The sequence below is a fragment of the Myotis nattereri genome (assembly GCF_964212035.1).
Source record: "Myotis nattereri genome assembly, chromosome: 7".
NCBI classification, from domain to species: domain Eukaryota; kingdom Metazoa; phylum Chordata; class Mammalia; order Chiroptera; family Vespertilionidae; genus Myotis; species Myotis nattereri.
Window position 1 is genome coordinate 2,562,236 of NC_138082.1, and position 105,496 is coordinate 2,667,731.

The window sequence follows — 105,496 nt, forward strand, 5'->3', positions numbered from 1 at the left end:
GGTCGGGCTCGGACCCTGGCTGCGAGGGCGGTGGGGAGAGGGGCGCATGAGTGGGGAGAAGGGCGCACGGGTGGGGAGAGGGGCGCACGGGCAGGGAGAGGGGTGCACGGGCAGGGAGAGGGGTGCACGGGCAGGGAGAGGGGCGCACGGGCGGCGAGATGGGCGCACGGCCCCGGGGGCAAGGAGGGCAGCGCTGCCGAGCTGCAGCCTGGGCGTGCGGAAGCCTTTTTTCTTTTTTTAAACGAAAACCTTCACGTAGAGGTGTGTCCCCGGCCGCACTCAGGCTTCCCGTCCGGCCACCGGTCTGCCCGGACGGACGCACAGCGGGTCCCTCCGAGCCCAGCATCAAAGGGCAGGAAGGGCGCAGAGACCCGAGCCGCCTTGGGAGAAACGCGGCGGGAAGGTCGAGTCCAGCCCAGAACTCGGGTCTCCGAGGCGCCCCGGCTGCAGCGGGGAAAGCAACCAGGCTTCTCCCTTCCCCATCCTGCTCCCCATCCTGGCCCGCCCCCCCCCCCTGCCCTCCCTCTGCCCCCGCCGGAGAGGGACTGAGGGACCGGGAATACCGGCTATCCCGGTCATGCCTGGCCCGGCCCGGCCCGGCCCAGACAGAGCCCTTCCGCGCTCCCGAGGGGCAGGTGAAGGATTCTGGAGCGACCAGACTCACCCTCCTCCCCGCCCCTCATCCCGCCTGCCCAGCCCCTCTGCCTCCCAGGCGTGACCTTACCCTTTGCCAACTCGCCAAATCCCGGGAGGGGGTCCTACAGGTGCCACAGCGGCCGGATCCACCCGCGGGCCCAGGCCCGACTGCTCCCGGTGTGCGGGGAGACGCGTGCACACCGCCCTGTATCAGAGCGGCCATCAGGAGCCGCGGGTGGCGGCGGGCGGGGCGCAGGGGGTTCGGTTGGCGCGCGGTCTGGAGGGCAGAGATAGGGGTGCAGTTTAGCTACTGCTGTCAACCGCCTTCTCCCTTCCAGCACCGCTCTCCCCTCTTCCCACGGCCTTCATGTCCTTCCTCTTCACTCCCAGGGGGGTGAGGGGCTGTCTTCTGAGGTTGGGAGGAGAGGGCCGGGTATCCACACGCCCTGGAGGTAAACCGAGGCAGCTCCTGGGGGGAGACAGGAGTGAGCCCTCCAGGCCGGCACCTCTCTCCCTGGAGGTGATCTTGTGACGGGTGGGTCCACAGCAAAGCACAGGGATAATGGTGTTTGCACAGGCCTCTCGCCAACGGGCCTCCCAGCGCTTTCCTGAGCTTCCTGGGCCACAGAGGAGCCCTGTGCTGCCAACTCCCAGGTGCCTTAAAGGAGGTTCCGTTGATTTTTTAAAAGTTTATGTCTGGACCAGCTGGTGCGGCTCAGTGGTTGAGCGTTGACCTATGAACCAGGAGGTCATGGTTCAATTCCCAGTCAGGGCACATGCCCGGGGTTGTGGGCTTGATCCCCAGTGGGGGACGTGCAGGAGGCAGCCGATGGACGATGTTTCTCTCTCTCTATCCCTCTCCCTCTCTCTAAAAATCAGTAAAGGGGAAAAAATATTTTTATTTTATTTATTTCTGGCCAGGCCGGTGTGGCTCAATGGTTGGGCATCAACCTATGAACCAGGTCATGGTTGGATTCCATCTCAGGGGGTTTCAGGCTCAACCCCGAGTAGGGGGCCTGCAGGAGGCCGCAGATCAATGATTCTTTCTCATCGCGGATGTTTCTCTCTCTCTCTCCCTCTCCCTCCCTCTCAGAAATCAATACAAATAAATGTATTTTTTAATGTACCTCTGGTCAGCACTGCTTGAGAAGTGTCTGTGGGAGTAGCAGCCTAGTCAGTGTATGCCTCACAACATGATACAGAGATTGTTCTCCGCTGTCGGGGGGAGACCCCAGAAGGGAGAATCAGACAGGGACCACGGTGACGCCGGTAGGAGACACAGGGACTTTGGGAAGAAAACGAGCAAGACCCACAGCACCCAAACCAGCGAGGTGTGTGAGCCTTGGCAGGGGAGCCCTGAGTATTCCTGGGAACAATCCAGATAGAGTAGCTGGGGCGCATGAAATATAAAGGAATGAAAAGGGAAATGTAATAAAAACCCTCAAAATATGTGCAAATGCAAAGTGAGGGTCATCTCCTGGCCTTGACATTCGCGATCACAAAGCACCTCCTGGCTACTCCTGTTAGGAGTCATTTGACAGGTTCGAAATCCAGATTTCTTTCTTTAAGTATTTTCCCAGGAGTCAGAAAACACACCTTCCCTGTCGTGTAATCATGACCAAGAAGGCCATACAATTTTTAAACCATTTTACAAAGAATAGGCACCCTAAACACCATTTCCCAGTTCGTTTCCTAGGTTTTTAAGCTTGTGACGAGGTTAGCTAACTCTGTAAGAAGTCCAACCAGAATAAACTGTATGTTCTAATTTGAAATTGGTAAGTATTTACGCTTGGCCAATAAAGGGGTTGTATTATTTTATTTCAAGTTGCTTTTTCACTTTCCGGCCAGGGCATCCTGAGCTTCCCCCGCGTTAGCGGACGTGCTCACTGGGACAAAGGCAGACAGGCACGGCCACCAGGACGCCGCTCCAAGTAAAAGCAACGGGGCTGGCACCACCGATTCCAGGAAGAGCTGGTCCCGGCCGGGGCTGCTCTCGGATGTGAAAATGTGAAACTTTAGGGCGTGATTTGGGATCTATAAAGCCATGTTGCCATTCACAAGCCTTTCTCAGTGTTACAGGCATATTTCAAGAATGGTCTGACATTTCTATAACCTGTGACCGACTGGGTCCTTGAGAAATTTAAGTTGACACCTAGTTCAAATTGCAGGCCTCTACTTGAAAAATAAGCATTTTCCCCCGTTTCCACTTTGGATATTTCAAATAGATTTCTCATGAATGCTGACTCTGACTTCTTACTCTGACTTCTTTCTTGCCCTCTCTCCTTCTCTCTCTTTCTCAAACACACACACACACACACACACACACACACACACACACACACAGATGTATCAGTAGTCTAATTGGGGAATTAAGTGCATAATGTAAAAGATTCCTAAAGAAATACATTCCCTTGGCAAATCCATGGAGACAGAAAGCATATGACTAGTAGGTGTCGGGGCGGGAGGTGAAAATGGGTGGTGCCCACCTCAGGGTGCAGGTTCCCTTCTGGGTGATGAGTATGTTCCGGAGCTAGACGGTGCCGGTAGCTGCAGCACACTGTAAATGTGCTGAAAGCCCCGGAAACGTGCGTTTTCAAATCGTTAAAATGGTGAATTTTATGTTATGGGAGGTTTACCTCCATTTCAAAATATATTCCTCTGTGGGAAGGTGGCCACTGAGGGGAGAGTGGCCCCTGGGATAAATGTAGGCCAAATGAGGTCCTAGGAGAGTCTCCTCAAAAAGCAAGAATTTGCAAAGAGGTATCTTGCCCATCAGACTCTATGGAAACTTAAGAAGCTTGAAACTGAATTAACTGGTTCAATTTCTCCATGTTTGGCCAGAAAATACATCCAAATTCCACTTAATCCATGTTTCGGTATCCTCCCTGTGACCACAGGCAGCCCTTCCGCTGTCTACCCTCAGTCCCTCGGGCTGCAGCATGACGTCCGCGCTCCTGCCCTCTCAGCGGCCAGCAGGCAGTGCCCAGCATCGCATCGTCCTCCCCGTCTCCGGCCCTCTCAGCGGCCAGCAGGCAGTGCCCAGCATCGCATCGCCCTCCCCGTCTCCGGCCCTCTCAGCGGCCAGCAGGCAGTGCCCAGCATCGCATCGCCCTCCCCATCTCCGGCCCTTGCTGGCCTGAGCCAGGCTCTGCCAACAGGGACAGACGCCCCGGGCCTTCGGTCACCTGGATGGCCTTCTTGGCGCCCTCTCCATCGCACCATCTGCTTGCAAGCCCTCCTGGGAGGCAGCACGAGGGCCGCACCGCCTGAGCCGAGGGCTCCTGAGCGACAGGACCCCCACCCTCCGTCGTCTGTCCGGGCCCCTGTGCGCTGCACCTGCTCCTAAGCCCAGCTGAGGGCGGACTCCCACTCAGCCCGCCGCGTGCTTACACACGAAATCTACATGCCGGGCTCTCAGCCACGGCCTCGGGCTCCTTCGTGTTCTCTGTGGGACGTGGCCCACGTGGCCCGAGCGAGAGGCCCTGCTTTCCAGCCCCCTCCCACCCTGGCCTCTCAGTGGTGCGACCCTTTGCCTGCTCGCCCCCCTTGCTGGTCTATGTGAGTAAAGACTCCTTCCACGCGGCTGGCTTGCTCCTTTCAAGTCTCGTAAATGCCTGATTGTCACAGCGTGGCAGCTACGAGTGCCGCCCCAGAGAAGACAATGGTGACTTACAGGCCCCCAGGCCTGGTGAGACGCGATGCCTTACCTTCGGTTCTTGAATTTTGGCCCCACGGCCCAGCATGTAACAGGAAGGCTCTAAAACAACCAAGACCCTCCCCACTCCTGGCACAGCCCGCCTCGCCAGGCGATTAGAACATGCTGACGAGAGCGATGGCCTTGGCATCTAGGAACAGTTCAATCACAACAGCAAGGCCCTCCGAGGAGTCTGTCAGACCGGCCGCTGCCCTGCTGCCTGCACGGAGCCACGCGCATGACAGAGGCCATCAACTTGGAGTTCAGACAAGTGGCAGACACTCCGCAAGGTGTGTATCAGGCATTGTGTCATCTAACCCTGTGACACCCTGTGAAGTGCTGCGGCTTCTATCCCCACTGTGCACACACGGGAGCTGGGCTTCTATCCCCACTGTGCACACACAGGAGCTGCGGCTTCTATCCCCACTGTGCACACACGGGAGCTGCGGCTTCTATCCCCACTGTACACACACGGGAGCTGGGCTTCTATCCCCACTGTGCACACACGGGAGCTGAGTTTCTATCCCCACTGTGCACACACGGGAGCTGGGCTTGGGGGTGAAGTACTCACTGGGGCACTGGGCTGCAGAGGGCAGAGCCGGGACGCACGCCTAGATCTGTCCCACGGCACAGCCCTGGCTGGTTCAATCCCTGGTCCCTATTGGGGTGTGTGCGGGAGGCAACCAGTCCATGTTCCATGTGTCTCTCTCACATTGATGTTTCCCTCTCTCTCTCTCTCTCACACACACACACACACACACACACAGTCCCTCTGGAAGTAGGGGAGGTCTTGAGTGATGGGAGTTGGTGATGAAGGATACTATGGGATTGGAAAGAGGACTGGATTAAGGGGGACGGAAGGGGCTGAAGATAAAAGTGAACGAAAGAGCAGGGAGGGATGGTGGCCAGCAAGGTTCATGACAGCGAGCTTTGGGCTAGAAATCGGGGACAGAGTGCCCTCTTTGCCATCAGCCGCTGGGTGTCCTCAGGTAACTTGCTTTCCTCTAACAAGTCTGCTCCCTCGTTGGTAAATGAAAGGCTTTGTGGATCTCTGAGATCAAATTCATCCAAACTGTCTGCTGTTCGTAACAGTAGTTGCTTCCAGATTTTTACATTCTCTTCTCAGTAGTTTTCTATGGATGAACATGTATTATATATCCAGAAACAAAACAAAAAATTTAAACTTCCTGTAGTTTCAATTCCTTCGACCACAAGAAGGCTTTCTGTATCAGTTCATGCCCTTCAACCTTTGAACGGGGCTGATGGCGATCCCTCCAAGGACACTTCTCCCTAAAATACCAATGACACTTCTAACCATCGGGGCTGCAATCATAGTTCAAAAAATCTCAGTAAATCTTCCTACCATAGATGTGGGTATTATTTTATTTGAGAGGAAAGTGGTAATGGTTTCCTATCTTTGATTTTGCACTTGAATCGACTCCATTGCTATACCTCTGAGGAAATGTGAAGTGTTCATTAAGGCGACATGGGGTCCGTATTGCTGTTTCGACTCCTTTATCTCCTGGATCCAAATATTTGTCATCTGGAAAACGGCATCACCGCGTAGGGCCCTTGGTCTGGTAACGATGTTGGCGCTTCTGCACTTGATCGCCTTTGGATCACGTAGTCCCTGTGGTCAGAGTGACAGCGGACACCTGAAGTTCTGCTTCCTGAGGAGCATCTCGTTTACGTGTGAAGACTGCCCTCCAGCGCATGCCCACAGAGATGCCAACAATGTAGAAAAGATGCACCAGACTGACTGGCAAAAGCAGTCACAGCGTGAATCCCAAAGACTGTGTCCTTGCACTTTTAGGTTTCATGCGATTTGGGGAGCCCAGCGTGGGCTGCCTTTAGCTTCTTCAGGGGTTGCTTTCTTAGGGTCCCCTGACCCCCATCCACACTGACCGAGTCTCCCTCTCCCGTGCGCCCCTTCCCTCTGACAGCCACGGCCAATCCCTGCACCAGGGGCAGCTCGGCCTCCGTCCCTGTGGTCACGAGGCCTGCGCTTCTTGAACAGCCCACTGTGTGTTCTCCTCAGCAGTGGGTGACCCGCCCTTTGAGAAAAATCACGCTGCACCCCAAGAAGGCACACTGGAAAACACGAATGTCGTGACTAATTTAAAGCTGCAAGTGAAAAACACCTAGGCTGCCATTACCGGCTTGTGAGGGGAAAGGGTATCCCCACATGAGGTTGGTTGTGTCTTCTCAGCACCAATTACCTCACACAGGCCTCATTTGTTTTCCTCTGCGTGCACACTGCTGCCCTCCGAGGTGAACGCAGACGGATGCAGCATGATGAGCTGTGCGCCAGGCCTGCGCGGGCGGACCATCTGAGCTCGAGTTGAACCTAAGGATCAAGTGGCTCAGGGAAGGTCCACATGTGTCAGGCGTCGCATTTGTCTCCTAAAAACAAGAATCTCATTTTCCCAGCAGGTGACGAGCTCAAACAGACGGTCAGCACAACAAATTACTGTATTCATCTGCCGACTGTGAGCTTAAGCTGAGCTGGTGATTCAATATTTAGGAAATAATTCTGACCAAAACCTCAGGAATTACATTAAATTGATATTTATCTTTGTTTCCTTGTGCTATCTGGCCCCAGGGAAAATCTGGCACATTTTCTCTTCCAAACTGTTGACATTTTTTAGAATAAAAGTGCATGGCAACTCTTCGGATTTCTCCTGCTCACACAGTTCAGGGACTGGTTGGCTCACCAATACCGCGTGTTCCAAACGGCTTTGCAAACCATAACAGTATAGAGGCCCCATGGTACAGTATATAAATGCCTCAGAAGTGCCCTGACCATGCCTTTTGGTCAATAACTAGCTTTTGTCTTCATTCAGAAAAAGCTCAGACTAACTCCCAGCTGTTTTGATAGTTCCAGTTCAAAACACTTCCTGCTCTCTGCCAAACATGTCCTGAAGAAAGACAATTCGGTTACGCAACCGCCCCTAAAAGTCCCGCCATATATGTCCAACTCCGGCTCAACCAACAACATGGGAATCAAACCCACAGCCCTTCTGTCCATGGGCTGACACTCTAACCGAGCCAAACAGCCCAGGGCTGTTGCCAGTAATTATTAAATGAGTATTAACAATTACATTAAGATAAAAGGAGAAAAGTCATAATTTGTCCATTTCCCATGATAACTAAGCCTCCAAATAGATCTGCATTTACATTTTATTAAAAACAGACATAGATAAGAGTAAACCTGGCTATCAAACCAAAACACTCACCTCATCTGTACCTTTAAGAATAATAGACAATACATTACAATGGAAGGGCATTTGCTTTGCAATGTTATCTGCTATAAAAGGCAACCACAACAAATGTCTTCATTTAGTCCTGGGCAGGCTTTCCATACTTTTTAGAGCACATGCTAGGCAAACAGGAGGCGGTAATGGAATGAGTCGTAAGCAACCAACAGCTTGACTCGCACTCCAGAAAGTGTTAAGCGTGGATTCAGATATGAAAGTAAGGGTTACAGGATGTGAGCCTTTCCTGGTGGGACTGGGACAATCCCGCAGCATGCAGGATGGGTGGCACACTTACCATTTCCTAGCGAGTAGATTATATAAAGTCTGAAGATTTTCAAATTTGATTTTTTTCCTCTTGTATCTGTTTACTCTTTCTTTTTTTAGGACTTATTTACTGAGTGCTGGATGCTTGTAAAGATGTAAGAGAAGATCATCCCAGAATCTGTGCTTCTGAAATGAAGACTACCTTGGTCAGCTTGTCAACTGAGCATGAAAATCCCTCGATGGAGGGGAGGGGAGGGGAGGGGAGGGGAGGGGAGGGAAGGAGGGAGGGAGGTAGGAGGGAAGAGATGAAAGGAGACAGAAAGGTTGTCAGTACCATTCAAGGAAAAGAGAACTCCCTAACTGTAGTCCTAGAAAGATCAGAATAGATAGAAGGGTTACGTGGCTTTGCCACACGTACTTGGAACATCCTTTCACTCCATCCAATTCACGTGCTTCTCACTTAATTCAGGAGCCTGGTGTGTCCTGATCTGGTGTCACGGAGCACACGGTGCTGACAGAGGGAATGTTACAGAGAGTTCTTTTCCCTGTAAAGGAGTGTGCCTCTCTGCAAATTAAAAGCGTGGTATAAACAGTATCCCTTGAGTTTAGCAAGTATATTGGAGTTATAACCACGTTTTAAAATAAGAGCCAACACTTCCAGAGCATTTACTATGTGCCTGATGCACCTCTAAGTCCTCGACATACACAAATCCCTTTACTCCTCACAGTAAACCCCGAGAAGTAAGCATGATTCTTGTGCCCATTTTACAGACAAGGAAACTGAGGCTGAGATCTCTGGGGGAGCATTTCACCGATTTTCTACACCTGAGAGCTAAGACACTAAACGCTTAAGCAGCAATAACCCCACATGTACCCTCTCATATCTGTCTGGAAACAGCCCCAGCAATCATATTACCGTTCAAGGCGGTACCTGCCCTGCTTCGGCAACTCTGTTCTCTCTTGAGAATGAGGACAGCAGCAGAGAATTGCAAACAAAACCTATGCTCTCTTCCCAGACCAACTGTGGGCGAGTGAGTCTCCAAGTAGTCATCCAACCAGTGCACACAGTGCATATGCAGCGCACACACAGTGCATATGCAGCACACACAGAGCATATGCAGCGCACACACAGAGCATATGCAGCACACACAGAGCATATGCAGCGCACACACAGAGCATATGCAGCGCACACACAGAGCATATGCAGCACACACAGAGCATATGCAGCGCACACACAGAGCATATGCAGCGCGCACAGAGCAGACGCAGCGTGCGCACAGAGCAGACGCAGCGCGCACAGAGCAGACGCAGCGTGCGAACAGAGCAGACGCAGCGCGCACAGAGCATACGCAGCGCGCACACAGAGCATACGCAGCGCACATAGAGCAGATGCAGCGCACATAGAGCAGATGCAGCGCACACAGAGCAGATGCAGTGCACATAGAGCAGATGCAGCGCACATAGAGCATATGCAGCGCACATAGAGCATATGCAGCGCACACACAGAGCAGACGCAGCGCGCACAGAGCAGACGCAGCGCGCACAGAGCAGACGCAGCGCACATAGAGCAGATGCAGTGCACATAGAGCAGATGCAGCGCACACAGAGCAGATGCAGTGCACATAGAGCAGATGCAGCGCACACACAGAGCAGATGCAGCGCACACACAGAGCAGATGCAGTGCACACAGAGCATATGCAGTGCACAGATGTGGACAACTTTGTGCTCACAATCCACTCTCCTGGCTCTGAAGTACAGCTGACCCGGAAACAATGCAGGTGTGAACTGCTCAGGTCCACTGATGTCCCAATTTTTTTTTCAGTAAATACTGTAAATGTATTTTCTCTTCCTTATGATTGTCTTAATAATATTTTCTTTTCTCTAGCATACTTTATTGTTAGAATAGAGTATATAATACATATAGCATACAAAACGTGTTAAACGTATTTCTTATAGCAAGGCTTCGGATCAATGTTAGGCTATTAGTAGCTAAGTTTTTGTGAAGTCAAAAGTTATACATGGCCCAGCCTTGGTGGCTCAGTGGTTGAACATCATCCTATGAACCAGGAGGTCACGGTTCAATTCCTAATCAGGGCATATGCCAGGATTGTGGGTTCGATCCCTAGTCAAGGGCGTGCAGCAGGCAACCTCATCATTGATGTTTCTATCTCTCTCTCCTTCTCACTTCCTCTCTGAAATCAATTTTATATACGTGGATTTTCAACTGTGCCAGGAGCCCGCAGCTCTGACCCTGGGCTGTTCCGGGTCACCTGCAGTGCTGTGTGCCCGAGAGGCTGGTTCTGGAGGGTGAACTGCCCTGTAGGTAGGACCTCATCTTCAGGTTGCAAGTGACTAAACCTCACCCCACAGCCCAGCAAGAGACTCCATGCATCCTGGGAACCACTGCAGTTTCTCAAAGCATCTTTTATGGATGACTGAAAGTTCAATATGAGGTGCCTACTTTCTTTTGTGATTCTCCAGATCTTTAGTAGTTAAACTGGACATAAACAGCAACGAAGTATAAGCATCGAACAATCAACTTTTATTTTTAACCAACAAGACATATTAACTTGTGTTACTCTGGTCAGAATAAGATTTTTTAGGAGTTAATATTATGCAATTGGGTCTCAAGTATTGTTATATTATCAATGTTAAAAAAAAAAGAAGCATAAATTAATCGACATAACAATGAAACAAGAGGTACAGACTGAGGAAAAACGCAAAGCATGGCTTACCGATTTGTGTATGAGGAGTGGTTCTTACCCCATGAACTTTGACACAACCGAAGAGGTTGGGAAGAGAGGAGAGGACTGGTGCTTGCACTGTGGTGGGGACGGGGGAGAGGGCTGCCTTCCAGGGGTTCTAGCAGAGCTGGGAGAGGCACGTCTTTGCTGCCAGTCAACACTCATTCCTGCAGCCCTACTAGGTGCAGGCACTATCCAAGGTCCTGAAATACAGAAGTAAATAGAACCCCCATGAGGCTTACACCTGCTATGGCAAACTCGGGGTTCAGGTATTAGTCCCTGACAAGGAAAGTGGTGAGGGGGCGGACTTTTTCCCGGACCCTCTTGAACCCAACTGACTTGTGGATCTCACAGCCAAGGAAGACACTGAGGGCTACTGAGAAATCCTAGTCCCCTCCCACTTTGGATCCTCAATAAATATGACTCCAATTTGGACTGTAGTCAGTAGTCTCTAAGAATAACAATTATAGAAATACAGTCTTCACATCGGGACAATCTGGGCACATGGAAGACATGCAATAGCTATTTTGATTGAAAGCATAATTAACGAAAATGTTAAAACCACCAAAAGTCAGCTTCATCATTTCCTATTTACTGTATGACAGACATTAAGCTATCTGACATCGTATGAAGTTTTTGTCTTTCCTTCTTAAAAGAAATAGTAGTTGGACATTGCCTAAATAAAGATGCTTAGAGAATTGAAAGCAGGGCGAAGGGCTCTTTCAGGCAAGCATCCAGTTTCTTTAATCCATGAGCATTCTTTATAAACAAACACAGACCATGCGGCCGTGCCAGGCCCTTCACCTGAGCAGCACCCGTCATCACTCATGGATCCCAGGGTGCCCAGCTGACCCTTATCTTCAACTAAAAGGATGTTGGGAACACAAGAAACACACAGTGGGGATTGCTGTCCTTCCTGAGCTCAAAGGACACACACGGAGGAGCGAAGGTCAAGGGGAGGAGTTCAGTTTGCTTAGTGAACACAAAAGACATTGTCCGCGGGATTGGCCTTCTCACTGGAATGAGTAAGCCATGTCTAGACAGGCACCGTACAGAGAAAAGTCTGTTAATTGACTGGATAACTTCATTGGAAGAAATCCAATCGTGAGCAAAAGAAATGCAGTTGCACAATTTTCTGTCCAACGTGAAGAATATTCAAACAGAGTAAATTTTTGGTTACAGAATATGACAATGGTAATTATTGGTAGCAGTACACAATCTCTTTCCACATCCTCATTATCTTCCTGCTTAACTGTTTCCTCAAGTCTATTCACGGTCTAACACACCCGAGGGGAAAGACTTTAATTACCGCCGCAGAGAGTGAACATTTTAGTTACCTGCCTGGCGAACATGGGAGGGAAAACCAAGAGCAAATGGGAATGGGGGAAGTCACCTCTGCTTTGGCTGGTTGTTGTTTTTTAAAATATATATATTTTTACTGATTTCCAAGAGGAAGGGAGAGGGACAGACGGACAGGAACATCAGTGAGCAGAGAGAATGGGATTTCTTTAGCCGAGTGGAGATGCCGGCCATCCCCAATACGAGGGAGAGCCCGGAGGAGATGAGAAAAAGCCCCGGAGATTACAAAGAAAAGGGCACTTCCACACTTTATGAGCTTCCTGGTAAATTCATTATTGTATTTGAATTATTATACATTTTCAGCATGACACACTCGCACTAAAATACAAGTCCAGAACACATTCCAGAGACATGTGTTATGATACAATCTTCCCTTCATTATCTCTGCTAATAGGGAATGGTGGCAACGTAACCCAAATACCTTCATATCTTTTTTTTTTTTTGAAGCGGGGGGGCGGGGGGGACACACTACTTTGCTCTGAATTTAATGTATTTTTATTGAGATATAATTGGCACAGCATTATATTAGTTTCACATGTACAACATAATGATTTGATATTTGTATAGATTGTGAAATGATTACCACAATAAGTCCAGTTAACATCTATCACCACATATAGTTACAGAATGTTTTGCTCTTGTGATGAAAACTCTTAAGATATAGTCTCTTAGCAACTGTCAAATACACAATGCAGTATTAACTCTAGTCACCATACTGTACGTACATCCCAGGACTGATTTATTCTCTAATGGGAATTTTGAACCTTTTGACTCCTTTCTCCCATTTCACTCCCCCTGGGCCTCCCCGCCCCCTTCCCTCCCATGCCTCTGGCAGCCACCAATCTGTTCCAAATATCTTTCTAAAAATCATTTTTATTGGGCTATGGCTATAGCATAGTATCAACATATGACAGGAACAGTTGATGAGCAATAAGCATTGCTACGTTGGGAATGTGGTTGGCAGCTGCTTCTCTCATTCTATCCAGAAATTTATGGAGGGAAACTAAAGAGGCTTCATTCATCCCTCGGAATCAACTGGGTCTGAGGGGACGTGGAGATGGAGCAGCACCCGTTTCTAAGGTCTCCTCACATTTAGAAATCTGTCTGGAAGACAAGGAAGTGACCCACTGCACAGAAAAGGGGGAAAGGAGTTTCTAAGAATCTTTGATCTTCAAAGTCAGAAATCAACACAAAACGAGTTTACAAAAGGAAGCCAACCTGGGGCGCATACCAGGCGGCAGGAATCAATGGCTTAGAACCAACTGGCCTAGAGCGGAAGAAGCATCTGTTATTTCAATGAAAAGAAGAGAAGAGTGAAAAGAGAGATGATGGCATAGTTCATTTGTTAATAATTTAACATTTGAAAACGTCCAAAAGGGCATTTGTACACATTCACATCACAAAAGCCATGGTCCCACCCAAAGGTCCATGCCCTCTTGTATTTTCAGTGTATGATGAGCACACAGCCTAAGTGAGTCCAGCTCTAAAACATTTCTCAGGTAGATTTCACACGCAGCCCCAGGCTGGAGCCAGAGGAAAGCCCAAGAGGCTCCTGAGCCTTCCAGGATCACCACGTGGCCGCCACAGGATGCCCGAGTGGCCGTGACATGGCCACGAGCTTCTGTAGACAGAACGCGGTAGTATTCATCGGAGACCCGCACCTATTGCAGTGCATAGTACATAGTCACCACTCAAAAAAAGGATGGCTAATTAATAAATGAGCACCGTACAGGTGTATAACCATAGGTAGCTACCCGGATTGAGACTAAGTCACAGATTGAAATTCAAATTATGCTGGTGAACTGCTCCGTGAACCTTTATACGTCAGCTCCTGTCCATGTGATTAATGTATCTCATGTGCATTGAAGTCCTTATATTAAAGTGCCAAATTACTATTATTACAATTAAATGACTTATTCTTTTTATTTACCCAAGCACCTTTTATCCAAATACTTAAAAGCATTTCCAATCATGGCAAACTCCTCAGACTTTCCCACACCTTAACATATTTTAAGGACTAAAAACATATCCATAGCACTCATTTGCAATTCTTATTTTTACCCAGTTCCAGAGGGCGTCACTATGATAGAAAAATTTTAAAGCCTTTCTCTGGCCTTTTGCTGTTTTCAGAGTTCATGAACTATTTGCACTGGAAGGGCTACGGGGTGCCCTGGGGGCGTGTGGGCCCTTGGACTCACTACTCCGCTCCAGGGAAACAGCCTTGACTCAGTTCCTTGGAGCCAGCGTCCGTCCGAGCACGCTGAGGAAGCCTGCTGCCACTGCCCAGAGACGCCCAATCGCCGGGCCGCCTCCAGGCCCAGGGACAAGCTAACCCTGGCATTCAGGTGGCTCGGATCCACCCGGAGACACCACACCTGAGGGAGCACCCTGAGAATCAGAGTCGCTGCAATTCTTCAGCTCTAGCCCCTGAGAAGCCGGGCGCCCTTGGAGGGCACCCTCCAGGACCCGGCACCCCTGCTACAGGCCCTCCAGCCGCTTCCAGGCCTCCCTCTGAGGACACTGCCACCACAGCACCAAGGACCAGGCTCACCGCCCTGCAAACCTGTCTCCAGGGCGGACAGGAGGGGCCGGGATGAGCTAAGAGGGAACCTAAGCCGGCAGGAGCTGACAGGAGACTCAGAGGTTCTGCCTACCCGTGGTCGGCAAACTGCGGCTCGCGAGCCACATGCGGCTCTTGGGCCCCTTGAGTGTGGCTCTTCCACAAAATACCACGTGTGGGCACACACGTACAGTGCGATGGAAACTTCGTGGCCCATGCGCAGAAGTCGGTATTTTGTGGAAGAGCCACACTCAAAGGGCCCAAGAGCCGCATGTGGCTCGCGAGCCGCAGTTTGCCGACCACTGGTAACCAGACCCTTTACGGAGAAGCGTGTGATACTGTTACCCAGGTCTGTGCTTAACAGGAAACTGGGAAGTTGGAAGGGACTTTCACTGGACACTGAAAAAGAACTAAAGGGCGATCTTTATTTCACAACAATTGTGAAAAGACTAGAAAACTGTGTGGTGGACAAAACGTGAAGTCAACCTCTTTTTTCTTTCTCATCTTCTATCTCAGAATTACCAAATTCCCCCAAAGTACAAATTCTTCCAAAATACAGACTATCTGTATATCTAATTTACATACAAATTACATCTTTTGGTAGGTTGCTCGTTACTCATTGATTAAAATGCATTTTGCTGAACGGAAATATTTTTATTTTGTTTTAATTTCAGGGGGGAAAGATGAATGCTTCATTCTCCAATGATTGCTCCTTTCCCCCTGTCTTTCTAATGGAGCAGAACATAAAGGATGAAACTTACCAAGATTAAATGCAAAAATATCTGTACCTTACCGCAAGCCCCTATGGATGCCACAATTTGCTTACAGTTTTATTTAAGGCTAAGATTGTATTTATATATGTAATGCCACCAAATATTAACACTTCTCTATAATACCAACAATATCAAAAATGACGGATTTATTTTGTTATGGGGGGGGGCAAAAGTATTAATGGTGAAGCATTTTGCCATTTTTAACTCCATACAAAATTATATTTTAAATGTTGTCTGAGTAACATATTTATTCATGTTTATTTTCTTTTTCTTTCTTTACTGTGTGTTTTTAACTATAGAAACAAAAACACCCTAACCCCATTTAATCATGATAAATTATTATTTATTAAAAATGACACTATCAGTAACCAATGATTCATCGCACCCTTCCCAAGCCTGGTTATTACATATCCAGCCTAAAATGAATCCGACAATGAACTCCCGGCTCCCGCACAGGGAGGGGCAGTAATTACAAGGTTATACAGCCTTCAGGTCAAAGCAGTGGGCCAGCGCTCTGATCCTAACCTGACCAGCATGAAGCTGCTGATTAAAAGCTAAGTAACAATAACAAAAGCCCTCTCCAGGCAGGAGAGCGCATTTAACCCAAATGTTTATCACATTCCAATACCTTTGCTCAGCTGGGCGAGTTCAGTAAAACTGAGAGGTCTCAACATTTTCTCAAGGGTGAGAACGATGAATTTAATTACTTATCCAGAGTGTGAGAACACTGGACAATCGGTGTTAGAGGAAAAGGCTGATTTGTATTCTTTGGGACAATCTCTAATGGATTTCCCCAATTCGTACATGAGCAGGTTTCTGAAAGTATGCTTATCTATGCAATAATGATGAGGACGGACATTCTGTGCCAAGGAATCAAGACCAAGAAATGTGTCCTGTGTCTGTTTTCCCCAGCAAATGAAATAGTCTTAGACTATTTCTGTATGGGCGACATACTACTAGTAAGATAAATTACAAAGAAAAATAAGCGATGCTTAATGGCCTCTCGCATAGCTATATAGTTTTAATATTTTAAGTAGTTCAAAACAGAGATAACAGATTAAACATGTTACCATAATTCCCTGAGCAGAGTAGAGTTACAAAATGATCTGCGAAATTATTTTTAATAAATAAAGTTAGGCATCTTTCCAGGAGGAACCCTTTTAGAAACATAGTTTTATTTAGTACTAAGCTGGAGATATCACATTCCAGATATCAAACTGTCCTACAAGGCCACAGTCATCAAAACAGCATGATTCTGGCATAAAAACAGGCATATAAATCACTGAACAGAATAAAGAGCCCAGAAATAAACCCATGCCTTTATGGCCAATTAGTATTTGACAAAGGAGGCAAGAACAAGGAATGGGGTAAAGATAGACTATTCAATACATGGTCCTGGAAAAACTGGACAGATGGGTGCACAAAATGAAACTAGACCACCTTCTTACACCATATACGAGAACAAACTCCAAATGGATTACAGACTTAAATGGAAGACTTGATACCATAAACCTCCTAGAAGAAAACACCAGCAAAATTTCAGACATTGCTCTTAGCAGTATTTTTTTCTGATATAGCTCCTGGGCAAGGGAAACAAAACAAAAAGTAAACAAATGGGACTACACCAAACTAAAAAGTTTCTTCACAGCAAAGGAAACCATCACCAAAATGAGAAGACAGTCCACTGAATGGGAGAACATAGTCGCCAATGATACATATGATAAGGAGATAATTTCCAAAATTTATAAAGAATTTATACAACTCCACACCAAGAAAATAAGCAATACAATTAAAAAATTGGCAAAGGACCTGAATAGACAATTCTCCAAAGATGGCCAATAGACATATGAAAAGATGCTCAGTAATCATCAGAGAAATGCAAATTAAAATCACAATGAGATATCACCTCACACCTGTCAAGATGGCTGTCATCAATAAATCAACAAATGACAAGTGTTGGTGAGACTGTGGAGAAAAGGGAATCCTCATGTACTGTTGGTGGGATTACTGATTGGTGCAGCCACTGGGAAAACAGTATGGAGTTTCCTCAAAAAATTAAAATGGGCGTAGCCGGCATGGCTTTGCGGTTGAGTCAACCTGTGAACTAGGAGGTTGGGGTTTGATTCCCGATCAGGGCGCATGTCTGGGTTGCAAGCTTGGTCCCCAGTGTGGGGTGTGCCGGAGGCAGATAATCAATGATGATTATCTCTCATCATTGATGTTTCTGTCTCTCCCTTCCTTTCTGAAATCAATAAAAATATTTTTTTTAATTAAAAATGGAACTGCCATTTGACCCAGTGATTCCACTTCTGGGAATATAACTGAAGAAATCCAAAACTGTAATTCAAAAGAATATATAGGGCGTCCCAAAAAATGTATACATACTTTGAATAATTAATTCCAATGGGTTAAATCTGGAAAGAAAGAAACATCAATTGAGTTACCAGCAGTTAAGTGTGAATACGTTTTTGGGAGAAATACCCCATATGCACCCCTATGTTCATTGCAGTGTTATTTACAATAGCCAAGATGTGGAAGCAGCCCAAGCGCCCGCCGGTAGATGAGTGGACAAAAAAGCTGTGGAACATTTACACAGAGGAGGAAACCTGACCTTTTGCACAGCATGGATGGATGCGGACAGTATTATGCTAAGCAAAATAAGCCAGAGAAAGACAAATACCGTGGATTTAATGAACAAAACAAACTAACAAATAAAATAGAAACAGATTCATAGATACAGAGAGCAGACTGACATCTGTCAGAGAGGAAAGGGGTTAAAGGGTTGGGTGAAAAAGGTGAAGGGATTAAGAAAGAAAAAAAAAGCCCAGTCAGCGTGGCTCAGCGGTTGAGTGTGACCTATGAACCAGGAGATCAAGGTTCAATTCCCAGTCAGGGCACAGGCCCGGATTGCAGACTCGATCCCCAGTGGGGTGCATGCGGGAGGCAGCCGATCATTGATTCTCCCTCATCATTGATGTTTCTATCTCTCCATCTCCCTTCTTCTCTGAAATCAATAACAATATTTTTTTTAAAAAAAGAAGAAGAAACAGACACAACAATATGGTGATTACCAGAGAGAAAGGGGGTGGGAGGAGGTGGAAGACGGCAAAGGGGGGATCCATGGTGGCAGAAGGAGACTTGACTCTGGGTGGTGAGTGTATGATGCAGTGTGCAGAGGGTGTTGTAGAACTGTATGTACACTTGAAACCTGTATGTTTTATTAACCAATATCACCCCCATAAGTTCAATAAATTAAAATAAACAGCTCATATTCTGGAGTGAAGCTGGCAACCCTCTTGACAAGACAGTCAGTGGCAAGGAGAGGAGAGTCTTCTGTGTCCGAGATAGAAGCAGTGGCTCTTTTGCCTTCTCTCCACCCCTCCCTCCCAGCTAACAGGTATGGGGAACAGTCAAAAGCTGGAGCTAAAATGTGTGTATGTGCCTATCTATGCATTCGCATGTGCACCTCTCTCCCTCTCTCTCTGCCGGGGCTGACCAGCAGAACCTGAGCGACAGATGAATGATGACTCTGACACACGTTTCTGTGAAAGAGAGGGCTAAGGGACTACCTGGCTAGAGAAACCAAACAGCCTTGTTCGCCTGCCTCTTCAGGCTTTTATTGTAACAGCAGTTTGGGATAAAGTTTATCTTTTAGATACAATCAGCAGGGGAAGTAATCTTGGGGGGGGGGGGGGACACACACACATGTGTCTGCAGTGTCCTTTAAGCAAGGACACCCAAAGATTAAGCATAAGGATAAGGATTCTGGTAAACACCCGAGGGTCCGCAGGTCCACAGACTTGTTTGGAAAGGTCAAGGAACAATTAGGGGTGGTCGCCTTCAACCAACTCCTCTTTTCAGAATTTCTTCCTTACAAACTTTTCAACGAAGTCTCTCATGCTTCCCTATCTCTCTCTCTCTCTCTCCCTCTTTCTCACCTGGCTTTAGTGATTTGGCCTGTAAAGTACAATTGATTTCAATACAAATGCCAGAGAGCCTACTAAATTAATAAATTCAACTTTGATCCTACAGAGTTTAACCAAATCTATCTACGTTTTTCTTAGTCAATTGCAATCATATATTTTTTCTTTTATTTCAACTTAATCAGATGTTAATCTTTCATACACTATCACTTGTGAAAGGTCACATTTTTAAATCCAGGCTTCTTTTTTTTTAAATAGACTTTATTTTTTAGCACAGTTGATGGTTCACAGCAAAACTGAGCCAAACGTGCAGAGGTTTCCCACACACTCTTTGTTTCCATAGATGCGCAGTCTCCCTCATTACAAGTAGTCATTCCCACTCGGACATTTGTCATTCTATGGGTTTGGACAAATGTATGACATTTTAGCTCTTATAACTGTACAAGTAAAATTTCATTGGGGTAAAACTTTAAAAAATAGGTATTTTAGAACTAATTCTTAAAGTCAAGCCAATCATAATCAAGTCCCTTCAACCCTTGTGAGATTCACAAAAACTCACGCTGGTGTTGCCCATCAACGGCTTTCTAATACCTCCGCATTTTGGACAGAGTTAACTGGTAGACTTAGTATTTGGGGGTTTGTTTTGCTTTTGGTTAATTTTGTTTATATTTGTTTTTAAGAAATAAAACAAATTGAAATAATATTTTACTAAATTGATCATTTGATTAAACTAATTGCCCATTTCAATCATGTGTTATCAAACACAGTATAATGTGCCCAAACAGAACATTAAATTTGCTCAGAAATATAGAAATTCAGAAAACATAACCACATTCAGACATTGCCTATACACAGCAAAATATGCGCATCAGCAGTAATACATCCTCATCGGATAAGAAGATGGTACCATGGGACATGCTTAAGTGACCTGAAAATACAGGTGCCTTTGAAAGCTATGAATACATGGAACTGTGCAGAGCAATATCATGTTATTAAACAATGTGTAACAGGCGTGGCTCTTGAGTGCTACATCGTAATTGTTGGTTAGCGTTTGAGCGTGTTCAGACACCTACCTGCTCTTTCAAGGACTAGGAACAAAGCCAGCTGAGGCCATGGTGAGCCGCTGCCCAGCCAGGCAGGTGTGGAGAGGACTGAACTGGTCCCAGAGGCTCCCTCCTTGTGCCTGGCTTTCCCTAGGTGTACCCCTCCCTGTGCCTGGCTTTCCCTAGGTGTACCCCTCCCTGTGCCTGGCCTTTCCTAGGTGTACCCCTCCCTGTGCCTGGCCTTCCCTAGGTGTACCCCTCCCTGTGCCTGGCCTGACCTAGGTGTACCCCCTCCCTGTGCCTGGCCTGACCTAGGTGTATCTCCCTCACCACACGTGCCCCCAGGTACTTCCATCCACCTTCCTCCTACCAAGCCAGCCTCCCACCCCCAGCATAGCCTGCTTGGGGGAATAGGGGACAGACTCACCTTCATGTGTCAATAGCTGACATAGCTTCCCTTGTTAAGATTCCTGTATTATTTAAATTTTAGTTAAAACTACGGTATCTACTATTTTAATTTCAGGACCCTGGCAAGTGAAGGAAGCATTCTGCAGGACTGTGGGAAAGGGAGGGTCTCCCGGCCCCAGGAACAGGGGGAGCCTGGGCGCCTCGCAGGATTCTCACAGCTGCTGTCAATACTCCTCCACTCGGGGCGGGGGAAACACTCCCACACAACACTGACCACTAGTCTTCACTTCGACCCAGTCGCTGAACAGGAGTCCCCCCTACAGCTTTATAACTGAAGCCACAGGCACTAGTACTTACCGGCCTCGCTTCTCCCATAGTCACTCCCGAGTGACTGTGGTCTGGGGCAGGGTCTGGTTGTCAGGGCACGGGGCTGCCTATTTCACTCAGGCAGCCCTGATGAGGCTGTGCCCTCACTCGCGTACAGAAGAGAATTCTGTTTTCTCGTCCTCGTCCTTAGAGAAGGAAATGTAGTTGTGGGCTGCACGATCACAGTGAGGGCAACAACGGGCCGCATGTACAGCCGTGGGCCCGTAAGGTTATTACAGTGGAACCATACCCACCGCCTAGTGGCGTCAAAGCTGTTGGGAAATCCTAGCACAATGTGTTACTCAGGTGTTCTTGTGATGCTGGTGGAATTACACCTACTGTGCTGCTGGTCTTAGAGAAGTATAGCATGTTCACTAACATAATACTTAATAATGATAATAAATGAATATGTCACTGGTTTATGTATTTAATATACCAACCTTTCCTCCTTATTTTAGGGCATCCTCTTTCTATTTATTAAAAAAGTTTTCTGCCTGGCCAGTGTGACTCAGTTGAACATCAACCTATGAACCAGAAGGTTAAGATTCAATTCCCAGGCAGGGGTTGCAGGCTCCATCCCCAGTGGGGGTGCGTGCAGGAGGCAGCCAATCCATGATTCTCTCTCATCATTGATGCTTCTGTCTCTCTCCCCCTCTCCCTTCTTCTCTAAAATCAATAAAAATATATTTTTTAAAAGGAGTTTGCGCCCTAGCTGGTTTGGCACAGTGGATAGAGTGTCGACCTGCAGACAGAAGGGTCCTGGGTTCGATCAGGGCACATGCCCAGGTTGTGGACTCAATCCCCAGTAGGGAGCATGCAGGAGGCAGCCGATCCATGATTCTCTCCCATCGTTGAAGTCTCTATCCTTCCCTCTCCCTTCCTCTCTCTGAAATCAATAAAAAAAAAAAAAATACATTTAAATAAGTAAATAAATAAATAAATGCAAGGAGTTTGCTGAGAGACGGTGTTGTATGCTGGCAGCAGCCTCCTGCGGCCCGTGCTTGCCGCGTCTCTTGGTTGCATCATCTCGCTCGTGCTTGATTTAATCTCATGTTGTTTTGGACAGTAACACGCTGCACAGGCTTGCAGCCTGGGAGCCACAGGCTAGCCCCTATGATGTTTGCGTAAGTCCGAGCTCGCTGAACAACACGCTCCTCAGCATGCACCCCCCTTGTTCGGCAGCACGTGACTGCGGTAGCTTTGGACAAGGCTATGCAAGGAGCACCCCATGGGACGCAGGGCGGGAAAATGTGTGTGGACTCGGAGGACGATGGCCAAGAAAGTAGGTGTGAGTGTTTCCCGATGTGACGGGGCTGTCGGCTCACTCCTTTCAGGACCTCATGAGCCGCACGAGGAGAAGAATGAGCAGGCTCCAGAACAGCAGTCGCCCAGCGCCAGCTCTTCCCTGGTTGCTGGCAGCAGAGGGAGGCGCGGGAGGAAGGAAGCCCAGCGGCTGATGGAAAGCACCTGAGCCCAGGCTGCTCCGCTCCCTCCTGGCCGTAATCCGGAGCGCATTCTGGAAACGCCTTCGATAGGCAGCTACCGGGCGTGGGAGCGTGGGATCCGGGCAGCACAGAGGAAACCTCTCTTGATCTAATAGGACAGAAGACAAATATACCAATTTGGGCATCAAGGAACTTCCTGGATAATGTGGGCCTGGCTTTCCAGAAGGCGTCAGTGTGCTCATAGTAGATGTCGCCCGTCCGCACAGCACTGATGAGGGGTTCCATGTGCCATGCTGTTTCGTCTTTCCTTCCATAAATTTGTACTATTTAAGTTTATTTGTGGTCTAATTAAAACTACATATTGCCCTAGGCAGTGTGGCTCAGTGGATAGAGCACTGGCCTGCGGACTGAAGGGTCCCGGGTTCCATTCCAGTCAAGGGCATGTACCTTGCTTGCAGGCTTGACCCAGGAGGTAACCAATCGATGTCTCTCTCTCTGTGTCTCTCCCACTCTCTCTAAAAATCAATGGATAAATATCCTCGGGTGAGGATTAGCCAAAAAACAAACAAACAAATAAAAACATTGTACTTTCTGATTAAAGTGACAGAAAGTTAATTAAAATGACAATTAAAAAGTCGTCATTTCTGATTTTTAATGGGTTGCCCAGGATCCATGTGAATTAAAGAAATTAACCGTCAATTTGCTTATGCTGAATTCACTCGAGACTAGAACAGTTATAAAAACAACCCCGGCTAGGTTCCGCAAAGATAAAGCTATGAAATGTGGCCTTCTGCTTGAAGATAGCACTGTGGTTGGAAATAAATAATAGACACTAAAAACACAGGAGAAACTGACAGAAAGTCTGGCGAAATCTGGTCGGGCATGCGAAAACAATGCTTATGGGAAAACACAGCACACTTGCCTTTAAAAACCCTGGGAAACAAGTCTACACGGATGAAAAGACAGGCAGCAATTCTATTTCGCAATCTCCGAACACTGCCCGCTGCGCCCCTGGGATGTCGGCCTCACTCCCTGCCCGCCCCGCCTTCGCCCTCATTCTGTAAGGCTGGAACTCGTGTCCACCCGGCCCAGTGGACACGTGGGAAGTGGGCAGGACCACATTCCCCCGCAGGCCAGCAAAGAGAACAAAGGATAAACGTCAGAGGTCTGGAAGCAAAAAGGAGAAGGATTACCAAGCCATGTCTCCAGGGAATTCACACACCGACGGAAGAGACGGAAGAGACGGGCCGGAGGCGGGGCTGGGAGGAGACCTGAACTGCTCGGGTTGGAGCAGGAGCAGGCGTGTGTGAATCAGTATCAGGTGCGTAGACAACAGTCCCCATCTTCCTGCCCACTCGCCTGTGTGTGCACATGCTGAGGCCTGAATGCATGAGACGCAGGTTCCCTCCCAGGCATCACTTACCGTCGCGGTCCATCCGTGACGCGGGAGGGTTCTGTAACGAACACGGAAGTATTAGGCCTGCACGTCCTCCTCAGATGAAAACGTCTCCGCTCCGCTGTGGTTGTCGACCTGTGAACCAGGAGGTCACGGCTGGATTCCTGTGCCCGGGTTGGGGGCACATGCCCGACTGCTGGCAGCATCTCCACCCTTCCTCCCACTCGAGAATGCAGAAGTGCTCACAGGAGGGTGAGGGATGTGACTGTGGCCTTGTCTGGAATATACAGTAGGTATTTGCTCCTCCTCTGCAGCCATGATTGCTGTCCCTGCCACCGGAAATAAGAAGTTAATAGGGGACATTAACATTAAGTAGATACTTCCTTATTTATAGAGTAACTCTGTCCAGACGCAGCAACCTTACCTGCCATAGAAAACTAAGTTTGGTAGGAAAAAATCTAAAACACATCACTCCAACAGGGGCCGGTGCCTGCTGAGCTCTCCCTGGGTGTGCTGACAACTTGTTAAAAACATTCTACCTTCTTTATGTGAGGAAGCGAAGCTAATGATCTGCAATTAGAATCCACATGTCTGTTTTGTACCTGTTTATACCCGGAAATGAAAAAAAGAGCCCAGACAGAGAAGAGAACTAACATTTACTGAGCACCTACTAAGGCTCAAGTGCTTTATGAACCTTGTCCACATTTATCAATAACGACCTTCTAAAGGAAGCATCAGAAATCCTGTTTTATAGATCAGGATGTGAGGGCTCAAAGCTAATTCACTTGCCCAAGATTACAGGATTTTTCGTGCTCAAGTGAAGAACAGATCACCAAGAATGTGGTGTCAAGTCCCTGGTTTAAAACACACTGATCTAAGATGTAAGGTTTGGGAGTATCTTTTGGTTACGAATTACCAGAGTAAAAAGAAGACTTTTATTCATGTAAAGGTAAACAATAATTTTAAATATCACCATTGAATTGGAAACACACACACACACACACACACACAAACACACACACACACAAGCACACACAGGCCCTTCAAAATACAAAGACTTGAGAATAAGGTCCTCAGACCCTTAAGTGTCCAGAGATTCCTGAGAAACACTCATCTTCACTACTCTCCTCATTTCAGGCATCCATGTAAGGACTGAACAGCACTCTATGTCATCATAAGTCGAATGTTTAGTGGTTGGAACTCATTTTTAAGCTGGCAGTCGGCAACCAGACATGAAAATCATATTCCCGATTTCTGATTCACATAAAAACCTCCACAGCGTGAGGTTGCGTCTCTGTAAAGCTTTGCCAGAACGAGTTGGTCTCAGAAAAGCGCCGGGACCCCCTGGCGCTGTGGGAGCCACTGCTTTGGACCCGGCTTCCCGCAGGCCGCGTCCCGCTCCCGGAGCGTGCTCTACTGGTTTGAACAGTCCCCGGCTGATCTGCTTTTCCGCCCCTCCTGCCCGCGGGGAGGCCTTGCTCTGGGCTCAGTTTAATCAAACCAGTTAAAACTGGCTCTCTCTGTATCTTATCTTCAGTACAAATTCCAGGGTCCACTCACATGATACAAACTTAAGTCTAAGGACAAATGAGCCCCTTCAAGCAGGAATCTTCTTTATCCTAAAACCTCATCCACTGCTTCAACGCACGTGACTTGGCCATCTTCCAAGGCCTCCGATGCGCCTTCTCCTCGCAGAGCTGGAGACAGGGGTCACGCTGGAAGCAAAAGATGTGCAAGTGAAGATGGACACTGCATTGGGGGAAGCACTCACCGGTCTCGACCAAGGCCTTCTTCTCGGAACTTTATCTTCTTCCATTTCCTTAGGAGACTTTCACTGGTCATTCTTGTGGACCAGAGGAGCCACATGCTAACCTGACCAGCTCAGGGGAGGCCTGCAAGGCTCAAAGACCTAAAGTCACCACAAGGATGGTCTGAAATGAAAACTTTAACTAAAAGCAATCATGGTGGGTAGTCACATCCTAGGCTGGTCTCTTCCCTGATGAGCTTATTGTCTTTTTGCTTCTAAGATAACATCCTTGAAATGTCAGGGTAACTTGTAAAGTCCCTTTTTTCCGGACCCCTCAGGGCACAACCAAATGTCCTGGGCTCCAGGACAAAGACCACAAATTCCTTCATTGTTATTGTTATCATGTTAATTGCTGACTGTTAACTATCCTGCACCCACCTAAGTAAACGAAATGTGTGTCTATCATTTTACTCTCTATCCAATCCCAGAGATTTCCCCCCCCCTTGCTTCCCCCCCCCCTCTCTTATCACCAATGGATTTCATGGAACCCACCTACATCTCCTTTGATTGCAATGTAGAGAAATAGATGAAAGACCACCACTCTCCAGAGCATTATGCCAACCCATTGAGATGCTACTGCCCAGCAATTATCGACAGTTTGGCTCAAATAAACTCACAAAAATTCTTCCCAGGTTTGACTGTTTTTAGGTTAACATTTGTAAGAGCTCGATGATACCTAAAGGTTAAATCCCATTAAATATCACAAAGGGAGAACTATTTCTGATTACGAACCCCGCCCCTTTCCCATATGGCATGACATTTGCTCCCCTTTTAGACAACATAAATAAGTCAAGTTCAATAACCTAATCTATTAGCGGATATTTAAATACAAAGGAACTCGATGAATAACCTAGAGAACTAACATTTCAAATGAACACTTACTATACCTACTCGTCTCACTGGATGCTCAGTGGCCCTGGGAGGTGGCCCTATAATTACGCAACCCTGAAGGCTACCTTTTCACTTAGCCAACCAACCCCCCCAGGGCAGTGGCCCTGCACTGTCTCTGTGGCGGGGCCTCGGGAAGTGCAGTATAGGCAACTGCAGTACAGACTGACCGTGCACAGCAAGCCCGCTGCTTTCAGATTCACTAGTCAGCGCTGTTCGTTCAGCAAGTGGCGACCGTGCTGCGGACAGACTCAGGGGCCCCTCCTCGGCCCCCGGACAGACCCGCTCTGGCCTCGCTGCTCTGTGACACCGTGAGAACCAGCAGCACCGTGGGAGGAAGGGTAATGACACGCGTGAAAACACATGATACGAACGCTGGTGAAAACCCAACTGGGGGAGGGAGGGGAAGTCTACATTACCCTTTCCCAGCAGGAGAGAGGCAATCGTGAAGCCGTAGAGTTGGGAGGTTGCCATGGCAACGTGGAAACTGCTCACAGCTCCCCCACAGTGTGTTTCCGGTTGCTTTCTGTGCGGAATTGCAGGCCCGGCTGTCTGACGTAGGAGGCCTTTCCAGTTACAGTGTCAAGCACACCCAGGCAAATACCTGGGGTCAGTAAAAAAGTGAAATCCTAGCTGCATGTTTTTCCTCTCTCACTAATAAGAGTTAAGCCAGGCCCAGCCAGTGTGTCTCAGTGGTTGAGCATCAACCTCTGAATCAACAGTTCAATTCCTGGTCAGGGACCATGCCCAGGTTGTGTGGGGCATCCAAGAGGCAGCCAATCAATGACTCTCATCATTGATGTTTCTCTGAAATCAATTATATATATATAGAGAGAGAGAGAGAAAGCTGACGGGCCCAGGTGTGCTCATGGGCCCACTCTGGCAGGGGAACGGAAGCAAGCGGGTGTGGGAGAGGTGTGATGGCAAGGTTCGCACATGCCTGCAGATGCCACAGCTGGCTGACATGTTGCCCTGACTCACATGTTAATGCTGGAACCCTCACTAAATGATTGAAACTGAACAGAGATTACATGATTCTTTGTCCTCTGTCTAGGGGAGTGGTTCTCAACCTTCCTAATGCTGCGACCCTTTAATACAGTTCCTCATGTTGAGGTGACCTCCAATTTCATTGTTACAAATTGAACATAATTAAAGCATAGTGATTAATCACAAAAACAATATGTAATTATATATGTGTTTTCCGATGGTCTTAGGCGACCCCTGTGAAAGGGTCGTTCGACCCCCAAAGGGGTCGCGACCCACAGGTTGAGAACCGCTGGTCTAGGGAAAAGAATGAGTGTTCATCCGTCCCATATGATATATTCATTTCCTGCATAAACCCTGGGAGAGCAATTTCCCAAAAAACATCCCAAAACATGTAGCGAACAGGTTTCTTCTTTCCCCTCCCTCCTTCCTTCCTCCTTCCTTTCTTTCCTCCTAACAGAGCTAAACAAGAAAATTGTTTTCCAATATCCATGTGCTGACTATCAAGTTAGTTAAGAAAGATCAAACAGGCGAAACGTTTTTCCTTTAATCCTGAACTTCAGCACCGAGCTGTTTCCAGCCCGGAGTGTTGTGTTTCGCAGTGGGGGGCTGCCGTCAGTCAGGGCTGAGGCTGCTGTCTGGGCCCCGCCTGGAGTGTCAGATAATGAAAGTCCCCAGGCCGCCTGCCCCGTGGCCTGCGAGGGCAAGGCTGAGGCTGAGGCTGGGGCTGGCAGGCCTATCCTCTGCTTTCTAGCGGCCAGAGCTCTACTTCCTGTCATTCTTTCCTAATGTGCTTTTTGCTGTTTTGCAAGGTTGACCCCCAAAATGTCAAGATTGTGTGCTATCTCCAATCCCAAAATACCCGTGACCTCAATCAGAACATACGTGATTTCTAAAAGGCAAACGACATAATTGACAGTCAATTTTTTTAATATGGTTTTTTTTCTCCCCAGGGAAGAATAGCTATCTTGAAAGAATAACTCAACAAAAAATGTTATGCTTTATTGGGGAGTCAGAAAATCAAAATCTGAATAAGACTCAGTTAAATCAACCAGCTGACAAATCGCATTCTAGGTCGAATTAGAAATTAGGTTAAAAAATAAAACTAGATCACCAACTTACACCATACACAAAAACAAACTCAAAATGGCTACAGGACTTGAATGTAAGACAGGAAACCATAAAAACCCTACAAGACTCCATAGGCAGGAAAACTACAGACATATGTCATAGCAATATCTTTACAGACACAGATCCTAGGGCAAGGGGGACTAACGAGAAAATAAACAAATGGGATTACATCAAAATAAAAAGCTGCACAGCAAAAGAAACCATCAACAAAACAACAAGAAAGCCCACTGCATGGGAGAACATATTTGCCAATGTTATCTTCAATAAGGGTTTAATCTCCAACATTTACAGGAAACACATACAACTTAACAAAAAGAAGATAAACAATCCAATCAAAAAATGGGCAAAAGACCTAAATAGACACTTTTCAAAAGAGGACATTCAGAAAGCCAAGAGACACATGAAAACATGCTCAAAGTCACTAATCATCCGAGAGATGCAAATTAAAACGACAATGAGGTGCCATCTCACACCTGTCAGAATGGCTATCATCAACAAATCAACAAATGACAAGTGCTGGAGAGGATGTGGAGAAAATGGAACCCTCGTGCACTGCTGGTGGGAATGCAGACTGGTGCAGCCACTGGGGAGAACAGTGTGGAGTTTCCTCAAAAAACTAAAAGTGGAACTCCCATTTGACCCAGTGATCCCACTTCTAGGAATATATCCCAAGAAACCAGAAACACCAATCAGAAAGGATATATACACCTCTATGTGCGTAGCAGCACAATTCACCATAGCTAGAATATGGAAACAGCCTAAATGCCCATGAGCAGACGAGTGGATTAAAAAACGGTGGTACATCTACACAATGGAATACTACGCTGCTGTAAGAACAAAGGAATTCTTAGCATTTGCAGCAGCATGGATGGAACTGGAGAGCATTATGCTAAGCAAAATAAGCCAGGAAGTGAAAGAAAACACCACATGATCTCACTCATTTATGGATAATAACCTGATGAACAAAAAGGCAGATACAGAGGCAGAGAAGCATCTAAGAGACTGTCAAACTACAGCGGGAAGGCTGGGGAGTGTTGGAGGGGTAAGAGATCAATTGAAGGACTTGTATGCATGCATATAAGCATAACCAATGGACACAAGACACTGGGGGGAGGGGGTAACGGCTGGGAGAAGGTCAATGGGGGAAAAAAAGGAGACATATGTACTACTATTTGTAATACTTTAAACAAGAAAATAAAATTTAAAAAAAGAAAGAAATTAGGTTCCTACCCCCCCTTCCCCTCTCCCCTACCTTACATATGAGCCAATTGTAACATAAGAAACTTAACAAATGTTTATCTACTCGAGCAAAGTCTCAAGAATGGTTTCACTTTCAGCAAAAGAGGCAGGTAAATCTAATGTGAGAAAGATGAGACTGCCACCCGCTTAGAAATGAAATAAGCTATCAAATCAGTAGCTGGGCCTAGAAAAGATATTTTTCTTTATTAAATGTATTGGGGTGACCTTGGTTAGTAAGACTGTATAGGTTGCAAGGGCACACTTCTATGATCCGTCATCTGGATGTTGCGTTGTGTGCCCACCACCCCAAGTCAAGTCCCTTTCCGCTACTGTTTCTCAAAGCTGCTGCCCAGCGATGGACGGACACATCGGAAGGTGCACATCTTGTGTGCATGGTTCCCAAGGATTTCTGGTCTGCACCTTCCAGCCCGCTTGACAGCAGCCCTGCCCGCCACCCGGGCTGTGGGCCTGCGCGGGCTTCCTGCACCACGCCCTCTCCAAGCCACTCTCCAGTGGGGACCCCAGTTACGCCGCAGTCGTGTCACTAGCGGGTCCGTTTAAGGAGTGTGTGACTCGCGTGAAGGTGCTTTGAAGGTAAGACACCTTTAGTTCTGGAACGCAAGGCTTTTCCTTTGCTAAAAGCAGTCTAGGCCTCGTTGCACCGGTTCGGGACTGGGGTGGGGTGCAGGCGTAGAATTCCCTGTGCCATTCTCAGACTGGTTTCTATCACTGCGTTTAGATCGAGGCCCCGCAGGGGCAGCGAGCGCGTGCGTACATGTCCCATGTGGCCTGCGCTGGAGAGAGCTCTGTGTGTTTGCGCCCTTGTACTTCGCAAGCTCGGTTGCCCTGGCAGAATAGAGGCACCTCTTGCAAAGGGCCTTTCCTTGAACGTAACAATAGTGAAGCATTTTGCCAAAATGCGTGCGCGACCATCTGCTTCGCAGCCGCCTGGGAGGTGGCCAGGGCTGCCTGGTTCCCTGTTCTCCAGTCTGGGAAGTGGGCGCCCCAGAAGCTGAGGCCCACGGGCAGGCCCAGAGCCCATGCTCCCTCAGGAAGCTTCCCTTGGCACCTGGGTCCCCCGCATGACGTCAGAACCAGTTCCCAGGTCCCAGCCCGGCAAGTGCTGGACAGGCCTGGAAGCTGACGTTGGCACAGGCCTCCCCGGGCTCAGACAGGGCCACACTCACGAGGCAGGAGCAGCAGGCAGGTGAGCAGAGGGAGTGCCGACATACCTGGTGCCTCCGTGACCGCCTCCACCAGCTCCGTGTTCAGAGGCATGGGGTCCTCAGACCCAGGGGGGGGAGCCTGGAGACCTGAAGGAAGCAGCAAATCCAGAGATGGGGGGCGGGGGGACGCAGGAAACTGAAGATTAACTCCGAGCTGCCATCCAGAGAGCCGTCTGTGCGCACACGGACTCGGGCTCCCCAGCGCTGGCCATGCCGCCCTCGGTGCAGAGCTGTGGGGAGAAACACTCCCTGCGTCATTTCCAAGCGTCAGACCGTTAGTTTAAAGTACATTTTTATTTATTTATATTTTTTGAAGTGGATAGGTTGTATATACTTTTCCATCTTAAAATGGTATTTCCTTTTTTCTGTCTCACTTCACAGGCCACTTTCTCTGGCCACATAACAGGCATGATCTTGCAGCATTTTTTTTTCTTTATTGATTAAGGTATTGCATATGTGACCTTATCCCCCCTTTGCCCCCCCCCCTCCCTAAAATAGATTTTCATTGATTTCAGAGAGGAAGGGAGAGGGAGAGGGAGAGACAGAAACATCAATGATGAGAGAGAATCATGGATCGGCTGCCTCCTGCACACCCCCCACTGGGGATGGAGCCTACAACCGGGGCATGTGCCCTGACCAGGAATCGAACCGTGACCTCCAGGTTCATAGGTCGATGCTCAACCACTGGGCCGGCCGGGCCATACACATTTGTTTAATTGAATGAATGAGTGTTGTTAAGTTAAATATCCAGAGAGAGATTCTGATTAGAAAACTTAGTAAAATCATTGTGTTGGTCTCCCCCAAATTGAAAGCTACTCTATGAAACTCCTGAGAAAATAGCCACTTAAAGTATCTTCCCATTTGAGAACAGTTTATATTTTAGAATGTGGGGAAGACAGAAGACAGACCCTTTGCTCTTCACTGTAACATCACAGGGGCTGCAACAACTCAAAATCCTCGCCGGGACTGGCCGCCGGTAGTTTCCTCCCCGAGACGCTGCCGGCTTCTCCGAGCATGTAACTGATGTTTACGGCATTCCTCTCTCACTTCCTTCGGGCCTTATCTGCAACTCACAACAGATGGGGCTGCTTGTTGTTCTGTGTTGTTGTTTTTGTTGCCGAAAAGTACTAAATAATTAACTTCTAACCTTCTGAGTCGCCGTTTTTTGGGGAAAACAGCTTTAGGCTCCTCTTTTAAAGCTTCTGCATGTTTTCCGACGTGTGTCTCCTGGAGACCTCTTTCCAAATGAAAAGCAGATGGTGAAAGAGTTCTTTGTCTGAGGCCACACGATGAAGCTGTTGGAAGGCTAACTGCGGTGAAGTAAAATAACAAGATTCCACTGAAACCAACTTCCAGGAAAAGGAGTCCGTTTTACTTGGAAAAGGCCTGTTAGAATGCATCCTGATGGGCACAGGCAGTAATAATTGTAATCTACCTCTTTTTCTGCTTTTGTGAAAAAGGGAACTGGAGCAGGGAACTGGGGGGAAAGCGTTCTGGGGTCTACAACAAGTTCCTAATCCACACAGCCAATAACTGCTATTTGCCAGGTGCTGGGGGCGAACTAGAACCAGATGCCCTACTCCCGGCCCTGGAGACTACAGCCCAGCAGCCGAGACACAGGATATGCAAGTGAGCCCAGCACTCCTTGACAGGCTTGGTGAGTAACACGAGGAGGTACATAGGGTCCATGGTAAGTAGTCATGGGAAGAGGGGAGCATCTAGAAGGGTTTGTCGGGAAAACTCCCCCTGAAAAGCTGTACAGATTAGAGCTCCTTATGTAATAAATAACAACAATAGACACTGTTATTCTCTTAAACAATAAAGAGAATTTGTTGACTTGTCTGGGAATAGGTGTAGCTTCCTGCAGGGTTGGGTCTGGCAGCCCCACGTCTGCATGTACCCTCCCAGCTCTGCTTTCCTCCCTGATGAAGGCATCCAATACCCCGCACAGTTGCTGCCCTCCACTCCTTACCCCCCACCCCCACTGCACCCCCCCCCCCACACACAAACACACACGTGCATGAAGATCCTCCCACATATGAACACGACTGCCACCCAACAATCTAGCCCAGTGGTCGGCAAACTGCGGCTCACGAGCCACATGCGGCTCTTTGGCCCTTCAAGTGTGGCTCTTCCACAAAATACTGACTTCTGCGCATGGGCCACGAAGTTTCAATTGCACTCTGTGTGCGCGCCCACACGTGGTATTTTGTGGAAGAGCCACACTCAAGGGGCCAAAGAGCCACATATGGCTCTCGAGCTGCAGTTTGCTGACCACTGATCTAGGGACGGAGAAAGGGCTCCTCGTCCACAAGCTCTCAGTCCCTTTCTCAGAAACCCTGGCGAATGTCTCCGCATCTCCCTGGCCCTCCCTGGGCCACCCCTGACCCCGTCTCATGGCCAGGGCATTGGGAATGCTCATTGGCTCAAGCCAATCCTGGACATGGGGTCCATCCCCCCCAAACACAAGCTTGAAAGTGAGTAAGGGTGGAACTCGAGAGAAAAACTGAGTTACCCAGTTACCAAAAGAAGGATGGGTGAATGTTGGGTGCAAAGCGCAGATGACGGATCAGGAAATGACAGTGAAGCTGAAGGATGGGTGAGTGTTGGGTGCACAGCACAGATGATGGATCAGGAAATGACAGTGAAGCTGAAGGAGAAGGCGCTGCCAGGCGATTAGCCAGCGAGGGGGGGGTTCCGTGTCCCAGGAGCAGCAAGTGACAGGGTCTGAGGCAGAAAAGAGCTGGGCATCTTCAGGGACAGAAAAGATCAGGTTTTTATAAACAGATAATTTAGTCAAGAGCTCTTTCCTAACCACAAAGAGAAACTGGATGGAAATGCGTCCGCCTCGGGTCTGCTTTCCCAGGCTCGGATATTTTCCCTATTAAAGTAAATAGCTGCCCGTGAGCTATTTCCAACACACCAGACCACACTGAAGGTGGCACACCATGCACACAGGGGGTAACTAAAACATTCCACATCAAGAACACATTTGATAGTTATTCAGGCTGAATGAGGGAGTGTCTGAGTGGAATCCCAAATTCTTATCTTAGCTGTGTGGCAGGACTCGATCTATTTTTCATCAACATTAGAAAGTATTTATATAGCCATCTGAAGTGTTAACCACATTTTCAATGGCTTGTTTTTGCGTGCTGCGGTTGCTAGGTGATGGAGAGATTATACTATTGTGCGTCAGGTGGCTTCACAAATATGTATGTTATGTGGAGGAAACACATTCAAAGTAGCCCCCGAGCTGACGAGAGCGCAAGGCGGACTCTCTCTCAGAGCCTCAAAACCTGAGACTGTGGAACCTCCAAGGGAAGGCAGGGGAGGGCGGTGGGAAGAGATCAACCAATGAACTTGCGTGCATATAAACCTGTGGACCATGGGTGGTGAGGGCCTGGGGGTGGGGGAGGGCGGGGACAGGGGGATGGGAGGACTGGAAGAGGTTAATGGGGGAAAGGGAGGACCTATGCAATACTTTCAACTATAAAGATTTGGGGGGAAAGCTGAGTGTGAGGTGCCAAGGCTGCGGACATCTGATGTGGAAGTTGCTTCTCAAGTGGTGAGGGCTGGGGAGCTTGTCTGAGGGGACTCAGCACTGCCCCCAAGAGACGGGACGTGAGTTTACAGGGAGAGGAGGGAGAAGGAGAGAGAGATGGGAACATGCAGGAAAGGACTGGCCCCAGGGTGGCCTGGCTCTGGGCTACACCTTTTTTAGAGCTGGTGTTTTACTGTTCTAACTAGTCATAAATTTAACGGGCAAAGAGTGGCATATTGGTGCTTTAATTCATAGTTCCCGTAGTTTATTTGTTCCCGTAGTTTCCATTTGTACTTTTAAATGACTTTCCTGTTCCTTTTCTATAATTTTTTTTTCTTTCTTCTTTTTTCTTTCACTGTTAATAAGTGTGATTTGGGGCATTTTAACCTTTTGTCTCTTATATGTTTTAAATATTTTCCAAGTGTTATTGGGAGCTTAACTTTGTTTTTGGAGTCTTTTACCATCTAGAAATTTTGCATTTTTATGGATCAAGTCTGCCAAACCTTCTCTTTTTGGCAGTGGTTTTAAACACCAGTGGTTTTAAATATCAGGTGGTTTTAAACACCTGACAGAAAACACAAATAAGCCGAGTGGTCCAGGAGAGGACGGGTGAATGAGAACACATTTTTTAAGAACTACAGTCAACAGGCATCACTTATTTAAACAGAGGGGAGAGCCCTGGGTTACAGGCCTGGCTGAGCCGTTTCCTGTGCTCCCGGAGCTCGGCCAGATGCCCTGGGCCTCATGCTGAGCTGGAGGAGGCCTTGGGGGCACCAGAGGCTGGGCAGGGCCCGATGGCTGAGAAGAAGACGCGCCTGGCCCGGGTTGGGACTGGCCATTCTCCACGTGTCCACCTTGGTGACGATGTACTTGTTGTTCATCTGACTGTGATGCTGGGGATACAGGTGGTGCAACGTGAAGGCAGCTCCAGAAACTGCGAAACTGCACTGGAGTTGTTTGTGCTGGTTACGAGTAAGTTCCTTTATTTCCCCTCTTTTATACCCGCTCTTTCTCCCTTTGCCTAGTTAACTTGTCGTCTTCCCAGTCTCATCTGGAGACTTCCTTTGCCTTCTCCCTGGCCTCTCCTGCCCCCCGCCCCCCAACCCACCCCCATCTGGTTGTGCTCCCTGCTCCCATAGCACTTTCCACGTCACAGTACCTATCATTTCAGATCACTGTCTGTTCACCTGTCTACCTTCTTACCTGCATCACAAGCTTCTTGAGGCAGACGGCTCCCTGCCTGTCTAGCTCACACCTGTACTCCCAGTGCCTAGCCTGACACGGAGTAGCAGCTACTGTTTGTTTGTGGCGCGAATGAACAATGTGTGTGGCTCTGCAGGAAGAACTGCCTCTGTCTCATGTTTTCATCCTGCACAGGAATGTCCCAGCGAGAACCGTCTACCCCACGGGGCCGAGAAGCGCTTTCTGGCTGGGCAGCGACACTGCCTTGGTCTCCAACACAAACGGGGAGAATCATGAAAACAACCTGTGGTCACTCGACGCTCCTTCCCTGTTCGCTGGCGAGATCTCTGATTTCAGCAGAGATTCGCCCAAGTTACTCCTGCTGTTTATTTATCTTTCTTAACTTGAAAAGGAATCAAAATGCTCACATGGAACACAGTTAGACAACATCAAGGGCTGGGGGCAGGAGGAAGAGATGGAAATGGAAAAAACAGTGAAAATAAACGGACTAAAAATAGCATTTCCCAACACACTCAGATCTGAGACAACAGGGAGCTCTCTGACTCTGGTTCTCATGATGTAAAACATTTGACAAAATTTGTAGATTTTTAAAAGAAAAACATAAAAGCAACTTCTGGATTTGAATCTAGGCTTTTTCTTAGACAGCAGGTAGACAACAAAATACTGTCTTTTTCCTCAGCAGGAAGCTCACCCTCACATTCAGGACCAGCGATGTAAATAACTGAATGGAAGAATGTGAGTTTTAACTCGGGACACTCAGCAATGTCTGGCGCCCTGGGTTGTTGTCGTCATTTTTGGGGGGTGGAGGTGCTACTGGCATTTAGTGGAGAGAGGCCAGGCATGCTGTCAAACGCCCTGCATAGCATAGGGCAGCCCCTTAAAGAATTATCCGGCTCCACCCTGACCGGTGTGGCTCAGTGGAGAGAGCATCAGCCTGAGGACTCAAGGGTCCCAGGTTCGATTCCGGTCAAGGGCATGTACCTTGGTTGCGGGCACATCCTCAGTAGCAGGTGTGTAGGAGGCAGCTGATCGATGTTTCTCACTCTCTATCCCTCTCCCTTCCACTCTGTAAAAAATCAATAAAATATATTTTTTTAAAAAAGAATTATCCAGCCCCAAATATCAATAGCACCAAGGACGAGAAACTGACCTCATCCTTTCACCTCAAGAAACTATCTATTTTTAAAGCCACTCTAATCACCAGTCATGATGGGCTCTTATGGAGATAAGACTGCTTCCATCGTCAACTTCTAGGACCGGGAACTTCAAAGGTAGTTATAAAACAGTGTACTCTGAACCGAGGTAACTGTCAGTCCCAGGAAAAAGGGAAGGGCCGGGTTTTCATGGTCCACATTCAATCAGGAGCAACTTGAACTCTGTTAAAACAATTAGATGGTAATAATCACCACACTCAATCTCAGAAACGTTTGGATGAAGTATTAATAACATTAATTAAAGCATTATTGCTGATAAATGGATGACAACTTTGGAAAGAGTTTCTTGGCTGCTTAGCAGCAGGACTGCCAACCTTTGTGACACTCAGGAGTGCACACCAGACCAGGGGAGTTATAAAACAAGAAAATACATCAAAGCAGAACCCGGAATGTGGAAGTACTCGAAACGATGACACCTAAGACGAACTGGTCAGCCAGACCCCGGAAGTATGTCAAGAATCTGATGAGCGTGGCAATACTCAGCTCTACCTACAGTGACACAACAGCAATGTGAGACAAAAGCAGGTCCATCGGTCTTAGCTTCTCATTGACCATATTTGGATTGTCCCAAGGTGATCTGCCCTTAGATTTCTCTTTGACATGGAAAACCTAACATTTCAAAAATTGAGCTTGTCCTTTTTCATAATAAAATTTGTGCACCGGTGGGGTCCCTTGGCCTGGCCTGCGGGGATTGTGCCGAAACCTGCTCTCTGACACCCCTCGAGGGGTCCCGAATTGCAAAAGGGCACAGGCCAGGCTGAGGGACCCCATTGGTGCACGATCGGGGCCGGGGAGGGACTGTGGGAGGGATCCAGGGTGTGTCCAGCCCTTCTTGCCTAGTCCTGATAGGCTGGACCCCAGCAGCAAGCTAACCTACCGGTCGGAGCATCTGCCCCCTGGTGGTCAGTGTGCATCATAGCAACTGATCAAACGGTCGAATGAATGGTTGGACACTTAGCATATTAGGCTTTTATTATATAGGATAGGATGGGACTCCTGTATTATTTTCAATGCATCACTGGATTTCTGAGCACCTGGACTCACAACCCTGTTAGTTTGTATTCCATTGTCTATACTTCAGCCCCAACATCCAACTCCCCTCTGGATTTGTACCAGGCAACGTCTTTTGGATTTGATTCTTTTGCCCCATTTAGTCCCTTTTATCTCTCCTGTTTAAGTCACTACCCAATGCAGGCCCTTATCATTTAGGTCCAGGTTCCTGTAACAACCTCAGATAGTCTCCTGTCAGGTAGTAACTCCCTGATCCACTCTGTTTCACATGCTATTGTAAGACAAGACCACCACACTACTGACAATCAGTTCTAGGCTTGAGGGTTTAGAGCTCACTGTTTGGGGTCAGGCTGCCTGGTTTTCAAGCACTTAGGTACATTAAGTCATTTAATCCTTATAATAAACCAATGAAGTAGCTATTATGATTACCCATTTTACAAATGAGAAAATTGAGGCTCACACATTAGTTAGCACTGAGCCAGGATTTGGCCCGTGTGTCTGGCTCCACCATCTGAGCTCTCATCATTGTGCACCATTACCCAGGACCACTGCCCAGGATTCGGTGACTCCTACATCCCATTACCCAGCCCCTCCACAAAGCATTCTCTGACTATAGCAGCCTTGTCACGACCGTTCTGGTTAAAGGTGTTCACAGCCCTGACAGTCTATCCTACACCACCTAGCACCTAATTTAAACCTCTCGTATCTGCTGCAGTTTCCTGTTTGCCCAAATGGAGTATCCTTCTGTCGCACGCTGGTACCACATCTCACATTTGTGGGCTGTGCTCAGAGCAGGCCTCAGTGAGTCCTTACAAAGTGATGCCAGGGAAGCCTCCTCTGCTGCAGGAATGGAGGCAGCGCACACAGGAATGCGCGGCCTGATCTTATCTCTACCTCTGGGCTCCACCCTCTGTGAGGCGACCTCCCACGGCTGCCACTTGGAGACACCATCGCCTGCACACCTGCTTTCTGCCAACTCACTCTGAGCCCGAGCCCTCTGTGGGCCCTTGGCTCTCAAGACTCTTGCTCTCCTTTCCTTATCAGCACACCCTGACTTACTTCTGCATCATGGTCTTTGATACTGACCTCCTTCCTTGGGAGTAAACCCCAGTCGCCAGCTGAAGTTAGCTCTTTATGGCCTCTTTAAGTGGCGTCTCTGGGAATGGAAACTATGACATCATCTAAGCCAATGATTCCCAAACACCACTGAGGATAAGATCACTGGAGAGCTTCTAACACATTCCGATTCCTGGGCCCCACTCCAGATCTACTGCATTGGAGGATTCAAGATAGGGGCCTAGGAACGGGAATGCTTAGCTAGCATCCTGGGTGATTCTCGTGATCAGAACAGTCAAGGAAACACTCATCTAAGGTTCTGGGTAATATTTTACCAGCTGATCTAATGGGATATTCAGGCTCAATTGCCAATCAGAAATTAGGAATCCTGGACAAAGAAAACTGATTTTCAGGGGCTTAATAGCATCCTTCCTTATCAATTTCTATTTTTCTAGCTATTAATATAAGAAAGCATGTTCTACTAAATAGACCACTAGTACAGAAATTTGCCATGTGACCTTGAACAAGTCATTTAAGAATTCTGAGCTTCAATTTCACTTTTATAGAAAAAGGCTGGATTGGGCCAGGTCAGTAGTGGTTCTCTCCCATGAATACACATTAGAATCGCTTCAGAAGTTTCTGGAATATACATCCCCCAGGGATTCTGATTTAATTGATCCAAGTGACTGTATTATATAATTGAGGTTAAAACCAAGTGAACTGGGTGGTTTTCAAGGTGCCTCTCAGCTCTGAAATAACTCTGGTTGAGTAACTCTACCATTTTCTGATTCTTCTGTCAACTCTAACATATTTAGCATATGTAATACATACATCCTCTCTTTTATTCCACTTTTTTTCAATAACATCTTTGTTAGGTATTTGATGTTCATGTAGGAAAGAGAGCGAATAACTTTAAAATGCTCTTATGAGTTATTCCTGTTATTCAGGAATATAATAAAGTCTTTTAAAATCAATAGGCCCCGATACAAATAGCAACAGCCCACCTTCTAATTAAATCAAAGACTGAGGTAAATCTACCCATTCCTTCAGTATTTCAAGGAATATTTGTTGTTAGGCCTGCTATCTACCCGCGCCTGTGCGAGCTGCTGGTGATACTGCAATACTGGAGAAACGCAGTCCAAGCCCATGGAAAGATAAACATTGTGTAAAGATTACAAATGTGATGAGGAGCAGGATGGCCTACAGAGAGCGACAAGAATGCAGAGAGGGACTGAACCTCTTCTGTGCAGAAAAGGCTGTAGGATGAAGGGAGAGGGAAGGGGACACTTGCTCAGCTAATTGGAATTAAGCGTCGGTGTGGGGCAGGCTACACGGCATGCTGGAAGGGACTGGGGCGGAAGGAGCCAGGTGTCCCAGGAACAGAAGGAAGGCCTAAGAGGCTGGAACTGGTCGGAGAACGGGACAGGGCACAAGTGCAGGGCCAGGTAAGAGAGCTTAGAATTTTTTAAAAATATATCCGATTGATTTCAGAGAGTAAAGGAGAGGGAGAGAGAGAGAGAGAGAAACTTCAGTGATGAGAGAGAATCATTGATTGGCTGCCTCCTGCACGTCCCCAACTGGGGATGGATCCCGTAACCTGGGCATGTGCCCTGACTGGGAATGGAACCGTGACCTCCTGGTTCATGGGTCGACACTCAACCACTGAGCCACGCTGGCTGGGCAAGAGCTTAGAATTTATACTAAGAGCACCGATATATCAAGCAGGTGCTCAAGGGGTCTCATCCCGTGTGTTGAAGTCCCCGGAGGGCTTGGGGTGCAGAGAGCCCTAAGTGGGTTCGGGGAAAACAGGCTCTCACGGCTGTCAGGGGAAACAGGATGGACTAACTTGGTGTGAGCAGAGATGGAGAAAGGTGGAGAGAGTCCAGCTGTCCCTCTAAGGAGACTCGGAAGGCGTGGTGATTGATAGGCTGTGGGAGGAGGGGCGGTGGGAGGTCCGGGAACTTATGAGTCAAGGTTTCAAACCTGAGTGACTGGGTGGATGGCGGTGCCACTTACTGAGATAAAGAACCCGGAGGAGGCGCGGCGTCAGTGCGAAACAGGAGCTCAGTCAGGGACACAGCGAGCGTGAAACGCCAGTGAGTCAACTAAGTGAGGTCCTAATTACGCGGGCCTAGGACTCAGCAGAGACCTGGACCAAAGCTACAGGTGGAGGGCTGTCGGCATACGGACGGCAATGGCAGGCATCAAAGGTGGATGAAATCATCTATGTGTCAGGGCCTCGCAGCGGGTGCTGGGGCAACAGGTCCACTGCGCTGCAGTGACTCACAGGCCAACAGAGGCAACCAGCTATGATCAGGGCCTGCATTTTAGTTCAACTGCCATGAACACTGCCCTGAACACCCCTACCATTGATCATGGCAGGTAGGCCCTTCTCTTCTCTACGCTCTGAAGGCTTAACTCCCGACTCAACCTAAAAACTTGAAAGTTGTCTACAAGTGGACTTGCCTACTCTTTGTTCTAAGAAAGAGGGCTTCAACCGAGAGAAACGCTCACGCCACTGACAGATTTCACTTAAAATAAACTTCACAAGCTGAAATATATTCGCACTAACACCACACCTTTTACACACCGTTGCCCGTGAAGATCCAGGGAGCACATCGCCAGTGCTGTGCTTGGTCAGTCTCGGGGGGAAGTGAGCTTTACAGTGTGCAGGGCTCGGACACAAAGCCCAAGGTCGTTAGGCCTAGGCCACCGGTAAATAAGTCCACAGTCTAAGGGGTTCTCGGGACATGATCTGCCTTTCAGATGTACTTTGTAGCTTAGACAGCACTGCACCCACCAGCAGAGCCTGCTGTTTGAAAGTTCACTGATACCAGGACTAACTGCCAACAGGCCTAACGGAGACCGACCTTTCTGAGCTGCGACTCTTCTCCGGTTATCCTCTTCCTTCCTCCCTCCTTTCTCTCTCTTCCCCCATCTTCCCTCCGTCCCGCCCTCCCTCCCTCCATTCATCTTCTCTCTCTCTCTCTCTCTCTCTCTCTCTCTCTCTCTTTCTCTCTCTCTCTCTCTCTCTCTCTCTCTCTCTCTCTCTCTCTCTCTTTCCATCTTTCCACAAATAGTTTCTGCCTCAGCTCTTATGGAACGAGGCGAGGCACACATATTTGACCTGCACGCCACATACAGCCACGCTAATGGCCCCTCCGCGCAAGGCCCTGTGACAACCACAGCAATAGCATTGGGAACGGAAGAGCTCTCCTAGAGCATCTTATCCAATTCACCCATTTCACACATCAGGAGACAAACTTTCCTGATGTCCCACTGATGTGCTTGAGAATCACCTTTTTAAAAAATATCTTTTATTGATTTTAGGGGCGGGGGGGGGGGGGAGGGATAGGGATAGAGAGATAGAAACATCGATCGGCTGCCTCCTGCACGCCCCCTCCTGGGGATCGAGCCCACAACCCAGGCCTGTGCCCTGACCGGGAACTGAACCAGGACCTCCTGGTTCATAGATCGATGCGCAACCACCGAGCCACACTGGCTGGGCAAGTTGAGAATCGTCTTAAAGTTTACGTGGCCATCATGTTAGGCTTCACACAAGAGTGGCAGACACTTTAGGGGTGTTTTATTAAGGCAGGAGGCCGGGCACGGCACTAACCAGTACAGACAGCCACTGCATACATGTGCCCACTGAGCCCTTGCGATGTGCCAAGTCTGCCTCCAGACGTGCTACCAAATGCACAAAGGGCCTTGGAGAAAGTCTAACTGGAATGTGAAATATACCCTGAATGCCGTTTATATTGCTGGCATGATGACATGGTCGTGATTGGATATAGTGAGCTAAGTAAAATACATTCTTAAATTGGCTTTCGCAGTGCCCTCGGCAGTCCCGGCCCTGCCTCCTCTTCAGCAGGGTTCGGAAGGAACAGACCAGGGCCGCCCCTCCTTCCAGCCTCGACGCCCCCACGGTCTCCTCCAGTCCCACCTTCAGAACCTCCTCCGGGACCGGCCCGCACACGGTTCCCGCCTTAACTCCTTGTTTCCGAACAACCACGCGCTCCCAATGCCTCAGAATTACCGCCCCCCCAGGTGGAGGCTGTGGTCACCGCCTGGCCACCTGCCCGCGGCCGCCCCGCCTACCTGTCTCCGGGCGGCTGTGTCCACCGGAGGCCGCGGCCCTGGCGGGCGGCGGGCGGAGGAAGCCGAGGGCGCTGAGCCTCTTGAGGCGCAAACCCAGCGCGGGGGCCGCTTCTCTCCGCGACGAGCTGGGCCCCCCAGGGGAGGGGGTGACCTCGGACCCCAGGAGGCCTGGCCTGGGGAGGGGGTGGCCCAGGCCCGTGGGGAGCCGCCGGCCCTGCTGCTGCCCGACCTCCGCCGTGACCCCTGGGAACCACTTCCGGGTGAGGAGGGCCGTGACCCCTGGGAACCACTTCCGGGTGAGGAGGGCCGCTCCTGGGAGGATGGCCACACCTGGCCCCTCCGCAGGTGGCGCCCCCCAACCCCACCCCCGCGGGGCGTCTCTCCCAAAGGCTCCCCCTCCGACACCGCCAGGAGCCTGGGGGCCCGGAGGCCTTTGGGGGCCCCTCTGTACCCCCCTGGGGTCTCCCCGAAACCACTGGGCGTCCTTTAACCACCCGGAGCCTCTCCCGGGCACTGGGCCACCTGCAGCCATAAAGCTTCTGCAGGAAAAAAAAAAATAGTTTTACCTTGTTTGTTTACTTTTTTAGTGTGGCTACTAAGATTTCATATTAAATACATGGCGCCCATTTGCTGCTCCTGGTTCTGCTGAACACCGTTACCCCAGTGTCACAGGCCCCGTAAGGCCGCCTGCTGGCTGGCCCCCATGCCAGGCCTTCACGTTCAAGTTCCTGAACTCACCCAGCACCGACAGGCAGAAGCGTTCGTGCACATTCAAAAAGGTGGGCCCCACGTCCCAGGAGGCCATGCTGAGAACCTACCGGTCGCAGCCCAGACAGGCCGAGGATTCATTAAATATTTGCCCGGGTCGCACAGCGGACTAGTTCAGAGGTGACAGCAGGACCCGATTCGCTTACTGACCTTCCATCACAGGACAGTTCGATGAACAAAACTGTGCCCTGGTTTCCAAAGGCTGCGGAACGAATTCCAGCTGAATTCAACAAATATTTGGGTGCCTCCTGGCGCCTGGCATTGGGCCAGGAAACAGTCATTAGCGGGCTTAGGTTATCACCTTCGTGTCTGAGGGGCTTCCATCCAGTTCCACACGAAGAACAAAGCTCCTTTCAGCACATCTTCCTCATATTCATGACTTAAATAGCACTGCATCTGTAGGAGGATGTTGTCTTAACTTTCAAACTCTAAATGGAACATTTGGTCAAAGTGAAAAAGCTGTTAAAAATTCCCTGAAATGCAAATACCTGTTAATTAAAAACATTAATTTTGAATTTATGGAATTTACATTAAAGCCATTACCAAACTTTTTTTCTCTCAAAACATTCTTATTTACTTTGGGTATAATTTAATTAAAGCTTAAAACTGTAACGTACTATCTGAAATGTACTATTACAGGGTGGGGCAAAAAAAGTACGCTTACAGTTGTTTATGTGAAAAATACTACAATAATTAATAACAATACAAATATAAACTCTAGTTTTGCATACTCACAACTATAAACCTACTTTTGTCCCACCCTGTATATTCTTTTCTTTAAAGGGCCAGATTTCAACATCTACTGATATCATTATATGGTTAGTAGAGACCCGGTGCACAAATTTGTGTACGGGTGGGATCCAGGTGGCCCACCCAGATCAGGGCAATCAGGAGGGGCCTCAGGCAGTTGGCAGGCCGGCCCCACTTTCTGGTCAAACTCCTAGTCAAGAGGACAATTTGCATATTATCCTTTTATTATAGAGGATAAGGCTTTTAAAGACTCGTCTGTTGCTAAATAGTAAATTTTAGTTGATTTACTATAAGCAGATTTTATAAATATCCTTGGTGAATTTGAAGTAATTGCTCTTTAGCCCAGATGGTGTGGCTTAGTGGTTGAGCATGGACCTATGAACCTGGAAGTCACTATTCAATTCCTGGTCAGGGCACAATTGGTGATTCAAGAGAAAATACTTTGAATATCAAAATATTTAGAGTCAATTTGGGGAAAATTGATGAAGTCTGACATTCTTAAATATATTTGCAAAATTGGTCCTCTTTGATCATTTCAAGTAAATTGAATGTGAAATGAAAGATGTCAAATCAGACTCTCACATATTGTGTTTTTTCCCTTGTGCCTCAAAAACCAACATAATTCGTTCCTTGTTCATTCTAAAAATTATGTAGTGGTAGTCATATAACCTAAATTTTGTTAAATATTAAATACTGTAAGTTTATTTTCCTAACAGTTTCATTTTTAAAAATAACAAATTAAAGCTGTGTATTTAAATATATAATAAAAAAGTAATATGCAAATTGACTAAACGGCAGAACAACCAGAACGCCCGTGGCCCCTCGCCGCAGCTGGCCCACCCCCGATGGTGCCCATTGGGCGGGCCAGCTGGACCCCACCAGTGCACGAATTTGTGCACCAGGCCTCTGGTTTACTATAAAATGTCTATTGTCATTTAAAATATATTCACTTGTAAGGATACTTGTCTAGTACCAATTATCCCGTCTGAACACTCAGCAACCTTCCCTGAAACCATGTGAAAACTGTTTCCTTCTTCATCTGGTGGAGTCAGAAGTAAAAAGGAATAAAGAGAGAAAGATGCAGAAATAATTTAACTGCTTCCGAGTTCCTCCCAGCCAGGCCTTCCTTGTGTAGTTTTATTACTTGTTTTTAGTTGACGCCCAAAGACAACAGGCAATAAACCCTGGACTACAGATCAGGAGTCTAGGCCGGATCCAGGCTGCCTCTGTCCATATTGCACCATTGCCATGTACCGACTGCACACTGTTGGGTCAAGTAACCAACCCCACTGTGTCCTCATCTGTGAAGTGGGGCAATACTAAGTGCACTTAGCCCTCATAGCGTTGTTACAAGAACTGAGTTACAGACCTGTCAGAATGGCTATCATCAACAAATCAACAAACAGCAAGTTTTGGCGAGGATGTGAAAAAAGATAACTCTTGTGCACTGCTGGTGAGATTGCAAATTTGTGCAGCCACGACGGAAAGCAGTATGAAGTTTCCTCAAAAAATTAAAAATAGAACTACCTTCTGATCCAGCAATCCCACTCTAGGTATAGATCCAAATAAATCCAAAACACTGATTCGAAAAGATATATGCACCCCTATATTCACTGTAGGGTTATTTACAGTAGCTGGACTAGGGAAGCAACCCACGTTCCCATCGGTAGACCGGTGGATAAAGAAGATGTGGTGTACATGCAGTGGAATATTACTAGGCCATAAAAAGGATGAAATCTTACCATTTGCAACAACATGGGTGGCCCAAGAAGGTATTATGCTAAATGTCATAGACATACAAATGCTATATGATTTCACTTATATGTGGAATCTAAAAAACAAAATAAATGAACAAACAAAACAGAAACAGCCCTAGCCAGTTTTGCTCAATGGATAGAGCATCCGCCCATGGAGTAAAGGGACCCAGGTTCGATTCCAGTCAAGGGCACAGACCTCTGTTGCAGGGTCAACCCAGGAGGCAACCAATCACTACGGCCGTCTCTCTGTCTCTCCTGCCCCCCCTCTTTCCACGTAGCTTTTTACTTCACTTTAAAGTTATATCCTAAACAGAACAGTAGTGTGCTAATGATATTTATCAACAACGTGGCGTGAAAGACGCCTGATTTGTCTCAGTTGCCAGTTTCAGTGGTGTACATACTCCCACCGGGGCTGACTTCAAGCTCCAATGGGCAATCAAAGATCGAAATAAAAATCAAGGCAAAAGCAATAACAATGACAAAGGAAAATTTATGACATAGCTACAACCTGACAAAATAAACATGAGCCCAAAATGCCTCATGCCCTTTGACCCTTTGATTCTCTAACTGAAAATTTAGCCATAGGAAGCACGGTGGCTGGAGCCAGCTCCCTGGCTGATAGTGACATTTCCAGGAATTTTATAAGCAGGTTGTTAACCATGACCATTATTCAAAAGGATGGTATATAAATTCATAATTTAAAAAATTATTTTTAAAACAAAGTTAATAAATTCTAAAAATGCTACGCTTTCAAATGATAGTGTACTATTATCCCTGCTTTTTAGGTTTTCACATCTCCCGTGTGACTACACACTGCTTCCCAACTCTGCATTCAGTGACACCTGCTGGTGGTAAGAAGCAATGTACTCATAAGATTTCCCAGAGGATTTTAAATGTGGAGTTGAGTGCAGAGAAGTGTTAATAGAGATGAGGAAACCACTGTTTTCCAATGGAGGAGGCAGTGATTATAGAGACAAGGAAGTAAGAAGGTGGTAGGTGAGTGGGTCATTGGGAAAACAAAATGGTAGAAGCATGGTAACAGGAAATGGGAAATAAAGCGGGACTGTATCAGTGAAAGTATGCTGTGACTGTGCAATGTGAAGAAAGCTAACCTGGAAGGGAAGGTATTCTAGGTCCCAGATTATGTAATTGTCTAGGGCAGTAGTCAGCAAACTGCGGCTCGCGAGCCACATGCGGCTCTTTGGCCCCTTGAGTGTGGCTCTTCCACAAAATACCACGTGCGGGCGCACACGTACAGTGCGATGGAAACTTCATGGCCCATGCGCAGAAGTTGGTATTTTGTGGAAGAGCCACACTCAAGAGGCCAAAGAGCCGCATGTGGCTCGCGAGCCGCAGTTTGCCGACCACGGGTCTTGGGTGATGACAGCAGCAAGATGGCACGGCTTGGATTCCCACATGCACACTCAAGTGCCTGGGGTGTCAGAGGGGACTCAGGGGGGCACCGTGGGGCTCTTTGCATTTTCAAAGGGAACAGTGCTCCATGACATGCGTTGAACATGGCTCAAACTAGCTGTTCAAGTTATTAGCAGTTTCAACATTTGATAGCACTATATTTGTTTTGATGATGTCATATATTTGCAAAGCTGGGTTTGGGGTGAAATACAGTACCTCATGGAAATTAATGAAGAACAGGAAATGAGGGTGGTGGTGCCAGGGTTTGAGAAGTTATGCGGTGCCCAATGGGTGTACGCATCCAATAAGTAATGGTGGTCATTTAAGAATACAATGAAAATGTTACTTTCTACTTCAATTTATCTGTTCAAATGGCTACTGAATTGTTAAAACACAAATACTTCTTAGGTTGTTAGGACCTGACCGCTTATGGAAAAGAACTGTCTGGTGGTTTTATTGGTTGCTCTGGGGGTTCGTTTGTTTGTTTGCTTGCTTGCTGTGGCTTTTGAGGACCGTGAAGAAATTGTGTAGACACTAAGGGGGCGTGAACTGAATAGGAGCCCCTGGCTTCCACGTCAAACTCACCAAGAAGAAATGAGCGGAATTGTGGGTGCGGAGTAACACAAGACACAACCATATTAAAGGCAAAAGAAATAAATAAATGTTGTATTAAACCTAGAAAGAGGGATTAAAGGTAAGAAGTTAAGTACAAGAATAATAAGTAATGGTGTATGCAGCACTACTTATAAAAGCAAAAGAATGGAAACGACCTGAAATAGAAGGATAACTGAATAAACTGTGGGACAACACATGATGTGCAACTTTGAGAGAAATAAAGAATATTGCTGCCTGTGACTGTGCAATGATCTCCAAGATATAATATTAGATAAGAAAATCAAACTGGAGGAAAGTACTTATACTAGATCATCATTTCTCTACAAACAGTGTAGGCTATAAATATTTACCTAAACCTTTGCTTATTTTTTTTTAATTCCTAGAAGGGATAGACCAGGAGAATCAAGGAAATTCTACACGCTGGATCGCAGCAAGGCAAATGATTGACTCTAGAGAAGAGGAATTGTGGATTACACATGTGGAGACCAGTTAGGGAGAGCAAGTCACTCAACAAATATTTAATGAGCATCTACTGTGTGTCAGACTCTCAGAATACAATGAAGGAAAGACTCCCAATTGCGAAAGGTAGGCACACAGACAAATAATAATAGATAGAACGAAATAGGCAAACTGAACGAACAGAATGCTCAGGACGAGGGTGGGGGAGGTGGCTCACTACCTCTTAGCATGGGTACCGAGGCTCTAATGCAGACTTGGCATTGCCCTTTATTTTCTTCTTGTCCCTCGTACAGCAGACATTACTCTACCACTCAGCCTGGGCTCGGCCTCAGGATCCTTTCAACACTGCACTCCAGGTACCGACAGTGGATCAGAGCTGGTCATCACACGGGCTCATGCTGCCAACCTGGTTGTAGAGTCCGATGATCCGCGGCAAAGGTTGGAGTACTCAGTTTTACGTCCATCTACAAAACTGAAGAAAGATAAACTAGCTAATTATACAGTTGGCCCTGGAACAACATGGGTTTGAACTGCCTGGGTCCACTTTATGCAAATTTTTTCAATAAATACTGTAAATTTGTATAAAAAAAATTTTAAATAAGTCAATAACAGAAAAAATAAATAGAGCCCCGCCAATGTGTCTTAGTGGTTGAGCATCAACCAATGAACCAGGAGGTTGAGGTTCCATTCCTGGTCAGGGTACATGGCGGGGTTTGGGGTTCCATCCCCAGAAGGGGGCTCGCTAGAGGCAACCAACCAATAATTCTCTCTCATCATTGATGTTCCTGTCTCTTTCTCCCTGTCTCTTACTCTCTGAAATGGATAAAAACATATGAAAAGTACCACAGGCTTTAACAGTATATAAAAATATCTTTAAAAAATAAATAGAATTTAAAAAAGCAATGATATGATTAGATTTCAAGCTCCCATTTAAGAGATAGAAAGCCCAATGGCTGGCCATTCCCCCAGTGACAACAACAAGAACAAATGGATGACCTACGGAATCACAACTTCTCCTGCGCTCGTGGGAGAACCCAGTTCACGGGGCAACAAACTAAGTCAAAATGGGAGGGAAGTCAGGAGCCCTGGGTGCAAGTCAGGACTCAAACACTGCCTCCCGGGAGGGCTCCCCAGATGCCACGGAAGCTAGCAGGGAAATGCAGCCAAATCAGCCCCTGGTTTTTAAAGTTAAACGTGCAGTAGTGCGAGGGGACAGCACCTCTGGGAGCCACACACAGGGGAGCCCCTGGCGCTGTACCCAGACCTGAGCCGGGGCAGGGGGTGTGAGTGCAGGCCTCCCTCCTGCAGACCGGGGACAGGGCCCACCCCCCACAGGACCTGGCAGGGACCACGGAGAACGACACGCCCGAGCAGCCCCGCGGCGGCTGGACCGATGGACACAACAGGCTTCGTTTCCCAAATCACCCAACAAAGACACCCGCAGACGCAGGGGCCATCCCTGAAATTCTATGTCATGTTCACAGAAGAAACACTACTAATTCACAAGCTTTTCAAAAACATAGAAAGGAAGAAGCACATCCCAACTGATGACATGAAGCCAGCACGACCCTGACACCGAAATCCAAAAAAATTAAAAAGAAAAGGCGTTGCAAGAGAATAAAGGCCCGACACCCGGCCAGCATCGCTTGCTGCGCGCAGGTTGGGGTGGCCTTTCCCAGGAGCGCGGGTGCGCAGCCTGTGCGGGGCGCACGCGGACTGAGAAGCTACCCGTGTAGCTGAGGTTCCTGCTCAACTGGGCATCCATCTGGGGGTGCAGGGGTGGGGGGGGGGCGTCAATGTTTTCACCCCGAGACCAAACCAACAAAAACCTGGCCACGTCCGTGCGGCTCCGGCCCGACGGCCTCTCTCTGAAATGAGAAGCCGTCTCCACTGCGCCCCTCTTCTGGAGCTGCGCCGCTGGGTGGCGCCCCTCTTCTGGAGCTGCGCCTCTGGGGACGCCCCTCTTCTGGAACTGCGCCTGGGGGCGCCCCTCTTCTGGAGCTGCGCCGCTGGGGGGCGCCCCTCTTCTGGAACTGCGCCTGGGGGCGCCCCTCTTCTGGAGCTGCGCCTCTGGGGGCGCAGGCAACTCACGGTCCCCGGACGCGCGGTGACGTCAGCAGAGCGCTTCTCCTCGGCGCCGCCAGGGGCCGCTCACACCTCACGGCCGGGCTCCAGCTCGCGCGCCAGGAGCAGCGGTGCGCACGCGCGGCCCCGCGCCCAGGCCAGACCCGAACTGCGCAGGCGCCGTGGGCGGGGCTCCCGGGACCGGAGCGGAGGTGGGCGGGGCCGGGGGCTGCGGGCGGGCGCGGGGCTGCGCTCGCCGCGTGTTGTGTGCCCCATGGAGATGCCGGCGCGGGAGGCGCGCCCCGAGGACGGAGCGGGCCGGGCTGCCCCGGGCAGAGAGGACCTGAGCAGCAGGGTGAGTGTGACGGGCGGGCAGCCGGGCGGGGGCGGGCGCCAGGGTCCCGCGCAGGTCCACCGCGCAGCGTGGCCCGGTCTCGGCTGGCCTGGCTGCCTGGCTCCTTTAAAAGGAAATTATCTCAGAGGGAGGGAGTGGGGGAGAGAGAGAAACATCTGTGATGAGAGAGGTTCATGGATGGGCTGCCTCCCGCACGCCCCCCACTGGGGATCGAGCCTAACCGGACCTGTACCCCGAGCGGGAAGGGAGCCGTGACCTCCTGGTTTGTGGGTCAACGCTCAGCCCCGGGCCACGCCCACCACCGGGCCCCGCCCACCGCCGGGCCTCGCCACCACCGAGCCACGCCCACCACCGAGCACGCCGGGAGGGCAGCCTTGCTCCTTTTACTCTCAGCGCTGGACGGCTACTGTGGAGGGAGACCCTGAAATGTGCTGGAACCGTCCCAACTGGCAGCGGGCAGAGATTTGTTTGGGAGGAAACTTCTAGAAATACGGCCCACCCCAGCCGGGCTGCGGGTATTCTCCATGCGGGAGAATAAAATGGCACCTCCATCCACCCTTGCCGTCCACCACGAAGCCCACCCATCTGCGGCTGGAGCCCGTGTCCCAGGTCCCTTCATCGCCCATCACCTACTCCAAGCACGTCACACTCACAGGCTAAGATAAAAAGCGCTAAGTGTATGTGGCCGCAGAAACACAAAAGCGTCCATGTTCATAGAAACATAGGTTTATTTCGATGGAGACATGCTGAATACAAAGGGCTGAAATAAGTGAGTCGTTAACATAAAATAGAACATTTTAATAAAAATATTTTTTCTTGAACATTAACTTACCAGACACTGAATAACTCACCAATTAATAAGTGTAACACAAATAAACCTATTTCTCTTGTTCTCCAAAAGCGAAATATTTCCTGTTGCGCACACCAAACAAGTCAGTGCAAGGCTAATGACATGGCCATTGGCTGCTAAATGGTGCGCCTGCGCATAAGGCGCGTAAGGGAAATGAATGCAACGCGATTATAGTAATCCGTCATTAGCGAGTGTTGTAGTTCGTTATTATGTATAACAGGATATTGTAAAAATTAAGTTATGACATTTTTATTAAAATGTTTCTTACCTACTGTTATATTGGCTGGGCCACAAAAATACTCGTTGTGGGCCGCATGCGGCCCGCAGGCCACGAGTTTGACATGCTTGGTATGACTGGCCTTTATCAGCCATCTCATCTACCCGCCATCCCGAGCCCTACAGGGCTCCTAACTGGTCTCTCATCCGTGTTACCTCCTTCCAGTCTGTTCTCCACTCAAGCCAGAGCAGTGGTCCTAAAACACATAGCTGATTGTCACTCTTCTACCCAAAAGAGGGGAGAGGGGAGCCAGTATAATACCTTACCTGCCATTGGCAGCCAGAACCTTTAAAAATGTATTGGAGTTGGGGTGGTTGTGGCCGTTGAGGGATGGGGTGCGCTGGGTCCTTGGTTCTGCCCTGAACTAAGAGTTGTGTCTGGGGCAGGTCTCTGGTCCCCGATGCCAGTTTGCTTGCTTGGCGGGAAGTGAAATAGGTGGATACCTGCCATTTCTAAAGTGAACGGGAAAGCTTTGTTCAAACACAGGCTTCAAGGTTGTACAAATGGGGTCTGGGAATTCGAGTCAGTGTAGTCAGTTACTGTACTGACTGTGAACTGGGGAGACAGGAGGGAGCACTCCTGGGAGGGGTGAATTTCCAAACCGCACACAGGCCACTGAGGACTCCGTGGCAAGCCACTTACACTGGAGTGTGACGGGCCCTGAGGGAGGTGAGGTCGGGCAAAGGTTGTTAACGTGGGTTTAGAGGCACTGGCGACTCCAATCCTGTTCACAAAGTAGCTACTATTACTGAAAAGAGTTAGAAAAACCTTCCTTTCCACTTAGCTGAGCCCTTTCTCCCACTAATGAAAATGAGGCTGCCTTCAGCTGCCAGCGCTGTGCTAGTCTTAAAGCAGAGCGGAAGGCGAGAGGTCTTGCTGGTTGTTCCGAATGCCTGGCTGCACCATTTCGTGCGTAAATCATGAACAGTGTTGGTATTGCCCTAACGGGTTTGGCTCAGTGGATAGAGTGTCGCCGGCCTGCGGACTGAAGGATCCCAGGTTCAATTCCGGTCAAGGGCATGTACCTTGGTTGCGGGCACATCCCCAGTTGGGAGTGTGCAGGAGGCAGCTGATCGATGTTTTTCATCGATGTTTCTAACTCCATCCTTCTCCCTTCCTCTCTGTAAAAAATCAGTAAAATATATACAAAAAAGAAAAGCATTGGTAATTGAGTGGTGAGAGTAGCCCACTCCTCTTTCCATTTGCTATTCTTCACTTTAAAAAGCTAAAACATAAAAGAAATCGTTTGAAAACAGGTGCATATTGTCTATTTTAAGTAAAGTGTATAAGCTGGCCTTGCGTGTGCGGATGACCAATACCGAACCCGCGTCTGGGCTCAGTGGGCTGGATAGCACTTGGCGAGTGCAATGCTGTGTCCTCGGCAACTTCCCGCACCCGCACCTCCCACACGGCCGCTGAGAACACAGCTCACAGGCTGGCCTCTGGACAGTCCGCACACTTGGCCCCTGGTCCCACCGCTACTTCTCAGGAGCCCCAGGGAGCGGACTTTGATTTAAGAAATTTTTCTTTATCTCAATAGATTAAAGAACAAAAGATTGTCGTGGATGAACTTTCTAACCTGAAGAAGAACAGGGTGAGTTACTAAAGTGATTCTGAATACTGAATAGTATGTGGGAGGATTTGATTGTATCTTATTACCTATTTACTGAAGAATTATTTTTTAAAATTTAAATTCTTTATTGTTTAAAGTTACAAGAATTTTATGTAAGATATTTTAGCATCTTAAATTACAAAAATGAAGTGTCCAAGATTTTGTATATATGCATATGCAGATAATACTAGTACATAGGTATCTATATAAATATATGTTTAACTTTTGTAGTTCAAGAGAAAATATAGGTAAATATATAGATAGCTATATATTGATCATAATTGATAGTATCTTTTCCCCATCATATGAAATTCACATTACCTTTGAACCAAATTATACTAATTATACTATGATATTTTGGAGTTGTATTAACTAGTGATATTTATTTTGTACTTAAATATGATTTTTTAAAATAAGTGGACTTTAAATATATTGAGAAGAGAGGAAGCTGTTCCTTTAAGTGAAAGTAGAGAATTGTTGAAAAACAAAAAGGGTAAATTGCTTCCCCTATCACTCCCACATTTTCTTACATAAACATTCCAAATATCTAACATGGTTATTTAATGCCATTTCCATTCATGTAGGCACAAACAAGCAACTGCTGCTTCGTGTGTGCTTATACTGTCAAAAAACTACATTTTGAAGTTTAAGAATAAATGATTTTGAACCTTTTAAAGCATTTTACAGATTATTTGATAACTGACAGGTTAAACATTTCTGGTATTGTCACTTGTGGAATATTAGAGGTGAAGGCACAATTAATACAGACTTTGTAGGCAAATTGGCAGAATGTGTCAAAGCTTTAAAGGTGTGTAACACGTTGACCCTGCAGTTCCATTTTTAGGAAGTGATACTTAGGAAAAAATCATTAAGTGCACAGAGAGTTAGTTACAAAGACATTCATGGCAACATTGACTTATAATAGTTAAAAGTCTGTAACACCTTAAATACCTAAAACTTGAGGACTGACCAAATAAACTGTAATATATTTTACCCATACAGTAATTTTGTAAAATAAAACATATTAATAAGAAAAAAGTTCTCAGTATATTCATTGGTAAAAGCAAGTTATAAATCTGTAGTTATAGGAGCCCGTTTTTGTTAAAGAAAAGTGGTATTATGGAATATGCAGAGAAAAAAGAATTTCACCTCAAAGTTAATGGTAGCAATGGCAGGATAATGAGTAACTTTGTTTATCTTTATGCTGAGGTACTGTTCTGATCATGTTACTGAAATTTAAGAATAAGTAATGATAGGGTTCAGAGTTTTGACATCTGCTTTTTAGATCAAATCTTAATATTAGCCTAAATTGTGTTTTGCAGAAAGTTTATAGGCAGCAACAGAACAGCAACATATTCTTTCTTGCCGACCGAACAGAATTGCTTTCTGAAAGCAAAAGTAAGTTTTTTTGGTGTATCATATGGAAATGCACAGAGTATAGGCTTTCTGTACGATTTCATGGTAGTGCCTAAAACATACTATCTGCATCTGAATGTGGAAGTATTTATGTAAAGATTGGGCGATGCTACACCTGTTAATAAAATCAGTGCAGTGGTTTGGTTGTCTTCAAGTTAGCCTTCCAAAGATGAGTTTATGGTAAAGATAAAATCAAGTAAAACTACAAAGATGTGTTAGCACTGATTAGTAACATGTGCTTTAGAGTTTGAGATGATCTAGATATGAAACTATTCTATCACTTTCCAAAACGTTTGTGACTTGGCATGAATTACTTTGAGCCTCCAAAGTCCGGTGGCATTTAAATGAGATGGTCTATGTAAATGAGATGGTCTATGCATAGCCCAGTGCCTGGGCCAACACAAGCATTTAATGTACAGAAACTAGTTTCCTAAGAGGTTAACATTCATCCTGAGAAGCCTGTTTTAAATTATCAATTTGCACTAACACACTGCATTATACTCAAATGGCTTGATTTTGGTAATTGTCATCCTATGAATTACTAGGTTTATTTATTTTACTTAATATTCTTCTCCATTCCCCCCACAGATATATTGGATGAGCTGAAAAAAGAATACCAAGAAATAGAAAACTCAGAGAAGACCAAAGCCAAGAAACAGTCCCCCTGATTTCGCGTCACCATGTGTGGCATTTGTTGTGCTGTCAGCTTCTCTATGGAACATTTCAGCAAAGATTTGAAAGAGGACTTGCTGTGTAACCTTAAACGACGGGGACCCGATAGCAGTGGACAGTTGTTGAAGTCGAATGCGAACTACCAGTGTTTATTTTCGGGGCACGTCCTTCACCTAAGAGGGGTGTTGACTGCCCAGCCGCTGGAAGGGGAGAGGGGCAACGTGCTCCTGTGGAACGGAGAAGTCTTCGGTGGAGTGCAGGTGGACGCCGAAGAGAATGACACGCAGATCATGTTTAACTGTCTTTCCTCTTGTCAGAATGAGTCTGACATCGTGTCACTCTTCTCTGAAGTTCAGGGTCCTTGGTCTTTTATCTATTACCAAGCATCTAGTCATCATCTGTGGTTTGGTAGGGATTTTTTTGGTCGCCGGAGCTTGCTGTGGCATTTTGGTAACTTGGGCATGAGTTTCTGCCTCTCTTCAGTTGGCTCCCACACATCGGAAGTGGCCAATCCATGGCGAGAAGTTCCAGCATCTGGAATTTTCAGAATTGATCTCAAATCTTCTTCTGTCTGCAAATCTGTGGTTTTCAAATTGTATCCTTGGAGATCCATTTCTAAGGAGGACGTTCTCAAAGCCTGTGACGATAGCCTGGCTCAGATTTCAGCGAGCCTGCCACCGTTTGTATCCGTGGCAGCAAACGAAGCCAGGCTGTGTCTGAAAGAACCTGTCGCTCCTCTGAACGTGCTGCTGCCCCCGGCTCCGGCTGCTGCCCTCCGCGCCGGCACTGCCAGCTGCCCTCCCGCGGGAGACACGCTGCGGGCCCTGCTGACGGACGCGCACACGCAGGAGGTGGTGGGGCGCTTCCTCGCTGTGCTGAGCAGCGCCGTCAGGCGGCGCGTCCTGTGTCTGCCTCGGGAGGGAGCCCGGCCACCGGGCGCCGTGTTGGGAACTCGTGACCGGAAAGCAAAGGTGGCCGTCCTGTTCTCCGGGGGTGTTGACTCCATGGTCATTGCAGCCCTGGCTGACCGTCATGTTCCTTTAGAGGAGCCCATTGACCTGCTGAACGTGGCTTTCATGACGAAAGAAAAGGCCGCCCCGGCCAGTGCCAACAGCAAAGGGAGGAAACAGGGAAACTGCGAGATGCCGTCTGAGGGATCGACTCCTGATGCTGCTGCCGGTCCTGAAAAGGGGGCCGGTGCCCCCGACCGAGCCACGGGCCGAGCGGGCCTGAAGGAGCTGCAGGCCGCCAGCCCGGCCCGGGCCTGGAATCTGGTCGAAATTAACGTTTCTCTGGAAGAACTGCAGGAGCTGAGAAGAGCTCGCATTCGCCACCTGGTCCAGCCCTCGGACACGGTGCTGGACGACAGCATCGGCTGTGCCGTCTGGTTTGCTGCCCGGGGAGCTGGCTGCCTGGTGGCCTCGGAGGACGGGAGGCCGTATCGGAGCCAGGCAAAGGTGCGGCCGCGTCTCCCCCCAGTTTCTCGGCCCTGTTCTTGCTTGCCCTGGCAGCTTTTGGCATTTAGGGTATAAAAATAAAGCATATTTTAGTTGCATTTAAACTACAATGCAATGTATAAGACTTTTTAAAATTTGGGCATGTTTTACTTTCTTATGACTTTGTCTAGTGGTTTTTCTCTGAAAACGCGATCTTTGCGGTAGTGACTTTAAGCTCTGCGTCTGTCTTACCCTCTGTACTGCATGGTGATGGCAGCTCATTGCAGTTTCTTTCACCGTCACAGGTGGTGCTGACCGGGATCGGTGCGGACGAGCAGCTGGCAGGCTACTCCCGCCATCGTGCCCGCTTTCAGATGCACGGCCTGGAAGGACTGAACAAGGAGATTGAGATGGAACTGGCTCGGATCTCTTCTAGGAACCTTGGCCGTGATGACAGAGTGATTGGCGACCATGGAAAAGAGGCAAGGTAACCGGAATCTCATGTAGTTTTGTAAAGATAATAGGCTGTGAAGGGAGATCTTAGGTCCTCCCTTGTTTTCCTTTGGAGACTGTTCAAGTCATAACCGTAGCAACAATGACGTCTTGGGTTCATAGTCAACCCAGCAGCGAGGGACGATGTGTCACTTGGTTATGAAAAGAAGACATTCCTTCTGGTGGTTAATTGACTAAGTGGCCGTTGACTACAAGGATTCAGCATGCAGAGCAGGCGTCCAAGCGAGCTCGTGGGGTGTGGAGCATTGTAACAGCCACTCTGAGCCATCGCTTCTTGTCTCTTCCACTCTCTTCCTGCTTTCATGGAGCTCTGGTTGCCTTTGTACCATTGTCATTCTCATGTTGCCAGTTCTGACCCATGTGAAATTTTGACCACTATGTCATCATTCTAATCATCTTCAAATTTTCATTATAATAAGATAATGTCACAATACAGAGGCTGTAAAATGTTTTCCTTTTGAAGGGTGTGTCTTAGAGATGAGAAAAATAGTGCCCTTAAAAATTAATGTATACTGTAAATTTTAGTGTATTGAATAAAATGCCAAAGAAGTAATTATAACAGGTTGGTTTTATTTTTTAAGAGTGTTTGTATTTATCTATCTATCCTAGATTTCCTTTCCTGGATGAAAATGTTGTCTCCTTTCTGAATTCCCTACCAGTTTGGGAAAAGGCAAACTTGACTTTACCCCGAGGAATCGGCGAGAAACTGCTTTTGCGTCTTGCAGCCACGGACCTTGGTCTCACAGCCTCTGCTCTGCTGCCGAAACGGGCCATGCAGTTTGGGTCCAGAATTGCAAAACTGGAAAAGAGTAACGAAAAGGCATCTGATAAATGTGGAAGGCTCCAAGTCACTTCCTTAGAAAACCTTTCTATTGAGAAGGAGACTGAAGCATAATATTCCACAATGTAATAACATTCACTAAATGGTGATAGAACAATAAAACCTGCTCTCTTGTTGTATAATATGGTAATTTTAGAATTTACTGTGCAGCTTAACATAGCCAAGCGAGTCATATTGACAGACTGCAGAAAGAAGGATCGTGCTTGAAAGAACAACTGGCATGTTTTAAACTGATGTCGCCATTGCTTTGAACTCTTCATGGAAATGTCCCGCCAGCAGCACTGAACAAGGCAGCCTTTACTGACTCTTCATGGGAGCTGCAGCCAAACATGACTCCGTTCACTGCTGTCAGGGTCGTGGTTTACGTTGGGTACAGGGACCCTGTTTGACATTCTGAGAGAACGAAGGTTTAGAGAAGGTAAACATTGCGTGAGGTTCACACTCCTGAGCAATACTCGGTACTTCTGTTACATCTCTTTAGGCAACTCATTTTCCCACTCAGACTCTTGAGGACTCTTAAACATTCTCCTGTCCCACAAATCCCTACCTGACTCTTCACAGCTCCGTCATCAGGCCGAGAGCTGCCGCCGCCCCCCAACCCCAGGACTCCGACTCACCTGCAGGCACCCCTCTCGTTTTCTCCCTTCTCGCCTTTAGAAAGGGAAATGTCGGTCCACCGTCAAAAGGCAGGGCCTCCACCGCTTCTCTGCATCCCAGCCCTCCCGCCCTTCAGGAGCTGCATGCTCCTCGCCAACACTTTTAGCCTCTTCACTGTTGGATCCTTCCTCTCATTGTCTAGAATATTCCAGCCCACAGCCATTTGACATGCACAGCCCTGGTCCTCCTCTTCCCTTCTTACCATCTCATTTCCCACGCACACTCGCCCTCTCCCCCTTTTCACTGACTCACTGCACTCCAACAAGACATCCACCCACATTTCTCAGCTGTGACCACCACCCAAGGTCACTGTTAGGGATCCGTCCCCGATTAGGGCTGACACACTTTCTGGAATGGGCATAATTTGATTCTTTTAATCATAGAAATATTAGGATACGTGTGCAACAAACAATTCTGTCAAGGACTTTCACATTCCCTGACTTGATTCCCTGGTGAATGCAATATTCAAACCAGATTTAGGTATTAACCTGAATAGTTTTCCACCTAAAGGCAGACAACTTCAAGTGTCTGACCCTGAGCACTGATCTGACATTGATCCCTATTGGGAGGGGTAGACTAAGGTTGGCCCAAGCAGCCTAGAGGGGGGTCTGATAGTTGTTATAATAATACAGTTCAGTCCTGAATCAGCTGTCATTTCTATAGTGCTCTCACGTGTCAGGCGTGAGCTTTACGTGGGGTAACGATTCCATTGGCTGAACCTCTCGGGAGTCTCCTGGGCATCTGCTCCAGCAGGTCTCTGCATGTTTGTTTTTGCCTGTTGGTGTGTTGTTTTTTTCTTTAGTCCCCAGAGGGCCTGGTTGTTTACAGCCTTCTTGGTAATTAATCCCATAAACTCTGGGAAGATTTGAGACACTTGGAACAAACCATCCGGGTACCTGAACAAAAAACTTCTAGAGGAATTCACGGTTTTGTTCACGCTTCATAATTGCAAACATACAAATCTCACAAAGAAGGCAATGATTTTTGACATCCCTTGCCCTGGAACAACAATCACACATTATTTACCTCCATAGCGGCCGTTAAGAGGAAACAGCAGACCCAACATGGAGTCACTGGTGTTCAGCTCCACCAAGACTTAACAGCGAACCCAGTTTCAGCGCCGCCTCTCCAGGAGTGGGGTTTGTAAGCCAATCCGTCTGATTCTCCTGGTCAGCCCTAGTGAGGCAAGCTGCCTGATACGACCCCTGCCTTTCCCCACGGGAAGCTGACCTTGCTTGAAATGATCCATTCTCCTAACGTTCCTTCTACCGGCAAAACCTCCATAGAGCTTCCTTCTGTTCACTAGACTGGGTACTGCCAACTCACGAATCCCTCCGTGATGCAAATTTAGGTTTTTAAATTTACTAGGTTGAATTTTTGGTCTTTAAAATCACTAAAATATGATAACTCAGTTAAAGCTTCATCCTGATATGCCAGGGTTTGATCCCTGGTCAGGGCCCATAAGGAATCACCCAATGAATGCATAAATAAGTAGAACAACAAATCAACATTTCTCTCTAAAAATCAATATATGCAATTTTTTAAAATTGCTAACATCTGTTATAATTGGAGTCAGAAATCCTGCCCCCACACAGTACCCAAACACCTCCATGTTGCCAAGTTCAGTGGTACAGTTTCCGTTCACATCTCCCTTGCCCTGGCAGCGAGGCTGGCCAGTCCCTGGTTCCTAAACACTTCTCTTGGCTTCTGCGGCCAATCCTGGCTTTCCTGCTGCCCTCCTGGCCGCTTGCTCCTTGTCTGCTGACTCCACCCTCGCTACCTGACCTTTAAATATTGGGTTCTTTAGGTCTCAATCCTGGGTTCTCAACTCTATTCTCTCCCCTGGCGATTTCAGCCATTCCCCTGGTTTCAACGACCCCAAACCTCCCGAATGTATACATCTAACTCACGCTGCCATAGTTAGCCCAGACCTGAGGAAGGCATGGCTGACATCTCCACCTGGTTATGTCACAGGTACATCAAGGTCAGTATGTCCACAACCGAACTCTGAAATCTTGCCCTGACCCCCTGTTGCTCTAAACAACCTCACCTTCTTTTCAACATTCTATCCACAGGCCCCTCATTCTTCCTCAAGTCCATCCACAGCCTCCATGTCCACCGCCTCTGCGCTAGCCCGTCCCCAGCCTCTACTGCCACCAACCCAGCTTACACTTTCGGAATAAAGTTCAAAATCCTTAACCCGGCAGCCCGGGCCCTCACCTGCCGCTGTGGCCTCGCTTTATGCCCAGTTCTCTCTCGTTCTCTGTGCGAGGTTCTGTTCAGTTTCTCAATAATTTCCATTTTCTTCCCACGCCAGTGATTCAGCACCTGCTCCCCATCCCTGTCCTTCCCCGGGCCTTTGCCTGAACAGCCCTTTCACCCCTAGGCTCAGCTGAAAGGTGTTCCTCAGGGCCGCCTCACCCAGCCCCGGTTCTGGCCGGCTCCTCCTCCTGTGCCCACTCATCTCTCATCTGTCACAGGTGAAACTCACTGGCGTGGGCACCGTCCCTGGCAGCGCCCTGCGGCTTTGTGTCTGTGTTCCGGGTCTCCAGGTTCCAGCCAGCGCCTGGCTCACAATAGGAGTTCCATCCTGAGGAGGGAGAGAATGGTGATGTAAGCTCACCTGGGGCCCTCTGAGAGCCTGGGCGTGGCCTCCTCCGGTTTCTGGCTGGTTGGTTGGCTGGCTGACTGATTGGTTGGCTGGTTGGCTGGTTGGTTGGCGGGTTGGTTGGCTGGCTGACTGATTGGTTGGCTGGTTGGCTGATTGGTTGGTTGGTTGGCTGGCTGGTTGGTTGGTTGACTGGTTGGTTGGTTGGCTGGCTGGCTGGTTGGTTGGTTGGTTGGTTGGCTGGTTGGTTGGTTGGCTGGCTGGCTGGTTGGTTGGCTGGTTGGTTGGCTGGTTTTCTCTGTAGAGATGAATCGTGAAAGTAAAAGATAATAGAGGCCTAGTAACTGGAGGTGAGGAGGGCTGAGTTTAAAGAGGGGGTGAGGGTGGGGCAGGTGCAGAGCATAGGGGGATGCGGGGGGGGGGGTGTAGGGTGGGGGGTACAGGTGGAGGTCCTGGAGGCCAAGAGCTCTGCCCTGCGGAGGGCCAGGCAGAGGGCTCCCAGGGCAGGGCGGCCACATGGGGCGCGCAGGCCTCCCCAGGCCCTGGAGTGAGGGGGCTCCTGACGGCAGGGCTCTGCCCAGGGGTCCCCGGGGCCTGCGTGGACCAGACAACCGTCATTCAGAGTCGGCTGCCCTTCCTCCTGGCCTCCCCTGGCCCTGCCCACGCGGGTCCTGGACTTGCTCGGGACAGGCCTGGGCGGTCCTGACTGTGAAGGTGGGAGCCCCAGGCGCTTCAGGAACCTCCCTGTCCCTGTTGCTGCGCCTGCGTAGCGGGGAGCCTGAGCCTGGTTCTCAGAGTGGGGTTCCCCCAGTGTCCTGCCAGTAGCAGCACCCCCAAACTTCTCAGAAAAGCACATTCTCTGCCCCCTCAACCCCCTACCCCACCCCCCACTGACTTGGAAACTGCAGCGTAGGCCCTGCAATCTCTTACCAGGTCCCAGCTGATTGCAGCGCTGGGAGAACCACTGTGCAAAGGAGGGGCGAGTAAATGACATAAAATAACGGTGCAGAGTTAAGCGAATAGTAGGTGTTCAATAAATAATGGTTGTCATGATCATTATCCCAGGAACCAAGAGGTAGGTAGTTGCACAGAAATGTGAAGTTAAGCAAGCACTTCTTGTCTTTCCTTTTTTTTTTAAGCAGGTTTTTATTTTCTTACTTAAAAAATAAATAAAATAAATATATGCCCAAAAACCTCTCCAAAAAAAAAAAAAATAGGTATGCAACATTAGCTTCTCATATATAGACACATTTCTTTTTGACGTATTAGTCTCTTTTGACTTTAGAAAAGCAGAACATGATTAATGTTAAAGGTTTTACAATTTCAATTGTTTTAATTCAATTTTCAACTTCCTTATGCTGTGATTAGATTCAAATTGAAAACTATAATAGATCTACCATATGACCCAGCAATTCCTCTTCTGGGCATTTATCTGAAGATAATGAAAGCACTAACTTAAAAAGATATACTTCGCTAGCTAGTTTGGCTTAGTGCATAGGGCATCGGCCTGTGGACTGAAGGGTTCTGGGTTCGATTCTGGTTGGGGGAACATGCCTGGGTTCTGTGCTCGATCCCCAGTAGGGGTCGTGCAGGAGACAGCCGGTCAATGATTCTCTCTCATCATTGATGTTTCTCTCTCTCCCTCTCCCTTCCTCTCTGAAATCAATAAAAAAATATATTAAAAAGATATATACTCACCCCATATTCACTGCAGCATTATTTACTGTAGACAAGAAATGCAAACAACCTGTGTCCAACAACAAATGAATGGATAAAGAACTTGTGATATATATGGAATATTATTTAGCAATAAACAAGAATGTAATCTTGCCATTTACAACAACCTAGATGGACCTCAAGGGTATTATGCTAAGTGAGATAAGTCACACAGAGAAATGAAAATATGATTTCACTTATGTGTAGAATATAAACAAACAAATACATATAACAGAAACAGATTCATAGGTACAGAGAACAAATGGATGGTTATCAGAGGAGGGGGCTGGGAGAATAGGTGGAAAAGGTGAAGGGGGAATAAGAGGTACAAACTTCCAGTTATAAAATACAAGTCACGTGGATATATTGTACAGCATAGTCAATAGTATCAAAATAAGTTTGTGGGGTTTTTAAAAAATATATTTTTATCTCAGAGAGGAAGGGAGAGGGAGAGAGATAGAAACATCCATGATGAGAGAGAATCACTGATCAGCTGTCTCCTGCATGCCCCCTACTGGGGATCGAGCCCAAAACCCGGGCATGTGCTCTTGACCAGAATCAAATTGAGATCTCCTGGTTCATAGGTCGATACTCAACCACTGATCCACGCTGGCCAGCAGTATCCTAATAACTTTGTATAGTGACAGGTTACTAGTCATATCATGGTGATCCCATCCTATGGTATATCAATGTAGAATCGCTATGCTGTATGCTTGAAACTAATATACTATTGCATGTTAACTATACTTTAACTTTTATTTGGATCCTCTCTCTTTGCTTCTTGGTGAGCCTGGCTAGAGGTTTGTCAATTTTGTTTATCCTTTCAAAGAACCAGCTCTTGGTTTCATTGATTTTCTGTATTGTGTTTTTGGTCTCTATGTCATTTATTTCTGCTCTAATCTTTATTATCTCCTTCCTTCTGCTCACTCTGGGGTTTTCTTGTTGCTCTCTTTCTAATTCTTTGAGATGTAGAGTTAAATGATTTACTACCATTTTTTCTTGTTTGTTGAGATAGGCCTGTAGAGCTATAAACTTCCCTCTCAGGACTGCTTTCATTGTGTCCCAAAGGTTTTGGATTGTTGTGTTTTCATTGTCATTAGTTTCCAGGATGTTTTTAATTTCTTCTTTGATTTCATTGGTAACCCAATCAATATTTAATAACATGCTATTCAGCTTCCAAGTGTTTGAATATTTTGGGTTGTTTTTATTGTAGTTTATTTCTAATATTATGACATTGTGGTCTGAGAAGATGCTTGGTATGATTTCAATCTTCTTGAATTTGGGGAGACTTTGTTTGTGACCCAATATGTGGTCTATTTTTGAATATGTCCCATGAGCATCAGAGTGGAATGTATATTCTGTGGCTTTGGGGTGAAGTGTACTGAAGATGTCAATTAAGTCCATCTGATCTAGTGAATCATTTAGGATTGCTGTTTCTTTGCTGATTGTTTGTCTAGAGGATTTATCCAATGATGTCAGTGGTGTATTAAAGTCCTCTACTATGATTGTATTGTTGTCAATCTCTCCCTTGATATCTTCCAGGAGTTTTTTATGTATTTGGGTGTTCCTGCATTAGGTGCATATATGTTTATCAGGGTTATATCTTCTTGTTGTATTGATCCCTTTAGTATCATGAAGTGGCCTTCCTTATCTCTTGTTATGGCCTTCACTTTGAGGTCTATTTTGTCCGATATAAGTATTGCTACCCCAGCTTTCTTTTCATTTCCATTTGCCTGAAAGATATTTTTCTATCCCTTTACTTTCAGTCCGTGTGAGTCCCTTCTTCTGAGGTGGGTCTCTTGTAGACAGCAAATGTATGGGTCATGTTTTTTTATCCATTCAGCCACTCAATGTCTTTTGGTTGGAGCATTTAGTCCGTTTACGTTTAAAGTTATTATTGAAAGGTACTTATTTGTAGCCATTTCTTTTTTTGTGTGGTTATTTTCTTTCTGAGCTTTTTATTTCTTCTTTTTATACCAGTCTCTTTAGCATTTCTTGCATTGCTGGCTTGGTGGTGATAAACTCCCTTAGCCTTTTTTTGTCTGTGAAGCTTTTTATTTCCCCTTCGATTTTGAATGATAGCCTTGCTGGATAAAGTATTCTTGGATTCAGTCCTTTGCTTTGCATCACTTTGTAAATTTCCGTCCATTCTTTTCTGGCCTGATGTGTTTCTGTTGAGAAATCATTTGATAATCTAATGGGAGATCCCTTGTATGTAACTTTCCGTCTCTCTCTTGCAGCCTGTAAGATTCTCTCTTTGTCCTGAACATTTATTTGCCATGGTAATTATGATGTGTCTTGGTGTGGGTCTTTTCGGATTTACCTTGTTTGGGACTCTTTGTGCTTGTGTGACTTTTTTCTTCCCCACCTCAGGGAAGTATTCAGATATTATTTCTTCGAATAGGTTTTCTAATCCTTGTTCCTCTTTCTGTTGTTCTGGCCCTCCTATTATTCGTATGTTGTTTCGTTTCATGTTGTCCCAAAGCTCCCTTAGGCTCTCCTCCTGTCTTTTAATTTTTTTCTCCAATTGCAGTTCAGTTTGGGTGTGTTTTTGCTTCCTTGTCTTCTAATTCACTAATTCGATCCTCCACTTCTCCTAGTCTACTGTTGAAACTTTCAATGGTGTTTTTTATTGCAGCTATATTGCTCTTCATTTCTTCTTGGTTCTTACCTAAGTTATTGATTTTTTCATCCATTTCTTTTTGATTCTTACATAAGGTATTGATTTTTTTCATCTGTTTCTTCTTGCTTCTTGCATAAGTTGTTGATTTTTTCCTCCATCCGATTTATGCACTCTAGGACCCTTATTCTGAATTCTTTTTCTGTCATGTTCCATGCCTCTGTATCACTTAGCTGCTTTTCTGGTGAGTCCTCCTTTTCTTTCCTTTGGGGGTTTCTTTGTCTACCCATGTTTGATCTCACTGACATATCTAGATGTTGAGTTGTTTAGTGGCTGCTCCCTGGGTGGCAATGGCTCCTCGAGCTATGGTTGCTCCTCGGGCAGTTGTGGTAGCAGCTGCTCCTCAGTTGGCAGCAGCTCCTGGGTGCTGTTCACAGCTGTGGTGGCTCTTCTGGCTGGTGGGGGGAGGCTTCACACACAGCTGCTGGTCCTCAGATGGGGTGTGGTGATCAGGAGGCTGCTGTTGCTTGGATCTTTCCTTGAGAAGCAGGACTCCACGTAGTTGCGCTGTCCCAGATCCGGTGTCTCCAGGTTAGCAGCCGATCTCTGGATGCTGGGTCTTTGGGTGTACAGTATACGTTTCCAAAAAAACAGCCACTCAAGATGGTGCGGTCTCCACAGCTGAGCCGGCACTCTACTTTAACTTTTAAAAATGTTTTTAAAAAGATTGAAAATGTAATGGTTAACCATGAAACTGTTGCCAGGTGGGCCTGGGGCCGGAGTGGGCCTGCTTCATGCCAGCAGGGAGTGTGTAGGTTCTTGGTTCATGTAGGAAAGAGTTCACAAGTCCAAGTGATTTTGAGGGCACAGAGATACACGTCTAAGGGAGAGAGGCCTGGGCATGGGCATGAGGCTTTTTCTTTCTTTAGCAGGTGGGAACCCTAGGGGATGCTCAGGGGAGGGTCTTAGCAGAATACCCATTAGCTTTCCAGGTGTGTCCCTCACTATGTTGAATCCTCAGAGTGAGCGTATAGAGGGGTCAGGGTGATTTTCTGGTTAGTTTTCTTTTCAAAGACCCTCAGCCAAGAGGGACCGGGACTGAGGCCCGTCTGCCCCAGGGCAGTCTGGAATGTGTAAACCATTGACTCTCAGTGTCCTCGGTTAGGGGAGGTGAGACCTTATGACTCATTAGCTGGCTGTAAATTGCTGAGATTGTTTGGCCTTGTTTAATAATTTTTCACCGTTTCCTTTATTCCACTGGCCAAGGGATTGTCCTAGCTTCTTCTTACCCTGCTTCTAAACAATTAACCCAATAAGGACAAAAGGAACAGATGTCTTTCTTGAGCTATCCAGCTTTATTTAATTGCTTGGTTTTTTTTCCACCCCCTTTTGATTTATTACAGAAAACTTCCCAAAAGGACACACTAGGATTAATTAGAAATGTTAAGATTGCCCAAGAAAGGATTACAGAGGTTTGATCAAGTTCAGGATGAGGAAACCTACCTGCAGAATTTAGCCGTCCAGAGAAATGCTTCTGCCTTTTTTGAGAAATATGATCGGAGTGAAGTGCAGGAGTTGCTGACCATTGCGCTGGTGAGCTGGCTGTCGGGCAAGGAGGACGTCCACCTCCAAATGGACTCCCCGAGCGGGATCATGAGCCACCTGAACAACGTGGGCTTCAACACGACCATCCTGCTCATGCCCGTGGACCCCACCGCCCTCCTAGACTACAGAGAGGTCCACCAGATCATCAGGGAGTTGGCCATTGGAATTTACTGCTTAAATCAAATCCCTGGCATCAGTTTAGAGGCTAATTATGACCAGAGCTCCTCTTGTCAATTACCTCCGGCTTATTTTGATACTAGAATTGGGCAGATTCTGATCAACATCGACTACATGCTGAAAGCGCTGTGGCACGGCATCTACATGCCCAAGGAAAAGCGGACCCGGTTCTCCGAACTGTGGCGAACCATCCTGGACATCGACCCGGAGGGCAAGGCACAGACAAATAAAGATATCTTTGCAGAGTTTAGTTCAGCGGGTAAGAGAATTTAACGCATTTTATAAATGACGTAAGAATTGAAGTTAAGACCCTAGTCAGTGATGGCGAACCTTTTGAGCTGGGTGTGTCAGCATTTTGAAAAACCCTAACTTAACTCTGGTGCCGTGTCACATATAGAAATTTTTTGATATTTGCAACCATAGTAAAACAAAGATGTATATTTTTGATATTTATTTTATATATTTAAATGCCATTTAACAAAGAAAAATCAACCAAAAAAAAATGAGTTCACGTGTCACCTCTGACACGCGTGTCATAGGTTCGCCATCACTGCCCTAGCTGGTTTGGCTCAGTGGATAGAGCATTGGTCTGTGGACTCAAGGGTCCCGGGTTCAATTCCAGTCAAGGGTACATGCCCAGGTTGCAGGCTGGCTCCCCAGTAGGGGGCGTGCAGGAGGCAGTCAATCAATGATTCCCTGTCATCATTGATGTTTCTCTCTCTCTTCCTCTCCCTTCCTCTCTGAAATCAATGAAAATATTTTTTTAAAAAAAGAATTGAAGTTAAGCATAATGTGCATGAGCAATCGAAGCTGTGGTGTTTTAATAGCATTTGGTTTCATGGGTATTTATTCTTGATTTACCGAATTTTTAAATTCCTCCCTTCCAATGGCCATAATTCTCTAAATGCCTGTGTATAAACGACAGATGCCACTGAACCCTGGAGCATCCCCTTTAGCATGTTCAGTGTTTTTATTGAATCTTTAAAATTTTTTTTTCCTGGTTTCTTTGCAATAGGCCAAGTGGAATGGGGAGGGGAAGGGGGAATGTGTGGGACTGTGTCCAGTGACTTTCATTAACCAAATATACATTGAGGTTCTAAGCTGCTTTTTCAAGCCTAGATTAAGGGTAACATTATAAATGGCAATATTCCGTCTTTATTTTATTTTTTAATTACAGTTTGCATTCTATATTATTTTGTATTAGTTGCAGATGTACAGCACACTGGTTAGACAATCATGTACTTTACAACGTGGTCCCCCTGATATTTCCAGTGCCCATCTGGCACCTTACACAGTTACTACAATATTATTGTCTATGCTAGAGGCCCGGTGCACGAATTCGTGCATGGGTGGGGTTCCTTGGCCTGGCTGGTGATCGGGCCTATCGGGGCATCTAGCCCAGTCCTAACCGGGGCTAATCAGGGCCAGCCGGCACGGGGGAGGGACCGCAGGAGGTTCTGATCGGGGCAATTGGGGCCTGGCTGGCCAGTGGGAGGGGCCGCAGGAGGTTCTGATGGGGCAATTGGGGCCTTGCTGGTCAGGGAGAGGGGCCATGGGAGGTTGGCTGTCTGGGGGGAGGGGCCGCGGGAGGTTGACTGTGGGAGCCCACTGACCACCAAGGGGCAGCTCCTGCGTTGAGCATCTGCCCCCTGGTGGTCAGTGTGCATCATAGCGACTGGTGGACCGGTTGTTCCAGTCGTTCGGTGGTAACAGTTGCTTAGGCTTTTATATATGTAGAATTCCCTGTGTTGTGCTTTCTATCCCTGTGACTGTTTTGTAACTACCAATTTGTACTTCTTAATCCCTTCATAAATGCAACTTAAAACGATATTATAACTGACAAGAAAGTCCTTAATTTCATGATAAATCGGGAGAAAATGTAACATAGGAGATTTGTCATATATAACAGAGTAAAATCAAGTTTTGATTCTTATTCTATTTACCATGGTTAGCAGGCAAGTTCCTTAAGGATTGTATATGTTTCTCTTCTGTTATCAGCAAAACCAAGAAACATGTAATATAGATTTGAAAAGCAAATTGCACTGTTAGCCTAAGGAAGAAACGGACTCCTGGGTAAAGGGAGGTCACATTTTCCTGCTCTTCCATATTTTCCCTGATTTAACGACGGGATTTACACTATTGTTTCCATGGTATTGTGTTTCTTTTCCTTTAGAGAGAATGAAAATCGCCTGGCCAACATGGCTCAGTGGTTGAGCATTGACCTATGAACCAGGAGGTCATCTGTGAACCAGGAGGTTCGATTCCCAGTCAGGACATATGCTTGGGTTGTAGGCTCGATCCCCAGTAGGGGGTGTGCAGGAGGCAACTGATCAGTGATTCTCTCTCATCATTGATGTTTCTATCTCTCTCCCCTCTTCCTTTCTCTCTCGGAAATCAATAAAAATATATATTTTTAAAAAATAAATAAATAGCCAAAACCAGTTTGGCTCAGTGGATAGAGCGTCGGCCTGCGGACTGAAGAGTCCCGGGTTCGATTCCGGTCAAGGTCATGTACCTTGGTTGCGGGCATATCCTCGGTGGGAGATGTGCAGGAGGCAGCTGATCGATGTTTCTAACTCTCTATCTCTCTCCCTCCCTCTCTGTCAAAAAATCAATAAAATATATTTTTAAAAAATAAATAAAAATAAACAAATAAATAAAGAGAATGAAAATCTATTGTTTTATTAAATCTATTATTTTTAATTCTACACCTGTCCATCTTTCTTTTTCTTTTTAATATATTTTATTGATTTTTTACAGAGAGGAAGGGAGAGGGATAGAGAGTTAGAAACATCCATCAGCTGCCTCCTGCACACCTCCTACTGGAGATGTGCCCACAACCAAGGTACATGCCCCTGACCGGAATCAAACCCAGGACCTTTTAGTCCGCAGGCCGACGCTCTGTCCACTGAGCCAAACCAGTCAGGGCTGCCCATCTTTCTTTACCCTGCTTAGTTACCCATTGCCTGCCTGCTTTTCACTGTAACAGTTTTTATTGGCATTTCATGATCCCTCCCCTGTCATGTTAGGACTTTGATCATGAAGCCCTGTGTTCGACCTGTCACTCTATAAACTGTTTCTCTTTCCCTGTGAAGGTTTGATTGACATTACAAAGGACCCAGACTTTGACGGAATCTATGACGAGGACATGAATGAAGACCCAACATATAACCCCAACTCCCCTGAAGAGACCGCGGTATTCATGAAATACGCCGAGAATATTCTGCTGAAGTTGACCTTCAGCACCACGCAGATTCAGCAGTATGAGAACGTGTTTGTGTTCGACACAGCCTACTGGCTCACCAATGCGATCAAATGCACCCAGGACTGTCTCGACATCTGTACCTACCAGCGGCTACAGCAGAGGCTGTACCTTCAACAGAAGGTGATTCAGAAACACTTTGAGAAGAAAAAAGAAATCAGAAGAGGGATCGGATACCTGAAGTTAATATGTTTCCTGACCCCGTTTCTCCTGAGTTTGAAGAAGAAGATGAAAGTCCCCTATCTGGGCAGCCTGCTGCCGCCCTTCTCCGGTGAGCAGCCCCCCAAGTCACATGTTACCGACAGACACATGACCACTTCCTGTGTACATTGAATTGTGTTTTAGTGTGTGAGTCCAGGCATGTAACCTGGCTGTGGCCTCTTAGAAAGAAAAAAAGATATAATGCCTCCAAGGTCATGAAGTAGACTTGGTCTTTGTACACAGTCCTTGGTATATATTCACACCAATTACAAGAGGTATTGGGAGACTTAAAGCAAGTTCTGAGAAACTGGGAAATGTGCCATGTTCATGATGGGACCACACTGAGGATACATCATGTCTCACCCAAATCACTCTAGAAAGTCAGTGCACTTCCACTCAAAACCCCTGTCATGCCCTGGCTGGTTTGGCGCAGGGGATAGAGCGCCATCCGCAGACTGAAGGGTCCCGGGTTCCATTCCGATCACGGGCATGTGATTGGGCACCTTGGTTGCAGGCTCCTGGTCCTGGCCGGGGCGTGTGAGAAGCAATCAATTGATGTGTCTCTCTCACATCGATATTTCTCTCTGTCTCTCCCTCTTCCTTCCACTCTCTCTAAAAATCAATGGAAAAATGTCCTCAGATGAGGATTAAAAACCAAAAAAATCTGTCATGTTTTTCACGAAAGTTTAGAAATTGATTCTGAAATTAATATGGAGTATTGAAGGATCATGGATGGTCTGACATTGCAGAAAAAGAGATGAAAACATTTTATTTTTAAAAAATATAGATTTTTATTGATTTCAGACAGGAAGGGAAAGGGAGAGGGAGAGAGAGAGAAACATTAGTGATGAGAATCATCAGTCGGCTGCCTCCTGCACGCCCTACATTGAGGATAGAGCCTGCAACCCGGGCATGTGCCCTGACCGGGAATTGAACTGCGCCCTCCTGGTTCTGGGTCGGAAAACATATTTTGAAACGTTACTATATGGCTCTGTAATTAGCACAGAGACCAATGGAAGAGACGAGAGAGCTGAAATAGGCGCATGCTTCCATGGAGTCTGCCAGGAATGAGGTGCAAGCTGTTCCTCCCACCCAAGTGAAAACACAATTTAGGTATTTTCCTCGGTGCCTGAGCCCGTGGGCTTTCTATGCAGATGGCAACGTTTCAGTAGAAACTTGCAAATCACTGAGTGAAAAGGTGTGTCATAAGCATTCCAGCGGTGAAGAGGACCGTATCTGTGAACTGTGTGAAGACGGGTTCCTGGCAGTGCTTGTCGGGGGCCGGGGTGAGGGACGGTGAGGGTGAGGAGCCGAGAGGCCGCACTCACAGGGGACGTAGCTCTAGCTGCAGTGTCTTAGCACTTAGATGAGTAACAGCAAGTGCGCGCACAGTTCATGTTCACGGTTCGTTCCAGGTGGTGAGATCAGGTTGCTGTGCTCGTCTTTGTGGTTTTCTGTGTGTCCCTTTGACATTCCCCAAATGACATTATGTACTTTCCATGGATGAAACCATATTCTGCTAACAGGTCAAAGTATTGAACAAACCTAATCCTCGCTGAGATTTTAGAAAATTATTTTTTAAAATAAATGTTTTATGTGTGGTTTTATTACTTTCCAGAGAAGTGGGCTGGTTATTTTTGTCATGTAAGAGATACCCACTTATTTCGAGTTCTGGTAAGATTTTGTTCATTTAACCAAAGATTCTCTAAGGCACAAAGTTTCAAATCTTTTCTGATGATTGGAGGTATGATATTAGTATTGAGCTCACACATAGAAATCAGTAAGTAGAACAATGTTCTGACTATCCTTTTAGAATGTCTGTACAATGAAACTACAGAAAATGCCCCAAAATGTATGACATAAATACATTTTAATGTTTAAAATATACACCAACAGCATAAATAATGGCATAGAATTTCATGGCCAAGTTTTTCACTTCGTGTGGGTTTTTTCACTTTGTTTACATAAATGAGAACCTAGATTTCCAAAAGATGGTTGTTTACTTGCCCTTTTCACTTTTTAAATCAAAGTTTGTTTTCCTTTTTTGGAGATGACAAGGTCAAGACCGAGCGAGAACTGCCTCCGTTTATTTACGGACCAGATTTTAAGTGCCAGAGCTTTCAGTACACAAAGCATCAGTATTTCCATGTTCACGGAGGGATTGAATTCGATATCACCACGCCTATGATCGAGACTGCGTTGGAAGTTTTTCAGGTGTGAACGATTATCGTTCCTGAGATGGTTTGTCGTTTCAAGGCTCTCTCGTCCTAGTCTCCGCTCAGACAGCCTCTGTTGGAGGGGGCCCTCGGCAGCCCTCGAAATGATGATGTTTCCCTCTCATTTTCCCAGACAGTGTGTGACGCGTATGAATTAGGCACCAACTGCGCCTACGGTACCATGTTTAGGTGTCAGAGAGAAAGTGGGAAGTAGCTGAGTACAGCTCTCATCCTCACAGGTGGTCGGGCCTCTCACGGGCAGCATTAGCCCAGGACACTTGACCAAATTGTGAGTGGGAGTCCCTGGCACTGCATGGCCTCCTGTTTTGCTCAGAGGTGCGTGTTGGAGCGGAGGGCCTCCGGAGCAGCGGTCGTCAACCTTCCGGGCCTCCCGGCCCACCAGTGGCCCAGGGACCGCCGGGTGGCGACCGCTGTGCTAGAGTTTGGGAATAATAATTCTTCCTCTGGAATGTAGTCTAAATTTTACACATTTCTATTGTCATTGCTCTTCAACCTTTCCTGTGTCTTTTCTTTTACATTTTTTTCTCATTCCCAGAGTAGGGATCTGGTACATACAGTTATTACTAGGGTCTGAGGGGATATTGGTTTTTTTTTAAATTGTCATTTGCATGCATAAAATTTCATCTAAAAGATATCACAATCTATGAGATTTGTTGAAAGATTTTTTTTTTTATTTTTTACTAACATAACTCATATTTTAGGACAATTTGGAAAAAATACAGGAATGTGCCGCTGGCACATTTGCAGAAGATTCCGGATACAAAGAGTATTACTCCATCCCGGTCATGGAATTGAACGGAAAGAGGTGAGGACGCTCAGTAGTTCCTCCCAGCAGCCACCGCTGTTGAAAGTGAGCAGAAAACAGACACGTGTCCGATTCCAAGGCTTAGCTTACGACCCGATGCTGGAGGCCTTAGAACAAGAACAGCCCCCATGCGTGACACACGGGCCCAACAGAGTACTGGAAGTTGTATGTACTCCCGCTCTGTGAAGCACTGTGTAGCGGTCCTTAGAGATGGTCGCTTTAGTGAACGTCGTCTGGTCTGCACAGCTCTTTACGTCCTAGAGTGTATGGGCATGGATGGGAGAGCCTTCTGAGTGGGATCCAGGCTCCCTGCCCCTCGATTCCAGTGAGTGAGGCGAACCCCTAGTGATGGGGTGGCCCCTCCACAAGCCGGGGCCCCTGGAGAAGGGGCAGGGCCCGCCCCCAGCCCTGGCCCTGTGCTTGCGAGGTGTGGGAGGGAACAGCCTTTAGCTGACAGCCTCGCGTCCTGGTTTCCTCTGTTAGGGATGACGGTGTTCAGGAAGGATGGCAACCTCAGATACATGGGACGTGGTCCTCAGACATACCTGCATCCGTGCAGAGACCTCTATACTCAAACAAGCAGTCAGAGGACAGGTCAAGGCAGGGGAACCAGCCTCTGCCGGGCCAGAGCAGAGGGCTTCCCTAAGATCTTCTGTTCACTGACCCCTGGGGCCTGTGACCCTCCCCCCATCCCGCACCCCAGCTCCTGGACAAGGAATGCCCCGCGTGTAGTCAGTCCCCGACTCACCTCCCTGAAAATGTGTGAATGGAGCGGGCTTCCCAGCACCCCCAGGGGAACTGATGGCCACTAAGCAGCAAGCGAGGAGCCATGGGAGGGGCCGCCGTCAGGACCACTGTATCCACAGCTCCGACTGGTTGCATCTGAAGCAGAACCCAGGCAGCAGGAGAGGCTCCCACAGGCAGAGGTGGAGTGGGCCCGAGGCGCCCCCTGCAGGAACAGGGGTGGCGGATGGGAGAAGACTGCCTCTCCCTTCCCCCTGGGAAGGAGCCCGCAGCAGGGGCGCCCCAGGGTTTGTGACTCCCCTCCAGACTGAGCGACCTGGGCTCTTGTCTACCTGCATCTCAGGCCCTGAGGGTGGGGTTTCCCTGTCCCTGCTGCAGGGAGTACACACCGTTCCAGGGCTCACCCGAGGCAGGTTCTTTTTTTAAATATATTTTTGCTGGTTTCAGAGAGGAAGGGAGAGGGAGAGAGAGAGAGAGAGAGACACCAATGATGAGAGAGAGTCATGGATCGGCTGCCTCCTGCACACCCCACACTGGGGATCAAGCCCGCAATCCGGGCATGTCTTACCTTGACCTCCTGGTTCATAGGTAGATGCTCAACCACTGAGCCACACCAGCCGGGCTCAAGGCAGACTCTTGAGAAAGTACACGGAGGCATAATTACATTCAAAGAGTTAATATATACATTGGTAAAAGGAAGGTAAGAGATGGTTAAAAGGTAAACCCAGAACCTCTTCAAGCCAGAGTTCTAGCTTCCAGTGACTTAGCAATGTCCCTGGTCACTGGCCCGAGTAGCACAGAGTTCATCAGAAGGGCCAATATGGAGAAGATGCTTGTTATAGAAAGACTTGATTAACAGCCATTGATAACCTTGTTATTAAATGCTTATCAAGTACACTTTCAACTACAGTTTTGTATTTAATTGTTATAAAATGTAAAGTTTTACCAGCATATAAAAAAAATAGCAAATCAAAGTCAGAAAAACTTACCTTTTTAACATTTTTTTTAAAAAATAGCTACTATGTGATCAGTTTCGAACTGGAAACATTCTATCAGCAGCTGTATAAGACGCAGTGGTGGGGAGCCATCAACGAAATCGTAAACAACCTGAGACCCAAGAGACTCCCGCTCACAGACACTCAATTACACGAGCAATTTAAGAAGAAATTTGGTTTCAAGAAAGCTATGAAGTGCAAGGTATGTCCGTAATGACCACATAATTTTGTGTAAGAAGTTATATATCACAGTCAAGTGTATGTCTCAAATTTTCATCTCAGGGTCAAATCACAGGTTACGTAAAGTTTCCCACATGAAATGAGAATCCCACATGTTACCGCCTAGAAAGCTCTGGATTGCACATCTGGCATGATTACCAAGCAGCCTGTTCATGAACTGGATTGTGGTTAATATTAATAACTAGAGGCCCAGCGCGCGAAATCACACGAGACCCATCAATGCACCTCCTGGTGACCGGTCATTTGGTCGTTATGGCGTTACAGCCACCGGCCTTTTATAATATAGGTGGCTAATAATTATTAAGTGCTAATTGTGTGTGCTAGGCATTATTATAAATCCTTTCAACACACCCTTTCAAGGTACCCATGGTCTGGTCACCACTCCTATTTTACAAACGAGAAATCCGAGGTGCAGCCAGCTACGGAGTTTCCCCACATTACATGGCTTCCACCTGGTGGAGCCTGCTTCCCCTGGGAGCTGAACCCAAGCGCAAACGCAGCATCCTGACCCAGATCTCTGCACCTGCTTCAGCCTTGATGCCTAGCATCTCAGCTGGTGTCTTAGGTGGTGAGCTCACCAGTTTCAAAGAATACACTGGCATTTACTGACCATTTATTTGTTTTAATGTCTATACATTAAAAAATTTAATAACCTGCTAGTTTAACTCTAAAATATTAAGTAGTTGGAATGTCTCAAAGAAAAGTGTGACAGTCTGGCTGGTGTTGCTCAGTGGTTGAGCGTTAACCTATGAACCGGGAGGTCAGGGTTTGATTACTGGTCAGGGCACAGGCCCGGGTTGTGACTGCAATCCCCAGTGTGGGGCGTGCAGGAGGCAGTCAATCAGTGATTCTCTCTCATCATTGATGTTTCTCTCTCTCCCTCTCCCTTCCTCTCTGAAATCAATAAAAATACATATTTTTAAGAAGTGTGACATTTTTACCTCATCATTTTAAGACCTAGAGCAAAGAACACTAACTGTATTTCTTTCTCTTTTTTTTAGTATTCATCATCTTTATTGTTCTAAGGTTTCGATAGCTGTAGATTTTGAGTTTCGAGACTTCTGCATTCGAATGATATTCTTAAATCAGAGACAAGGAACCCAATGCTCTCCCTTTGCTGTTAAAATATTTCAGAAAGATGTTTGTCCACCGCATTTTGCTTGTCTCTAAACAAAGACCTGCAACCTCTCCCTAAAATGGGGGGAGGAGGGTGTAGGTGGACTTCCCCAAAATAAGGTTTCGGGTTCTTGATGTTCCTCTAAGAGCTCTAACAACTGTAATCGTTGCCCAGTGAGGCGCTTTCCTCGAGGATCCTGGTGGAAATTCCACCGACACTGGGCACAGGTAGGTGAGGGGAACAGTTCGCTGCCTGTAGCCCTGAAGCGCACTCTGGCCTCGCTGATGATCCTCAGAGCATCCCCTTCGGCATGAAGTCTGCGGTGGAGAAAGGGCTGTCCGCCGTCTTCCACACGTTCAGCCGTAAGACCTCCAGCTCCACGATCAACGTGTCGGACGAGGCGGGCTACGCCATCTTCCACCACGCCGCCCTGCACAACCGCGTGCCCATCATCTGCCAGCTGTGCAAAGCCAACTTCAACGTCAACCAGCGGCGCTTCATCATGTTCAGCCAAGGTGCCGCCACGCTTTTAATCGTACAAAAGGGCCGAGCGGGCTTTCTTTTTCTTACCCCTTATGCAGCATTAAGAATGCATGTCGAGCCCGGACGGCGCGGCTCAGGGGTTGAGTGTTAACCTAGGAACCAGGAGGTCACGGTTCGATTCCCAGTCAGGGCACAGGCCCGGGTTGCAGGCTCCTTCCCCAGTGTGGGGCCTGCAGGAGGCAGCCGATCGATGTTTCTCTCTCATCATGGATGTTTCTCTCTCTCCCTCCCGCTCCCTTTTTTTCACTCTCAAAATCAATAACATATTAAGAGAGAGAGAGAGAGAGAGAGAGAGAGAGAATATGCATGTGGATCTTAGAGCAAGACTACTCTGTGGTATTGGTGCCCAGAGTGGAGTTGAGGTTCCTGTCCTGTTTCTTCCAGAGGGTCCCCTTATGTTGCCTGAGGATCACGTGTTGCTCTCTTACCTGCTGTGATTGGTCTACCCTGTCTCCCTCACTTGAATGTAAGCTCCGGAAACGGGCAATGATTTGGTTCACTTGTTGGTCATGGTGCCCCAGGGCCCAGAAGGAAGCCTGGCAGGGTGGGCGCTCGGGAAATCCTTGCTGGGAGAATGCCTGGATGTAGGCGTGCGGGGCAGCATTTGAAAACCGCTGGCATAAAGACAGCGGCTCCCTACAGGGGTCAGAGGGCAGGAGGGCACTGGAGATCCTGACGGAACCTCCACTGCTTGTGCCGGGCTCTCCGCCCGGACGGTGTCTCCCACCACCTGAACTTAGGCTACGTTACAGCAAACATCCTCTAGAATAACAGCTTTAGGATGCGTGACCCCTTGGAGGCCACCCCTGTGTAAACTTTGAAGAGTAATTTCCCTGGTTACTAGCTACACCCCCATACTTGCATATTCTTTGGAGTATATTGAACCGAAGTGGAAATGACAGAAGTTGAAGCTGCAGGTGGAGGCCAAGGGGAGCCGTGGGGGAAGCCCTGGGAGTGGCTGGTGCATTGTTGCTTCGAGGTCGCCATTTCGGCCAGCGCTCCGCAAGCTGTGTCCCATCTGCACTCACCAAGGAGAGCGCTCTGCCCTCAGCCTGTTGACTACGGATATGTTCTGTGCTCTGTCACTATAATTTAAATGCTTCTGTGCTCTGTCAGTATAATTAAAATGCTTGGATGCTAAGATGCCTCTATTGCTCAATTAAAATATTCAATCATTGTTTTTAAAAAAAGAGCACACATTCAGTCACGTTTAAATGCAATGGGTAGTTATAGTTCAAAGATGTGTTATATTTTAAGTCCTTTCGGTGTGAAAAAAAATAGTTGGCAAATTAGAGTCTCTCATTCATCCTGTTACTACTTAAATTTCCACTGGCTGAGAATTGGGTAGTTTTCTTTTTAAATATATTTTTAATGATTTCAGAGAGGGAGGGAGAGAGAGAGAGAGTAACATCGATGATAAGAGAGAATCATGGATTGGCTGCCTCCTGCACGCCCCACACTGGGGATCGAGTCTGCAACCCGGGCCTGTGCCCTTGACTGGGAATGGAACCGTGACCTCCTGGTTCATAGGTCGGCGCTCAACCACTGAGCCACGCCGGCCAGGCTGGGTAGACGTTGGAGCATGTTGAGCAATGCTGGCAGTGTCTGCTACTGCTTAACCAGCACAAAACTGCTTCCACGGTGCTCTGACCCACCACTGGAGGGGCAGCGAGATGTCAGATGCACACAGTATGCCCAGGTGCTTGGCCCAAGGCTATCCCTAGTCCGGGCTCACATCACCTGTGTCCGAGCACCGTCTTTCTGTCCTTCTCCATACGAGTCTGTTTTGGCTAATTTAGGAAACTGCTCTATATTAATCTTCCTATTCCTATGTGTGTTTCTCTTTAAACAGAGTCATCAAAAACGGACGGAAAAAAAGAAAGAAATGGTAAGACGGAAGTAAAGTGCTTGGTGCATTTTAGAACGTTATTGCACATGTCAAAACTTGTCTTAGGGCCTGTAGTCTCCACAGTGCTCCGTCTCAGGAGAGTGTCACAGGATGGTGTTTCATATGCACTTTGAAATGTGAGCTTTTTCTCCCCCTGGTTAGTTATTCATACTCCAAGAAGTTTGTTTGTTCTGTTTTTTAACTGTGAAATTTGTAGTCACCTCTGCCTATTTTTAGAAAATCAGATCCAAAAGTCGGTTTTATACCTTAAACAGACAAAGCCCAGTTCATGGTGTACTTAGATGTGCTGCCACCTAGTGACCGTAACCATCGGAGGTCAGGACAGTGGGCACATCCCAGGGGAGGCCCCACAGGACCAGCCCGGAGCGGGCGGAGACGGGAGGGGTGATGCCACAGGAGCCGGGGAAAGGAACCCAGTTAGAGAGGAAGATGTGGCCCATTCACCCTGAGAGGTGAGGCGAGAATTGAAAAACACCCACCGGATTTAGGGGCGGAGAGGCCTTTGGAAGCAAAGGGAAAATAAACAAGAAATAGCTTATTTTATCACGGAAACTGCCCACATTGACTTAATTTTTCAACTACTTCGTATTTTCAATGTTGCTTATTGCTAACTTTCAAGGAAGTATTACTTGGTAATGGCCTGGCAGCCCGAGTGAAGTAAGTCCATGCAGAATTGCCTTCAGTCACGCTCTCAGTGCTTCTCTCGAAGCTTGTGTCCCGCATGCGGCTGAGCTCTGTGGCCAGGCACCAGCACGGCCTGTTCCCCGGCCTGCTGGGCCTCAGGCCTCTGAAGGCAGTGCCCGTCCGTCCCAGGTCCGACGCCTCTGCACCTGGCCGCGCAGGCCTGCTCTCTGGAGTCCACCACCTGCCTCCTCTGCTTCAAGGCCGACTACACGCTGCCCGAGAAGCGGGGCTGGATGCCCATCCACTTCGCCGCCTTCTACGACAACATCTGCGTCATCATGATCCTCTGCAGGAAGGACCCCAGCCTGCTGGAAGCTGAGGCGACGGCCGAGTAAGTCACCGAGCCTTTGCAGACGGGCACCCCGTGCTGCCGGCCGGAGAGAGGCTGGGGGAGTGAGCCGGACCTCCTCCACCGCCGTGGGGCGAGGGTGGCAGAAAGGAGACATGGCTTCCTGTGTGTGCTCGGTCACGATACCACATCCCATGTCCCCCGGGTTCCAGGAATCAGTGCACGCCGCTGCTCCTCGCGGCCACGTCAGGAGCGCTGGACACCATCAAATACCTGTTCTCTCTGGGGGCCAACTGGAGGAAGACGGACACCAAGGGCAACAACATCATCCACCTGTCCGTGCTGACCTTCCACACGGAGGTGCTCAAGCACATCATAGAGCTCCATCTCCCCGAGCTCCCCGTTTGGAAAACTCTGGTAGGTGAGTAGAGAACACACAATCTCTTTATGAAAAAACCAGAGGCCTGGTGCACGAAATCCATGCAGGGTAGGGTCCCTAGGCCTGGCCTCCCCGCCTCCTCCTTCCCTCGCTCCCTCAGCACCCCGCTGCCACCACTGGTCGCCTGCTATGTTCGGCGCCGCCCCCGGTGGTCAGTGTACATCATAGCAAACAAACTCCCACTCTTCCTGTTGAACACCTGAGCAGATAATTTGCATATTAGCCTTTTATATATATAGATGTTCTGACTATTATGCAGGTTAATTAGTGATACTCTGAGATGGGGCAAATAAAATGCAGGAATACATGCATTGTGCTGTAAAAAATATATATTTTATTGATTTTTTACAGAGAGGAAGAGAGAGAGATAGAGAGTTAGAAACATCGATGAGAGAGGAACATTGATCAGTTGCCTCCTGCACATCTCCTACTGGGGATGTGCCCACAACCAAGGTACATGCCCTTGACCAGAATCGAACCTGGGACCTTTCAGTCCGCTGGCTGATGCTCTATTCACTGAGCCAAACCGACTTTGGCATGAAAGCCCTAGCCAGTTTGGCTCAGTGGATAGAGCATCGGCCTGTGGACCAAAGGGTCCTGGGATTGTCTCTGGTCAAGGGCACGTACCTCGGTTGTAGGCTCCTCCCCAGCCCAGGCCCTGGTCAGGGCATGTGCAGGAGGCAAACAATTGATGTGTTTCTCTCACATCAATGTTTCCGTCTGTCTTTCCCTCTCTCTTCCACGCTCTCTAAAAATCAAGGGAAAAATATCCTTGGGTGAGGATTAAAATAAATAAATATATAAATACATGCATACATAAATAAAAAATCATGAAATAAAAAATGTTAGGTTAAAACCAGAAGTAGAAATAGCACCAAACTGTATTTTTGTGTGTGTAAGAGTAGTTTTACTTCTAATTAAAGATAAATAACCCAAATAGTCTACATTTTACACAATTACATTTATTTTTATGTTCCAATTTTCTCCCAAAGTCCAACCATCTTCTTCTCCATCAAAAAAGCAAATTAAAAAAGTAAAGGAAAGAGGGAGGAAATTAAAGTTTGAGTGGAAAAGATTCCCTCCAATTTATTCCTCATTCCTAATTTTAGAGACAGATTCAGTAACATGTCCCCTCAGCATTTGATAAATGTTTTGTGATTTTTGTCCAAATTTGTACTCGATCTATCCAGAAATATTATAAAGGTGAGGCTTAGTAAGCCAAGTGAATGGACCCATCTAATTTTACTCCTTCCCACTAAAATCACATGGAGGTTAAATGAAAATAACACCGCCAGCAGCAAACATGCATTCAAGAGGAAATAGGAGAGGATGCAACAGAAATAAAATATTTACTAATAGGCAAGCCTGAGGCCGTGGCTGGTGGGAGAAGCCAAGCCAGGCCAACAGTGGGAGCACGGAGCACCCCGGGCCCACACCCCAAACCCTCCCTGGGCTCAGGACTCGTTGGCAGGGCCCCTCCACAGGCTCCCCAGCAAGGACCCAAGGGTGCTCAGCAGGCCCTGCCGCCCGACAAGCAGGAGACTGGGAGCTGAGCCAAGAGAAGAGCCCGTGGAATGTCAAACATGACAGCGAAGGCACGTCCCGGAATGGAAACTGCCCAGGCCAAGGGGGATGCGGGATTCCCAATGGGCCCAAAGAAAATTAAGCTGAAGGTGAAATAGAATAAGAACATTATTGCTCAGCCAGTGTGGCTCAGTGGTTGAGCGTTGACCTCTGAACCAGGAGGTCACGGTTCCATTCCCAGTCAGGGCACAAGCCCGGGTGGTGGGCTCCATCCCCAGTGTGGGGCGTGCAGGAGGCAGCCGATCCGTGATTCTCTCTCCTCGTTGATGTTTCTGTGTCTCTCCCTCAAAGAGCGTGGGGTACGTGATGTGTTCGGCACCTCACAGAAGGCCACACGCAGAGGGACTTGAACGGAGGCGATGGTGGTGATGGGGAGATCTCCATTCCTGGCTGCATGTGCCTCGACAGAAGCAGAGCCAGCCCGTGCCCTTCTGTTTGTAAAGCGCTAACACGTGTTTCCTGTGGCTCCCGCCAGAAATGCTGCAGGGCGACAGCTATAAGCGGAAGATGATGGCGGTCATGTCGTTGGAGGTGATTTGCCTGGCCAAGGAGGAGTACTGGCGGTGCATCCTGGATGCAGGTGAGGACAGCGGATGAACCGGCTTTGGCTTCTGCCGTGTCTTGCCGGGGGCTCTATTCCATTCAGTGAGTCACTTTAGGATCCATTTTTCCTTTCCCCTTGGATCCTGCACAGGATCAAATAACGACAGAAATCCCAGTTCTCTAAAAACGTGCAAGTTTAGCAATGACAGTAAGTTACCACGCTGCTGCTCGGATTTGCTGCTCTTGCTTAGAAATGATCTGTGTTCCGTGTTGACATGGTTCGCTTTTTAAGTGAGAAGTCGCCTGTGTGGGCTTTGCGGCAGTCCTGGGCTGGCAGGCAGCTCTGCGTGCAGACTAGGCTAGCTGCGTGCCCTCCCTACGCCTCGTTTCCTCGCTAATCCCCCGGTCCCGCCTCCTGGGGCTGTTTGGAGAACAGCGCTGTCCGACGGAACTTTCTAAATTGATGGGACTGTCCTGCCGGCGCTGTCCCACGGTGGCCAGTCCTCTCACGTGAATATTGAACGCACGTGAGGTGCTCATAAACATCTGTCGAATGAGGGGGTGAGAAAGTTACTCTGGGGAGTCCGTAACTGTGCTCCTAAAAGTGCGTGCCAACGTTCCACGTGTAAAAGTGAACCACAGATAAACAAGCCACTGGGGAGATTACATTTCAGGCAAATAAATAAAGCCCGAATTGTGCCTATTATATCCGCCAGCATTTTGTGTTTGGGGTGTAATGTGCTGTTTTCTTTTTAAAAAATATATATTTCTATTGATTTCAGAGAGAGAGAGAGAGAGAGAAACATCAACGATGAGAGAGAATCATGGATCGGCTGCCTCCTGCAGGCCCCACACTGGGGATCAAGCCCACAACCCAGGCATGTGCCCTGACCGGGAATCGAACCCTGACCTCCTGGTTCATGGGTGGATGCTCAAGCCCTGAGCCCCACTGGCCGGGCTGCTGTGCTGTTTCCTTTCACAGGGAACTGATATAACAAGCCTCCAGCTGAGGCCCGAGTTCCTGTTTCCACCAGGCCCCATGATTTCTGAGCCAGTTCTCCTTAATCAGGCTAAGCTTGCTTTTACTTCAGTTGTTTTTGTTTTTCAGCTGCTTGTCACAATACGGCTGAAACATAATATAGTGCTCACACACCTGCACAGACACTGCCACACACCCTGGGTGCAATCAACAACACGAACTCTACTGTATAGCAGCTCAAAGAATGGATTTGTCCATGATCTTAAGCCAGAATTTAGGGTTTCAAAGATGGCTTAGGGTTACCAATAGGAAATGTATGTTCGCGTGCTGTGTGAGCATTAAATGTGTGAACAGCCCTAACCAGTTTGGCTCAGCGGATAGAGCGTCGGCCTGCGGACTGAAGGGTCCTGAATTCAATTCCAGTCAAGGGCATGTACCTTGGTTGCGGGCACATACCCAGTAGGGAGTGTGCAGGAGGCAGCTGATCGATGTTTCTCTCTCATTGATGTTTCTAACTCTCTATCCCTCTCCCTTCCTCTCTGTAAAAAATCAATAATATATATATATATGTATATATATATATATATATATACACACACATATATATGTATATATATATATGAACAGTGAGAGCTCTCTATATTATAGACATGACAGAAAAGTGCATGTATGTCATTTTCAGGAATAACTGTATCGGTATGTTATAGAGTTATTTGCTAATTGTTTATATGTCAATGTCCATAAACTTATTTATTTATTTATTTTAAAATATGTTTTTATTGATCTCAGAGAGGAAGGGAGAGGGAGAGAGAGAGAGAAGTATCAATGATGAGAGAGAATCATTGATCGGTTGCCTCCTGCACACCCACACTGGGGTTTGAGCCCGCAACCCAGGCATATGCCCTTGACTGGAATCAAACCCGGGACCCTTCAGTCCACCAGTCAATGCTCAACCACTGAGCCAACCAGGCCAGGGCCTTAAGCATCATTTAAATCTTATTATGATCCATGGACGACGAATGGTCACAAAATAATCCATGCTCTTTCTAATCTCTGCTGCAGGCACCATTCCCGCCTTAATCAACCTGTTAAAAGGCTCCAAGATAAAGCTACTGTGCAAGACGGCGGGGCTGCTGAGCAACATCTCCACGCACGCGGACGTGGTGCACGCCATCGTGGAGGCGGGGGGCATCCCGGTCCTCATCAACCTGCTGGTGTCGGAGGAGCCCGAGCTGCACTCGCGCTGCGCCGTCATCCTGTACGACATCGCGCAGCTCGAGAACAAGGAGGTCATCGCCAAGCACGTGAGTGCCCGTCGGGAGGCATCATTCCCTCACCGAGAAGAAGCTAGAACAGGGCCCGTGCCCCGCACACCCATCCCCGCTGTCCCGGACAGAGAGCCGCGCCCCTTCTCTGGTCCCCTCAGGGCAGAGCCCCTCACTGCGGACACCTGCCCTCTGCCTGCACTGTCTGTGGCCAGTGGGGGGGAGGGTGCCCTCCCCCCGGGGACACCTACTCACGCATCATGGCTCACATCGCAGAGGCCGCCTCGCTTTATTGGAAGTGAGGTTGCCTTCCTGTGTCTGATCTTGAATACTCTTTTTTTAAAAATATATTTTTATTGATTTCAGAGAGGAAGGAAAAGGGAGCGAGAGATAGAAACGTCCATAATGAGAGAGAATCATGGATTGCCTGCCTCCTGCACGTCCCCCACTGGGGATCGAGCCCACAGCCTGGGCCTGTCCCCTTGACCGGAATCAAACCTGGGACCTTTCAGTTCGCAGGCTGGCGCTCTATCCGCTGAGCCACACCGGCGAGGGCTTCTTCAGTACTCTGCATGATTTCTTTCCTCCATTTAAAAGTAGGAAATGCTGTTCACATTTAAAAACAATAATCTATGTTGCGCAGATACAATCGCCAGTAATGAGCGCACCTGCAGTGGCAGAGATTTCCAAACGGGCTCTGTATTCAACGGATCTTAGGCAGTTGCTCTACTTTTTCGATGTTATTCAATGTTACAGCGAACTGGCAGCCTCGACTGAGTTGGGTCTGAAGGAAGCTATTTTAAAATACGTTTGTGGAATACTCACCTTAACAGGGCAGCCCACACTATTCTCAGCACTGTGGCCCCTGCCACGCCGGGTGCCATGCCAGTGGACCGCTTTGTTTATGGGTCGCATCGGCAGCGGCTTGTAGATGTGCGGCTCTCAGTGAGGGCTGCCTGCCGCTCGGATGAAGGCCGTTGTGATTAAGCGAGCTGTTCTCCTTCAGAACGGGATCCCAACGCTGATAAACCTCCTGAAGCTGGACATCGAGAACGTGCTGGTGAACGTCATGAACTGCATCCGGGTCCTGTGCATGGGCAACGTGAGCAACCAGCGAGCCGTGAGGGACCACAAGGGCATCCAGTATCTCATCAATTTCCTGAGCGCCAGCTCGGGTGAGCCTCTACTTGTGCATTATTATTATTGTTATTTTTAATATATTTTTATTGATTTCAGAGAGGAAGGGAGAGAGAGAGAGAGAGAGAGACACCAATGATGAGAGAGAATCATGGATTGGCTGCCTCCTGCACGCCCCCCACTGGGGATCGAGTCTGCAACCTGGGCCTGTGCCCTGACTGGGAATGGAACTGTGACCTCCTGGTTCAGAGGTCGGCACTCAACCACGGAGCCACGCCGGCGGGCCGTATACACTGTCCACATTTGACTTTACAACAGGAGAAGCGAATCTGCTGTGTCTTTATAGTCTTGCTTTTTAAGAGACGTAACTGACTGGCTCTTGAATTCCCCCGCAGACTTGCTGAAGGCCGTGGCCTCGGCCACCATAGCGGAGGTGGCCCGCGACAACAAGGAAGTGCAGAACGCGCTGGCGGCCGAGGGAGTCATCCCGCCGCTGGTGGCCCTGTTCACGGGGAAGCAGCTGAGCGTGCAGGTGAAGGGGGCCATGGCCGTGGAGGCCCTGGCCAGCTACAACCCGTCCATCCAGAGAGCGTTTCTGGAAAAGTCCCTGAGTAAATACCTCCTCAAGCTCCTCAAGGTAGGACCGGAGGCCCCGTGACCTTTTCCTCAGCCCCAGTACTCACTATTGACTTCAGCTCAGTGCACAGAGAACTGAAACCCCTTCCAGAATAAACCTTTTCTAAAATGGGGTGTTCCAGCCCTGCCAGCCTGGCTCGATGGTTGGACATTGACCTATGCACTAGGAGGTCACAGTTCGATGCCCAGTCAGGGCACAGGCCCAGGTTTCAGGCTTGATCCCCAGAGGGGGCGTGCAGGAGGCAGCCTATCCATGATTCTCTCTCATCATTGGTGTTTCTCTCCCTCTCTCTCTCTCTCTCTCTCTCTCCCTCTCCCTCTCCCTTCCTTTCTGAAATCAATAAAAAATATATTAAAACAGCTCAGTGATTGAGCATTGACCTATGAACCAGGAGGTCACGGTTCGATTCCTGGTCAAGGCACATGCCGGGGTTGTGGGCTCCATCCACACTAAGGGACCATGCAATGACTCTCATTGATGTTTCTATCTCTCCCTCTGCCTTCCTCTCTGAAATCAATAAAAATATATATTTTTTAATATATATATATATATATATATATATATATATATATATACACACACACACACATACATATACATATTAAAGCAGGCTATTCCTACAGTAGTAAATACATGCTCACCGAATGAACGGATTTTCTCTTAAACAGGCCTTTGAAATCAGCGTGAAGGAACAAGGGGCCGTGGCACTCTGGGCCTTGGCGGGACAAACGCTGAAGCAGCAGAAGTACATGGCCGAGCAGATCGGGTACAACTTCATCATCAACATGCTCCTGTCGCCGTCGGCGAAGATGCAGTACGTCGGTGAGTTGCTTTCCAGGTGCAGCTCTGACCCGTGAGCCCTGGGCTCCGGTGTGCTGCCTGCTTTCTCATTTTATTTTATTTTTTTAAATATGTTTTTATTGATTTTATTTATTTCAGAGAGGAAAGGGGAAGGAGAGAGAGAGAGAAACATCAGTGATGAGAGAGAATCATTGGTCGGCTGCCTCCTGCAACCCGGGCCTATACCCTGACAGGGAATCAAACCCATGACCTCCTGGTTCATATGTCAGTGCTCAACCACTGAGTTACATTGGCTGGGCTACTTCAATTTTAAATATATTTGTATTCATTTCAGAGAGGAAGGGAGAGGGAGAGAGAGAGACATCAGTGATGAGAGAGAATCATGGATCGGCTGCCTCCTGCACACCCCACACTGGGGATCGAACCCACAACCCGGGCCTGTGCCCTGACCAGGAATCAAACCGTGACCTCCAGGTTCATAGGTCGATGCGCGACCACTGAGCCACACCGGCCGGGCTGCTTGCTTTTCTTTTCCAGGAGGCGAAGCAGTCATCGCCCTGAGCAAGGACAGCCGGCGGCACCAGAACCAGATCTGCGAGGGGAACGGCATCGCGCCGCTGGTGCGCCTGCTGAGGATCAGCAAGCTGGCGGAGGGCACGCTCCTGAGCGTCATCCGGGCCGTGGGCTCCATGTGCATCGGTGCGTGACCTGCCTCGGGGTCCAGACCGTCGCGATGCTTCCCTTCCTCCCGGCCCGCTGCCAGAGCCCGCCACCATGTTTAATGTCGATGTGCGCTTCTAATTCTCCAAGACCTGACTGAGTACAAGTGGTGAAGTTCAATTTCTTACGTAGGCTCAGCTCTTGCACTCTGGTTGGAGATTTCAACCAGAATATTCCTCTAGTCATTTTTATAAAATCAAACGGTAGCATCATAAGCGTCAGTACCTTGCACGTAATAATTCTTCAGTAAATGGCAGCCATTATTGTTCCTTGATAGTCTAATATTTATAATTTTGTTGTTTTATGACTTAGAAAATTGTATCCACTTCTAATAGTAGATTTTCCACTTCACTTTGCCTTTTAAAAACTTAATTCAGGTTAAAACGGTGTCGCTATAGCATTCCCTTTTGTCATTTACTAATCATGTTCTTTGACCAGAGGACACATCCACTTGTGTTTATTTGCTTTTCAGTAAGTTTAGATCCCTGAGGGGGACGGCACCCCTGGGGTCTGTGCCCAGTGGCCTGAGCCGGAAGGGGCTTTGGGACTCAGCACGAGCCACGCGCTGTGTCCGTGAGAGTCGCCTTTCCCGGGTGACTCGGTTGTGTCCGGCTCTTTGCTTGGTGCTCATGAGCGCATCTCTGGCCCAGAGAGAATCTAGTTTCCTCTCGAGCACACACACCTTCGCTGAGAAGAGCTGTGCACTCCCTCTGGTCCCAGAGCTCCCACGTAAGCCACCAGCTAAGACCTGGACCACAGCCTCCGGACCCTTAGAGGTCCTGTTTCCAACGGGCCCAGAGCCCGCAGCCACAGCTCCGCGCACCCCCAGGCCGAGGGGGCAGAGCTGACTAGTCGTGTGGTGCAGGGCGCTCTGTCAGCCAAGCACAGCGCCCTTGCCAAGATGGACAAACATCTCATGATGTGGGTCTTCCAGGTGTCGCCCACACGAGCAACCCCATCAGCCAGCAGTTCATGGTGGAGGAGAACGCCTTCCCGGTGCTGATGCAGCTGCTGAGGAGCCACCCGTCGCTGAGCATCAAGGTGCGTGAGGCCGCCCGGTCCCTTTCCCACGCGGTAAAAACGAACATAAATGGGACATTTTAAGATTAAATGGTATCATTTACAAGTTCACGAGTACAATACAGGTATTAAACTTCTAAACAAAACTCTAGAGGTTTCACACAAAAAAGTTGCTACAAAGATAGTCAATTTTATTAAAATATTTCTTCAAAACAGGAATGTCTGTGTCCTCCTCAGGGATGATTCCCAGCATTTCATCCCTGCGTCCTCAGACACTGGTTGCTAAAGCCTGGGTGGGGGTCCCAGGGATGCGGGCTGTAGGTCGCAAAGTTTCTCCGCTCTAAGTGAATCCTGTGGTTGCTACGCCCACGAAACAGCCCCACCCCTTGTTCCTCAAAGCGAACGTTGCCAAGTAGCACTACGAGCTGTGGAGGAGCCGTCCACCCCCCCCCCCCCCCCACTGACCGCTAGCAGAGCGCCTTTAGTGAGATGACATGCACATCTACTCCAGCCCCTTCCTAAAGCTCTGCAAATCCGGGACATCGATAGTTGGCCAGGCAGGAAATGGTAGCAACCAAGAACACATTTTCTCTTCAAAACTTGGTATGGGCTCTATTGGAAATGAGAAAATAGAAATGACCAAAGAGGAAAATATGTAAGTAAACATCGCATTATTTCTTTAAGGAACGTGTTTGTTACCAGAAAAGATGTTTTAAGTTATGTGGCTTTTCTGGCTATGAAAGAGATTATGTGTGTACTAGAGGCCCGATGCATGAAATTCGTGCAAGGGGCTCAGCCCTCCCAGCCCAGGCTTCGTCCAGAAGGCCGTTCAGCTGTCTGGTCTAATTAGCATATTACACTTTTATTATTATAGATGGGAGTTGAATTAGGGAAAAGAAGGAAGGCGCTCATGCTAGCGATGTTTTTGGCTTGAATTACAGTGAAAACTACACTGACTTTCAGAGTACCCATACATTTCGGAAGACTTTGGAAAATGCCACGTAAAGCACGTTTTGTTTTTAAACGTGCATTTTCATGGCAAAAGAGTTTTCACATCAATGGCACCTACCTGTAATTCAGTATCGATTCTCAATGAGTCCTTAAAACTTGTTAAAACAGAACAGAGATACACTTCAATACTTTCCCGCAAATAAAATTCTATAGTAAACGAAATACGTCTGCAACAGTCGTGCTTTTCAAACGCGTAACATTTTTCATAGGAATGCAGAGTGTAGTTCCTAAAAGCGTAACCACTGCATCCTCGCAGTACCCAGGGTCCTTTACATCCTCTGAAGGACTTCAAGTCATGACCCCAGAAACAGGCCAACCCTCAGCGCTCCTCCGCGGGCTCCGCTTAACTCACAGGCGGTCCAGAAAGGCTTACAATGCACAGGCCGGTATCTGATAAGCAGTTCAAAACAGCTTAACCCCTGCCAGGAAATTCATTTTTTAAAACATATTTTTATTGATTTCAGAGAGGAAGGGAAAGGGAGGGAGAGATAGAAGCATCAGTGATGAGAGAGAACCATGGATCGGCTGCCTCCTGCACGCCCCACACTGGGGATTGAGCCCACAACCTGGGGATGTGCCCTGACCGGGAAGCAAACTGTGACCTCCTGGTTCATACGCTGACACTCAACTACTGAGCCACGCTGGCCGGGCCCATGCCCAGAAATTTTTTTTTAAAATTTAGATAAAGAAGGGATACACCTGTGTCCAGCACACAGAGGCAGGATCTTGACCCCGCGGTTTGAAAACCGTAAGGGACATTCCTCCCGAAGTTGTAAATGCCAGTGAGAGAGCTGGGATCCATGGGTTTTACAGTATCTTCCGGTCAGTACATCCCATATCAATGTCTGCATGATAAAAATGCCAGTGGATAGGCCGCGAGTGACAAATAACCTCTGCAATCCACGCGTCCAGGTGGAGGTGGCCTTTTCCTTGGCCTGCATTGTCCTGAGGAATAAATTGCTGCAGAAGGAATTGCAAGAAAATGAAGGGTTCAAATATGCGGATGTCCTCTTTCTTTTGCACGCCCAGGATAAGGTAATCCCCTTACAAAATATTAGTGATCATCACGCCCAGGATAAGGTCATCCCCTTACAAAATATTAGTGATCATCACGCCCAGGATAAGGGCATCCCCTTACAAAATATCAGCAGTCATTTAGAAGAAGGTTCTGAGACAACCACCTCAAATTACTACCAAGTCTTCTTCATGGCGGTGCTCAGCGCCTTACTTCAGAAACGGGAAATCTCTCTGGGAGGCCCTTCGTTTGTATCGGTCGAATGATACTGTCCCACATTTCTCACAGCACACTTCATTTTTGAAAAGTAGCCGTTTTATGTGTTGGGTCAAGCCAAAACAAAAACAAAACAAAGAAATCACCCAATCTCTTCTATCCTGAATGCATCAAATCTTTGACCCAATTTTATGAACTTTCAACCCTCTGTGGTCTGCTGCTTCTGCAATATTCTAGAATGGTGCTTCTCAGTCTACTCGTGATGAAGGAATAGCTTTCCCCCACTGATCTGTTAATTATATTTTAAAAAAAGCTTTACATTTTGCAATAATTTTAGACTTTCCAAAAATTTGCAAAAACCATACTGAGTGTCCTGGGATACCCTTCATCCCGTTTCTCTGATGTCAACCAGGACATGAACATTGACACGTTACCATGAACTGGTCTGCAGGCCTGATTTCAATGTTGCCTGTTTCCTCACAAAGTCCTCTTTCAGTCCCGGGCCCAGTCAGGGATTCCACATGGCCTCTCGTCGTCGCGTCTGTTTAGTCTCCTGCCCTCTGTGAAGCGCAGGCCCTGGGATTTCAGGGTTTCATGTTTTGCCTGATCTTGACAATCTTGGGAAGTGCAGGCCCGTTGTTTCGTGGACTGCCCCTCAATTTGACTCCTCTGATGTTTTCTTATGATTAAACTGAGGCGACGCATTTTGGCAAGGATACCGTAGCAATGACATGGTTTTCTTCACTCACCTTCCCAGCAGGTACATGACATTGATGTGTCTTATGACTGGCAATGTGAACTTGGGGTACTTGGTTAGAGCGGTGTCTGTGAAGTTACTGTTTTTCCCTTTATATGTAAGACGTATCTTGAGATGAGACACCCCGAGGCCATGCGAATATTCTGTCTTGCCTTGTATTTTGCTCATCAATTTTAGCATGCGCGGATCAACAGGATTACGGTGGCATTTACCTGATGGTGATTATTTTTTTAATTCCCTCATTCTCCCACTGGTATTTAACTGTAAGAAAGACCCATGTCTTTAAAATGCTTATTCTCAATTTCTGTAATTCCGTGGCAACCATTTCGTGGACTATCGCTGGCCCGCGGGCCACACTGTGAATAGCACTGCCTAGAAAAACTCCGGGTCCTCTGTGACCTACAGTACACTTGGCGGTGAGGGAGGAACATTGCCGACCACGCCTCTCTCCGTTCTGAGAGATCTGGGAAGGGGAAAGAAGAGCTGTCAATGCATTATTTTTTTTCAATACATAATTGGACTTCACTGTGGTGCACAAAAGATGCAGTTCGCTCTAATGACCTGGAGAATAAGAGGGTGAGGAGTCTGCATTCATGTCTGCCTCTCAAAGCCGCCTTTCTCCCTCTCTACTATTCCTGCCACCTGTCCGTCTCTCACCCTCTTCCTCAGGGACAGTTTTCTGCTCCCTTTTCTCCTCCTGCTCATTTCACTTCCGTTCCCCTTCCCTCCCAACCACCTGCTTCACTCTCTGGACCCTATCCCCTTTTTTTAAAAAAAAAAAAATATTTTTATTGATTTCAGAGACGAAGGGAGAGGGAGAGAGATAGAAACATCAATGATGAGAGACTCATTGATCAGCTGCCTCCTGCACAGCCCACACGGGGGCTCGAGCCTGCAACCCGTGTATGTGCCCTGACCGGGAATCAAACCGTGACCTGGTTCATAGGTCAATGCCAACCACGGAGCAACGTCGGCTGGACCGGACCCTATTCTTTGACTGAACCTAATACCTTTCTTCTTGCCTAGGGCCAGGTGACCACTTTGTGTATCTATAATTTTTATTATGAAAAATTTCAAACAACTCATGGTCAATCTTATTTCCTCTATCTACCTATTCACCATCCCTGTGTTATTTTTAAATCAAATGTCAGGGATCATCTAATCTTATCTGTAAATATTTTTCAGTATGTACATATGGCATTTTTATATGATAATTCATTGTGGCAGAAGAAAACTCACTAAGATTAATTGTTCTCTCTCTAATACTGTTCAAGTAAAATGTTAAAAATAAGGCTTAGTCATAAGGTTCTATCTTTGGGGTCTATCTGGAAAATCTACCATACTTGTTAATCCTTGGCAAGCAGACGATCTCTAAAGGAAAATTATTATTTGCTCTTTTCCCAGCCCTAAAATGTTAAAATGTGATTTTAAGAAGTAAATCACTTTTATTTAAAATTTCTCTTTTAGAATATAGTACAAAAGAATTTTACAAATGAGCTTATTTTAAGAGATGATAATCGTCCCACAATGCATAGCATGCAATAGATAGCCTGTTGTACAAGGGAAGTTTTGATTTATTAACACCACTTTGAAATGTTGCAAATAAAATGTTAAAACAAAATAGTCGAGGGAAAATAAAATTACAGAGTTTCCTGTTACCATTTAGATATTTGGTTGTATAACCAGTAATCTAACATTCCCTTTAAAAATTAATTTTTCCTCTTTTCTTCTACCTGATACCACAACTTAATCCTCTATTTTTTCTGGTCAATAACATTCTGGAGTAACTATTATCTATTCTCGCCAATACATTAATGTCCTATTTTACTCGTAGAGGTAAGAATGCAATATATTTTAACAGGCAAGAATGAAACCCTCTGACCATGATAACATGGTAAGTGAAGTGGCTAAAGATAACTCATGTCTCTCCTGTTCCTAGGACATCCGCTTAAGAGCAGGCTACGCGTTAACCCTTTTTGCCTTCAATGACGTCTTTCAACAATATTTAATTTTGGAAAATGGAATAATGACCCTGTCCATCTTTGAACCTTTTCTTGAATCAACCATTGAAACTGAGAAGGCGATGGCAGCATTTCAGGTGTGACATCGGAGTTGACATTTCCATGGGTGTCGTTTTAGTGAAAACTTGAACATTAGAAAAAAGTTTGGATCTGGAAAAATGGTTCCTGGTTTGTAAAATTCACAGTAGTTTTCACACCAGCCCCTTTCACATCATTAGAAAAACAAAACACATTACCTATGAGGATTTCTTCATTTATATGGAACGTTACAAGTTAGAATGGAAGTTTTGCCTTTATACACCACCTGATGTTTATGAAACGCTGTTGGGTGGATAGGCAGGTAGAAGTACTTTCGTCACCTGCGTTTGATAAGGTAGCGCAAGGTGGCATTCAACACAAGAGTTCCCTGCAGAATCTTTAGCTGACCACGCTCATGCTTCAACCCATGACAGCTAGATGTACCTGGGTTCTTCTGTCTTATTCTCCCTCTTCTTTTTTCCCCTATGATTTTTAGGAGAAGCATTTTCTTTCTCTTTTTTTAAAGTTATTTATTTATTTTTATTTTTGTTAATCCTCACCCAAGGATATTTTCCCATTGAATTTTTTTAGAGAGAGGGGACACACACACAGAAACATCAGTGTGTGAGAGACACATTGGTTGGTTGCCTCCTGCACAAGTCCCAACCGGAGCCAGGGATCTAGCCTGCAACCAAGGTGCATGCCCTTGACCAGAATCGAACCCAGGACCCTTCAGTTCCTGGGCTGACGCTCTATCTACTGAGCCAAACCGGCTGAGGCGAGAAGCTTTTCATATGAACCCTACTTCAAGGATATAAAAGTTACAAACATTGTAGAAAGAATACTATGGCCTCCCATGGTCACTAAAATGACCAGATAGGGCCAAGGACTCTAACTCCTACTCCTGCCTCTTGCTTCTCTCCCTTTTCTCCCCCCTCCCTTTTTTTTTTTTTTTGCTTCTCTTCTAGTCAATCATGCCAAATTACTCCTCTTACCTCCCTGAGATGTACCAAATCAATCAATCAATGCATCAATAAGCTTAATCAGCGAGGCTGAGTAGAAGATGCTCAATGATTCTTTGCTTCTTCTTCGTTTGTAGATTATTATATTAGCTAAAGTCATCATAGATGTGGACCATATCACTTTGTCTTCAAGAGGGGTTACTATTCTGATCGATAGTCTGTATTCCCTCCAGTCCACCACGATTGTCTTGACAGGTAAGAAAGACCAGCGTCTCATTGTAGCCGCCTAAAGCTAGTTGCGCAAACACGTTTCTGTAGCCTGAGCCCGAGCAAAGAAACCAGCCGGACACTCTGTCACGCAGCTGGAAGCCGGGGCCCACAGGGGAACATGCCCGTCTATGCTGCACCCCAACGAGGAGCAGAAACTCCGAACACGGCCTTTCGGCTTTCCCTACGTTTTCAAACCCTGCCTTCTCTTTTCCAGAATTCAAAATGAGAATTCAACTCTGAGCTACCGTAAGAGCAGGCACACACTGATTGACAGTAGCGACAGATTTGTACCGACGCCCCTCCGCCTGGCTTCCTTTTGACCAATGGCCCATGTTTTGCTAACAGTGAAGGGCTCCCTACACTGATCTGTGGTATAGCAAGGCCAGGGGGCCCAAGAGCGGTCTTGACACCATGCTAACCATGTGACTGTATCGAGTCCAGATCCAACTCCCCAGATGATCAATCAGTAGTCATTGAGTTCATATATCACTCTCAACATGACGTGGAACAGTAGCAGAATAACAGCCCGAGGGAGGAACTACCACCAGAAATCGTAATAATAAAAGGCTCATCATATGCAAATGGACGCCATGCCCTCAGCCGTAAGGACCGCTCAGCAGCAGGCGCTGGAGCACCTCTCGGGCCTGGCGCTCTGGCGGGAGGCAGGGCACCTCCTCGCACAATTTCTCGCGCTGGGCCCCTAGTAAATAAATAAATAAATAAATAAATAAATAAATAAATAAGGTATTTGCTCTTTAGCTGAAATGGGCCACTTGAAGGCAGCAGAGGAACCTCGACTTGCTGTCCTGGGAAGAAAACCTCGGGCTTTCAGGCGTCCCCTCTCTTATGTGACCTGCTTCACTTGCACTGTTTGTGACAGAAACCCAGACCATACTTTGGGGGAAAGTTTATTCTACATATAAATGCTTTTTCTCAGCACTTCTTCATTAGCAGACCTGTCTTAGGACTCAGACGTTTTTAACATTATGTGCAGATAACCAAGAGCACAGCTTATCTGTAGCACAAAGCCTTTTTCTCGTTTAATTTGTAGGGAACTTAATAGCCAGCCTGGCTCACTCCAGAGCTGGGATTCCAGCGGCATTTGCCACATTAGGGACAGTCCAGCGGCTCTGCTACCATCTGTACTCCGGAAAAGAAGAGGTAAATCAAAAGTAATGTTAGCCCAGCCGGCATGGCTCAGGGGTTGTGCATCAACCTATGAACCAGGAGGTCCCGGTTCGATTCCCGGTCAGGGCACATGCCTGGGTTGCGGGCTCCATCCCCAGTGGGGGGCGTGCAGGAGGCAGCTGATTGATGATTCGTTCTCATCATTGATGCTTCTATCTTTCTCTCCCTTCCTCTCTGATATCAATAAAAATATATTAAAAAACAAACAAACAAAAAGTAATTCTAAAACTGAATGTTCTGAGACTATAATTTGCCTCCCTCTCATCTCTGTGGGCTGATTTCCCCACAGGTTGACGGGGTTACAGAACAGCTCATGTTCCTAACACAGCCTGAGATGGTTTCTCTAGAACTGTACCCACCACCCGTAATTCCCGTTCCCACAACATGGGAAAACTTGTTTTATCTTTGATAGTTAAGATTCAATCTACCAATGAGTACACTGATGATATCGAATTTGTAATTAAAATCTTTATACAATATCCCACACCATTTTATGACTTCACTGTCGTTTCTGTGATTCTCTGGAATGAATGAAAGTGGAATCCATTGGACAGTTTTCCTCATCTGCCAAGCAGAGTTCGAGATGAGGATGGATGTGTGAGGAAGGCAGGCTGCCCAGTAGTCGTTTGCCTCTGAGTGTTCCCCTGCGCTTCCCCCCAGGGTCTAAGGCAGTATTTCTCCAACATTGGGGTGCATTGGGACACCCAGGGAAACCTGTTACGCCATATGGCTGGGCTCCATTCCCAGAGTTTCCCATCCAATACCTCCGTGCAGGCCCCAGGATGTGCATTTATTTCTAACAAGTTCCCAGGAGCCAAAGCGACCCTGGGACCACGTACTGAGAACCGCTGTCCAGGCGTGGAAGGTGCCTGGGCAGTCAGATGCCAATGGCAAGCCCAGAGTGTCAGCTTCTGGTACCCAGCAAGGGCGGGGTTCATGTTTACTCCATGACATTTCTTATGCCACCATTAACAGATTTTCCTAAGAACTGCCCAGCAGTACACGTTAATTAATCATATTTATTAATTATGATTAATAATTAATCATAGCCTCATTATCTCAAGGTCACAGGCAGAGAGGACTACTTCCTTCCAGGAAAGAAAGGACTTTTCCTGTGTCCTATGGCCTGATACTTGTTCTTGCTTGTTTTTGCCAAAGGAAAATGTAGTTGCTTTCCCGAGCACATTATTATTATTATTATTATTATTATTAGTTGTTGTTGTTGTTGTTGTTAATCTTCATCAGAGGCTATTCTTTCCTATTGATTTTTTTAGAGAAAGTGGAAAGGAGGGGGAGAGACTGAGAGAAACATCAATGCGAGAGACACACATCGGTTGGTTGCCTCCACAAGTGGGATCGAGCCTGTAACTGAGGTATGTGCCCTTGACCGGAATCAAACCCGTGACCCCTCAGTCCACAGGCCGACGCTCCAACCACTAAGCAAAACTGGCCAGGGCCCGAGTGCATTAATTTTAACCTACTTGTATGCTGTAGGCTCCCACCTGGTTTCCTATGACAGTCACCTATGCAGTTTGAAAAATCATAATGTCTAGGCTGCACCCCAAGATAATAAAATCGGTTTTGGGGGGTGGCCCCCAGGCTGAGTCATGTTCATAGCTATCCAGGTGACAGCGAGGCACCAGCAAGACTGAGGGCCACTGCCTTCGTTCAGCCCCCAGGGCCCTGCCTCTGGCTGCACCTTAGAGTCCACTGTGGCACTTTGACAACATACAGGCCCAGGTTCCACCCTTGAGCCGATTCGGTGGATGGACTTAAAACAAAAAACAAAAACCTCCTGGTGACTCTAAAATGCAGACAGGACTGAGAACAACTAGAAATCCATGGCAGCTGACACTCCGCTCAAAGCCTGGCCGTGACTATGGACACAGACAACGGGGCAGTGAGGGCTGGTGGGCCGGTGGGCCGGGCCGGGGGTGGGGGGGGTGGAGGAGGTCAGTGGGAGAAAAAAAGGGGACATGTGTAATACTTTCAACAAGAAATAATTATTTTAAAAAATAATAAAAATAATAAAAACCTGGCCGTGAGCCCTAGCTGGTTTGGCTCAGTGGGTAGAGCGTCAGCCTGTGGACTGAAGGGTCCCGGGTTCAATTCTGGTCAAGGGCACATGCCCGGATTGTGGGCTCCATCCCCAGTGTGGGGCGTGCAGGAGGCAGCTGATCCATGATTTTCTCTCATCATTGATGTTTCTCTCTCTCTCTCCCTCTCCCTTCCTCTCTGACATCAATAAAAGTAAATAAGTAAATAGCAGTAAATAAAAGCATGGCTGTTGCTGCCATCGGTTGGCATGCACATTTGCTGGCATTAGCTCCAGGGACTTGCTATGAGTATGTGCTGAGCGCTGGCGTGGGCCCTTAGAGCAGAGCGCACGGTGAAGGATGTGTCTTCCCCGCAGGTGCGCACAGCCTGCTCCTGCGCCCTCGGCTACCTGACCTACAACGCGATGGCTTTCCGCGTGCTGCTGAGCGAGTGCCGCAATAAGCCGAATCAGTTCCTCCGGATAATAAACAGCATCAGCAGAGACGCCAGCATTAACCCGGCGTTTCTGAAGGAATTTAGAATGCAGCAAAAAGTGGGGCTCCCTTCCCTAAGGTATGGTGCGCATAGGGGAGGTGGCAGGGGTGAGATGACTGATAGAGGAGCTTTCACCGACCTGTAAGGAAGGTCAGAGCAGGGCACGCCCCGTGCTACGAATCTGTGCCTCAGACACCCAAGGACAAGTTCCTTGTAAACGTCCATCGCCAAAGCCTGTTTCACTTCTCCCCGAGCAGCAGCGAGTGCAGACGCGAATGCAGCCGGATCTTGGGGATCCTGCCTGGCCAGGGTAACTCGCATTTCAGAAAAGTTTTGGGGAGCCTGGTTGCCTCCACGTCTGACCCAGGAAGCCGTTTTGGGGTGGCCTGGGGTACACTTGCGAGTTCTGAGGACCCCGCCGGGAACTTGGCCTCCAGTGGGACTTGGGGAACGACCCAAAGCGGGGTCCCACCGGCCCGGCGGTCGGGGTCACGCCAGCTGCCGGCATTGATCCGAGGGTTTCGCACCCGCGCTGGAGTGTCATCGCGAACTTGAGTCTCTGAAAGAGAGGAGAGGCGCGGACGCCGGCTCGGTTCCTTCTGGGCGCGAGCGGAATGACAAGCCTCCCGCGCAAGCGGCGCTGCTCAATGCAGGCAACGACCCTGGCAGGCTGTGTCTACGGACTTTGCAGTCACAGAGGAGAGGGGATCGGCTCGGCTCTAAACCGGGGCTCCTCAGAGTCACGTTCACTGCGATGCCGTGGAAAACGGACGCCTAACCGCGTTCCCTAACTATCTGAACCGCCAGGGACAGCGAAACGGCAATGGCTGTCATTGACAGCGTTAGAAAGTAATGCTTACTGGTTGAAAATAATTTAGGATAAATGACGGAAGCACTATTTAGTAGTCCCTCCCTCAGCGAGTCCATAAGGCAACTTTTTGGGAATTATTTTTTAAAAAAACAAAAATGAAAACCCTCCCTCAGGACACTTGTCTGCCATCTGCTGGGGAATTGTAGTAACTACACAAATCTAGGAGGAGCGAGGCGAATGGCACCCCCTATCGTTGTAAACACTCAACTCTCAGGATTATAAGAAGTCCGTAAACTGGTCAGAATGGTGAAACTGCTGAGCAAGTAACAGTTAACCCATCACCAATAGTGCTTTGCACTCGCCTTAGAGCAGCGGTTCTCAACCTGTGGGTCGCGACCCCTTTGGCGGTCAAACGACCCTTTCACAGGGGTCGCCTAAGACCACCCTGCATATCAGATATTTACATGACGATTCATCACAGTAGCAACATGACAGTGATGAAGTAGCAACGAAAATAATTTTATGGTTGGGTCACAACATGAGGAGCTGTATTTAAAGGGCCAGAAGGTTGAGAACCACTGTCTGAGAGCGTTTACATGGACTGCCCGCTTTATTTCTCGTAACAACCCCGAACAGGAGTGCGGTGTCCATAACACGATGGGAAAGGCGTGGAAGGTCACTGGGGCAAGCCGGGGGACTTCGGGACGATAAACATGCCCGTCCACACAGTGCTCCTTGATGGCGCTGCCGGGAACAGAGAGAGGCCGATCGTGGCTGGACCATAACAGCTTGTTGGTTTGTTTGTCTGGAGTGTCTACCTCTTCTCTGTTCCCGTCCACACCGAGGACGGGGTAGTGGAGGAGCCCTCGGCCGCGTCCATCTTGAAGTGTGGAGGGAGTCATCGTTAACGGACCCGCCGTGAAAACACAGGCGACCAACACTAGCCGCTTTCATTGCCACCCAGTAGCCGTGAAGTTCCCTCATTGAAGGAGGACACAGCAAATGGTCCCCACCAGAGTAATCAGGAACGCATTCGGGACACTGTTATCTCTTAACTGTAATCAAGACTTGCACTTTATCACCAGGACGTGTTTGCAATGCCACATTTACAGGTTATCTGTATGGGATGATTAAAATAATACTTATTTTTAAGCCACCACCCCACCCACCCACCCACACACACATTAACTCAGGTACACGTTATTATTTGACTTAAAACACTTCACTGGTACCCCATTACTTTAAAGTTGACATTTTATCATTCTTTTTAAAACACATTTTATTGATTTGTTAGAGAGGAAGGGAGAGGTAGAGAGACAGGGAAACATTGATGAGAGAGAAACATCAATCAGCTGCCTCCTGCACGCCCCCTGCTGGGGATGGAGCGCAAACCTGCACATGTGCCCTGACTGGGAGGGAGTCAAATCAGCGACCCTTCAGTGCATGGGCGATGCTCAACCACTGAGCCACCCGCCCGGCTACATGTTCTCATTCTTAACACACAATGACCTGATCTTCATTCTCCAACCTCGTCTCCTATCGCGCCCCAGATACCTTCACTTCTAAGCGCACCAGACTGTGCAGTGCCTCTACCCGCCGTGCTGTGCTGTTCTAAGCACTGTGATCCCTCACCCCTCCCCTCTGCCCGGGGCACGCCCCACCGCATCCCCCCAAGACCTATTTTCTTCAAAACCCGGCCCAAGTGGTCTTCCCCCCGAAGCTTTCCTTGATCCCTTCAAGCAGATTCAATGCTTCCAGTGTGCTGAGTGAGTCAGTGAGTAGGAAACACTGCCGGCGACCTGAATGAGTTAGACCACAGGCTGTGGAACATGCTGCGTAGCCTCTCTATGTTTCTCGTTTGACGAAAATGTTTTCCCTTTCAGTCTGGAGAAAAATGGAGGGCCATGCATAAATCTTCTCTCCAGAAAAGGTAACTGGTGTTTCTTTTCTCTCCGGGGTGCCTTCTGGCCCTGGCACTCTGAAATCCTTTGTTCCATGTATAAACATTCAAAAAGGCGGGGCTCCTGAAAAGGCGACCCGCAAGCGCTTGTGTTTGGAATGCTGTACACCTAACATGTCTTCCCATGTATAAGCCAATGTGACACATTTCTTTTTAAAAAAATATGTTTTTATTGATGTCAGAGAGAAAGGGAGAGGGAGAGAGAGAGAAACATCAATGAAGAGAGAGAATCATTGCTTGGCTGCCTCCACACCCCACACGGGATCCAGCGCAAAACCCGGGCATGTGTCCTGGTTCATAGGTCAACGCTCAGGCACTGAGCCACACCGGCGGGCTTACCCTTTAAGGCAGCCGTGGGCAAACTACGGCCCGCAGGCCGGATCCGGCCCGTTCGGCTGCTCTATCCAGCCTGCGGAGCCGAAAGAGCGGAGGGTTCTCTTGCTCTCCCCTCCGCTCCTTCACCAGCAGCCGTGTTAACATGTATTAGTTCACACAAACACTCCATCCATGCTTTTGTTCCGGCCCTCTGGTCCAGTTTAGGAACCCATTGTGGCCCTCGAGTCAAAAAGTTTGCCCACCCCTGCTTTAAGGCCTTCCTTCCCACCACCAGTCGGCAGAAACTCCTCCTCCTTCGCCCTTTCTCACAAGCCACGCACAGTGCTAAGTCCTTACGGAAACAGCACGTACTAGTAAGTTTGACTCAGCCACGCCCTTGCTATTGTTCTGTGCCGTGGACACCTTGTCTCGTGAGTTCGTAGGGCACAGCCCACCTTTCCCTTACACTCCGTAGTGTCACACACACTGGGGGGGATGCCCTTGAAACCCAAGTCCAGACCTGATAATGGTACCCACCCGGGCCCCGTAGACAGAGGCGAGGAAAAATGACTTGTTGATTTCACGTTTAGCTTAGTGCTTGCTCGAGTGTGCTTGGTGGAGGGCCAGATTCCGTCTTGCTTGGTGTACCCACTGCCCCACAGGGAAAAGCAAGGGCGGGCCATTCAGAGGTCCCTGTGCTCCCGTCACGAGTGGGAAGGGAGAGAAGAGGAGAGAGAACAAGAGGAGGAGAGCAGCCTCATTCACTCCATCTGAGGGAAGCGAGATGTGGGCGGAGGGGAGGCTGTATTTCCGCCTATCGTGGGTGAAAGGATGTCTGGTGCGGGCACGGCTCCTTGGTCAGCCTCGTTCTTGCTTTACCTTCGTATTGATTTCCAAACAGCCTGGGTGCCAGGCACAGGCTGATGAAGCTTTTGCAGGTGTGTGGCAACAAAAGAAAAGACGTGGACAATGGAGAGCGTTTGTGGACAAAGTTAATGTCATTCAAGGGGAAGGCCATCCCTTTGAGAGAGCGCCTTTGGCACTGTCTTTTGGTGTTAAACTATCCCTCCTTTCACAAAAGCCTATTGAAAACAGTTGACATTGGTCCTTTGTTAGTGCCAACTTGGCACAGTAGGAAGTCGGCCACCATGTTTGGCTGCCCCCGAGGTTTTGCTGTGACATGAAAGCCTGGAAGCTGCTGCGCTGTCTCTTCGTGTGTTTGGAATGGGGAGGAAACAGAACGATGCAGAGCTAAGGGGATGAGACTGTGGCGATATCCCGAGGCTCAGACCTTTAACTGTGGCTCTTACTTCTTAGGGAGAGAGCACCGAAGAAAGCTAAGGCCGAAAATTCAGCCCCGAGATTCCCTGACCTTATTGCCTCCTGTAACGAACTTCATGGGGCTCTTCAAGACCTCCAAAACGTCCACTGTGTCGCATAATATCTTTTCCTTTGCATCTGCAACGTCCTCAGACGTCATCCAAGTGTCAAGACCAAGAATAGTGTTGCTGAGCGAACTTGGGAAACACGTTCAGAAAGACAACGTTGAGCCTGCAGAAGGTTAATAAACGCATTTCAGTGTGAACGGGTTCCTGAGCAACTTTTTAAAACATTTTAATGTTTATTTTGTTGTTATATTTTTATTGATTTCAGAGAGGAAGGGAGAGAGAGAAACATCCATGATGAGAATTATCCATCGGCTGCCTCCTGCACGCCCCACACTGGGGATGGAGCCAGCAACCCAGGCCTGTGCCCTTGACCGGAATCAAAGTTGGGACCCTTCCGTCCGCAGGCCGACGCTCTATCCACTGAGCCACCC

General features: G+C 47.7%; 3 protein-coding genes across 3 annotated transcripts; all 3 read left to right on the plus strand.

Moving 5' to 3' along the window:
- The first annotated feature begins 51,319 nt into the window (after positions 1 to 51,319).
- On the plus strand, positions 51,320 to 57,248 carry ASDURF (ASNSD1 upstream open reading frame). The gene is made up of 4 exons (XM_081096375.1): positions 51,320 to 51,450; positions 54,118 to 54,171; positions 55,512 to 55,587; positions 56,194 to 57,248. The coding sequence occupies exons 1-4, from the start codon at positions 51,370 to 51,372 to the stop codon at positions 56,271 to 56,273; spliced, it is 291 nt and encodes a 96-aa protein (XP_080952501.1). The 5' UTR covers positions 51,320 to 51,369; the 3' UTR covers positions 56,274 to 57,248.
- Positions 56,197 to 59,485, plus strand: ASNSD1 (asparagine synthetase domain containing 1). Its single transcript, XM_081096374.1, has 3 exons — positions 56,197 to 57,734; positions 58,019 to 58,200; positions 58,836 to 59,485. Exons 1-3 carry the CDS (start codon positions 56,286 to 56,288, stop codon positions 59,119 to 59,121), a joined length of 1,917 nt encoding a protein of 638 aa, XP_080952500.1. The 5' UTR covers positions 56,197 to 56,285; the 3' UTR covers positions 59,122 to 59,485.
- ANKAR (ankyrin and armadillo repeat containing) lies at positions 58,911 to 105,259 on the plus strand. The gene is made up of 25 exons (XM_081096373.1): positions 58,911 to 59,485; positions 62,205 to 62,337; positions 68,072 to 68,709; positions 71,546 to 71,983; positions 73,964 to 74,127; positions 74,852 to 74,955; positions 76,716 to 76,896; positions 78,347 to 78,566; positions 80,447 to 80,482; positions 81,317 to 81,518; positions 81,689 to 81,897; positions 83,975 to 84,079; positions 86,084 to 86,325; positions 87,293 to 87,461; positions 87,819 to 88,060; positions 88,729 to 88,882; positions 89,399 to 89,560; positions 90,516 to 90,622; positions 92,525 to 92,647; positions 95,540 to 95,698; positions 96,739 to 96,856; positions 97,923 to 98,032; positions 100,473 to 100,669; positions 103,286 to 103,332; positions 104,995 to 105,259. The coding sequence occupies exons 3-25, from the start codon at positions 68,109 to 68,111 to the stop codon at positions 105,240 to 105,242; spliced, it is 4,338 nt and encodes a 1,445-aa protein (XP_080952499.1). The 5' UTR covers positions 58,911 to 59,485; positions 62,205 to 62,337; positions 68,072 to 68,108; the 3' UTR covers positions 105,243 to 105,259.
- Positions 105,260 to 105,496: the final 237 nt, after the last annotated feature.

Coding starts and splice junctions, on each gene's coding strand:
- ANKAR (XM_081096373.1), top strand. CDS start 68,109: ATGTTAAGATTGCCCAAGAAAGGATTACAGAGGTTTGATCAAGTTCAG. Junction 89,561..90,515: donor CGTGGGCTCCATGTGCATCG/GTGCGTGACCTG, acceptor TGGGTCTTCCAG/GTGTCGCCCACACGAGCAAC. Junction 95,699..96,738: donor AGGCGATGGCAGCATTTCAG/GTGTGACATCGG, acceptor CTTCGTTTGTAG/ATTATTATATTAGCTAAAGT.
- ASDURF (XM_081096375.1), top strand. CDS start 51,370: ATGGAGATGCCGGCGCGGGAGGCGCGCCCCGAGGACGGAGCGGGCCGG. Junction 51,451..54,117: donor GAGAGGACCTGAGCAGCAGG/GTGAGTGTGACG, acceptor TTATCTCAATAG/ATTAAAGAACAAAAGATTGT. Junction 55,588..56,193: donor ATTGCTTTCTGAAAGCAAAA/GTAAGTTTTTTT, acceptor TTCCCCCCACAG/ATATATTGGATGAGCTGAAA.
- ASNSD1 (XM_081096374.1), top strand. CDS start 56,286: ATGTGTGGCATTTGTTGTGCTGTCAGCTTCTCTATGGAACATTTCAGC. Junction 57,735..58,018: donor CGTATCGGAGCCAGGCAAAG/GTGCGGCCGCGT, acceptor TCACCGTCACAG/GTGGTGCTGACCGGGATCGG. Junction 58,201..58,835: donor GACCATGGAAAAGAGGCAAG/GTAACCGGAATC, acceptor TATCTATCCTAG/ATTTCCTTTCCTGGATGAAA.